Below are 141,875 nucleotides of genomic sequence, written 5' to 3'. Positions count from 1 at the left end.
TCTCACACTTGTATTTTCCATGTATTTTTATAGGGGCCGAGTCCTTCTCAATTTATAGGCCTCCGAATTTTCTCTTCTCGGCACAACAGTCGGTTGAGAGAATATCGGGATGTCGAGGTTTTGATAAAGATAAGCTTTGTGCATTTTGAAAAACGATTGTGTGTTTTCAAAAGGCCGACTTTTGCTTATCCACAAGCAGACCTTCTTATGGATAAGCATGAACGTTGAAGGCTCATGGCAACACGTACCAACATCAACCACTTGGACATGAGACTGCTCAGTTTGCTCCCACTGGTATGGGCTTCCTCGAACTGATTACAGATTTTCCGTTAAGGATTTCCTTCGTAATCATACATATCTTAATCTCATACGGGCAACATGCTCAGTAAACAAGTCTTCTAAAACGCCCTTAGTTAAGGGATCAACTACCATATTCAATGTAGAAAGGTAGTCTATAAATATTTTATTATTTTCAATCATATCATATATGTAGTGGTATTTCACTATTATATGCTTGCTCTTGGAGCTATCAACTTCACTTTTCATCAGAGCAATAGCAGCTTGATTATCACAGTATATTTGTATAGGTTCAAATAATAGATCTATCTTCAAGTCTTTAATGAACCTGTTGATCAATACTGCAAATGTCGCAGTTGCATTACACGCGATATACTCAGCCTCTTGAGTATGTTGAGCCATACAACCCTGTTTCTTACAGGACCAAACAACAACTCCTTAAAAGAGGAAGATGTAGCCAGAAGTAGATTTGTTGTCATCTTTGCATCCTGCAAAGTCAGCATCAGAGTATCCAATCAAATCAAGGTTGTCAACTTGAAAACTCAGTTGTAAGCCTTTAAAACCTTTAAGGTATCGAAATATGCTTTTAACAGCTTGGTAGTGAGGCCATTCTGGATTACTTTGATATCTGCTAACAAGACCTACAACGAAGCTTATGTCAGGTATTGTACATAGCATCACATACATTAGGCTTCCAACAACCTGAGCATAAGGTATTTCAAGACTTTGTTGGCCCTCACCAGAGCAATCACTCTTACTTAAGTTTACTCCTTTAGCAACGGGAGTTCCAATGGGTTTGGAGTCATGCATTCTATATCTTTTCAGAATATAGTCAATATATCTTTCTTGACTTAGACAAAGAATCCTTGAATCTTTCTTTCGGGTGATTTTAATTCCTAAGATATAAGAGACTTCACCCATATCTTTCATTTCAAAGTTGGTGTATAATCATTTCTTTGTATTGACTATCATTTTATTATCATTACCAGTCAACATGATATCACCAATATATAATGATAGGATACATAATAGACTCCCATTTTTTATACATATACACAATGGTCTAACTATTTTGGTTCGTATTCAATCTTTGTTACGACTTTGTGAAAAGCCAAATACCACTGTCTTGGTGATTGTTTTAACCCGTACAAAGATTTTTTCAACTTGCACACTTTATCATTATTTGTCACATAACCTTCTGGATGAGTCATATAAATAATTTCTTTTAAGTCACCATTAAGAAAAATAGTCTTTACATCCATTTGCCATATGTCTAAATCATAATGAGCAACTATAGATAAAATTATCCTGATGGACATAAATTTAGCAACTGGTGAATAGGTTTTCGTATAATCAATCCCTTCCTTTTGCAACCAGTCTCGCTTTAAACTTATCTATAGACCCATCAACTTTGTACTTTTTCTTAAGAACCCATTTACAACCAACCGGTTTTCTTCCTTCAGGAAGATCAGTTAAATCCCAGACTTTTTTTTTTATGGATTCAATTTCTTCTTCCATAGCTCTTTTTCATTCTGATGCCTCTTTTGAATTAATTGCATCAACATATGAGAGATTATTGATCATTTCATCAAGGTCTACAGAGTAGCAACGTTTTTCACTCAAATACACATAATAATCATCTAAATAGGATAGAGTAGCTCTAGACCTTTTATGATCACTTAGTTCTTGAGAAGTAGAGGGTTCAGAATCAGTTGGTTCATTTCCTAATTTTTCCATAGTCGGTTTGTTACATAACTGTTTATCCTGATCATCAGGATCATCCAATAAATCAACTGGATCCTCAATTGGATCAATGAATTCATTGTTGAGATTTTCTAGAAACTCAACATCTCTACCCTCAATCAGTCTCAGTCTTTGGTGATACAACTTGTAGCCTCTTGATTCTTTTGGATAATCAATACAGATACATCTTGTTGATCTATTATCCAACTTATCAATAGTTGGATTTGTGATTTTTACATGAGTTACAGATCTCCATCTCCTAAGATGATTTAGATCTGGTTTCATACCAGTCCATCTTTCATATGGAGTTGTTGGGACAGCCTTGCAGAGCACTCTATTTAAAGTATACATAGTTGTATTTACAGCTTCACCACAAAAACTTTGGGTAGTTGTGTACCTGCCAACATGGATCTAACCATGTTCAAGAGGGTTCTGTTACACTTCTGAGCATTACCATTTTTTTGTGGTGTTCTTGGCACGGTTCTTTACCTATTAATGCCATGATCTTTGCAATAATTACAAAATTCATTTGAGGCGTATTCATCACCTCTATCAGATCTTATAATTTTAATATATCTTTTAAGTTGTCTTTCAACTTCATTCTTGTATTCTTAAAATTTTTCAAGTGGTTTTAATGAGATACAAATATCCATATCTTAAGAAATCATCAATAAATGTTATAAAATATAACATGCCACTATGTGTTTGGACCCTAAAAGATTCACAGATATTTGTATGAATGATTTCTAACAATTCAGTGGCTCGTATAACATTAGGTGGAAAGAGTTTTCTTGCCATCTTTCCAAAAACAAAAGATTCAAACTTTTCAAAGTGAGATTCATTAAAGGTAGGAATTATTCCTTGTTGTGCCAGTTTTTTTATTTTTTTTACGCTTATATGCCCAAGTCTTTTATGCCATGCATTCACATCAATAATTAAGGCACAATCAATATATGAGGAAAAGTTTTCTTTATTATCAGATAACTTGAACATACCATGTTCCTTGACAAACTTTCCTTCAAACAAGATTCTACCATGTTACTCCATTGTGACCTTCCCAGGAATAAAATGGACATCAAAACCTTTTTCAGTCAAAGCTGGTACAATCATAATGTTCATTCTCATTGAAGGGACATAAAAAACATCTTTAAGTAAGACACTTGTCCCTCCCACATTGAGTTTGTAAGACCCAACTCCCAAAACATCACTGTAGGAGTTATTGTCCATGTAGACCTTGTGCTCTCATGATCCCAACTCTTTGAGATCCATAACTCCATCAGTAGACTTGGCTATGTGGCGTGTAGCTTCAGAGTCCACCCACCATTCAGAGAGTTCTTCATTTGCAAAGTGGCATTCGGATGCAACACAAACAACTTCCTTTCCATCATTCTTCTTGTTTGATTTGTTGTATCTTCCACTGTTCCAATTGTTTTTATTGTTGGAAAACTTTGTCTTGCAATTCTTCTGTATGTGTCCCATTTTGCCACACTTGAAACACTTGACTTGCGAGTCATTGTTGCCTTGAGGTTTGAAACCTACATTTTGTCCTTTATGGAACTTGCCATTACCCTTCTTCTTAAAGTTATTATGTTTAAAGGGTACTCGGCTATAAGATGGTGTGTCTTGAGCCACCATCAACTCAGTCATCTTTTCTTTAGCCATATGTTCTTACTCTATGGCTAACTATAAGAGCAACTCAGTCAGGTTTAAATTCTTTTTCAACCTCGGTGCAGTTGTCACCATTTTCCACGAATGTGGGAGACTATTTAGTATGGTGAACACTTGCATTCTGTCTGGAATGACATTTCCAGCAATGGCTAGGTCTTTGTCCATGACCAATATCCTATTTAGATGGTTTACTACACTGTCATTTTCTTTCATTCTATACGAATTATATTGTTCGAGTAGTAACTAGATATGGACTTCGGATGTGGTATCGTATTTCATGGCTATTACCTCCATCATTTCCTTGACGGTCTCATAGTCTTCAAAGACTCTAATTAGATCATTGTCCATATAGGTGAGCATGATTGTTCTCGCCATTAGGTCATCTTTCTGAATTTTTTTGAACTTATTGATATCATCTTGGGTTGCTTCGTCATTTGGTTTGTCCATAGATATACTCAGGACATATTGCAGACCTTCAAGGGTTAAGGCCAAGGGGATCCATCTTTTCCAGATAGGAAAGTTAGTCTCATTCAGCTTATCGGTTTTAGCTAGCTCAGAGGCACAGACTCGGCTTGCCATTTTATACTAAGGTATATTTATTTATTTTATTTTATTATTATGGCAAGTCAGCATAACGAGACAAAGAATAAAAAAAATTTATGTCAGGCTAAACTGAGAACAGACTTTAAAACATGTCTTTGTTAGCAAATAGAACTATTTTGAGTCTTGAAAGGAATTTAAGAGAAGCTAAGTGCTAAACTAAAAAAATTGTTATGTAAAATTAAAAGTATTTTAGGTACTAAAAGGGAAATACACCTATTTCTAAAAAAATTTCAGAAATTTCAACAGTCGCAAACCTGTTTTTGCAATTTTAGAAAAGAAAAGTATGCGAGTTAAAAAATAAAAGATTTTAACCCTATTTTTGAAAATCACAAGAATTTCAAGGGTAACATGGTCTTTTTACCCCTCGAGCTATATAGGCCCCAAACCTTTTCAAAAAGGTTATTTCTTTCGAGCTTTTCTCTCTCCTCTTCAATGGAGCTCCAGAGCGGTCAGAGTGTTTTCTAGCCGTTCTCCAGCGACGATAGCCCAACTTTTTAGTTGGGTTTTCTCCTCTCGATGCAGCTTTCCTCTGCGCGCAAACCCAAGACCTTTTCTCCGACGGAGCTTCCAGAAATGACCAAAAAATATTTTTTCGGTTGTTCGTCGACGATGATTGCCCAAATCAGTGTTTGGGTTTGATACTCTCGACTCAGGCTTCCTTTGCGCACAGACCCGAGGCCAAACGGTGTCCTGAAACCGATTTTTCTGGTAACTTTAGGGTTTGTTCTTTATGTATTTCTATTTTATGATTTTGTGTTTTGGTTGATGAGGGTTTTTTCGCCGACAGAAAGAAATAAAAATATGCCGGAGGGCTTTTGTCCTGATTCACTCGGTGCTGCTGAAAAAAATGGTAGTTGATCGACCTTTATTCGGTGACAGAACAGAAAAAGGGAACAATCCCTTTTGATTTTTTTTATATGTCCTTATGTTTTTCCTTTTCTTAGGTTTTCAAAGACAGGTAAATTTGCGAAGGGATAGTTCCTTCGATCAAGAGGCAGGCCTTTGGTTAACCCTTGGGGTTTTTAGGAGACCCACACATTAGATAAGTACATATATATATATATTGTATGCTAAACAAATGTCAAATATGCTTAGATGTATAGATTGGATTCAACCTCAATATGTTGAGGCCTCTGCTCAAGATAAAAAAAAAAGTTTAGAGAAGATTTGTAAGTGTGTGTTTACACTCTTGATAGATCACGAGCTTTTTCACAAAGTAAAAAAAGAAAGGACTCACAGTTATACATTTTCCTTTTGTAGATTGTGACAGAGAGCCTGGAGATCCATCCTCTAAACCTAGCTTTGATACCACTGTTGGAGCAAGCAAAGCAGAACTCCTTGAAAGGCAGTCGGTTGATGAAACTTCTTGCTTAAGAGAGAAGATGGAAGAAAGAAGGACAAAAATATGGGGGTTGCTTGAAGTCTGCTTCGAAGGCCTTTTCTTTTCACACTTGTGTTTTTTGAGTATTTTCATAATAGCTGAGTCTCTCTCAATTTATAGGCCTCCGAATTTTTTCTTCTCGACTCAACAGTCAGTTGAGAGAATATCGGGGTGTCGAGGTTTTGATAAAGATAAGCTTTATGCATTTTGAAAAACGATTGTGTGTTTTCAAAAGGTCGACTCTTGCTTATCCATGAACATGCCTTCTCATAGATAAGCATGAACATGCCTTCTCCGACGATGATGGCCCAAATCAGTGTTTGGGTTTGATACTCTCGACTCAGGCTTCCTTTGCGCACAGACCCGAGACCAAACGGTGTCCTGAAACCGATTTTTCTGGTAACTTTAGGGTTTGTTCTTTATGTCTTTCTATTTTATGATTTTGTGTTTTGGTTGATGAGGGTTTTTTCGCCGACAAAAAGAAATAAAAATATGCCAGAGGGCTTTTGTCCTGATTCACTCGGTGCTGCTGAAAAAATGGTAGTTGATCGACCTTTATTCGGTGACAGAACAGAAAAAGGGAACAATCCCTTTTGATTTTTTTTATATGTCCTTATGTTTTTCCTTTTCTTAGGTTTTCAAAGACAGGTAAATTTGCGAAGGGATAGTTCCTTCGATCAAGAGGCAGGCCTTTGGTTAACCCTTGGGGTTTTTAGGAGACCCACACATTAGATAAGTACATATATATATATATATATATATTGTATGCTAAACAAATGTCAAATATGCTTAGATGTATAGATTAGATTCAACCTCAATATGTTGAGGCCTCTGCTCAAGATAAAAAAAAAAGCTTAGAGAAGATTTGTAAGTGTGTGTTTACACTCTTGACAGATCACGAGCTTTTTCACAAAGTAAAAAAAGAAAGGACTCACAGTTATACATTTTCCTTTTGTAGATTGTGACAGAGAGCGTGGAGATCCATCCTCTAAACCTAGCTCTGATACCACTGTTGGAGCAAGCAAAGCAGAACTCCTTGAAAGACAGTCGATTGATGAAACTTCTTGCTTAAGAGAGAAGATGGAAGAAAGAAGGACAAAAATATAGGGGTTGCTTGAAGTCTGCTTCGAAGGCCTTTTCTTTTCACACTTGTGTTTTTTGAGTATTTTCATAAGGGCTGAGTCTCTCTCAATTTATAGGCCTTCGAATTTTTTCTTCTCGACTCAACAGTCAGTTGAGAGAATATCGGGGTGTCGAGGTTTTGATAAAGATAAGCTTTATGCATTTTGAAAAACGATTGTGTGTTTTCAAAAGGTCGACTCTTGCTTATCCATGAACATGCCTTCTCATAGATAAGCATGAACGTGAGGGCTCATGGCCACACTTACCAACAACTTTACAGAGTGGTGGGACTATTAATTGACTCAGATCTCGGCAAGGTTTTGTTGGGGGAGTTTCACCGCCGGTCCGGAGTCGCCGGCGCCTCAGCCACCAGCCGGTCGGATCCCCTGCAAAATCAAACACACACAGAATTCATACCTGAGGCGGCCATTGCCGGTGGACGGAGGATGTTGCCGGAGAGGGGTTTCCTTCAACTCAGCCGGTCCGCAGTCACCATAAGCGCAGGCTTCCGAATGCCACCGGTGAGTCGACCCTTTTCCCTCTTGATGGAAATCGACCTTATGGAGAGGAACAAATCTAAAACCCTCTCTCACGATTTTCTATTTTTGTATCACCCTTATGGGGGTTGCTCATGAAACCCCCTTTTATAATCACCGAATAAGAACAGTTAAGCAACAATTCCCCTTTTATTCGGTGATGTGTTTAACGGAAGGAGCATCTTTATGGGGAGCATTACTCACATCGTGGGTAACCACCACCAACATGGTGGTTTATCCCAACATTCTCTCACTTGTTCCGACGATAAACCCTTTAACCAGAACACCTTATGGGAATAACTTGATGAATAGAATGACCTTTTTATTCTATTCTATAGGTCCTTAGTTGAATCTCTAATCCTTATGAGATTAACAACAACCACGATGAGAATAAAAAACTGAAAGTGATCACTTTATTTATGTGCATATGTCAAAAAGAGTTTAACAATCCCATCCTCATTACATGTTCAAAATATAATCCTGGTGCTAGTCCTTTAGTAAGAGGATCAGTGATCATCTCTTTGTTACCAATATTGACAATATGCACTAAATGATTCTCCGTCCTTTCTTTAACAACAAAATACTTCAATTTCATATGCTTACATAACGTAGTACTTTTGTTGTTGTTTGAAAAAGACATCGCAGCTTCATTATCACAGTAGTCCTTCAGTGGCTTCTCAATGGAATCGACCACCTTTAACTGTGATATGAAGTTCTTTAACCATATAGCCTGCGAAATAGTCTCGTTCAATGCTATGAATTCTGCCTCCATGGTGTGGGCAGTAGTAGTCGTATGCTTTCCACTCCTTCAAGAGATCGCGCCCCCAGCAAGTAAGAAGACGTACCGAGTAGTAGACTTTCTACTTTCAAGGCATCCTCCTAAATCCGCATCTAAGTAGCCAATGACCTCGAGGTGATCAAGTTTATGATACGTCAACATATAGTCTTTTGTCCCTTGCAAGTACCGCAAGACTTTTTTTGCAGCCTTCCAATGGGGTAAACTTGGGTTAGATTGAAATCTGCCAAGCATCCCTACTGCAAAAGAAATATCTAGTCGAGAACATGTCTGCGCGTACTGCAAGCTGCCAACAACTGATGCATGTGGATAAACACTCATTTGTGCTTTGTCAATGTCGTTCTGTGGACAATTCTTTAGGCTTTGCTTGTGACCCTTTGATATGGGTGTAGAACTAGGAGAACAATTCTCCATCCCATATCGCTTTAACACCTTATCTATATAGAATCTCTGGGAGAGGCCTAGAAAACCTTTTGCTCTGTCTCGACGGATCTCAATGCCAAGAACATAAGCAGCCTCACCTATATCTTTCATATCAAAATGTGATGCGATAAACTTTTTGTCTCTGAAAGCAACTTTATATCGTTGGTTGCAAGTAAAATGTCATCCACATATAACATCAATATAATGAACATACTCTCACTTTCCTTAAGGTATATACATTGATCAATAATATTTTCTGTAAACCCGAAAGTCACAATGACTTGGAAAAATTTAATATACCACTGTCGAGAGGCCTGTTTAAGTCCATATATTAATTTGTTAAGCTTACAAACCAAACGATCATCTTCAGAGAAACCAAGAGGTTGTTCCATGTATACCTCTTCATTCAGATCTTCGTTGGGAAACATTGTTTTCACATCCATCTGATGTAGCTCTAAGTCATAACGAGCTACGAGGGCCAAAATTATCCTCATTGACTCTTTAGTTGAGACAAGAAAATATCTCATTATAGTCAATGCCCTCATCTGGGTGAATTCTTTAGCAACCAATCTTGCTTTATGTCTCTTTATGTTACCTTTGGAGTCTTTCTTGGTCTTAAAGACTCATTTACACCCTACGGACTTTACTTCTTTAGGTAACGTAACAAGATCTCACACTTGATTTTTAGCCATAGAGTCTAATTCTTCTTTCATGGCTTCTTTCCAGTGCCAAGATTGTTTTCTTTGAACAACTTCCATAAAAGTAAACGAGCCATCATCCATATCTATGAAATCACCAGGCTCCTGAAGGTACACCACATAATCAGGATGTATGGCAGATCTCCTAATCCTTGTGGATCTACAAACTGGTCGTTCTTCAGGCTCAGATTGAACCTGATCATCCTGTTCGTGCTCTTACACATTATCCATAATAGGTTCACTTTGGATTTGTGCATTAACAATCAATGATCAACCACACCATCATTAGGAATAACAATGTGGTATCTTTCGATGTTTTCCTTAACATGTGACGAAAGTGGATCCTGTGCTTCCTCAAAACCAAGGCTTTGAAGTGCACTTAATCCTACCGAACCATCTTCTAGGAATCTTGTCTTATCCGTTTCAACAATCTGTGGTGAGTGAGATGGGCAATAAAACCTGTACCTTTTTTATCTTTCTGGATAACCAATGAAATATCCACTGGTTGTTCTTGGATCAAAGGCTTTAATGTGGGGGTTATACAATTTAGCCTCTGCAGGACATCCCCATATGTGCATATAAGACTGTGATGGTTTCCTACCTGTCCACAACTTATAAGGAGTTTTAGGCACATATTTCGTAGGAACCTTATTCAAAATATGCACAACAGTTCTTAAGGCTTCACCCCACAACTTTATGGGAAGCGTTGAATAATTCAACATAGCTCTGACCATTTCCTTAAGCGTACGATTTCTCCTTTCAGCTACATCATTCTGATGGGCACCACCAGACATGGTATATTGAGGCACAATGCTTTCTTCTTTGAGAAATTATGCTAATGGTCTTTCCCTTTGCCCCATCTCAGTAAATCTATCATAATATTCGCCACCTCTATTAGACCTGACTATCTTAATAACCTTATTGGTTTATTTCTTTACTTCTTTATTAAATTTCTTAAACATCTGAAAAACATCAGATTTTTCAAAGATCAAGTAGAGATACATATATCGAGAATAGTCATCAATAAAGGTGGCAAAATATTTTTTGCCTGTGTAACAGGGGGAAAACGGTCCACATACATCATTATGGACTATCTTCAATATCTCACTGCTGCGTTTGACACCCTCTTTATATACGTCTGTATGTTTAGCCTTTATGCAATCAACACATGGGTTGTTGTCGGTAAAATCTAGAGATTTTAAGATCCCTTCATTTATGAGTCTCTTTATTATCTTTTCAGAGACATGACCCAACTTTCGATGCCAAAGCATGTAAGATTTATCATTTGTCAATCTACGTTTATTTCCAACCAATGTGTATTCAGAAGTCAGAGACTCCTCAGTTTGGATCTTCACATTCAATCTATATAAACCATCATAAACTGATGCAGAACCAATTTCAATTGAATTTCTGAAATTTTCAAACTTAAAACAATATCCAAATTTATCCAACTTTGAAATTGAAATTAAGTTTCTACTATATGATAGAATATAAAAGACATCATGAAGATCTAAAACTACGCCTGAATCTAGAGTAATCCTGCAGGTTCCAACACCCTTCACATGTGAACGCATATTGTTTCTCGAATAGATGTTCTTCTCATGCATTGTTGGTTCCCTTCTGCTCAGAAACAATTATAGACAATTGGAAATATGAACAGTAGCACCAGAATCAATCCACCAGCTATTTTCAGGAATTTGTAATAAATTACACTCATGAGAAAATAATGACAAATTACATATCTTTTCCAACCACTTCTTGTGCTTTATGGAATCTGCTTTCCTTTGTCCCTTCTTCTTGCAAAAGAAACACTTTATGGGAGTAAAGTCAGATTGCTTGTCTTGGGATAACTTATCCCCGATTGGCTTCTTCCTAGCATTTCTCTTAAATGCATTCTTCTTTGGTCCTACCTTGGATGTATGAGAAGCCATATGTGCACTCTGCACCTTCTCCCCTTTCAACCTCTCTTATTCTTCAACACACTTGGACATAAGTTCATTGAATGTCCATTCATCATTATGTGTGTTGTAAGAGATTTTGAATGGTCCATATTCCAAAGTTAAGGACGTTAGAACTAAATGCACTAGGAAAGAATCAGAGATGGTGAACTTCATGTCATTCAGCTGAGACACTATGTTTCTCATCTCCAAAATGTGCTGGCGAATATTTCTCCCTCCAGTATATTTCATAGATATGAGTTTTGACATCAGGGTACTGACTATGGCTTTGTTTGAACTCACAAATTGTACCTCAATGGCATTCAAAAATTCCCTCACTGTTCTGCATTGTGGGATAGCACTATGAATATTCTTAGCTACTTTAGATTACAAAAGCAATAAGCTAAGTCTATTCGAGCGCTCCCACTTCTCAAAAGCAATCTTTTGATTAGCGGTGCTCTGATCAGTGAGGGCAGCAGGTTCATCTATCCTTAGGGTTAGATCTAAATCCATATACCTTAATGTAAAACAAACAGTTTCTTTCCAATCACTAAAATTAGATACATCAAGAAAATGTATAGAGCTTGAGTCATCTAAAAACACAGAACTAGAAACTGCATGACAAAAGATACGTATCAAGAAGCATTTGTACGAGACTAAACTTAAATAGAAAAAGCAAAAAAATAAAGGACCTTGATATGCTTATTTCCAGGCGAGTGAAGGGGGTCATCGGAGTCCTACTTTGGTAAGAGCTCCGACACGCGAAACCACTTCACCTACCGACCATATTCGGTAAAACTAAGGTTCTTGTGAAGTTAGACCATCAACATAAGGTACCTTTGGATACTCATGTGTGATGTATCTCAATACATTTACCTTATTTTACCCTACTTAAATTCCAAACACGATAAAACTACCTTTGAGTCGTTTATCGTTTCATGAATCTAAGTACAATGTGGATATCAGCTTAAACTGTATGATAGTATAAAATTCTTTGATGAAAAAGTGACTGAAAACATTATGCCATCTAACTATCCTTAATGCCAATATGAAAAAACAATTTCTTAAAATGGTCCATAAACCGAATGGACCAGTCATATGACCTTCGAAATGGTTAAAAAACTGAATGAACCAGTCATATGTATCACGAACCAGTCTTAAAGCACTCTGAACCGATTTGAAACAACCCCGAACCGATCATCCAAGGGTCCGAACCGGTTCTGAATCTTATGAATCAGGTCAAGTATGAACAAAAGTTCATAAAAACCCTATAACCACATCCCAAAATCCCTGTATTTTCTTATATGTAAGAAAACAAGGTCTTAGCATCTCGAAACCGGTGAGAAACCAGTCAAAAACGGCTCCAGACCGGTCCCGAAAGGAGGCTGAATCAATCCCTGATCCGGTTCAGGCCAAATAGTGCCTAAACCCTACTGGATCCGGGTCGGACCCGATTGTAACCGGATCCGGGTCAGACCCGGTATAGACTGGATCCGGGTTGGATCTGACTTGGACTGGATTTGGGTCGAACCCGGTAAGAACCGGATCCAGGTCAGACCCGGTTGGAACTGAATCTGGGTCGGACCCGGTATTAACTGGATCCGGGTTGGACTTGGTTTGATCTGGATCTGGGCCAGACCCGTTAATAACCGGATCCGAGTCAGGCCCGGTAATAATTGGATTCGGGTCTTCCTGGGGTTTACTGGATCCGGGCTAGACCCGGTAATAACCGGATCCGGGCTAGACCCGGTAATAACCGGATCCGGGTCAAACCCGGTTAGACTTGATCCAGTCAGACTCGATATTAAAAAGATCCGGGTCCGAACCGAATATCGGACCCGATCCGGTTCCATCCGTTAAAAAACTGAAAAGGGGCAGAAAACCCCAATTTGTTTTTTTCAAAAGAGGGGTTTTCCCCATCTTGCAGGCGGCGACCAATGTCGCCCGCCGGCGACCCACGCCGCCTGACGGTGACTCACGCAGTTGCCCTGACGGAGACGTACACCGGAGCCCTGTCGGCGACGCACCACCAGCAAAAACTTGTCGCCCGACACAACTTGCTGCCTGAAATAGGACGCCAGAGTGTCCCAGATGTTGCACGTCACTGGATGGTTTTTGACGCCGGCGAATTGTCGGTCGAAGACTCTAGTTTCCCGGCGAAACAACAACCTAATGGCTTCAGGTAAAAGAAAAACCTTAAAACCCCTTTTTTTTTTGCTGTCTATCGCCCAACGTCGACAGTCGCCGATTGGCTGTAGAATCGCCCCACGACGATCTGCCATGCCAGACGGCCAGAGCACACCCCACAGCGGATGCGGGGTATGGGCCCATAACCCAATGTCGGGGGAGTTTCATCGCTGGTCCAGATTCGCCGACCCTCAGCCACCAGCTGGTCGGATCCCCTGCAAAATCAAACACACACAGAATGCATACCTGAGGCGGCCATTGCCGGTGGACGGAGAATGTTGCCGGAGAGGGGTTTCCTTCAACTCAGCAGGTCCGCAGTCACCACAAGCGCAGACTTCCGAATGACACCGGTGAGTCGACCCTTTTCCCTCTTGATGGAAATCGACCTTATGGAGAGGAAAAAATCTAAAACCCTCTCTCACGATTTTCTATTTTTGTATCACCCTTATGGGGGTTGCTCATGAAACCCCCTTTTATAATCACTGAATGAGAACAGTTAAGCAACCGTTCCCCTTTTATTCGGTGATGGGTTTAACGGAAGGAGCATATCCCAACAGGGTTTTCCTCTATCATTAAAAAAATAGAGGTGTAAATGGGTTCAAGTTCCGACCTGGGTCTGAACGAGATCCAATACAGATTATTAGATCTGGATAGTATACATCCTACTATTGTTCAGGCCTGGAACGGTATAGTTAAGTGTATTCAAGTTTAGGTGGGAACCGGGTTGGTAAATATAATCATGTCTAAGTCAAAATTGAGTCCAATCTTACCTGTTTTTTATTTTTTTTATTCACTTGAAAATCAACAGATTTAACCATTTTCAGTGAATCAAGTGCCACAGAAGTTCACATCTCAATCGGGTCTCAAATTTTATTGTAAGTTTTAATTGTGTCTAGATCTGAATCCAAATCTACTTTCCGAAAAACAAATCCACTGTGCAGGTGTGCCCGTGCCTTTCACTGGTGGGCTTCATAAGGGCTTGGGTGTCGGTGACCTCACCAGAACATTATCCGCTCAGGGCGGCCTCCGGCCAGAAACTTTCTTATTAAAAAAAAAAAAAAAAATCCAGTGTTGGGTAATAACCAAACCGTTTAAAACATACTGCAGTCAGTGCAGTACAGGTCACCTTGTGAAAATCTCAAGTGATATTCGAAATTTGATATTTAAATAAGTCAAAGTAAGAAATTGATATGCCCATAGGGTTGTGATGGAAGGTATATGCCACAAATAATATTCAAAATTTGAAAGCAGAAGCCACCAATAATCGTACAAATAAAGAATGGCCACTACGTCCCCATTGTCAATTCGGATCTTGGATATCAAATAGCATTAGATTCCCCAACTCATAAAACTAGACATGTCTTTGGGTGGCAGCTTGCTTTCAATATTCTTGATCCGGTCAAGGATTGTTGGACCCACCAGGTGGTTGTCTGCATGGCCTTGGACTTGTGAACAGGGATACTTTTCCCTTACCTCAAGTTCGAATCCCAATTATGTGGCACCCTCTTCTTCCGTGAGGCGAAGCAGGAGAGGCTACCTTGAGGGTCGAGGGAGTCCCTACGGAGCAGTTGAGATGGCGAGGTATCGCGCTAAAAATCCGCAGCCGACAACGTGCAATTCCCTTTTTTTTTTTTGTGAAAGGCAAAATTCTCATTTCATGAAGGATGAGATTGTCTTGATTCACACCATTCAAATTTTTGTGTTTGAATCGTGCTACGAGGTCAGCCCTACCCAAACCCGGTACCATTTTCGAGCTAGGATTAACCAAGTTACAATGTGCAATTCTTTCTCGAGTTATAAATCGATTTTTTTTTTTTTAAAGATCCAAAAGCCGGTTCCCATTATTTTAAATATGTTGAATCCGTCCATGAGATCGGATTGGATTACAACAATTTGCACATGAAGATCCAGATGGGTTTGTATGTAATGGTACCATTTTCAAATGTGCCCCCCCCTCCACCCTGCGCGTCTACAGGGACATATTTGATCAAAATTAATTACTGTTTATTTTTAAACTTATTGGATTTGATATCATCTCCTGTTTTTTTTTTTTTAAGTAAACCAGTTTTTTATTAGACCTGAAGAAATAGATTAAGCTAAGGAAGATTAGGTATCGACCCTCAAAGGTGGGGATATAATGCTGAACAGAATATGATATAATATCCAATAACTTTTTAGCAAATGAACTATTTTGACGGTTGATGATTAAGGTCTTTGAAGACAAAAGTTGAGATAATGATATCTATTGGGCACCATGCGTGAGGCTGTCGCACAACCAAGATGACGTTCAAAAATACATGGATAAATAGCGTAAAAATGAGTTATAAAAAACTGATAAATAAAACATATTTACAAGCTTAATTTAGCTTTAATTAGTTTTATATAAAATTGAGGCACAAAATAAATATATTTCTTTCAAAGAAAATAGGTGAAAATGGGCATGTATGCAAGATATGTTTTATTGAAATCAAGTTAAGACTGATGTGATCCAAATACAAGATCCGATAAATTCGAATCCATATCTGAGTTTTTTTAAAAAGTATTTTAAGCATATTTTCAGGTTCTAAACATTTCTATTAAAAGAGCAAGTTTTTTTTTTCCGCATATTAAATAAAAATAAAATTGCTGTTTCTATGACTTTCTTTTTAGTAATTTCAAGAGTTTTTTTTCCGTGGTTAGGCGGAGAGAGACACTCTCCCTTTCCCCCCCTTTTTTTTGGGATAATCTAAGAGGAACCCCCCCCCCCCCCCTTCTTTTTTTTTTGGGATAATTTTGGCAACACATTGAAACCCTGTTTTCATCCCATTTCAAGTCTCCCAAACATAGCTTTAGTGACGTTCATGAGTCACTCCTACTACATAGGGTGTCAACGGGTCAGGTTTGGTTCGAATCCAGGTGAAATCAGACTTGACCCTGATTTTCGAGCATGGTATCGGGTCCTGACCCGAGTTTAATCAGATCAACCATAAAAGAAACCATACCCAGACTCGATAAGAACTACATGATTCAGACTCGGGCCAAACTCCGTAAAAACATTTGTTTTGTTATTTTTACATTGAAAAAATGTGGGTCTTAATCGAAACTTGGGTCAGGCCCAAGTTGGGTATAAAATTTCACAAACTATACCCGGTTTCATGTATTAATCGGACATTCGAGTCCGGACCCGGGTCTTCTTATTTATCACCATACCTTGACCCTATAGGGTTTGGTTCTGGTTATTCCCAGTAAACCCAACCCGTTGACACCCCTACTCCAACCATATGTGTGGAGCTCTCATGAGAGTTTGCTTTTAAAGTTTTATTAAAAAGGTTTTGTTTTAAATGAGTTTTGCCAACTATAAGTGGTGATAAGGGCTGTAAATAAAAAAAAATATTGTATATATTTCTTTCGAAGAACATAAGTTGATGTCACGATGAGTCAGAATAAAGTTGGCAGGTATTGACATTTGATTCCCTAAAAAAGTGATATTCGATTCCCTCTACGTGCACTCTCTCTCTCTCTCTTTCTCTCTCTAGAGATGTACACGTGTCAGTGGATTAGGTTCAAGTCCATTTTGGAGGAATATTCGCCTATACCAAATGGGATCCCGTTAGAATAAGATATCCAAACCGGAACATAAATGAAAGATTCGATCATCATAGAACCTATCAGGTTCATGTTTAGCCAATCATTATCACAAATATCAGCATTACTTTGAAAATATCCTGATTATATCGCTATATATGTAGAAAACTACAAAAAAAGAATATATAAAGTGTGATATTTTCAATGATATTACATATCATAATTTTGACCTTTTTTGTGTTTTATACAAGTTTATCACCTTTCGTTGAGGTGATAAGTGTTGTAGATTTGAACTTGAGACCCCTGGGTTACGATAGTGTTACTAAATCATCCAGCTATCTCATTTGGAAAAGTTGCCCACAAATTTTTTTTTTGTGAAGAACTTTAACTGAAAACCAGACCACTTAGGATTTGTTTGATGGATTGTCCAGGATTGGATGAAATGAACAAAATAATAGAACGAACAACTCGTTCTATTCTTTTTATAACACTTGTAGTCCAACGTTTGCAAGAAGTTGTGATACTTGTGTCCAAAGTTTGTTTTATACTGTGTGCAGAAAACATGAACACACGATAATGGGCCGGATAACTTTGTTTTGGATCATACGACTCGATCTGTCTAGCTATACGAGTGTCTTGACATTTTTATTATGGATATGGATCTTAGATTAGATCTAAAAACTAAAAAATATTTATAATATCAGTTATTTGAGAAAAATAAGAAATAATATTTTTTGTATATAAATGATTTAATTAATATCATATCACATAAACATATAAAAGTTTATCATAAAAATATCAAACCCTAAAAGCAAATTAACTATAAAAAAATAAATTATCAAATCCTAATAAATCATAAATGCTTAAAATACAATAATCTAACTCATGAATAAAGCAAAAAACCCTAAACTATAAGAAAAACCAATAAAATAAAAAAAACCCTAATTCAAACTCTAACCAAAGAAAATAAAAAAGCCCTAATCAAATTAACTAATCTTAAAATATAATAAAATAAATCATAAATATATAAAAATACCCTAAACTATAAGAAAAAAACATTAAATTAAATAAAAAAAACCTAATTCAAACCCTAACCAAAGAAAATAAAGTAAATTATAAATAAACAAAAACCCCAAAACTATAATAAACAAACCATAAAATTAATAAAAAACCCTTAATTCAAACCCTAACCAAAGAAAAAAAAAATCCTTAATCTAATACAATAAAATTCCTAATCAAATTAACTATAAAAAGCTTTAAAACAATTGATTCAAAGCCCTAATCATAAAAAACCAAAGAAAACCTAATCAAATCAAAGAAAACCTAATCAAATTAACTATAAAAACCCTAATTTAAAAATTTTATTCAAAAAAACTAATCAGTGAAAAGAAACCTAAATAATAGAAATCAATATCAAGAAGAAGAAGATAAATGAAGAAGATGAAAGAAGAAGAGAGAGAGACACAGGAGAATGAGTTGGGGTCGGGGGTACACTCCTGTCCTGTGTTTTTTTTTTTCAAAACCGCTCCCTGCGTTAGTGTTCTCACTGTAACACAGGGAGGGCGGAGAAAAAATTACACTGAAATTAGGATGTGGCGGACACGGACCAGATGCCCAACCAGGCAAACCACCAGGTAGGGCCCACGACCACCCTGCCTTACGCGGGTTACCAGCAAAGCTATGGTGTACTTTTTCCAAAGATTGTCTCGATTGTTCTCTGTTTAATCAAACAAGGCTGAACCACGTCGTTTTGCATTGATCCCACACGTTTCACATTGTTGCTCTTGTGGTCATAGTGATAAAAATTAAAACCCGCAAAATATCGGGAGCCAAAAACTCACGATAAATTGATTTGTTTTTTTTTTTAAATCTTCATGTCTTTTAGCAAAATCTCAACAATAAAAAAGTTATAATATTAAAAATTAATTTTATAATAAAATATAAATAAAAAGGTTTTTTTTGAAAGGCAAGCTGGGATTTGGCAGACCCCGTAGCATTTATTCAATATACCACTGGATTTTGAACCTGCAACGTCCCACCACAATAAGAAGTGCACTGACTGCTCCTACCAACCACACAGAGCCCCTGTTGGTATAATTAAAAAGTAATTAAATAAAACCACACGGTTTTTACATGATACATATCCGACAAAAACATAAATATTGCATAAATATCACATTTAAAATGCAATATTTATGTTTTTGACAAAAAAACTCGTGAGAAATTGAAAATATCGCAAGAAATTACCGTTTTTAAGGTTCGGGTAATTCTCTGGATGTTGTTTGCATATATATGAAAAAAAGCCTTCCCCGCTCTTTGCATATCATCAAAGGAGTGAATGGTTTCACCTCCATCGTCCAATGAATGGACAGTGTTTTGGATCCTTCTTTCCTTGACTGATGAGTGAAAAATAGGCTGTGTTGGCATCGCCCTGCTTGAGTCATGAGATCAGAGCCTTCTGCTTCAGTAACTCACAATTCTTTTAGAGCAATGGTCAGTTCAAGACGCAACGGCTGTTCTCTGTCAAAGGTATTAGTATCAATACGTTCCTTTTGTTGGTTGCAACCTTCTTTTCTACATCTTTATTAAAACTGACGATTTCATATATGCGGAGTTGAATATCATAAACCTTGCGAAGTACACACTCAATCCAATGCTGATTAATGAAACCTCAATCCAACTTACACAAAATTTGGTCTAGGCCTTTTCTATGATTTGACCAAGTAAATCGGTTCTGTTGATCTACAACTTCTGTTAAAACACCACATGAAATGAAAATCATTAAACTGAGAGCCAGAGCCAAAGTAAATCGGTTCATATTCCCCCGGTTTTGTGCAATGTACTGTGGTGGACATGGAGTTGGATAAAGTAATTGAATTTAGATTCAAGAATGACCTGTATGTTGCAGGGGTTCCATAACCAGCATATACGAACCTCTCACTTCTTATCTTCGTCATTGAAGCTGAATGAGAAATTATGATAATTAACGACACATTATGTTGTTTAACCAGCCAGCTGAAAGTTGGGGATCCAGAATAATGGCTGTCTAGGTTAAAATACTGGAGCTGGTACTGCAAGTCCCTCTGCGATGCCTTACTCGCCAAGCTCAGTATGTTCCATGAAAAGACTTTCATTGGTAACTATGGTGGTCTGAATCCTCCTCCCCCCTTCTCCGTTGGACTTGAGAGGCCATACTTGCTGCTGCAAGATTGTCATTCTCAAGAAGATTTCCAGCAATAGAAGCTATCATCTTTGCGGTTCGTTTGGGTTTTCGGAGAGGAATCGTCAGGTCACTCGAAAAGTTGGAGATATCCTCAAATGCTTGATGTTTTCCACCCTTGAGTTGCCTATCGTCACCACTATGATGGAGAAAAGGTGATGTGGGGGTGGTGCTTTTACCATTTTTAACCAATTTGGTTGGGTGTCTGGGTTTAGTGGAGCTAGGTCCAAAGGCTTGGAAAACAAATGGGTCAGGGTCTGGTTGATAAGGGCGTTGCCAGAGGAGAGATTGGGAAAGACGTGTACGGGGAACCTATCTTGGTGTCAAAAGTGGGGGGTGGGTTTTGGTTAGTTACCAAAAAATTGGAAGGTAGGACAGGTGGCACAAGTAACGGGCTTCTCACCTGAATGGAAATGATTTCTGCCGGATTCCGGTAACTTGTTCTGGGAGGATTTGTTCATGGACTGCACTGTTATCATCACATGGTCAGCATTGCTTGTTGAAGTCTTTTCTTGAGTGGGTTGACATTCAAACCCTGGTGGCCTCTCAGCAGTCAATGGGTAGGGGACTAGGGGTGGTGTTCTTGGGAGTCTTTTCTTATTTTTGTAAGAAAGTTCACCACCAAAGGCGAACGGGGAACGGGGGCACCGCTTGTCTAATAGGAGCAGCTAGTGCACGTCACCTTATGCTGGGAAGTTGCAGGTTCAATGATATAGTTGTATTCTTGAATAGTCTCATATTCAAGAATCTCAAAAAGGTTATGGGGTTTATAACCTACATGAAGATTCAATCATTTATTTCAAAGAACAAGGGGATGAGATGACTACCACATACACGCGCCCGCCCATCGTGTCGGGTTCGAGTTCGGGTAATTGGCCCTTTAGGGCCATATACATTATCAAAGTCCAATATTTTTTTTGTCCCGTATTTATTATTTTTATTTGGATTAAATAAAAGGAAAAAGAGAAAATGATTAACGGATCATTTCGTTGATGTGTCGCATTACTTCATAAATGGTAACGAGCCTCTTCCACGTTTTAGTACCCGTTCAGGGGTTATAAAACGTGGTTAGAGGGCTGCGGTTACATACATACATACAACGAGGGTTGTTTCCCGAAAATGAGAATTCTGCATCAGTCGTTCATAGAGGTTATCTTCGAAGGGTGATCTACCATCAAAGTGCACTGATTTAGATCGCCGAGGCTATTGTATCCTGAAGGAAGGACGCCGAACCTTTTTTGCACCGTATGTGTGGGCAAATCTTCTCTAAGGGGAGTATTTTTATACGCCTTAGCCTGTTACAGAATATTAACATGATTTTGTTATTGTTCTTATTCTGTTTTGTGCATGTGTTTGATTTATTGCCTTTGTCTGGATTTTGGTTTAAAATTGTACATTACATGCTTGAACTCGGTTACGATTTAAATCAAATGTTTTACATGCATATCATGTTGTATTGTAATGTGATTTGCACTGTGATACTGTTTTTTATTCTAACAGACTTAGAGAAGATTCTAAGCATGTCGATTTCATCCGATTTTATACCGAAAGTAGACATGTTCAGTATGCTTAAAAAATTTGTCGGTCAGAATTTCAAGCATTGACAACAATGCATGAAAATCTGGTTCACGACTATAGGCTTATTATCTGCTTTAGAGTTTGAATGCCCTTCGGTTTCTGAGACTGATCCTGCCACTGTTACTGCGGCTATAGAGTGAAAAGAGAAGGATGACATATGTCGTGGTTGCATTCTGTTGGCTCTATCTAACACGTTGTTCGACGTATACAGTTTCTCATCTACCACTGCTCAAGCCTTATGGGATCAACTTGATAAAAAATACAATATCAAAGACCAAGGTCTTGAGAAGTACTCAGTTGCCAAGTTTCTGAAATACCAGATGGTTGAGGGCAAGTCGATCACTAAACAAGTACATGAGTTTATGTTATTGCCTCATAGTTTGGTTGTGGCTGATATGAAACTTTCTGAAAAGTTTTAAGTTATTACCATAGTAGAAAAATTTTCTAAGTCTTGGATAGACTTTGGCATGTCTCTCAAGCACCGTAGAGGAAAGATCTCCCTAAATGATCTTATGGTAGCTATAACCATTGAGGAAGAGCATATGAGTTAGGAATAAGTTGTGATGCCAACTGAACAGCCTAAAGTGAATATGATGACTCAATCTTTTAAAGGAAAGGGACAAAAAGCTAAAAATTAATTCAAAGCTAAGGCCAAAATCCAAGAAAAAGACAAAGAACAAACCTTGCTGGAACTGTGGATAGGTTGGCCACTGAGCCAAGGAATGATCTTTAAAAAAGGCCAAGGCTCATGGGACCACAGATGGTACGCCTCAAGTCAATATGGTGACTGAGGTCGTTGGGACCAGTGCTGGGTATGTTTCTGTTAACACTCAAATCTATCATGTTTATGAGCCAACTGAGTGGTTGATTGACATTGGGGCTAATGTGCACGTTTATGCTGATAAGTCTGTCTTTGTCTCTTACCGGGCCGCTATAGGCAGATCCGTGACTATGAAAAATTCCACGACTGCAAAGGTGTTGGGGATTGGACGTATGGACATGAAGTTCCCTTAAGGATAAGTTTTATCTCTACCCAGAGTGCACTATGTGTGTGTAGTTAGAAGGAATATTTTGCGTGGTTCATGTCTAGTTAGCGAGGGTTATGAGTTTAACTTTAAATATAATAAAGTTGTTATTTTGCATTTTAGGACATTTATTGGTAAGTGGTATTTAGATGATGGTTTGTTTAAACTTCAAGTTGAACATGTTTGCAATAATAAATTAGATTATGATATTCCATTTGATTCATTGTCTAATGTTGCTTACAATATAAAATCATTTGATTTGTGGCATAATAGATTGGGTCATGTAAATTTTTATTCTGTAAAATGCATGATGAACTTGAAGATGATTCCTGAACATTTCATAGATAAAACTAAAAAATATGAAATTTGTGTGCAAGCAAAACAATGTAGGAAACCATTTCATACGATTGTTAGATATTCTGAAATATTGGATTTGGTGCACACAAATATCTGTGAGTTTACTGAAGTGTTAACTAGAAATCATAAAAAGTACGTTATTACTTTTATAGATGATTGCATTAAATATTGTTATGTGTATCTGTTAAAATCAAAAGATAAAGCTTTTGATAAGTTTTTTGTTTTTTAAAATGAAGCAGAAACACAAATTGGTAGAAAACTTAAAAGATTGAGGTCTGATAGAGAAGGGGAATATACGTCTAACAAACTTGATGAATGTCATCAATCCGTTGACATAGTTCATGAGTTTATCGCTCCATGTTCTCCTCAATCTAATGAGATTGTAGAAAGAAAGAATAGAACCCTAGCTGGCATGATAAATGCTCTACTTGAGAGTTCTAAATTACTTATCTATATGTGGGGAAATGCTTTGAATACGGCTTGCCATATTCTTAATAGAGTTTTCTAAAAGCATAATGATAGTAGCCCATTTGAACTCTAGAAAAATAAAAAATCTAGCTTAAAATACCTCAAAGTGTGGAGGTGCCTTATAAAGGTACTTATCCTAGAGTACAAAAAAAAAACTGGGTCCTAAAACTGTAGATGTCTTTTTGGGTTATGTAGAGAGCAACTATGCCTATAAGTTCTTAGTAATTAAGTCTGAGATATCTGATATAGATATAAACTTTATTGTTGAGCTTCGAGAAGCTACATTCTTTGAGGATGTATTTTCCATAAAAGTTGGTGTACCTCAGAATCTTTCTTCTTTAGATGTACCTTCAACTTTTGGTTTCATTCCTGAATATGTAAAAAGGATGACAAATGTGGGGGTTGATCTATCTTGTACCCACTTTAGACCATATGAGTCCGAGAAAGTGGTTGAACCAAGAAGAAGCAAGAGACCACAGATTACCAAGGATTTGGGAAATGATTATACCACTTACCTTATCAAGGATGATCCTCCCACTTTCCGAGATGCAATGGTTTCACCTAAAGCAAGACATTGGAAAGATGCCATTAAGAGTGAAATGGACTCCATTGTCTCCAATGACACTTATGAACTGGTTGACCTCCCTTATGGTAGCTCAACTATTGGGTGCAAATGGATCTTTAAGAAGAAGTTAAAACCAGATGAATCCATTGATAAGTACAAGGCTAGACTGGTTGCCAAAGGGTTCAAACAAAATGAATGGATAGATTATTTTGACATATATTCTTCGGTTACTCGGATGACCATAATTAGGGTGCTTATTGCACTGACCTTTATTTATGATCTCTCGTTCCATCAAATGGATGTGAAAACTGTCTTTTTGCATGACGATCTTGAAGAAGAGATCTATATGGGTCAACCTGAGGGTTTTGTAGCTCCTGGTAATGAAAATAAAGTTTGTAGATTTGTTAAGTCATTATATGAACTAAAACAAGGCCCTAAACAATGGCTTGAAAAATTTGATAAAGTTATTTTATCATTTAGCTTTGTTGTCAATGAATCTGATAAATGTATTTATTGCAAAGTTAAAAGTGATGCATGTATCATTTTATGCCTATATATGAATGATATTATATTGTTTGGTTCCAATATTGGAATTGTGAATAAGACGAAGTCGTTTCTTAGTAGTTAATTTGATATGAAGGATATGGGTATTACAAATGTGATATTAGGCTTAAAGTTGACTCGTTCAGCTGATGGAACAACTATTTCTCAATCTCACTATGTTGAGAAAGTACTTGAAAATTTTGGCTATGACAAAGAAAGATCTGTAGGAATTCCACATGACCCTTCTACTCTTTATAAGAATACGACTGGTGTTTCTGTGTCTCAATTAATGTATTATCAGATTATTGGAAGTTTGATGTATCTTGCAAATTGCACGAGACCGAATATTTCATTATCTGTGACAAAATTAAGTAAATACATAAGTTGTTCAAATCTCACTCATTAGAAGGCATTGGACAAGGTACTTAGGTACCTGAAAGGAACTATTTCCTTGAGTTTGCATTACAAAAGATTCCTTATCGTTCTTGAGGGATGTAGTGATGTGAGCTGGATAGCCATGAACTCTGAGAGTTATGGCATAACAAGGTATGCATTTACCTTGGGTGGCGGCGCAGTCACTTGAAGAGCAGTAAAGCAGACCATCTTATCACGGTCTACTTTTAAGACTGAGCTATGTGCTTTAGATATCATAGGAATGAAAGCTGAATGGTTAAAAGGACTTCTGGAGTAACTTTCTTTAATGAGCAAACCAATTCCTGCGATATCTGTACATTGTGATAATATGGTCACATTTACAAAGATTAAAAGCATAAAACATAATAAAAAATAGAGAAAACACATCCAAGTCAGAATAAAATCTGTAATTGAACTGGTGTTTCAATTAGTGGTTGTTGTAGACTATGTTGGATCCAAAGAGAATACAACTGATCCATTAACGAAAGGACTAGATAAGTCATTAGTCTTGAAATCTAGAGAGGGGATGTGACTGAAACCCATCAGTAGTTCATCTACAGTGGCAACCCAACCTATCTGAGTGAAGATCCCACAAAGTAGGTTCAATGTGGTAATAACAAGTTGTAGGGTGAACTGGATAACACCTTTTTAATATGATACTATGTATCTGTGTCTTTTTCCCTAACTACTCTAGAAAGGTGTTGTAGTTGCAAGTAAAGGAAAAGTGAAAACTCTGAATGGGTTCAAAGCCTTTTAGGCGAGATGTTAGCAGTACATCTCTAAATAAGCCCACCTATGTAAGTGCGACTGTGTGGCCGCAATTTAAGAAATTGGGTTATTCCTGAAGTTACTCATGAAATAGGATTTGGGCGCATGACCATTAACGCGCCGCCCTTAAAGATTACAACCCGAACCTTTATCATGTTGTTGTTAATGGATACTCCTACACCAAAGGTTCAAGTTCAAGACTTTAGTTTACTTCGTTCTTGTGGGGGTAAAGTTAATCAACTAAGGTAGTGGTTCAAACCGGAAGGTACCATTACTGAAAGTATGATATATCCTGCTACAGATTACTCTATCTTGCATATTTGTTTGCTCCTGTTTTCATTCTTTGAATTTATACGAGAATGTTGGATGTAAGAAGAGATGAAGAGTTAATTCAAAAGAGAAAATAATTTGGGGACCACTTCTTTATGGAGTACTTTTGGAATTTTGATGATGTGAAATAGTCTCATAATGAAGAATCTCAAAAAGGTTGTGGGGTTTATAACCTACATGGAGATTCAATCACTTGTTCCAAAGAACAAGGGGATGAGATGGCTACCTCATACGCATGCGTGCGCGTCCGCCCACCGCACCTTGCTGAGCCGGGCTGGGTCTGAGTTTGGGTAATTGGCCCTTTAGGGCCATATCCATTATCAAAGTTCAATGTTTTTTTTGTCTCGCATTTATTGTTTTAATTTGGATTAAATAAAAGAGAAAAGAGATAATGATTAATGAATCGTTCTGTTGATGGGTCACATTACTTCGTAAATGATAATGGGTCTCTTCCACATTTTAGTACCCGTTCAGAGGTTATAAAATGTAGTTAGAAGGCTATGGTTATATACATACAGACGCAAGTGACTCTCGATTTTAGTATTCTCTCTCTCTCTGCTCTCTTTTGCTTCCCTGAGGGTGTTTCCCGGAAAGGGGAGTTCTGCAACAATCATTCACAAAGGTTGTTTTTGAAGGGTGATCTACCATCGGATTGCACCGATTCAGATCGCCGAGGCTATTGTATCCTGGAGGATGGACACTGGACCCTTTTTGCACTGCATGTAGGGGCAAATCTTCTCTAAGGAGAGTATTTTTATACGTCTTAGCCTGTTACATAATATTAACATGATTTTGTTATTGTTCTTCATCTGTTCTGTGTATGTGTTTGATTTGTTGCATTCGTCTGGATTTTGGTTTAAAACTGTACATTACATGCTTGAACCCTATTACGATTTGAATCAAATATTTTACATGCATATCATGTTGTATTGTAATGTGATTTGCATTGTGATACTGTATTTTATTCTAACAGTATAGTTGGTAGGTGTCTTATTAACCCAAATTGCCTTTAAAAAAAAAAGTTCACCACCAAAGCAGAAGATCTCCGGGTGGGTCACGAATACCAAGCCTTTACAAAACCCACTCCTGATGAAGTTGGTATCTGGATACAACTTCACATTCTCAGCTGTTATAGGTCCATGTCAGATGGTTTCTTTATATTTATGAAAGCAAGGTCTCAACATCCCAGAACCGGTGAAAAACTGGAAAGAACCGGTCAAAATGACTCCGAACCGGTTCCGGAAGGGGTCGGATCAGGTTCCTGATCCGATTCAGTCTCAATAGTGTTTGGATTCTGTTTTTATGGATCTAATTTGGTTTAAATGGGATCCGGGTCTGACCCGACCCATACTTAATACAGGTCGGACCCGGACTGAACCATACCCGGGTCAGACCCGGTCCATAATAGACCCGTGTCGGACCCGGTCCATAACAGAACCGGGTTAGACCCGGCCTTAAATGGACCCGGGTTCCACCCGGTCCAAACCGGATCCCGGGTATGACCCGGTCCTAACCGGATATCGGGTTCGACCCGGTCCAAACCGGACCCGGGTACGAACCGGTCCATGATAGACTCGGGTTCGACCTGGTCCGAAACGGACCCCGGGTACGACCCGGTCCTTTATGGACCCCGGGTATGACCCGGCTCTTAATGGGTCCAGATCGGACCGATCCAAAATCAGACCGGGTTAGACCCGGTCCTAAATGGACCCGGGTCAAACCCGATCCGAGAGAAAGACCCGATCCTTTCCGGATCAGACCCAGACCCGGTACCTTTATGGGTCCGGGTTAGATCCAAAAGGTGAAACAACAGACTTGATCCACCCATAAGGGTTTGGATCGGGTCTGTCATCGGGTCTCCTCGCCGGACCCGATTCGGTCCACTTTTAAAACCTCAACAGAAACCCGATGGTTTCTGTTTCAGTTTTAGGGAAACCGAAAAGGGGGTTTTCGGTTTCCGCCCTTTTCGGTTCCACAACGACCCACGTTGCCGTCACGGCGACCGGTGCCGGTTGTCGGTGACCTGCGTCACCCCACGGTGACGCCGGTCCGGCGACAGCCCCCCGTCAGACGACGTCGCCCCACGGCGACGATGGAGGTTGGGTCGTCCGATGGCTGAAGGGCACGACCGGAACTGCAGTGCCGGCTAGATCGCCTGCGAACGATGGATGATTCAGTCGGCATATCGCCCCACGACGATGGTCTAATCCGGCGACAGCCCTGGCGAAAACCCACCCCCTCCCCGGCGACAGGTAAGGGTTTAAATATTTTTTTTATTGTCATCGTCGGTTTTGCAGGTTCCTCCGGCGATGGTGTGGGTGATCCGTGGCACCGGCAAGACCGCCGCTGTCACCTGCAGCTTTCCGGCAAAAGGCCCAGACGCCGGCCATCCTCGTCAACACCTCCGGCATATGTCGTCCACCCTGCAACCCGACGGTGCAGAGGATTACAGGTGACGGCTCCGGCGATGATCCCGACGATGGCAAAAACAGCCACAGGTATAAAAACGTACATTTTTTTATGAGTTTTGCCTGAAACCGTGAAACCAGGAATGTAATGTCGCCCTTTTCGGTGACATTTGCCGGTGAAGACAGACTGTCGTCCCACGGCGACAGTCTGCAGCTAATCGGTGGTTGTCGCCCCACAGCGACTCCACCGACGCCAAAACGCCGAAATTGCCTACACAGCCACACGCAGCAGAAGCGTGGTGGGCCCATAACCCAATGTTGGGGCGATACTCTGTGAAAACAACATGACAGGGAGCATACCTGGATTCGCCATTGTCCGTGTAGGTAGTTCGGCGTTCTCCTCAGCCGGTCGACGCCCACAATGAGCCCAGGCCTAATGTCGACGGTGAGCAGGACCCGTTTCGCTGCGCCTGAATGCAGAACAATATTTTGGCAGAGAAATGTTATGAAATCTCATCATTTTCGTAACCCCAAACCTCTTTATATAATGGAGGAATTGGACAGTTACGTGAATGTGGTCTCTCCACATTCACGTAACTCCCACTCACTATCTCCATTAATCAGCCACTTACCTGACCCACTAAGAGGGTGTCAAACCGGGTCAGACTATGGGTTGGACCCGTAACCCAAAATGTCCAACATTATGATCTATCTTATTCATCGTGATGAAAAGTCTGTTTACCAAAGCATTTGCTAACACCAGTTACTTTATCAATAAAGACTTTAGCACTTAAAACTTTACCACATGGCTGGAAAGCATTTGCAAGCTCTGGATCACCAAATTCTTGAGGAATGTGATAAATAAAAATTAAGATTCGCTCGAGGGGGACCTGTTTCATGAAAAGATGCTTATATTAGATTCATTTAGTAGTTAGTACTGAAATAATTATCAAAGACACCTTAAACAGAGATGGAGATAATACCCTTGTGAAGCCTCTTCCACTAACCTTCAACCTGTACAGAAGAGCTTGTAGTGATATTCACAGGGGAAGAATTAGTTTTAACTAGTCCAGGTTGTACCGAACCATGTTGACCATGGTAACACTATGTTCATGTTTACAAACATGCTTGATTTATTTATAAAGTTTTATCCATCGTCACAGATATAGGTGATGTTTTGAATTGTGCAAATGGGTGTTGGTTATTAAGACTATTGTAAGCGATGGAGCGCATCAAAATGTGCATGAATGGTTAGGGATGTCAATGGGTCGGGTGTAATTAATCTAATATCTGACGGGAATCCGAATATGTTTAGTTGGATGATCGGTAGACAAAGTTGGATCCAATTAATAATTGGGTTTGGATTCAGTATTGAGTTTTGTATCTGAGTTCAAGTCTAAGTCCAACTAAGATCCGGGTGTGACCAAAATCTGGAACCGAATATGTGTAAATATCCACTCCAGATATAGTTTTGTTTGATCCATCCAGCTCTGAGTCCAAATCTGATTATGTTGGATCCAATAATTGCTTAGATCCAACCCAAATTTTGGATTGCTCCAAGTCCTCCTCATTGGTTCTAGGCCAAGTTAACTGTGTGGGTCCGACATAGTCTTTGTCTCAGACACATGGTCAACGTAGTTTGAGCTAGATCCATATCCATCTCCATCAGATCCAGGCGGGTTCCTGGTTGTGCCTAGGTGATTAGGGTTGGTGAAGGAGATGTCATAATCTAGTGTTATGTGGTTGAGAGTTCAAGAACTAGAGCCTAATTATTATTGACTTCTTCTATAATCCAAGGAAAAAACCCTCATCATCGACGGCCAAATGGCTGACCTCCAGTTGGTAAAACTCTTGAGGTTCTCTTTGACCTTATGGCAAGAACCCCTATCCGTAGGTTTCGAACTTGTGACGTCCCATCAACTTGGTGATATTTACAAGTCGGCCATACCCAAGTTTGATTTGAAGTGCTCCAGCTAAGCCCAAGGTGGGTTTGTGACAAGCCTGGCTGGTTAGCCAGGTGGTCCCTAGGCTCGTCCAAGCTGGGACCGTGTCAAATTAATTTAGACCCAACCAGAGCTAACTGGTAGGAGGGTAGGACAGCCTCACCAAAAATAAGTTGATGCACTAAAAAACCTGCCCTACCTAAATAGTAGATTCGACCCAATTTAATCCCTTATTATATTTGAGCAACAACTTTTTTAAGAGATGGGTGGTTTCTCTTGGCAGAGGCGGGATGTTGAAGAAACGTGGGTGGGTTGAAGAAACGTGGGTAGTGGCCTCGTGGGTATATATATATATATATATATATATATATATATATATATATATATATATATATATATAGAGAGAGAGAGAGAGAGAGAGAGCCGAACTATAACCATCAACATTACGAAACGAAAACAGGTTCAACCAACATTGAACCTACCGAGAAACCAAACACGGGCCCAAGACATGCCAAGGAGCCCCAAAAAAGGAAAAAAAGAAAAGGAGAGATGCAAGTAGAGAATGAAGAAAAAACAAGAAGCAAATACAGTTAGGCGACGAGCATCACCCAGGATCATGAATGGTCCCTGGAGGCAGATGGTGTTGCAGATCAGGGATGTTGATGCGGAGAATGGCGTATACGTCCGCCAAAAGAAGGTTCACCATGTTGTTGAACACTGCCGGAATATGCCGAAAAATAGCGTTGTTGCGAGTCATCCATACGACCCACCATGACGAGAGAAGCCAAGTTCGCCAAATAATACGCCATTTGTTGCAATGACGAACTGGTTGAGGACCCCACAACAAATCATTGGCGAACGATTCCTGACGCACGCTGACCCCTGGCTTATTCCAAGTCACCTTAAAGATGTTTTGAAAAACAGAGCACTCCCAAAAAAGGTGAAAGTCAGATTCTTCAGCCGCCTCACACAACACACATTTACTCGGCAGATGAAATCCGATGGATTTGAGGAAGTTGTCAGTCTGCACCCGATTGTGTAAGATTAGCCAAGCCAGGAAACATGATCTCGGAGTGGGACCCTTGCCCCAGATCAGGTTCGTCGGAAACCGGTCCACCCCCGACGGAAGGAGAGCGAGGTAGCCTTCTTTAGAACGAAAAAATCCGTTCGGAGCAAGGTTACGACCAAAGAACGGAGACTGCGATTCAACATTGCCATTATGAGACAGAACTGCAGACCATGCTTGGATCCATGATCGCCGAAGCTTTGACATAGATCGCTGACGCATGCTTGTGACCCCCACCAATGATTCCACACCACCGTATTTAGCTAGAAGCACGCTTGCACACGGAGACCCAGGTTGGTGTGCAAACCAACTCTGCTTCACGACAAGAATCATACTCCTCAGTCGGGGGTCCTTGATTCTCAAACCCCCCCTATTTTGGGGTAGTCGAAGAGTGTCCCACCCTATTAGGTGGCGCTTGTTTTTTGGACCACGCCCAGACCACAGGAAGTGCGTCACTACCTGAGTTATCTTCTTACTAACCCCCATGGGCATCAGGAACATAGACATAAAATATTCTGGCATAGTAGAAAGAACGTGCTTAAAGAGAGTTAGTCTACCTGCGATAGAAAGGTAGGACGCTTGCCAGCCCAAAATTTTTTCCTGAACCCTTTGGATAGTGGTGCTCCAGGCTGCCGTTGATACACGACTGATTTGAAGCGGCAGGCCCAGATAAGAGAAAGAGTTATTCGAAACCGAGCATCCGAATATCCGCTGGCCCAAGTCCAACATTGAAGCAGGGGCGTTGACCATGGAAAGACAACACTTCTCGTAGTTCAAGGATAGACCTGACATCGATTGGAAAAAAAGAAGGACAAGCTTGAATCTTAACATTTGTTGGATGGAGGCCCTTCCGAAGATAATTATGTCATCAGCGTATGTCAGGATCTGACTACGACACTCTTGAATACCGAGAGATTCAATTAGATCACCCTCCACTGCCCTCTTAACCAAGACCACCAGGCCTTCAGAGACAACGTTAAAGAGTAACGGAGACAGAGGACATCCTTGCCGAAGACCACGACCAAGTTTGAACTGTTTTCCCTTGACCCCATTGATCTGAAACTGTGATTGAGCATTGGTTACCAGCTCATGCACCCAGCTAGAGAAACGCCTACCGAAGCCCAAGTTTGCCAACATGTTGAAGAGGAACGGCCAATGAACCGAGTCGTAGGCTTTATGAAAGTCAAGCTTCAGAGTGAAAAAGGCCCCCCCGCTGATCTTGAGAGAGTGCAACACTTCTGTGGCCAAAATGAAGGAATATTGAAGTCTTCTGTTAGGAATGAAGGCGAACTGAGCCTCTGAGAAAATCCTAGGGGCAATTGACCGCATCCTGTTAGCTAAGACCTTGGCGATAATGCGATATAAACTCCCTAACACTGATATAGGTCTAAACCGCGAGATATCCGATGCGGCTTCCTCCTTAGGAATAAGCGACACAATTGCTAGGTGAGAATGAACCGGCAATCGGCCATTTCGATGAAACTCGGCGAAGACACTAAGAATGTCACTCTTAACGCATTGCCAGAATATGCGAAAGAAATCCACAGGATACCCATCAAATCCCGAAGCTTTCCACCCAGACGACTCCCGCACCGCCGAGACGATTTCTTCTTCGGAGAACAACCCCTGAATCGAGTTGGCTAGCGCTCGATCCATGGACAAGAATAAAGTTGAACCCATATTGCCACCTACAGCTTGGTTGCAGGAATACAAGTTAGAAAAATAGTTGGAGACAGCATTGAGCACCTGATCGCCCGAAAAGGAGACACCATTGATATTCAGAGTGTGAATCGCATGTCTTCGATGCCTGTGAGATGCTAAAGAATGAAAGAACCTTGTATTTCCGTCACCCGCTTTAAGCCAATTTACCCTTGACCGCTGCTTCCAACGAATTTCATCCTTTAGACGCCACGATTGCACTAGAAGAGTCAGCTCGGCCGATCTAGCATTGAGACATTCAATATCTGATGCATTCATATATGACGTATCCAAGAGAGACTGATTGATAGATGCCAGCTCTCGCTCCCAATCCCCCAGATTTTAGAATTTACTTATTCTATTGGAGATGAGCCAAGATTTGATATCGCGGGATAGACGAAAAAGCTTAACCATGCATCTTGTAGCTGCCCGGACTGCAAAGCAAGGTCTACTCCAAGATTGATGGACTAACGACTCGAAGCCCGCCTCCTTAAGCCACCATTGCTCAAATCTAAAGGATCTAACGCCGGTGAAGCCTTGACCCCATCGGATAACCATTTGACTATGGTCTGAGACAGAGAGAGAGAGAGAGAGAGAGAGAGAGAGAGAGAGAGAGAGAGAGAGAGACGATTAACATTACTTAAAAGTGAAACTTAACAAAAACGTTGAGTCCCACGAACGCAAACACAACAACAAAACATGAAAACACCATTTACACAAAAACACAAAAACCCGAACACAAAATAGAAAACTCATCGAGGACCAGTGGCGTAGCTAGGATTCACGGGAGAGGGGGGGGGGGGGGGGGGCAAACATGGGTGTAGTAAAAAAAAAAATGGTGTGGTAGTCGGGGGTTCGGGGGCAGCCCCCTCGATTTTTTTTTAGATAAAATAAAAAATAGCTGCAATTATTAATAAAAATCTATTTCATATGGATAAATCAAACTATTTGCTGCAGTCAGGGCTGGGCCTAGGACTGGGCTACAAAAAAGGAAAAAAATCTATTTCATATGGAATCAGGGCTGGGCTAGGACTGGGCTTTAAAAAAAAAAATTTAACTGTTTTCGGAGGTCCTGCTCCCGCTACGCCTCTGTCAAGGACCACAAACATCTAGATGAAGATCGATTGGAGGCAGAGGCAGGTCTTTGAGATATATGCTTAAGCCAAGACCTTATGAGAGAGAGAGATTATGGGTCATCATCTTGCCCGTTTGATTCTAATGGATGAACGGTCCAAATGATGGTGTAGATTGTTGGACATTCCTACTGCTGGACGTTCCTCTTTTTTTATGAAAGGCAAGTTGGGGTTAGGCTTGCGTCCTACGATTTCAAAGATTCTCATTTGCTGTCCTTTGCTGTGTACAACCAGTGTAGGTATATTTGTATTGAAGGGGCTTGTGATGCAATCTACTCTGAATTGCAACAAGGTTCTGCCGTGCTCTAACAATCATCGCTGGTGCAAAAATGATTAAAGCTGGTCTGGAAGGTCGTAGACGAGATTCGCGGAAATATGCTTTAAATTTTTAATGTGCATAGTATTATGCATCGGGCCTCTCTTTTGGCCATGGGTTTTATTCTTCTTTTTTGAGATCATGTGATGCTTTGTAGGGGTGGCAATAGGGTCGGGTTGGCAGATTGGTGTGTCAGCATACCTCAACCCGAACCCAATCCGTTTATTAAATGGGTAACCCGACATGACCCGCCAACCCGTTTAATAAATGGGTTGGGTCGGAAAAATGGGTTGGTGGGTCGGGTTGGTGAGTCGGGTTAGCGGGTTGACCCACCCGCCTAACCCGTTTATTAAACGGGTCAGCCGGGTTGGCGGGTTGGCATACCCCAACCCAAACCCGACCCCTTTAATAAACGGGTTAGGATGGTCGATAAACGGGTTAGGATGGTCGACCCGTTTATTAAACGGGTTGGCTTAAGCCCAACCCGAACTCGCCTAAGAGGCGGGTTGGCGGGTCGTGTCAGGTTTTGCCACCCCTAATGCTTTGTACTGGAAGGATAAGCCATCGCATTGACTACTCTCGATTAGGTGATCGGTGTATTTAATTATTTATCTTAATAAAAATTCAGGGCTTCCCCGGTGTACCTTTTAATAAAAAAAAAACTGTTATTCATTGAGGTTTCGAACGTGCAACATCCCACTACAAGAAGATGACTACTGGACGTTCCTCTTTCCCTAGAAAGAGAGAGACGTTTACAAGGTTTTGGTATGCCCTTATTTTGCACCCATTTTGTGCATGCTGATTGGATACCAATAGGGGATCCGCATGGTTGGTAGGAGCTGTCAGTGCACGTCTCCTTGTCGTGGGACTTTACAGGTTCAAATCCCCAGTGGTACCATGAATATCACTGGTGGGATCTGTCTAACTTCAGCTTGCCTTTAAAAAAAAAAAATTCAAACCATTGGATGACCTCAAAAGAACCCAATAGATATCACCAATATGGTTTGGTAAAAAGTAAATTTCAGATTATGTGATTATACATTAAAAAGGTGTTTTTTAAGAGCTACAAGCCTATAACAATCAAGTTATGATTTTACTTGAAATAAACACAATTTAATGTCGAATCTCTTATAAACAAAACATATTGGACACATCTACAAGTGGGAAAAAGGTTGTTGACCTGAGCCCACAATCAGTTTTCACCTACCAATTGTTTTCTCTTTCTCCCTCTCTCTTTATTATATATATATATATATATATATATATATATATATATATATATATATATATATATATATATATATAGAGAGAGAGAGAGAGAGAGAGAGAGAGAGAGAGAGTATTTCTTGATCTCAACTTGTATATATTGAACTAGATTGGATCCTTGGTTTGGTAATAAAGAAGAAAGTAAGATAGAAAATTGGGGTTAGACTCACAAAGTCCAATTAGTATATGGAGATGAGTATGATTTATAAATTTTCATAACACTGTGTCAAAATCAAGCTTTGATTAAAATTCAAAACTTAAAAAAAATGAATAAAAAGAGTCTTATGCAAGTCAAAAGCACAAATATCTCTACACAAGAGGATTAAGAAGTGAAGCCCCCAAAATGAGGGGCAAACCAACTCAACCAAATAGATAAGAACCTTATTCAAGATCCGACCCAATAATAGTCATCGCAATACCACGGTGGAAAACAAAATGTAGAGAGTCATCATGAGCTGCAACCTCATCTTAATAGAAGGCCAAGGATAAAAATTTTATATGGGCCAAAAAACTAGGATTACATGTGCATGAAAAGATTATAATATAACTAATTTAGAGTAGGTCATATAAAGGTCACCACATGTATTTTTAAAAGTTTGAAGTCAATAAATAAACTCACCACCACCTTTGACTAAAACTAAAGGTATATATACCATAGGCAATGGATCTTGTTTAACCAGATCTCAACCCCTATCGGATCCTATAGGGGTAAGGTTTGGTTACAAATAAGGGGGTCTGATTAATTATCCGAGTTGGACCCATGAAATCCTATTATTGAATGGGTGGGGTATGGTTTATCAAATTTCATACCAAACTCGGGTTCAACCTGAGTTCTGGTTAATATCTGCACTTTTCAATGTAAAAAATTTACAAAATATTATTTTATTGGGTATCATCCGGGTCTGGTTTATGTAATTCTTATCAGATCCAGGTATGGTTTTTTCTTATGAAAATTTTGACCGGGCTTGAATTCAAATTCAATACCTGCATTATTAGTCAGATCTGGGTTTGGATCTACTCATTTTAGCGAGAGTCCAACCTGTTGACACCCCTAGGTATAACTGAAAAAAGTAGATGTGAACCTAACATATTATAAGATCCAACTTAACCCAGTTTTACCAGACCCATGTGTCTAGTTGAGTTCAAAACTCATACATTTTATAAACATGGTTTGTTTTTTGTTATAAAAAATTAAGACCATAACTTGTTTATACGTACTGTTTTGATGCATGATTATGCAGCTGCGTTTACATTGCAAGGCAAACACCTGTGGCGTTTGTTCTGGACTTGTATCATGTATGCATGCTTTATAAAGCATTGTCCAGGATGCCATCAGCAGACCGTATCAAACACAAGACAATGCCCAGGCAGAGAATGGTCATTTTATACCGTGAGACATGAGCTGACCGAAACCCAAACTCAGTTTGCACCCAAACTTATTTTATGCTTGAACCAACTTAAACCCGTACCCGTAACAACCAGAACCAAAAGTGACCCGTACTAATTTATACTAAATGGATAAAAAGCATTAATAAGTTGGTACCCAAACTGATTTAGTCTCACATAAATATATATTCCAAATCAAATGAAGTTATTTATATGAAATTTGTTCAAATTTTTTATTGAGTATGCATGCACTTAATTCTGTTCAGTCAATTTTAACTTTATTAACCTAATATGAACTGATGTTAAAATCTATTTATTTATTTTTAAAGTCCCATATTGAATTGGATCATTTTTTAATGGGGCATTTCAAAGACTTTTTTAATATTTAATTTTTAAGCACTTTTTATGTTACACATGTAAATGAATGAATTCAAGATAGAATCAACCTGATTCGAGTGGATTCTATGGATTCAACCAAAAAATCAGTCCATTTTCTATAATAACCAAATTGGCCAATGTATCATTTTGTTAAATTGGATTTGAATTGAACTATTCATGCCAATCAATTCACATCAATTTTCATAACATTGGTTTGAACAACTTAGATTGTCAATGTATTCAAACCCAAACAGGTCTTTACTTTTAGAACGAAGAGCATGCTTGCAATGCCTTTGTTTTTGTAATTTTTACAGGTTTCTTGTGATTTTGAATCACATTTTAGAAGTTTTACAGGAGCATTGCAAACATGTCAAAATGCAACCCATGAATGTGATTCCATCTATGAATGTTGAAGCCTCAAAACTTGTGAAAGTTTTATACAAGTCTAACCTTGTCAATAACTTTCACAAGGATCTAAAGCTTAGTTGTGAATGTGATACACATTCTCACATGATATATTTTTACACAAGTTAAATTAACAACCTAAAAGCAAACATGAAAAAATTTATGAAAATGTGAATCACATAAATCACTTAGGGACAAAACTTTGAAAGCTAAATAACCTGTGATCAAAACAAACATGCTTCAAATTTCAAACCAGTTTTATTCAAAGTTCAAAACTTTATAAATCAATCACTTACTCAAATCCAATAAGAACAGGATACAATCCATATTTACTTGAACTCAATGACCCATTTAGGACTAAAGTAGATAATGCATAAACCAAACCTAATTCCAAATGTTTGGGTTTGGATTTTGACTAGTAATGAAACCCTGTACCCAGTTACATGATCTAGAGCTCCTACCAATCACAATTCAAATTGAGTATGCAGCAGTCATTATGGTTGAAATGCACGAGAAGCGTAAAAGATGTGCTCAAAGAGCCAAATTCACATATTGACTCGAGTCGCATGTGAGGTCGTATATGTATCCTTGTGCCATAGTCTAAAAAGAGAAAAAATATGCTAAAATTCTTCAGGGTTTGATTACAATGATATGGGGTCCAATTAACTATCCAGGTTAGACCCACGAGATCGATTATTAAATGGGTCGGTATATTTAAGATTCACATTTTTTCAATGTAAAAAAAATATATTATTTTATCGAATATCAAACCGGTATGGTTTATGTAATTCTTATCGGATCTGGGTATAGTTTGCCTTATAAAACATCTGATCAGTCTCTATCTAGATCTAATACCAGCATTACTTAGTTGGATCCAAGTTTAGACCTACTCATTTTAGCAAGAATCCAACCCGTTGAGACACCTAGCTGTAATTGAAAAGGTAGATGCAAACCTAACAAATTATACCCGACTTGACCCATTTTTACTAGACCCTTGAGTCTAATTAAATTCAAAACTTAGACATTAAAAAAAAAAGGTTAGTTTTTTGTAATAAAAAATTAAGACTCAAACTTGTTTATACCTGAACTGTTTTGATGCATGTCTCATTGACTATATGGCTGCATTTGCATCATAGGGCAGCACTTATGGCATTTGTCCTCGACTTTCCGTCACACCCCTAGGGGTGCAACAAAGCATTGCACAGGACGTCATGTGTCGACCATATCAAACATAAGACAATGCTTGGGCAGGGAATGGTCATTTTATACCGTGAGACATGAGCTGACTTAAGCCCCAAGCTCAGTTTGCACCCAAACTTATTTGATACCTGAACCAACTTAAACCCGTACTCGTAACAATCAGAATTTAAAATGACCCAGATTGATTTACACCAAATGAATAAAAAAATGATAAAGTTTGTACTCAAACTGATTTAGTCTCAAATATATATATATATATATATATATATATATATATATATATATATATATATATATATATATATATATATATATTCTAAATCCAATGAAGTTATTTATATAAAAATTTGTTCAAAAGTTTTATTTAGCAATATATAAACTTAACTCCGTTAAGTTTACAGACAATTTTAATTGTACCCAAACCGATTTAGTCTCAAATAAATATATGTATTCTAAATCCAAGGAACTTATTTATATAAAATTTGTTTAAAAATTTTATTGAGTAATATGTAAACTTTTATTATGTTAAGTTTTGTAACTTTCTTAACCTAGTTTGAACCGATGTTAAAATCAGTTCACCAAATGAATCTTTTTTTCAAAGAAAAAAATCCATATTGAATTTGATCATTTTTAAATGGGGCATTTCAAAGTTTTTTTTTTTAAATAAAATTTTAAGTACAATTTTGTTAAACATGTAAATGAATGGATTCAAGATCAGGCAGATTCTACTGATTCGATAAAAAATCAGCTGATTTCTATAATATCCAAATTGGTCAGTGTTTAGTTTTGTTAAATTGGATCTGAATTGGTCAATTGGGACAACCAATTCACATGAATTTTGACCAATGGGAGCTCCCCTTGTTTGGTAGGAGCAGCTAGTGCACGTCACCTTGTGATGATATAATTATATAAATGGTAGGGATCTGCCTAACCCAGCATGCATTTCAAAAAGAAATTCACATCAATTTTGATGACATTGGTTTAAACCCAGTTAGACTATCAATCTATCCAAACCCAAACTGGTTTTTACTTTTAGAACCAAGGGCATCTTTGTAATGCATGTGATTTTGTTACTTTTACAAGTTTCTTGTGATTTTGAATCACAATTTAAAAGTTTTAAATGAGCATTGCAAACCTGTAAAAATGCAACCATGAAAATGTTGAAGCCTCAAAACCTGTGAAAGTTTTTTACAAATCTAACCTTGAATGTAATAAAACAATGACATGACACATTCTCACATGACAGATTTTTACACTAATCAAATTCACAAGCAAACATGAGAAAGTTACATAAATAATTTTTTTTAAGGACAAAACTTTAACAGCTAAATAACTTGTGCATGCTCCAAACATTTTTATTCAAAGTTCAAACCTTTATGAACCAATGACTCATTCAAATTCAGTACTAACTAGACATGACCCATATTTGCTTGAACTCAATAACTCATCTGGAACTAAAGAAAATAAAAGAAAACTGAACTAATAAAAAAAAATTTGATTTTAGATTTGGACCCGTTATCCAACTCGATAAGTCCCAATTACACATTGCTTAGGACTTTACCCATCACCATTCAAATTGAGGACTAATAAGTTATTCTGTTAAAAGAAGCAAGTCATTATGGTCAAAACTCACAAGAAGAGTGAAAGATGTGATTGAAAGACCGCCTTTGTAAAGAAAAAGACACGCTATCCCGTTTTCGTTTTTTGACCGTATGCCTTGACGGCAAATCTTCCATCCAAGCCGTGGAAATGAGAAAGATGAACGGCAAAGAGGGAGCGACGGGGCAGTATATAAGAGGACCCGCAAGCCTCTCTCCCCCGTCTGGACAAAACTGGAAGGCTGTGCGGTCGAGATTTCTTCCCCCACCGGAACTTAGCACTCCTATAAGAAAAAACGGTCTCTGTTTCGCCGAAAAGTGATCGCCGACCACCTCCTTCGTCGATTTCCGGCTCTCAGAGGGAGGAATTACTGTCAGAGTGAGGGTTTCTTCTTCTTCTTCTTCTTCCTAGTCGTTGTCGTCGTTTTTCGTTCTTCTGGTTGGAATGGTCCGTGATCGGGCACTTGGATGGTTACCGATTTAGGGTCTGGAGGAGGATTTGAGTTTCTGAGCGATTTAGGGTTAGGGTTGTGCTTGGATCATGGGAATCGGAGAGGTGGAGCAGCAGCAGGAGGGGATGTCATTCGTGGGCGGGACGGCGGTGCCCTGCTCGATTTGCTTGGAGGCGGTGGTGGATTGCGGGGATCGGTCCACGGCGAGGCTGCAGTGCGGACACCAGTTCCATCTCGGTAATTAAATATGGTTTTTTTCTTTTTGACCTTGGCGGTTTTTTAGTTTTTTAGGAGGATTTTTTGTTGCTTGTCGTTTTGGTTGTGATTTTTGATGATTTGGCGTGGGAAATTTAGTTTACGGGCCGGAATTCCATCGCGGGATGGTGTGCTTGTTTGATTAGTTTTGAAGTTTCGCCGCTGATTGGTTTCGTGGAGGGAATCTATTTTGTTTGCTTGTTCACGGGGCATTCTTTGATCTCTATTGTCAACTAATCAAACTCAGGATTGTCCATCATGCATGGTTGCGATGTTGTTTTCTCTATCTGTAATCGCTGGCAAATTGTTATAATTGGATTTAAAATTTTCAAATTTCATTCTGTTAAGGTCTTGTACATAGAGATACATGTCCTGCCTATGTTGCTTCTTTGAGATGGTGGTTTTTTTTAGTACGGTTGAATTTGGCAAGTAGTAAGTACTTGCAGAAATATATTCGGGGATACACATTTGTTTGTGATGTTCGTTTATTTGGTTGTGGTTATGGATTATGATATACAGATACTTGCATTCCAGAAGATTTGATCTTTAGTGATGCTCATAATTGCATTTGTGGAATAGATGGGAAAACTAAGACAAAACATTTGGGGTTTGTAGTCTTGATACAATTTTCAATCTGGTTGTCTCATCTTCAAATCATATATTGTTGAGATCTATTCTTGCACGGAAACTCATTTTTTACAAGTTTAATTTAGAAGAATATTAATTTTAAACAGTATGCTAGGTGGGTTTTGCTGATACTAGATCTGGGTGATCTACCATTCAATAGCTGGATTATTACTGGTTGCATATATATGTTACAAACTGGTTCCTGCTTTGGTACACGGAAAATGGAATGCCATATTATGACTCAGTATGGATATATTCTAGGTTCCCATTTCCTTCACGTTATTCTGGGTTTCTGATATGGTTTCATCTTTAATTTTGTCAAAAATGAATTGGCTATGTAAATAATTCAGTTATCTTCTAGAAATATAGTTCTACATTCTTGTGCCCAATCGAAGTTCGTGTTTGATGCAAATTATAAAGTTAATAATGCTTTGAAAATTCAAAAATTCAAAATGCTACATGTGAAGAAAAGTATTCAATCACATGTTGTTGTCGTTGAAGCAACTTATTGGTCTTGGTATATCTCCATATTATTGAATATAGTGGAGCTTCATTTAAAAAACCTGACAGAAAAGGTAAAATCCTTTCAAATTTGATGGCGTACCACTATGTGTATGTTTGCAAGAAAGTACTTGCCTACTTGGCTGATACTTAATGAATAGACCTGTCATTGTTGTTTGATTAAGGGATCTGTTGAAAGTTGATCTATCACCTATATTGGTGTTTCCCCAATTCTTGTATGGGAGGAATTAGATCATTGGAAGATCTGTGAACTAGGCATATGCCATGTTTGTATCCGATATGGCATTTAGCATTGTTTGGATATTTTATTTCACAATACCTTACCACAATATTGGCTTGTTTGTCTCACTCCATAGTTGTAAGGTGTTGCTATTAAACTGCCTTTGTGAAAATTTCCATTATTGGGTCCTGTAGGGTGGTCAACATATCGAAAGCATGTCCAAATCTATGGAAAGACTAAAAGGTTCCTTTATACATAATTTGCAACTATAAATGTGTTATTATAAATATGTTAGTAAAAATGTCAACATGTGGTAGGTGTAGATCATGATCATCTAAAAATGCACTGGGCCACTTTTTACTCAAGGCGAGAAATAACTTAGTTAAGAATAATTTAAGCTTGTATTTAAGCAGATAAGTATTTACCCATTAAGCTCTAAAAAATTGTTCTTTATTCTATTTTCACATAATTCCAGTTCATGCGATAAATATGTGATGGTCTGTGTACCTTTTATTTCTGTTGAAAAAGATGTTTGAAGGTTATTTTGTTTTATTTTCTTCTTTCCATGTAACATTTACATCACTTGAGAACCTAAATACTTCGATCAACATAGTTGGCACTTGGATTTTTTTTTGGATCTACACTCCTTGTTTGTTAATAGGCCATGTGTTGCAACCAACCAAGCAACTTGGCACATTGTTGGACAACTAGGGTGGCGTCAAATCATTTTGATGCAAAACAAATAATAAATAGTGTGTGCGCTTTGTGTGCTCTGGAGAAGCACAATGCAGTATATAAGCATCCTATGATTTCAGGGTTCAATTCCTCATTGAATTGTTATTTTATTCTGCATGAAGGCTACAGGAATAACTTTTTGTTTAAACTGACTATTGTTGATTTGTCATTTGTCAGCATTGACAAAGCCATATTGATGCTGTTTCTGATTTTAGAAGGCAATTATTGAATGTTTTTTTGCTTCAATGATTATTCTGACCTTGCACTATAAAGTTCTTCTGGATTTTAATCATTTTCCTTTTTTATCCAGTGTACATTCATTTCTTTGATGGGTTGAAATGTCTAGTAACTATATGTCTCGGTTCTTTAAAAATGTGTAGTTTTCTTCAAATGCTGTGAGGTCATGGAGTCTAGAAGCATGCATAGTTGACTGTCTTCACTGTATCTAATTGGCAATAAGAAAGAAGTTTTTCCTTTCTCATTGTTATGGATTTGCTTCTGTTTTCAACTCTCATGCACTTGCAATCACTTCCTAGACTACTTGTCTCATCCCGACTTGACAGTTATTATCGGAGATGTTGGATGATATCTTCATGGTTTTGGCTTTGGATTTTTTGTCTTACATCCCTCAAAATCATTGAATGTTCAGGGCATTGTGAACATTTGACCTTGAACTGCTGATTGGGCATATGGGCCATATCTTTGTTTCTCCTCTCTTCCTAATATACTGTTTCATTGTTCTGCAGATTGCATTGGTTCAGCATTCAATGCAAAAGGAGCAATGCAGTGCCCAAATTGTCGAAAAGTTGAGAAGGGTCAGTGGCTTTTCGCAAATGGATATCGTGCGTTTGCAGATTTTGGTGTGGATGAATGGGCACACGATGAGGATCTCTATGAACTTAGTTATGCAGAAATTGTAAGTTTAGTTTAACTGAATCAGTCTATTGATCTTTAAATTCTTTATTCATTTCATGCCTGCTGGCAAAAGGATAATTTACTATATTTGGTCCCTGTCTAATTAAATGTGCCTGTATATAAATGCATAAGGGTAAATCTGTGGTACGCAATCCCACAAGATTATTTCCCTAGGGCATGTTTGCAACGCCCTGTGATTCTTGGATTTTCTCAAGATCCTGCGATTGTAAATCACAAGCGCAACACTTTCTCAATGTTAGTGAAACATGAGAAAAGTATAAGTTGTGATTGTGATTGCCAGCTGTGATTGTTCCTGCCTTGAATCTTGTGATTGCCATCTTCTACTTTCTTAGCTGGCTGTGATTGTTCATCCCCACCTGTGACCAAAGCGAACATGGTTTTAGTCTTCAGTGTTCTACCCATGTGAAGACAAAGAAAAACTATAATCAGTTTATTGGTTGTCCTGGTTATATGACTTATTTGTACCTTGTCACGCTTAAGTGTGATGTCAGTAAGCACATGATCGTCTGAGATTGTGCTTCCATAAGTAGCCGATTGCCTTGTTGGCACATGTAGAGCGAACAGTAATGAAATGGATGTTTATTGAGATTTTGGTCCTGACTATGGCTTAAAGTAGAGAATTTCTATATGATTACTTGTAGTAATAGGAGTTTTTCAATGCAAGTTGCATTGTGCAAAATATTGGTGTATGAAAAGGAGAATCTCAGGGAAGATGATCTGGGGAAATTTTAGGTAGTATGAAGAAAATGAGGAAGGAGTATGTTAGCTTTGTAAAATAAGCAAATCATATTAATCATCTTATGTTATATAGCTGGAATTTGAAGTAAAAATGGCCTTCTTTCCATAGGCATTCCAATGGGAATTGTGAAAATCATATCAGATCATATCATATGTTTGTCTTTATTAGTATCATGAGGTGTTACTGCAAAATGCACTACTATTTTGAAAATTGTGTATGTCGCTTATCTACCAGTTGTTTTTTCTTGGTCATTATGAATAACCTTTCTTTTGCAAATCTTCAGTAATAATTTTATCAGGACATTTTGTCTGGTCTTTTCACTTAAATAAGGTTGTCCTTATTTTATCACCCCAACATGAAAAACTGATACCATTTTGATATTAATAAAATTGATTTGATGTAAGGGAGGCTTTTTCTTGAATGCTCATGCCTGAGAAGGTAGATTTATGAGTTTGAGGAAAAAAGAGCACGCGGCAAGTGGGTTTTCCGAAGTTTTTGTAAGTGACCTTTTAATAGCTAGAGGGAAGGAGACTAGGGATGGCAGTGGGGCGGGGCGGGGGACAAGGTCTCCACCCCCGCCCCGCCTCAAGATTTTATCCTCCACCCCCGCCCCGCCTCCCTGGCGGGGATGGATTTTATCCTCCACCCCCGCCTTCATCCCCGTTTCATGTCCTCCATCCCCGGTTCAAATGGGGATGAGGCGGGGCGGGGATATTGTGGGGAAAAGTGGTCGGGGTGGGGTTGGGGCGGGGATGAGGCGGGGATCGTGGCAGGGACGGGGCGGGGCAGGGAAAAGTGCGCGTCCATCCCCGCCTCCACCCCCGGACGGGGATGGATTTTATCCTTCGTCCCCGCCTCCATCCCCGTTTCATACCCTTCATCCCCGGTCCAAACGGGGCGAGGCGGGGCCCCGCTTTCCCCCGGTCCACTGCCATCCCTAAAGGAGACCCAGTTTGATAATTTGGTTTGCGTGGATTGTGTCAATCCATATTACTTGTGTGATTCAGTTCAGCAGATCTAGAAGCTGCTGAACTTTTTACAGAAATGTGTGTGCGTGTGTTTAGGGAGGAGTAGATGTTCACAGCCATATTTGGACATTGACAATGTTCACCACAAATTTATGCCCTTATGCACCATATAAATTCAAGTTTGAGATTGTGATTTTGATACATTAACTATTACCACCGAAATGCCTTTGATTTTTAACAATTAATTCATCAAATCACCATGTCAATTTTGAACCAGAGAGGGCTTAAGTGTATAAAGTTTTTGTGAAAATTGTTATCGTTAGTAGCTCCATAACAGATTTTGGGCATGGTGATGCTAGAAACTGGCAGTTTTGACACTATCTTGAAGGGAGTCACTCACTTTGCGAATATCTGGCTTGTGATGGCCATAAACTGGCTAGAACACTTTTTTTGCAGGGATGCCCTTGGTATCGATTGTTGGGCCTATCATAGACTCTGTTTGACAAACAAAACGCTGCCTTTTGGCTTGCACTGTCCTGGATTTGGAAACTGGTGGGTGGACTGTCCATGTTGGTTGGTCTGAACCTATTGTTTTCTGAAGTCTGAACACAGTAAAGAATGGTGATAGAGAACTGTGTATATGCATGAGACAGACTTATTAAATTAAGAGTGAAGTTAAGAAAGAAGGCAGAAGAGAAGAAGAAAAACGATGGCAGTATTTTGATGACAATAAGTAGAATGGCAGGATTCACTAGGTTACACGGTTGGACCAAGACGGCTGAAATAGCTCAATCAGAGCTTTGAATGAAGAATGGGAGTTTATTTTCAGAAAGACAGAAACCTTCTTCTTGTGGAAGAAAAATGTGGATCTTTCCTTTTGATAGATCTTTACATTGTTTGCATGTCTGCTTGCTTGTGTATTAGTTTTACAAATAAAATATAGGCAGTAATGGACCTGTTTGAATTCGATTTCTTAAATGTCAATAGATGAAGCATCATTTAGTTGTAAGATAAATGCTAACAGATTGGGTTGTTTTTTTTTTACTTGATTGTGTGACTCAATTATTTGTTTTACTAGACTTTTTTATGATGCTTTTCTAATTTTTTGGATGTCATTCTCCTTTTTCATTTGATTATGTTTTTAAGAGAAGTGTGTTAGTGTATCGTGTGGTTCTTAAGATAGGGTTTGCTGGTACTGAGATTAACTGGTTGGGGACTATCATGTCACTATTTGTCCATCTTTCCTGTCACCCTTCTATTTTCAGTTGCTTTGTATTCCACCTTTATCTTTGTGGAAACTATTTCATTTTTTCACTTTTCTTTTGATGTAGTTCTTTTTGTGTTTTTTTTGTTTTAAACATCAGATGTAAGCATGGCAAGTGGATAACTGTATTTACTTCATATGATGACAGAAATAAACTAAAGAATTGGAAGCTGAGCTCTGAAATCTTAACCTTTTGCATGCTGTGTTCCTTTTTTTTTTTGGTTGGATCACTTGATCTGGTGTGATCCACTGTTAAGTAAAACGACATGCTCACAAAGGTTGATTATATGTGATTTTTGTGTTATAACCAAAATTTAAAACTTTTTTTCTATCTGAAATAAGCACATTTATATTGTATTCTTGATGGTACCTGACATGATTTTCTTTGTTATTATTGTAGCCGTTTGGTGTCCATTGGTGTCCATTTCGTGGATTTACTCAAGTGTCATCATCTTTTGAGTAAGCTGATTACCAGTTTATGGAGCTTGCTTTGTTTCTTGAGATATTGACTTTCATTAACTGCAATATGTGGGACAGAACTATGAACTTGTCAAATTAGTATGGTACATGGAATGCAGATAGTGACAACAATCTCATCAGGCATCTGCATTTTTTTCTATTGCAGTGTATTTTTTATCCATTAATTAAAATTGTTTGATGTAATATATATATATATATTTGGAATTTAAGAATTATATAGATGTTCTTAATTAAATTTGAACTACGTGTACAATGCTTGCTGTGGAAATAAAAGTGTTGACAATAACTTCAATTTCATATCTAACTATGAATTGCTCCAAAAGTCTTGGGATTTGTTTCTACAATCCCCACTTCTGCATGCTGGTCCACCTTGCTATTGATTCTAGTTATTTGCAGAACTTCAAGTGTTTCTGGTTCTTTATTTTCTCCTTGGTTGGGTAACATGGACAAATTTACTTCTTTGTCCAGGAAGTTAGTGGTTTTGATCTTTGAAGTGATTAGTCAGTTTTCTCTTCTTTTCCTACAAAAATGAACAAGGGATGGGAAGCTTCTGCTCAACCAATTCAGAAATTAAAACATGAACTCTGTTGCCATATCTAAAATCAGTCTCTGTTCACTATGTCAGATTGGTGGTCTGGGCGCAGATCAAATATATTTGATTGATTAGCTGGGTTGTTTTAGTTATTCATCCCTATCAAATAGTTGAGTGTCATTAATGAATGATGAGTACAATCTTCATTCAAAATGATTATCTATATTTTTTGTTTCTGTTGAGACTAAGATGTTTTTAGTAAATAAGTTTTTCTAAACTAGAGGTTATTTGAATCTTATTCTTTAATGAGGGACCTGGGTGTAATTTTGTTCCTTGGACTATCTCTATTTAATATAGAGATTAGCCCTAATTGAAAAAAAAAAGTTCGATTATTCTCCAACCGTCTCTCTCTCTCTCTCTACCTCGGTTTGCTGCGCATCTCACCTTACCTTCAACATGGTATCAGAGCCACGTACGGGCTTGGGTGCCTGAGTTTGTGTGCCGCGGCTGAAATAGCGTGAAGGACATCAGATCTGCAGTTCGTCTGAAGGTTTTTTTTTGGAACAACGTGGGACAGATCTGATAACAGATCTGCAGTCTGACCTCGGTCATGATTCAAATCTGAAATCAGATCTACACGTCGTAATGAAGATCTGCAGTGGTCGTAGACCAGATCTGATGGTTATAGGTCTGGATGTTGTGATGAGGTATGAAGTGGGCGTCGACCAGATCTAAGAGTCGCTGATCTGCATATCGTGGTGAAGACCTAATAAGGGAATCATATCTGATCGTATTCAGCTTGGAGTACCAAAGTCGTTGTGGTTGCTGAGATCTGGGTGTCGTTTGTGGTTGCTGAGATCTGATCAAGAAAGAGAAACAGATCTATACCTTGGATGAGTTCAGATCTGATTATTTTGTGGAACGTCGGAGAAGATCTGAATTTGCAGTTGCTAGCAGTTGACCAGATTTGCAAACAGTAGACTGTGTGTGGGTTTGTATCGCTTCTAGACTGAAATATTTTTTTTTTGCTCATATTATCGCTGGTTGTGCTCAGATTCTATTTAGCAAGCAGCTGGGTGCTGTGTAATGATCTTTTTGAAAGCAGTCTCTGCGTGCTCATAGTATTGTTGGTCGTGCATCTTGTAGCTGTGTCGTGATCCTTTTGACTCAGCAAGAAGATGGGTGCTGTGTCGTGATCCTTTTCACTCAGCTGACTTTTGAAAACTGCATGTTAATAAATTTTTTTTGGAATCAGCAGGCGTGATTCCCTGCTGTGTTGAAAAAAAAATATTCTGTTTGTGGAACCGTGTCTTTTGAAGTGGATTCTGTGTTGGGTGTTGCTACTGGTTGTCATAGTGGCGGATGTGTGATGGTAACACACTCTAAGTCGTGTTGGATGTGTGATCTTGATTTACAGCTTATAGTCTTCCTTGGTTGAGGTGAAAGGTTTTGGTCAAGTTTCTTTAAAATTATATTTGAAGTTTGGATCTGAATAGTCGAAGGTCGTGTTTCTCAGATTTCATTGGTGAAGTCAAAACTTGATATAGTCGGGCTTGTTGTTGATTGTGGGTATGCGCGTGTGGTTGCTCCTGCATTTTGTGAATCAAGCCCATTAGTTTATATTATGGCTCAAGTGGTTAAATCAGATGCAGATTCCTCTAATGATTGTGTAACTCTTAGCAGGGCTGAATATGACGAGCTCCTTGCTTTACGATCATCCAATTCGAAGTCTTCTGTTGTGGAGGTTGTGTGCTCGGCAGGCGATGACCTATTTGCTCAAGGTGGTAGGTGAGTCATTGATTCTGGAGCCTCTGGTCACTTGTGCGGAAACTCGAGCAACTTTTTGAGTTTAAAACTTGTGACAGGTCAAAAAAGGGTACGTCTTGCTGATGGTAGCTCTTCCCCAATTGTAGGGAAGGGAAACATGTCTATTACCCCTACTCTTCAATTGTCGCATGTTCTTCATGCTCCTTCGTTTCCACAGAATTTATTATCCGTCAGTCGAATGACAAAAGAGTTGAATTGTAGAGTGATTTTTGAGCGTATGGGATGCACCTTTCAGGACTTGCTGACGGGGAGAAGGATTGGTGGTGGCTATGAGGAAGGTGGTCTGTATTACCTTCACCAACCAGAGGTTTCGGCCCACTCTGCTGTTACATCATCCTCAAGTCCTCTATTGTGGCATCATCGTTTGGGTCACCTTCCAGTGACAAAACTTCGTCGTGTCATTCCTCATATACCTCCTTCAGTTTCTTGTCAGTGTGAAACATGTCAATTGGGAAAACATTGTCGAAGTTCTTTTCCCTCCAGTCAGAGTCCATCAAGTCAAGGATTGTTTGATCTTCTTCATGTAGATGTGTGGGGTCCGAGTAGGATTCCGAATAGGTCTCAATGTCGTTATTATCTAGTTATTGTTGATGACTTCTCGAGACTATCGTGGGTGTTCCTGTTAAAAGATCGGTCTCAAGGTCCTGTCATTCTAAAATCTTTAATTGCAGAGATAAAAACTCAATTTGACATATGTGTTAAAATTGTTCGCACTGGTAATGCTCTTGAGTTCAAATCCAAAGACTTACTTCAATTCTACTATGTTAATGGGATTCAACCTCAATTTACATGTCCCCATACCTCCCAACAAAATGGGGTGGCTGAGAGGAAACATAGACAAATCCTTAATGTTGCTCGGTGCCTTATGATTCAATCCAATATGCCTGCTACATACTGGGGCGATGCGGTTTTGACAGCCGGGTTTCTTATAAATCGCATGCCGTCAAGTTCTGTAGAAGACCAGATCCCAATTCAAATTCTCCATCCAGAGGCCCCCCTCTTTCCTATTCCCCCTAAAGTTTTTGGATGTGTGTGTTTTGTGCATAACCTGGGTCCTGATCGAGATAAACTTGTTGCGCAGTCTATTAAATGTGTTTTCCTTGGGTATCCTAAGAACCAAAAAGGATATCGTTGCTATGACCCTATATCTCATAAAGAGTATGTCAGTGCGGACGTTACCTTCTTTGAGTCTATTCCTTATTTTTCGAGTACTACTCCAAGGTTACAAGAGAGTCAGGGTGATGTTTTTCTTCTGCCAATTCCCCCTTTTTCTTTAGAGTCGTTCACTCCAAAGCCTGTGGCTCCATCCTCTGGGGAGTCTCGATACAGAAATCCTCCTATAGTGTATACTCACAGGTTACCTCCTACCTCCATGCCCCCATTATCTCCTTCTCCTGAGGCAAGTATCTCTGAGCATACTGAAGTTTCTGCTATTGATGAGGATCTTCCTATTGCTCTGCGAAAAGGGAAAAGACAGTGCACCCTTCATCCCATTTCTCAGTTTGTTTCTGAAGTTAATCTTGGGGCTTCTATGAAGAATTTTATCTCGGCTTTGTCTGCCTCCTCTGTTCCGCTTTATCACAGTCATGCTCTATTCGACCCCAAATGGATGCAGGCTATGAAGGATGAGATGGATGCCCTATGTTCTAGGGGCACTTGGGATTTGGTGGATCCTCCAACCGATGCAGATATTGTTGGCTGCAAGTGGGTATATACCATTAAATATAACTCGGATGGGTCAATTGAACGATACAAAGCCCGGTTGGTTGCAAAAGGGTATACTCAGACTTATGGTGTTGACTTTTTTGAAACTTTCTCCCCAGTTGCTCGTCTTGGCACTATTCGTCTTGTTCTTTCTGTTGCTGTGTACCATGGATGACCCTTGTTTCAGTTGGATGTCAAGAATGCCTTTTTGCATGGGGATTTGCATGAAACTGTCTACATGCAACAACCCCCAGGCTTCGAGGTTCAGGGGGAGTGTAAGAAGGTGTGCAAGTTGAAGAAGGCTATTTATGGCCTGAAGCAGAGTCCAAGGGCATGGTTTCACAAATTATTTGAGGTAATGTCGAGTTTTGGCTTTGTCAGGTCCGCTTCAGATCACTCCTTGTTCATCAAGAAAACCAGTGCTGGAATTGTTGTTATGGTGGTATATGTCGATGACATCATATTAACAGGGAGCAGTGCCCAAGATATTTCTGCCACAAAAGATCATATTCAGAAACACTTTGTTACTAAAGATCTTGGTCACCTACGATATTTTCTGGGTATCGAAGTTGCAAGAAACAAAGAGGGCTTAGTGTTGTCTCAAAGAAAGTATGTGTTGGACTTATTAAAAGAGACTGGAATGCTAGGAGCCAAGCCAGCTAATATTCCAATGGATCCCAAAACTCACATGTTCGATGAGAAGTCTGAGTATGTGGACAGTGTCAGTTTTAGATCCTTGGTGGGTAAGTTACTATATGTGACTGTTACTAGACTTGACATTTCATTAGCCGTGAGTAAAATCAGTCAGTTCATGGACAAACCTACAAAAGTTCACTGGGATGCAGCTATGATGGTTATTCGGTACTTAAAGGCATCTCCTGGTAAAGGTCTGTTGTTTAAACAAAATCTATCTTTGGACGTTGTTGCTTACACTGATGCGGATTATGCAGGATCTGTTGAAGATAGGAAGTCAACATCTAGATTTTGTGTGTTTGTGGGAGGAAATCTTGTTACCTGGAGGAGTAAGAAACAAACTGTTGTAGCCAGGTCGAGTGCTGAATCTGAATACCGAGCAATGGCCCAGACTGCAGTTGAGATTATGTGGGTAAAATCAATCTTGACCGAGCTTCAGGAGAAAGTATCCCTACCTATGTTGATGATGTGTGACAATAGGGCTGCTACATATATTGCCAACAATCCAGTATTTCATGAAAGGACTAAACATATTGAAGTTGACTGTCACTATGTTCGCGACTTGGTTCAGGCTGGGTATATCTGCACCGATCATGTATCTTCCGAAGATCAAGTAGCTGATGTTTTTACCAAAGCCCTGGCGAGACCAAATTTCTCAAAGTGTTGTGATAAGCTGAGCATGATTGATATCTATGCTCCAGCTTGAAGGGGAGTGTTGAGACTAAGATGTTTTTAGTAAATAAGTTTTTCTAAACTAGAGGTTATTTGAATCTTATTCTTTAATGAGGGCAACTCCGCCTGTGTAGTTATACACTGCCGGTCCCAAGCCCGGATAAAGGAGGAGGGTTGCGGTAGGCCTGTGACAGCCAGCATAAAAACTTTGTCATATCCTATGAAAATGAACCAATATGAGAATTTCGTTGGGGCGTTCCCTACTGAGCGACGCGCTGTACTCTCTAGGCTCGGAGACAGTGATAAATGTGCAAGGGTTGCTAGGTCGTCGCCTTCGTCGCCCAGAAGCGACGCGTCACACCGGCGCCCGGGTGTGGTGTCAAATAGGCAAGGGTTCCCTCACTTTGTTGGACGGGTGGGGGTAAAGAAGTTAGTCCAAGACCATAAAATTAGGTTAGCCACTTGGAACATAGGGTCTTTAACTGGTAAGTTGGTAGAGTTAGTAGATGTTATGTGTAGGAGAAAGATTGATATTTTATGTCTTCAAGAGACCAAATGGGTAGGTGAGAAAGCTAAAGTGATAGAACCTTGGGGATATAAGATTTGGTATACAGGAATAAATAGGAATAGGAATGGAGTAGGGATTGTTATGAGTCGTCAGTTTATAGATAATGTAGTTGAGGTCCGTAGGAAGGGTGATAGAATTTTACTTATTAAATTAATATTAGGTACGGATATTATTAATATTATTAGTGTTTATGCACCTCAAGTAGGTTTAGATGATTCAATTAAGCATCAATTTTGGGAAGATTTAGATGGAGTAGTACAAGAGACATCTTATGGAGAAAAGCTTTTCATCGGCGGTGACCTTAATGGACATGTAGGCATTAGTAGGGATGGATTTGAGAATATCCATGGAGGCTATGGTATAGGAGAAAGAAATGAAAGTGGAGAAAGGATTTTAGATTTTTGTTTGTCCTATGATATGATCTTAGCAAACACTTGGTTTAGGAAGAGGGAGTCTCACCTAGTAACATTTAAAAGTGGGGTTAATACGAGTCAGATAGATTTTTTCCTACTTAGAAAGAGAGATAGGGGTTGTTGCATCGATTGTAAGGTTATACCAGGAGAAAGTGTAGCTACACAACATAGAGTCTTAATTTTAGATCTTAGAATTAGACAATGCCGCAAAAGGGATAGACATAGGATAGATCCTAGAATTAAGTGGTGGGCACTGAAAGGAGCTAAACAAGGAATGTTTGTAGAGCAGGTAGTTAAGGAAGTTGATTGGTGTCTCGAGGAGGATTCAGAATCAATGTGGAATAAGATAGCGGGTGGTATGAAAAAAGTAGCTAAGGAGGTATTGGGTGAGTCTAAAGGCGGTGCACCACTAGGTAAGGATACATCGTGGTGGAACGAGGATGTCAAATTAGCTATTAAGGTTAAAAGAGAGTGTTATAGAAATCTAAGTAAGAGTCGTGATAATGAGAATTTGAAGAAGTATATGATAGCAAAGAAGGAAGCTAAAAAAGTTGTTCGAAACGCGAGGGCTAAGGTATATAAGGAGGTTTATGACAAGTTGGATACCAAAGAAGGCGAGAAGGATATTTATAGGCTTGCAAAGATGAGAGATAGGAAATCGAAGGATTTGGGTATGGTTAGATGTATCAAAGATGAAACGCAAAGGGTTTTAGTCAAAGATGAGGAGATTAAGGAGAGATGGAAAGATTATTTTGATAAGCTATTTAATGATAGTCATGCTCAAGATCTTGGAGACTTCTCCATTCCTTTTCATGAGATAAATCGTGACTTCATGCGCAAGATTCAAAAGAAAGAAATTGCAGAGGCTTTGAAGAAAATGAAATCAAGAAGGGCAGTTGGCCCAGATGGTATACCTATCGAGGCTTGGAAATGCTTGGGAGAGAAAGGTTTAGAATGGTTGACAAATCTTTTTAACTTGATTTGGCGAACAAATAAGATGCCTAATGAGTGGAGGAAGAGTACTTTGGTGCCTTTATATAAGAATAAGGGTGATATACAAGATTGCACAAACTATCGTGGTATAAAACTCATGAGTCATACTATGAAACTTTGGGAGAGGGTGATTGAGTCTAGGTTGAGGAAGGTTGTCATGATATCGGAGAATCAATTTGGTTTTATGCCTGAAAGATCAACTATGGAAGCTATACATCTTCTTAGACAACTTATTGAAAGATATAGAGAGAGGAACAAAGATTTGCATATGGTTTTTATTGATTTAGAGAAGGCATACGATAGAGTACCTAGGGACGTTCTCTGGTGGACAATGATGAAGAAAGGTGTTTCTCTCAAGTACATTAGTATAATTAAAGATATGTATGAAGGAGTAGTAACCAATGTCCGCACTTGTGGAGGGGTGACAACCAATTTTCCGATAACGGTTGGGTTACATCAAGGATCTGCTTTAAGCCCTTTCCTATTTGCGATAGTGATGGATGAGCTTACGAGATCAATTCAAGAAAATGTACCGTGGTGTATGTTGTTTGCTGATGATATTGTTTTGATTGATGAGTCTAGAGCTGGGGTTAATGCTAAGTTAGAATTATGGAGACAGACATTGGAAGCTAGAGGTTTTAAGTTGAGTAAGAGTAAGACTGAATATATGGAATGTCGGTTTAGTAAGCAACGAAGTAGTGATGGGAGTGTAGTGAAGCTTGGTGAGCAAGATATACCGGTGAATGATTATTTCAAATATTTGGGATCCATCATTCAAAAGTATGGAGAAATTGATGGAGATGTAAATCATAGGATAAAGGTTGGGTGGATGAAATGGAAAAGTGCTACTGGAGTGCTGTGCGATCGTAGAATGCCATTGCAGTTGAAGGGAAAGTTTTATAGGACGACTATTAGACCCGCTTTACTATATGGTACGGAATGTTGGGCTGCCAAGCGACATCATATTCAAAAAATGAGTGTAGCTGAGATGCGGATGCTTAGATGGATGTGTGGAAATACAATAAAAGATAAGATTCGGAACGAAGAGATACGTAAGAAGGTAGGTGTTGCACCCATTGAAAATAAGATGCGAGAGAATCGTTTACGGTGGTTTGGACATATTCGGCGAAGGCCTAATGATGCTCCAGTTAGAAGGTTGGAGAAATGGGAAAATATATTAGTTAAAAGAGGTCGGGGTAGGCCTAGGAAGACTTGGATGGAGATGATAGGAAAGGATATGAATGCTTTGAACCTCACCGAGGACATGGCGTTGGATAGAAATGATTGGAGGAAAAGGATTCATGTGGAAGACCCAAAATGAATTTCTTTTTTGGTTCATATCGCTGACCCCAATTGTTTTGGGATGAAGGCGTAGTTGTTGTTGTTGTTGTTGTATTCTTTAATGAGGGACCTGGGTGTAATTTTGTTCCTTGGACTATCTCTATTTAATATAGAGATTAGCCCTAATTGAAAAAAAAAAGTTCGATTATTGTCCAGCCGTCTCTCTCTCTCTCTCTCTACCTCGGTTTGCTGCGCATCTCACCTTACCTTCAACAGTTTCTTCAGCTAAGATTGTGAATACTCTGGCTTTTCAGTGGAATGATAAACTCCTCTTCATATTTTTATGGGTGATGTTTCATGTTTGTAAAGTTAGATCTTTTATATCTGTTTTGTTTTATTTATGGTAAAGATTATATTAACATAAGTTACATAACTGTATTATCTAGTGAGAATATTTTATTTAGTTAGGTCCAGCAAAAAGTAGCGTCAAGGCCCTGTGCTGGATTTTGTAGTTTCATGCTGGGTTTTCTGCTTTAGGCAGCAGATTGTGAGCAATGATGTAGTACTTTGAGTTTTTAGGAATCCTTTTTAGTCAAAATGAAACTACCCCAGAATACCGGGGTCTTTGAGCCCTTTATGTCACACGGATGCATTAAAAAGTCTGCCGCACTCGCGTTGACGCAACGCGACATGGGTGCGGGTGCAGTCAACCTGCACCTAGGGTTATATTTGTCCAAAATGGACCAGGACAACTTTGAGGAGTCCATTTTGGTCCAATTAAAAACAAATAAAATTAGGGGTGGGGTGTTAGGGCATGATCGCGCCACCCTCCCCGACTCCTCTTCCGACGGTGGCGACGACGAGGTGAAATAGGTACGTTTCTCTCCGTTCTTCCTCCGCCTCCGCTTCCTCTTTCTTCTTCTTCTTCCTTCTCTCTTTCTTCTTCTTCCCTTTCCTCCTTTATTTCTTCTTTTTATTCCTTCTCCTCCTCCTCTCTGTCTTCTTTTTATTCCTTCTCCTTTCTTTCCTCTTTTTATTCCTTCTGCTCCTCCTCCTTACTCCTCCACCTTGTAGATTGTTAATTTGATTTATTGCATGAATTTATCCATGATGAATTAATGATATGATAATTGTTTTTATTTCATTAGTGTTAACTTAAAACTGTTAAAAATTATATATATATATATATATATATATATATATATATATATATATATATATATATATATATATATATATATATATATATATATAAAGTGCTGCATCGTTGCATCCGCACCCTTATCCACACCCACATTTATGTGACATAGGTGGCCCTTAACCAGCAAAGCTGGTGACTACTTTGGCGAAGTGGCTTTATATAATCCGACTATAAAATTCGCTAGTACCTGGATCATGACCCGCCTGGCAGAGAAGCCCATGAATGTGTGCATGCATGAAATAGAAGGACCACTCTTTTTTAGGTGTTTAGCTGGTAGTGTTTCACTGATTTTATAATCTATCCCTGGAGGATGAACTGGCCTGAAAATTTCGTAACACTCATTGGAAACGGACTCTGAGATGGATTTTGCAGTTTTCTTAACATAATCTACTTTGTGTAGATTTTGAAAAGGGGTTGCAAAGTTTCACCTTTATATGAAATTTATAAATTCTTAATGAATTAAATGGAATGCAATTTCTCACCTTTATACAAGTTCCATAAATTCTTGAGGAATCAAATCAAATGCAATGGAAGATATATATTTCCAGTGGTTTCTTAGAAAGGGCATCTGGTGATATCCATACTTCATATGTTTTTGTGATTGATTTATCAGTGACAACTATAACGAAGTCTTTTGCTGTTAATAGCTTTTAGTCTTTTTTTTGTTCATGCAACTTCATGCAGTATGTGCACGTTGTCAAAACTTACCTCTAGCGTTAAATTCTTGAGGTTATGTAATTGTAGGACTCCAAAATCAGGATCAAATTTTATTTGTGTCTTCACCATTGTTTGTGTTTCATGATGATATTTGTTGATTGTAGGAAATTTATACGAATATACTGTATTACTGGGCAGATTTTTCCTGGATACTTACTGGAAGCTTAGGCTGTGTTTGGAGACTTCATGTATGATTTCTCAGTAAAGAAAATTCTCTTGGGGCCAATGTATCCCTTGTTTGCATGAATAATCTAAAGGAACAGGTGAGATTTCCTTTAATTTTATCAAAAGCTGGACAGTCTGAGCTTTTCGGCAGTGTCTAGATTTACCACTTATATAGGTTGTAAACTGATCTCTTGGAAACACAATACCTTACAATATTATGTTCCCATACGGTCTCCAGATTTACCATTATATATGTTCTAATAAACTGTTCTCTTTGAAACACAATACCTTACAAGTTACAATTCTCATTTTCCTGAATTTCTAGAAGCCCTCATTAATGAGGACCACCAATTAAAGGCATGTTCATTGCATGAAAACCTCTGCTATTTTGTGAACGCCTGCTTGTGCTTCTAATAGGACATAAATGAAGCTCTTACAGATTGGGGTCAGCTTCAAGCAACTATGATCAGGATGGTGTGATAGAAGCTTCCTTACTATATTGAAGGATACTCGGAAACCTTAGTGTCCGCTCAGCAAGAAGGCAGCCATAAGTTAACTGTACTATTCATTCACCAGGCTTACCTTTGTCCATTGTTTTGCCGCTCTCACTTGTCATAGCCATGTTTTTTATTCTCATAGTGGCTTTTCAAAAGCTCCTAATAGAAGTACTTACACTGGCCCCATGTTTGAATTGACTTGGGTCCAGCCCTGAGGCTGTCACATAGATGCTGCCTATTCCTTGGCCGAGCATGTGACTTTGGTTGATTCTTTTTCTCATCTTCCCATTTAATATCACCAACAGCGTTATTGTTATACCATTTCTTGTATGCCAATAGTATGATGCATTTTTTACACCCTCAGTTGGTTTTTTATTCAATCTCATACCAAAATTAGTTTTTCACAGTAATAGATATGTTTTTTTGTGGAAATTTTTATTGCTGAATGTTCTTCCCATGAACATATCAACTTGCCCTTCCTTTTCAAAAACCTTTTTCCTTTAAAGGTGGAAATTGCTATCGTGTATGGAATGGTGACCATGAAAATTATAAAGATGTTTTTTTTTTCAAAAGTTTGGGTTCCCACTTGATCCAACACGAGGGAGGACATTATCAATCCAAAGAATGTCTTGTTCTAAGACTCCTTGACAAAACTTGATAGCATGGTAGGCTTATAATAGAAATAAACATTTTCTCATATCAGCAGGCTTGGACTAAACGGTGATCAGTGACCATTGCCTGGCTTAATCCTCATCCTCAGTGCTGTTTTGGCTTCCATTAAAAATAAGTTCTGTTTTGGGAAAGGAAAAAAATACTGGTCCGTTAAAGTCTCATCGGAATGGGAAATGAGTTATTGTATGTTTGCACTTTTGCATCTTACATGCGTGGTGCTATTCAGTGTGTCTTGTCTTGGGCAGTGCGACAGATTCTAATCCTAATATAGTCTGCAGGTGGCTGAAGATCTGTTGCTTGCTATTAAATCTGGCCATATCAACTGCTCTTATCCAAGTTTTTAAGGCAGTTCAGGCAGACACTCTCTTTCTTTTTTTGTTATTTTTCTTCATTGATTATGCCTGAACATTATCACAATCTTGTGGTATGACTGCTAATAAGGACATTATATGATAGCATATTGTCTAACAGTCCGTGGACCGTGGTTTTAGTGTATGTTGTAACCATGGGCTAGAATCACAAGATAAGAGCATCCTCAATCCCTCCTATCAATGAGCATGAGCGAAGCTCCCTCCTTGGTGATCCAAACTGTGGGGTTGCAGCGTGTAGCTTCAAGAGTAAGATTAACAAAAGGACTTTGGCATTACTGAATTTAATTTCACTTGTACAGTGAACAAACCATCTACAACTAACTTGGTAAAACCACTGCAATGGCTGGTTTTTTGAGTTGGCCTTGTTGGAGTAACCCATGCTTTACATCTAAAGCAGTTTTTGTAGGAGGATCTTTGTACACTTAGGTGCTCTGATAATAGTGATGCTCCTGAAGGTGCAAGCAGATGCTTCCGGCTGCTACATGGAAGAAGGTGCACATGTGCGAATATCAACATGGAGCACCAAGGGCCAAAGTATCATATACTAATATTGTTCTGTCTCAGTAACAACCACGAGCATGTAGACCTGCATGGTGCTATAGTTGCTTGCACGTGCAGATAATCACGACATGCTTGTCTTCAACGTAGCCCAAATCATGAGTTATTTGGTGATAGCTTTAATAGGATGTCATTTAGATTTTGTGAACCCTCTCAAATCTGCTATTAGTTCAACATCTGTTGCTCCGAAAGCATGTGCATTTATGTGTTAATTTTTTGTGATATTGCAGGGATATCGATTCTTCTTCAAATGCATGTAAGTTTCTAAGTATTTCATTCCTGTTTTAGGTCAGGCCCATCAGCCAAACTAAAAATTTTCTCATGCAGATCAAGATCTGTTTGGTAATCGTACCATCTTTGCTGATCATGCAAGTACTTTGTCAACTGCCCATGCATGCCCATATTTAGCTCTGCATGTTCATGTTCAGCCCATCCATCCACCTTCCTCCTCCAATAACTCCAACAATGTAACTGACGCCTCTGCTTTACATCATCACTGGGCTGGTCTTTCTGGGCCTGTTGATATGTCCACCCACGGTTTTCCTGGTACAGAGCTCCACCATCATAATTGGGAGCCACATTCTTCTCCATTCTCTCCACCAACTGGTCCAATGCAGGGCACTGATCAGGCTTCTGCACCTACTGCAACACCAGGGTCTTCCAGAACTACTTTCAATTCAGATGGGATGTCTAGGATTGGAGCTTTTGTTTCTCCTTTTGTTTTTGGTCACGGGTAAGTTGCAAGTTTATTTACTGAAAAACTGTGATAATTAATGTTGTGTATTTAATTTTAGTCCTGGGGCACTCGAGTTTTTCTCCACTTAGGTTCATTACTTGACTGGAGATTAATTGGTAGGCAAGGGCTTCCTTGGCACGAGTTCAAATGGGTTTGAACCTGTCACACGGACTCTTCTAACAGGGCACTGCACCCGCACCCAGGCAGGTGCGACACTTGGACACAGCTTCCTTTGTGTTAGGTGAAGTCCACCACACTGAGGTCCATTTATATCAAAAAGTAGATTCAGTTAACCCTAATCAAGTCCATTTTTATCTATATTATTATATATAAATACATAAATGCACACACATACACGTAGTGTTAACATAAAACTGTTAAAAATTATATATATATACTCTCCCTGCACCCAAGTTTTTTTAAAGTACCGCATCCGCATCCGCATCCGCATCCGCATCCGCATCCGCATCCGCATCCGCATCCGCATCCGCACCCGCACCCGCATCCGCATCCGCATCCGCATCCGCACCCGCACCCGCACCCGCACCCGCACCTATGTGACATAGGTTTGAGCCATTGATTCAGCACTTGCATTGATACATTTTCCAACACAAGTTTGCTTTTCTTAATATACTGAAGGCCCAAAGCAAATGCAACTGTCCTGCTGGGCCTATGACCCTCACTGTCTTTGTATATACTACTTAAAGAACTTGGGTGAGATATGTTGGGGTTTGTTGTTGGCTTTCATCAGTGCACCTTTAAGATTGTCAAGGCTGAGATGGTTGCCTGGTGTTGTAGATGTCTACTATTTGTAACGAATTCTCATTTCACTGTGCAGCAGAAACACAAATGCCAAGTGAAAATTGATGCCATCACCCAGTTGCCATTTTGGAAACTTTAGTGATCAGCTATCTTCTGCACCTGTAAAGTTATCAATTTTTTATCTCCAAAATCTCCTTCACCTTTTCCTTTCAGCTCTAAGTATACCACTGATTGTGTACAGCTGATGGTATGAAATGATGGAATCTTGGTTTTATTCTAGGTCATTCTGTCTGTGCTTATTGCCCATTTAAGTACTATTACCCAGCTATGAATAAAAATCAAGCGACTGTCCGTGCATGTTTTATGTTTAGTTCTTACTGAATTATGACATTCCTCTTTGACTGTGATGAATAAATAAACATTATTGAAATCAGAAAAACTATCTAAGGTGCTTATGATGACAGGATACATCCCCTTGAGTAGTTTCTTCATGCTTAAGGATTTGACAAGTTCAGTTTGTTGCTTTTCAGTCTTCTTTCCTAGGTCTTTCTTGTGCATGTTTGTGCATGTTGAGTTTTTTGATAGAAGCGAATTTCTCTTTAACTTTGATGCCTCTCCTGTTTTACAGATCGAGAGCTGGCAACTCTGTCATTTCTCAAGGGATGCCACCCTACATTGTTAATTCTCGAGGTCATGCTCGTGTTCATGCATACCAACAACAAACACCTTCTCCAGCTATGCGCGGTGCTTTTTCAATGCAAACCCGAAGATCTGCTCCTCGCTCATTAGCCCCCATACCCACCTCCCATCTAGGGGCAGCCACTACTGCTGCACCGCTTGACCATGGTGGCTTCTTTTCCACTGCATCAGCCTCCAGTCGTAACCTCCAAGATGCTGAGAGTTCTGGCAGCCGACAAAATCATGCTCATGGATGGGAAAGAGAGCGTTTTGCTCCATTTCCTTGGGTCCCGGTTGATGGAGAATCAAACTGGTGGGGGCCATTTCATCAGGGGCAAACTCCTGGTAGTGGTGCTGGTTGGTCTGATTCTGTCCACAGAAGCGTTCAGTGGCTTTATGCTGGTATGGACAGAACAGGACAGGGGCAAACTCCTGCTGGTGGTGCTGGTGGCTCAGATTCTGTTAGCAGAAGCAGTTGGTGGCCGTCCCATTCTGGTACGGACCGAGCTGCCCGGGGGCAACCTTCTGCAAATGGTTCAGGTGGGTCCGATTCTGCCAACAGAAGCAGTTTGTGGCAGTTACATGTTGATAGAGCTGGACAGGGGCGATCAGAAGGTCCATACCAGCACCATGTCCCTCTTTCTCGAATGCCTCCATTCACATGAGGCGTTCATTATAAATTTAGAAAAAATGAATGAAAAAACAAAAAAAAAACAATCTGTAAATTCCAGCATCACTATGCGATCCAATGGCCGAAACTGCAAACAATATTTTTTGTTGGCCTTCTCTGAATTTTTGTGCTTTCCTTGGAATGACGGAAACATCTGCAAAGGTGGTCGGCGCAGTCTTCCCCATTCTTTATTTGTCCTTTTTTTTGCTCTGTTCTTTCTGGAAATGTTCACGACTGAATGTGTTTTATGTTGCTCGGTAAGAGCCACTGAACTGTCCTGTTCTGGCTAGAAAGATATCCTAACATGGGGTTTTAATTTTATCTGCTTCCACCATGAACATTTCTTCCCCGAGGCTCTGCTGTTAAGTTGTTGACATCCTATCAGGTAGGATTTATAAAGGAAAACTTTTGGTTTTAATGTTGATGTTGCAATTAGTGGTCTTAGTGTTTAATGTTCGGCTGATTCATTAACAGAAAAATCACATTTTTAACCTCATAAAAGCCATGTCACAGGGATACTCAACTCGGTTCCGTGTCGTATCCTCTTACATACTGTTAACTAAAACTTTCACCGAAATGGTGTCCCCGTGTCCTTTTCCCTGTCTTTGTGACATGTCATTAAAGTTGGGACTACGGTTTGCTAGAGGGATGGTCTGACTAGGATCGTGATGAGGTGGCCTGGGCGTCTGGAACAGGTTTGTGCAGGTGGGTCACCACACTGGACTCTAACCAGGTTGGTTCGGTCTCATGCAATTGTACAGGAATTGCTATACCGACGACAAATTCCATCTGGTTCGGTTTGGACGGGCCTGAAATTGCGTGATCCTATTGAAGGTGGGCTAGGTCAGGCTGAAATGTGGTAGTTGAGCCGAGACATGATGTATAATGCCCTTGATGAGCTGAGAGAAACAGATTCAGAGGGGACAAGTACAGACTTTACTATCTTTGCAAGTTTTAAGGCTTTACTGAGATGCCATGCAGGCACTCAGGGAAGGGTATGAAAGGGTGTTTGATTCAAATAAAGAAGTGGTTTTAAGTAATAATCTAAATATCGGGTGTCTTTTGTTAAATAAATAAGATGGGTGACTTTTGGCAAATTACTATCAATTTATATATGTAAACAAAAAAAGAAGGTATTTGCAGAAAAACCACAATTTTTTTGAGTTTCGGTTCATAGGTTTGTCTGGTTCCGATCATAGTGACAAAAGTTAACGATGGCAAATTTTTTTTAGCATTTTTAGAAAATACTTTTAAAATTTTCAAACTTTGAACTTTAAGAGATGTACCATCGACGATGAGGTACATGAGTCATTTGAATTGAATTAACATTTAGATAGAATAAATGCATTTGGAGTTATATGAAATGGAGTTCTAAAATCAATAATCTAAGAAGACTTACCGAGATTGAAATGAGTGAATACCGCGACACCCGAGAGTGAAGAAGCTTGACTTTTGAAAAGCGGTTGCAGGACTTTGATCCAATGCATTTTGAGCTTTCATCATCACCCTTTTTTCTTCTCATCTCTCATTCTCTTTTGGCAAAATGACTCTATGTATCTTGGTTCATTACTAAAGTGATAAATTATTTTCTTTTTGTTCTCATGTTCATTGAAAGTTTTTTTCAAAATGTGGTGTTTTGTAAGGACGAGTGTTGGATTCCAACTTAGGCATCGCCAAAACAATGTCCTCATTCTTGGAGGCATTCTTCGTAAGTTAACTCTTTTAATGTTTCAACAATAGTAGAGACATTTCGATGAAGATCAGATTTTGTGGTTTCAAACTCAAGTCTAAGTTCATTAATAAATTGATACAAGTGCTCCTCTTGGATTAGCTTTCCACTAACTTCAATGTCTAAAGAACAATGTCATTTAAGCTTAAGAAAGATCAAATTCACCCCCAAAGAATGGACATAGCTTTGTGATATTCATGAATGTTTATATCCTCTAGTCGTCTTCACTCTATTTTGGAGATTGCATATATGTGCAATATCCTTGGTAAAATACATATCACTAAGGTATTTTCATACTTCATGACATAGTCAAACTTAGCCAAACTCTAGCACTTGTTGATGTCCATACTATTTATGAGCCATAACATAATTTAATTTTGTAGTGACCCATCTATCATTATTTTTACTTCTTTTCATAATCAGCTACAACTTATTCATTTCTTCACCTTGAAAAGTCACTTCCTTCCTATTCTGAACTAATTTAGGTTCCTTCTCGGTACCGTCCACTAGTATTACTTTACGTGCGATTTTCCATGCCCTATGGCACTTCCGATAATGCTGGTTCAATTCACCTGTCATTCTTATGCTTGCCTCCAAATTTCCTTGTAACTGGAACTTTGGCTGCAACTTATGTATTTTTGCTTCAGCAAGACTGTAATGAAGTTGTGGATTACAAGCCAATGCTTCGTTGATGTAGCTATTGGAACTTTTAAATTGCACGCTTGAAATGGCCCACTAACATGAAATTCCATGTTATTAACTTTTCAAACAAAAATGTCACTACAAGAAAATTGGGTCTTAGACTCATAGTTGCGCTCTATTATCTTGTAGATATCAAGCCAAGAGTTTGGACACTCGATTAACATGAAGACTTGACTTCCATTTGGTGTAAATTATAGAACTTAGAATCATGCAAGCATTAACATTTTTTCATTCAATGTAATTGTTAATTTTTTTTCATTTACTGAATTGTTAAGGGATATTTGTGACAAATATAAGCTGAAAAAAACTGTTTCACTAATGCAAATTTGCGTCACTACAACCAGTTTTACTGCTGCAAATACGTGCCAATGGAAATTTTGTCACTGATGCAAAAACTGTGCCAGTCAAAACATTATCACTGTCGCCACAAATGTTTGACAGTAAAAATAGTCACTCGCACAAATTTATGCCAGTGAAAATCGTTTCACTATCGAATGTTAATTTCGCTAGCGAAAGCTTTACCGGCTGTAGTGTGTCCCACCTTGGTTTAACTTCCGTAATCTTTTCCAAATTCTTATGTTACACTCACTAGAAAAAAATTTGATTGCACTTTTTCACAACAACAACAAACAACAACAACTACGCCTTCATCCCAAAACAATTGGGGTTGGCGATATGAACCAAAAAAGAAAATCATTCTGGGTCTTCCACATGAATCCTTTTCCTCCAATCATTTCTATCCAATGCCATGTCCTTGGTGAGGTTCAAAGCATTCATATCCTTTCCTATCATCTCCATCCAAGTCTTCTCAGGCCTACCCCGACCTCTTTTAACTAATATATTTTCCCATTTCTCCATCCTTCTAACTGAAGAATCATTAGGCCTTCGCCAAATATGTCCAAACCACCATAAACGATTTTCTCTCATCTTATTTTCAATGGATGCAACGCCTACCTTCTTACGTATCTCTTTGTTTCGAATCTTATCTTTTATTGTATTTCCACACATCCATCTAAGCATACACATCTCAGCTACACTCATTTTTTGAATATGATGTCTCTTGACACCCCAACATTCCATACCATATAGTAAAGCGGGCCTAATTGTCGTCCTATAAAACTTTTCCTTCAACTGCAATGGCATTCTACGATTGCACAACACTCCAGTTGCACTTTTCCATTTCATCCACCCAACCTTTATCGTATGATTTACATCTCCATCAATTTCTTCATACTTTTGAATGATAGATCCCAAATATTTGAAACAGTCATCCACCGGTATTTCTTGCTTACCAAGCTTCACTACACTCCCATCATTACTTCGTTGCTTACTAAACCAACATTCCATATATTCTGTCTTACTCTTACTCAAGTTAAGACCTCTTGCTTTCAATGTCTGTCTCCATAATTCTAACTTGGCATTAACCCCAACTATAGACTCATCAATCAAAACAATATCATCAGCAAACAACATACACCATGACACATTTTCTTGAATTGATCTCGTAAGCTCATCCATCACTATAGCAAATAAGAGAAGGCTTAATGCAGATCCTTGATGTAACCCAACCGTTATAGAAAAATTGGTTGTCACCCCTTCACAAGTGCGGACATTGGTTACTACTCTTTCGCACATATCTTTAATTATATTAATGTACTTGAGAGAAATACCTTTCTTCATCATTGTCCACCAGCGAACATCTCTAGGTACTCTATCATATGCCTTCTCCAAATCAATAAAAACCATATGCAAATCTTTGTTCCTTTCTCTATATCTCTCAATAAGTTGTCTAAGAAGATGTATAGCTTTCATAGTTGATCTTCCAGGAATAAAACCAAATTGATTCTCCGATATCATGACAACCTTCCTCAACCTATACTTAATCACCATCTCCCAAAGTTTCATAGTATGACTCATGAGTTTTATACCACGATAGTTTGTGCAATCTTGTATATCACCCTTATTCTTATATAGAGGCACCAAAGTACTCTTCCTCCACTCATTAGGCATCTTATTTGTCCTCCAAATCTTGTTAAAAAGATTTATCAACCATTCTAAACCTTTTTCACTCAAGCATTTCTAAGCCTTGATAGGTATACCATCTGAGTCAACTGCCCTTCTTGATTTCATTTTCTTCAAAGCCTCTCTAATTTCTTTTTTTTGAATCTTGCGCATGAAGTCATGATTCATTTCATGAAAAGGAATTTAGAAGTCTTCAAAATCCTGAGCATGACTTTAATCAAATAGCTTATCAAAATAATCTTTCCAACTCTCCTTAATCTTCTCATCTTTAACTAAAACCCTTTGCGTTTCATCTTTGATACATCGGACCATACCCAGATCCCTCGATTTTCTATCTCTCATCTTTGCAAGCCTATAAATATCCTTCTCACCCTCTTTGGTATCCAACTTATCATAAACCTCCTTATATACCTTATCCCTCACGTTTCGAACTACTTTTTTAGCTTCCTTCTTTGCTATCATATACTTCTCCAAATTCTCATTATCACGACTCTTAGATTTCTATAACACTCTCTTTTAACCTTAATAGCCAATTTTAGCACTGGTCCTTCTAAAATCCAATTTAACACTAGTCCTTTAAAATCCAGCTTTCAAGTTGGTTCTTCCATCAGATCCAACTTTGTGTTGGTCCTTTTACAAAATCCAGCTTCGTGTTGGTTCTTTTACCAAATCCAGTATTCGTACTGGTCGCTCTTTCAAATTTAATCCTCATACTGGTCTCGCATTCGGATTCAGGCTCAATGCCAATTTTTTAACCTACGAGTCAAGCAATTTTATCTTTCGGACCTCCGGCTCATCTATTTTATCGGTCAGACCTCTGGTCACTAGTTTTATCAAGCAAGTTTTCGGGTTACAAATATTATCAATATCAAAATCAATTATTTTCTGACCCATGGGTCACATTTGCTAATCATGGCCGTCCAAGATTCGACCCTTGTGTCAGGCTTGTTCCCAGTTGGCCCAATATCAATCATCAATCATCTTTCTTGCAAAGGACTCTGTTTCCAGAGAGAGTTCGAGGGATCTCGCTCCTTTCGCATGTCGTTATTGTTTGTTCGTTGAACCCCTATTTCAGAGAGAGTTTGAAGAGACTCGTGTCTTCGCGAACAGTTTGCAAAACAATCTTTATTTTTATATAAGGACTCCTTTTGTCATGGAGAGTTTCGATGAAAGCTTGTTCTCCTTGTGCCCCCCTAATGTCTTTTGTTAGGCCATCCCGTCATTAAGGACCCTTTTTCAAGGAGAGTGTGATGAATTCACTCCTCTATAACAATTCATCGACCATACCCAATTGGCCACCTTTCCATAAGAGAAGCATAAAGTTAGAGAGTTTTGACGAAAACTTAAATTCTCTTTGAAAGTCTCATTTTGCAAACACCTCCTCTTCAGGGAAGAGAGGAGTATTTTTTTATTACCCATTTAGGTAAGGGTCAAGCCTGAGTCTCTCCTTTGGGGAAAGAAGAGGAGAATCCAGTCACGGATATATCGATCGAACGTCAAACAATTTCTTTCACCAAGGATTTCAAGAACATTTTGCCAATTTGTCATAAAAAATAAAAAAAACTGGAAAATTTGAGTCAGAACTCAATTCTTTGAAGAAAAACTATACCAATTGAAGGAAAGAAAATTCAAGTCGGAGCTTGAATCCCAAAGGCAACTGAAAAATTTGAGTCGGAACTCAAATCTTTGCAGGAAAACCAGACCAGTGTGGACTGGGTTTGGAAACATTGACTAGTAAAAACCAGATTTAGAGAGTTCGACCATTAAGAACTGGATTTAGAGAGTCCGACCAGTAAAAACTGGATTTAGGAAAAGGCTGGTGAAAACTAGATTTAGGTGGTTCGACCAGTGTAAAACTGGATTTAGATGGTTCGACCAGTGTAAAACTGGATTTGAGAATAGGCTTAACCCGAAGGTTAATTTTGACATGACTGGAGAAAATGGTTTTGATAAAAGACTTGACTCGAAGGTCAAATTTGGAAAAGGCTGGTATTTTGCAAGCGCTTGATGATTATGATGGGAGATTTTCAATCTTCACCCTCATGATGACTTAGACAACTGCCGGGGTCTCAGGATTATCCCTTATCCTGAATTGGTAGATTGAATTTGATGCAAATTAATGCAAGTAGATATAAATGAATGATGAAAGATTTTGTTTGATCCTGCCTGCATACAGGACATTTGAAGAATAAAGACAAGTTTTCATAATAAAAGATGCCTCAGTATAATTAGGGGGTAAGACATTGAACAAAAGGATAAATAATTGACATTTAAAGAATGCTCTCTAAAGATAACAAGACAAATGACTTTTTGATCGATTTGAGAGGCACTCCAAAAGAGGTTATTCCTCATAAAAAGACATATTGCAAAGAAGGAGAAAGAGCAACAATATATGAAGAAGATGATGCCAACTATAAGAAAAGTTGATGTCTTATTGATGCATTGGAGAAGCGGAATAACAAATTGATAAAAATTGGGACTACATCGTCCCTTTAAAACAATAGAAGCAAAATGAAAGAGATGAGGAAACATTGGCGTCATTGTTCTTCTTCACATCCGGGGACAGTGTCAGCGAGATAGCTGGCTGGTCTTTCTCCTTGTCTCCTACAAGAAGTCCTTTATCGATGCAATCCTGCATAATGTTCTTGAAGATAAAACAATGTTCTAAATCATGCCTCATTGCTCGGTAGAACTTGCAGCAGCGATCTTTCCATTTGCCTTTGGCGACAGGAGGATCAACAATTTTTGGGAGTTTAACCATTCCCTTGACCAACATATATTCAAGGATCTTTTTGAGGGGCTGATCTAGATGAGTAAAATCGTGATCGTAACCCCAACCGTTGCGCTTTATCTTTTGTTGGGTGCTTGCTTTCTGCTGAGGCTTGGTCAAGACGGATGACTGATCTTCTTCTTCATCTTCGACAAAGAGATCATTGTCAATGCAGTCTTGAACGATATTTTTGAAGACAAAGTAGTGGTCGGTGTTATGCCCTACTGTCTGATGGAATTTGTAGAACTGATTCAAGAATCCTTCCATGATTGTGGGAGGGTCCGTAGCTCTTAGAAGCTTTACTAATCCCTTGGTCAGCATGCATTTAAGGACTTCTTCGAGCGGCTGATCTGGAGGAGTAAACTGGCAGTTGTTATCTCAACCATCACATTTTATCTTTTATTTCTGCAGGGATTTTTGGTGAGAGCTCGACTAGAATGACTTCCAATTCTGCTTGAAAGTATCTCCCTTTTGCCTCTATTGTTGCTTCTGTTGGGCTTAGAACCTCCCATGTTGTTGTTAGTGATGTTCTTGGAGAAGGTGACAGATGCCTTCTTCTCACAAGAAACCTTTCTAGAACTGACTTCAGCTTGCTCAAACATCATTTTAATCCTCATTTTCTTAAACAACTGATATACAATGGGATCAATGTTATCCTTGTCTGTCTGGCCCTGTCCTCTGACAGATCTTAGAGAATCCATCTCTTACTTGCTATTGTTGCCCTAACTGAGACGCTGAGATGATACAGTCTTCTAACCGGATCTTATTCGAACCACTCAGAAATGATTTCATTGATAATAAACTTGACAAAGAGGGGGTGAACAAATAATCTGCTACCACTCAAGATAATGAGAGGACACTCGAGGACTGAGAAAACAGTGAGGACAACAAAAGAATCCCAGCTATATTTAGCAGGATGGTATGTTCCAGACCACGAAGCAGATTGTAGATCGAATTCTGGCATAATGCCTAATAATAATTGAGCATCAATACACTTCTGCCTTAGCGAGAACTGCCTGACACATCGCTCTGGCTGGTAATACATGGAGAAAAACTTGAGCCACTTTATATGCACATAAGTGTATCGAGGGGGTGACTCTAGACGGTCAAAGTAGTCCCACACGATTTCTTCTTCATGGAGGTTTCTTGATCAAGAATCTATATCGAGGAGTGGGTAGTGGCTCATTGCCATTATATCTGAATGAACTTGCTCGAGTTAACACGTGCCGGAAGAACCCAGACTGCAATATGTAGATGCACTATTCTATTAAGATCGAATCTTTAAGCGTGAAACAAGTCAATCCACGGTATAAAAAGACAAGTGCGACCATGGCGATCGAGAGACAGTTGATCTGCCGACTTCCCCATCTTTGCAAAAGCTGCACTATTCTGATGTCAACATAGTTTTGTCCATCCTAGAAGAAGACTAGTCCTACTGTGCACAAGACCATTACATGCTAAATCCTTTTTTTACTGCTCGAGATAAGGAGTCAACTTCTTCAAATGATCTATATTGTCGGTATAGCTCAAACAAGTTGACACACTGACTCTCATATACTTCTATCAGTGACCAGGATTTGCGTCCAGTCATTCAGGCTAAAGCGTCTCAGAGGTTGAGTCCCTTAACATTGATCAAAAACTTCTGCTTTAATGGATCTTCGGGATGACCGACTGGCTCAGGTAGACCCATAATCTCTGAAAATTCGTCCAATAGTAGAGTCATCTCTCTCCACGGGAACCAAAAGGTACATGTGCACATATTTTATCGCTTTGTCAGTGCTTGAATCAAATTGCCATTGACGATTTGCTTTCCTACTATCGCTGCCAACTCTAATACGCAGTCGCTCAGATGGTCCGAGAATATACAAGAGTTGTTTTTTGGCCAAGAATAGTACCACTACGGAAAGAAAGGTCTGGTGTTCAGTGAGACCTTGTCGTACCTTGTAAGAGATATGACCATCAGGAAAGACGAAATCAAGTTGACAGGATGCCATCAGGATAGACTGAGAAATATTGAGAAAATCAGAACAAGACTTGAGGAATATACATAAATTTTTGAAGAAAAAAAATGTAGGCAGGATCAAAATAAGGCTGAAATTTGAGATCCAGAGAAACAGAATAATGGAAATCGCCTGCAGGTTTGAGGGAAAACAAATGATTTTTCTAAAAAAATAGTCTAGGGTTTGAGAAAATACATGAAAATAAATAGAAAAATAAGAGATTTTCAAAAATTGTCCAGGATTTTCAAAACAAATTATGATAAATATAAGAAAATAAAGGGAATAAACTAAGATATGTTCAACCGTATCCTGCACAATCAAGTATGCGCATACAACATTCCCTAAAAGGCTGACTCTACATGCACAGAGTTTTGAAATAGTTGTAGGACCCAAACCCTAATTCTGTGGCTCAGATCATCTGTGTCCAATCATGCTATGCCGATATACTCGAACCAAGGCTCGAAGTACGTGGCATAAAAAATATTTTCTCTGGTTCTAGGCTTATGTTTTCTAACATCCTTGAGCGCCTGTCAATATACTTTGGACTATGGCTCTCGATACGTGGCAAGAGAGGATCAACCCAAATAGGTGGTCCAGTTGTGAGGCTTTGTCCTGAACTATGGTTCTGTAAAAAAGCCCAACAATGCGGTGGCCAGGTAAAAATAGGTGGGTTTATTTTTTTGAAATATGATCAAAATGCAAGAAAACAGAAGGCTCTAATGACCTAAAGAAGTAGAATTTTGAAAAATTATAAGAAGCAAACATTGTTTTCAATCAAATCCTAGATTGAGGAGGATTTGATTAGTAGATCATAGATGATTAGTAGATCATCATCTTGAATCATTTTTAGGGTTCCTTGAACAAAAATAGAAGAAAAAGCTTCAACAAAGAGGGCGACAATGGGCTTTTAATAAAAAAATAAATAAAAATTAAAAATAAATAACAAAAAAGGAGAAGAAAACCTTACCTTAGGGCTTCAATAGAGGAAAGGGCTGCTGGAGGAGCTTGAGGGAGAGAGAGAGAGGAGAGGAGAAATCATAGGCTGGTCGAAATCCCCATGGTGGGTATTTATAGTTTTTCAAAAAACCTAATTAAGAGAGTTGGGTTTGTTTTAAAGAATTTCAAAAAAATCCAAAACTAAAGGGGCAATTTTTTCTTGGAATTCTAACCTAAACAAAACTCTAACTAATTAATCCTAATTGAATCCTAATTAACCTCTTTATAGAGCCCTCACGGTGGCACGACGAGAATAAGCAGAAGGCGTAATTGGGGGAACCATCTTCTCTTGTTCTCATTTTCTTTTTACCTTTTCTTTCCCACCCAATGAATCCAACCTGTGTATAGGTTTTTTTGGTGATTCAAAAATCAATGGCTATGAATACATCTACTTCTTCTGACTCAAAAAATATTTTTTTCTTTTGTTAAAAGAACACAATCCAAGGGTTGATCCCTACTAAATTGAGCATGCTGAACACATTTGAGGCTAGATTGAGACGAAACAACTTGCATCGTGAGATCCTAACTTGATTATAGGTACAATCTATTGTTGCAAGACTATATATATACCCTTTCAAAAGACTTTGATTGATTAAAACTATTTCATGAAATCATCTCGATTTGAGTTGATGGTTTTCCTTGTGATATAATTTGAGTAGTTCATAGATTGTAGTTTTTTGGTCTTATTAGCATGATGGTTGTGACAGTGTGTACCTCAGGTCCTTTCCCTTTGTTTATCTTTTAGGCTCTATTTGTGAGGAGATGGTATCTAATGAGGATTTAATAAATACCACCTAGCCCCACAGGTGCTTGGGAGCTCCGTTTTGGGTGAAGAGACTGGTGTTTGGAGTAGTGATGGGCCATATTCAACTACATTGTGAATTTCCAACTGATAACAACTCAATGCAATCTCCTGAATTCATGTGTCCATCTATGATATTGTTCCTTGTCTATATGCAACCACTTTTGGAAGATTGTTTAGTTTTTATGTTTAATGTAACATTCTAATTCTATCAATTACTTTAAAAGTTATTTTACTTTTGATTTAAGTAAATCCCATATAATTTGCTAGTATATCCTAAATAATGATCAATATTTGTTATATTTCCTGGTTTGTGGCCTATTGGCCTCCATATCTAGGTTAACTTGGACCAACCTTTGTCTCTTTCCTTGTTGTTTCCCTGTGATTCTCCTAGTTTGCTGAAAACAGTATATCCTTAATATCCTAGTGTGACTGATAAGTCTGATAGCAAAGTTTAATATTCCACATTTCACAAATTTTTATTGGTAAGTGTTGTTTTTAATGGCAAGAATTGATACTTTACCCTTTGGCATTATTGGATCATTTTCATTCAATGACAAAATGGTGAAGATTTGTGCAAGGGTGTATACTTTGTTAGCCATTTCAATTTCTCAGGCTTTCATCATGTTTTGGGTTTTTCCATTACCAAAATGTGCTTAATGCATGCAAATAATTTTGGTATTTTGATGTTGTTAGGGTTATTGTACCCAAGGTTACACAACTTTTGATTAGTCAATTGGTTGTCTATTGCACAACATTTGTGAGCTCTCTGAAGAGATGCACTATATTTAGTCAATATTTATTCACTAACACCTTTATCTTTTGATATGCATCTGGGTTATCCACATCTGTTGGTTGGCATGATTGAACTAATGCTTTGTTCTTTGCAATTTATGTGAGAGTTTATAAAAACACGTAAATGGAAAAAATTTCTCTGTTCTTCATTATTCAATATTACATTGTACATATAGACAGCAGAAGCTAAGGAGATGATGATAAACAGTTAAAGGAGAGATAATGATAAACGGTTGCAACAAAATCTCAATACTTGACAATCCCAATTTTGTTAAGTTAAAGAGACTTGATCAGATAAGGTTAGGTATAGATTTAGATCGATAAGATCTAAACCTTAATCTAATCTCAACACTCTCTCTCAAACTAGAGAGTGAATATTCAAAACTCCCAGTTTGTTTGTAAGATACAAGAATTGTTCATTTCCCATCTTTTGACTGCATATATCTTGTTTGGATGACACTTTGAAGAGTTTTTCTCAAATTAGATAACAGTCAATATCTATGCGCTTAGTCCTCTCATGAAAAATAGGGTTGGCAACAATGTGGATAGTTGCCTGATTATCACATATCAGATGAGCAGGCCACGCCTGCTTCACTTGAAGGTATTTAAATAGAAATGTCAGCCATGTTATTTCACAAGTTGCAATACTCAGCTTCTCCATATGATCAACTGTGCTTTGCTTCTTGGTTTTCCACGAAATTAGGCTCCCCCCCCAAAAAAAATATAGTACTTAGTTACTAATTTTCTGGACTCTGGACATCTAGCCCAATTAGAGTGATATGAAGATCAGACATGACAAATAGCAAAATTCTTTGGCCTGGACCCTTTTTTAAATAATGTATCACACAAAGTGCAGCCTCCAGATGAGGTTTTCGTGGCACCTGCATAAACCTGCTCAGAATGTGAACTGCATACATGATATCGAGACATGTAATGGTCAAATATAATAAACAACCGACCAATCTTCTATATATAGAAGGATCTTTCAACTCTTCACCATCAAAGGATGTTAGAGATAACTTTTGACCGATTGAAAAATCAACTGGCTTGGCTCTCAGCATACCTACTTCATCTAAGATATCCAAGGCATATTTTCTTTGAGTCAAATATATTTCAGACTTGGATTTGGATACTTCTATTCCCAAAAAATATTTTAACAAACCTAAATCCTTCATACGAAAGTTATGATTTTGATATTGTTTTAGCTCAGTGATAGTTGCATCATCATTTCCTGCTATTACCAGATTATCCACATAAACCAAAAGAGCCATAAACATATTGTCCTTGCAAAATGTGAATAAGGAGTAGTCAACTTTAGATTGAGAAAAACCATATTGAGTCAAGGTGGTGGAATGCTTTGAAAAACAATTTCTAGGTGCTTGTTTGAGGTCGTATAATGATTCATTGAGTTTGCATACCAAATGTTTGCCAATCTCTAGAGGCAATTCCATGTAAACAACTTCATCAAGATCCCCATGTAAGAAGGTATTGTGAACGCCCATTTGATGAAGGGACTGATTTTTTATGGTTGCGATAGCAAGGAGATAGTGAACTGATACTAATTTTGCCACTAGAGCAAATGTCTCATGGTAATCTAGCCCTTCTTGTTGAAGATTCTCGAGTCATGATTCTATCATGCTACAGTGTGGACCGACATCACTAGTCTATCTAGTGAATTCGCTTTAAAGTGCAAAAGTACCGCTTGAACCAACTCCAACCATGCCTAAGCTAAGACAATGTGGCGATCAACGAGCCTATTTGAGGTCGTTTACATAAAAAAAGAAACACAGTTCTTAGAAACTGGTTATGTTTGAAGTTGACAGACTCATATGTATGGTTTCTTGCCGCCAATGTCCGCCGTTGTAGCTTGATGCTTGTATCAAATGATGATATATGCTTGTTATGATGGAATGCATATAAGTAAATAAAATTTTATTTACCTATATACATCGAGAAACTGAACCACATTGCTTGTGTGTGAATAGATAAATGACTCATACAACGAGGAGAACTATGCCGAGCAAGGAGTCCTATACAAAGAGATTCCTGCTAGAGACCCTCAACAAACTTGTGACCGCCATTCATGAAATGAGGAAAGAACTGGCCCTGCCTCGCAATGAGAGTTTAGGAAGAATAACTTATAAAAAGTTTCTCAAACTTGACCCATCAATCTTCGTCGGTAGAGTCAATGTTGAACTTGCAGAAAGCTGGATCAAAGAAATGAAGCGTGTATTCCTAGTACTGGAAGTACTAGAAGACAAAAAAACTAACTTTGACATGTATAGGTTGAAGGTCAACGCACAAAAGTGGTGGGATACCACTAAGATTATCTAGTTCTCACATCACAAAGTCATCCCTTGGGATGAATTTCGAAGAACATTTTTTGATAATTACTTCCTGATACACTCTCAGAATAAAAAAAAGATAGAGTTTGTAGAACTAGAGCAGGGTGGTATGAGTCTCATCGACTATACTACAAAGGTTTAGAACTTTGACCGATACTACTTCAGGTTATTCAACACTGACCATAAGAGGGTCGATAAATACATAAATGGATTCTGAGAAGGGCTACGGTCTCGTGTTATCACTAGTATGCCCCAGACTTTTTAAGCCATCATAGCGGCAACTTCAAAAATTAATGTGGACTGAGAGTGATCCAAAGGGGTCATAGGAAAAATGCCTACAGCGCGCAATGAGAATAACAAAAAAATATTCTCAGGTGGGCAGGAATCACGATCACCTTTTCATAAGAGGAATTTTTAAGTAAAGAATTTCACTCTGCTAGCCAAATGACCACCGCAAATGGAAGAAGCCATCCAGCCCTACCAACAACCCAATTTTGTTGCCCGAGGTGTAGCTCAGATCATCCTAGAAGGGCTTATCTCCACAATACAGGGGTTGCCTATATTGCAGCAAACCAAGCCATCATATAAGATAATGTCACAAAAAGGCCTTAGATCTTCAATGAAGGAATATGGGATCTGGATAACTCTCTCAATAAACACAACAACGTCTCCCATTACAATGGCTGCCACTATCTATGGCAGAGCAGAAACCCGTGGCGGGTCATATCTATACGGTGTCAACTGAATAACTCACGGATAATGATCGTATCGAGGAATCTGAATACCCTTGATAGGTAGAGTTGTGTTGGGTAAAAAGGCAATTACAAGATAGACCAAATGGATGCTCGAGCCTAGACAAGTGGCTCATGACTTTGTGTATGGTCATCTGAATCGATATGTATTTTATTTTCTAAAGTAATGATAAAAAATCTTGGATTTGTCAAATCAAATTTATAAGTATTTGTGCCCTAATTGATGGTTATCAACCCTATGAGTGGATAATTAAGTTTGCGTAATTAAAACACCAAAAGTCACTTAATAAAAATCATTAAAAAATTGTGTCCCAAGAAGAGAACCCTATGAGGTTTTACATATTCAAGATCAGATAGTTTAACCAAGGTGAGCATGTGAGGATGTACAGCTATACATAAGTGTACATGTTTCAAAACTAGTAGTTTGGCTAGTATGATTTTGTGAGGGTGTACTGACCCAATATCAGGTGAGTCTGACGAAGACAAACCTGTGAGGAAGTACATTTTCAAGATCGGGTAATCTGACATGGGAATTATTCTAATATGATTAATCATAGTGAGAATGATCAAAGTGTATAAAATAGTTACACATAATGACTATGATTGATAGCCAGTTGGAAGAACATAAATTTAACAAAGTTGCTATTGTTGTAGCATAATTTGAACTCAGATATGAGAAGCATACCCTCATGGATCATGGATCGTGATATGAGATTATGATTGTAATAAAAGCGATGTCAAACTAGAAGAATGACATACTAGTAAGAGAAACATCACACCTACTTAGTTTTTCTTTTGATAACATTATGAATCCAATATACGAGAGAAGTACCTCGAGTTATTCTTGTAGTACTCTTAACAGAATTTTGGGGCCAAAATTCTTTTAAGGGGGTAATGATGTAAGGCCCGCAAATTTTCATCAAAATTTCTTAATAAATTCATGAAGCATTTTCATGTGAAAATAGCATATGAACTCAAAATGTAAATCAAATAGATTTTAATGAACCAGTTATACTTAAGATGTATGTATCATCGCAAATATATACTCAAACAGTCAGGGAGTCATAAATTCCTCTTTGAGTAAAATTAAGAGATTTGTACAAGCCAACTTTCTTAGTTTTGTCGATATGAAAAGGAATGACGTACTCAAAAATAAAAAAAAACATTAAAAATCCTAAATTTTTGTGGGACCCACAAAATTGTTGGTGGGACCCATAAAAATATTTCTCAAAAAATATCTTGTGAGACCTACAAAATATTCCATATGAGCCCACACCAAAGGAATCCCTTGAAATTCTTTTAAAAGCCAAAAAAGGAAAAGACCCTTCTAAAAATTTCTAGAAAAGGGGTTGCCTTGAGATATAAATGGCCCCCTCCCTCTCTCTTTTCATAAAATTGCCCCCCCTCCTCTCTCTCTCTCTCTTTTCATAAAATCACCCCCCCCCCTCTCTACTCTTCTTCTTCTCTCATTAAAACCTCTCCTTCCTAGCCCACTTGGTTTGAGCCTGTCTTACCTGGTTTGAACCTACCTGACCTGGTCCAAACCCACTTGACTTGGCTTGAGCCCAACTGAGTATAGTCAAAGTCAAAGTCCCTTTTGGTTCTACACCCATATTTGATTCACTTGATCTAGACCTAGCCTACTTGGGCTAAGTCTTAACCTACCTGACCCAGTTGACTTAGACCAAACTCGGTTTGATTCAAATCACTTGAGTTTACCAACTTGATCTGCTCTTTCTTTTTCTCAATTAGGTCAAACTCATTTGACCTAGTTTGGCTTCTCAAAGAAAGGTTTGAACTCAGTTCGAAGCAAACAGAGCATACCAGAACCATTCTTCATCCATCAGAGGGTAAGTTTGATTCGTCGATCACTCTCTCTCAAGTATTTACTTATTTGTGTTATGATATATATCATATATGTTTTGAAGTAGTATTTGACCCTAGTTTTTAGTTTACACTCTCTAGAACACTTTGGTGTTTACGCTCGTCTCCTTGCGACTATCGTTGGATATTTTACAATAAAAGCTTCTGCTTAAGCCAATATATATGTATTTAAGATTATTGTCACATTGAATGATGCCAAGGCTCCTGCTTTTTGCAATTTATATTATGCTTTTAAGATTATCGTTGCATCGAACGATGCTAAGGCACCTGCTTTCTGCAATTTACTTTATGCATTTATGATTATCATCGCGTCGAACAATGCCAATGATCCTACTTTCTGCAAATATATATGTATTTGCTTTCTACAAGTTATTTAGTTCATTTTTTTCTGGCAAACATTAAATATGTCTTTATTTACGCCACCGCACTATAAAGCACAAGCTCATGCTTATATTACATATAGTTGCACAAAACTGCTTTTCGTAAAAACCTAAGTCACTTACGCATGGCCTGGCTAAGGCCCAAGGTTCCAGCGAACCTCGATGTATGCAAAGTATGCACAATGGTGCATATCCATCCTCGAGTTAAGCGTAGCGTTCCTCCGTTAAAGAAAGAAAATGCTGCCGAAATTTCAAAAAAGATGCTTAGTGAGCTTAAAAGAAACACATATTTTCTCTGTTAAACAACGAAAGTGCTGCCAAAATTTTTTATGAAGCTCAACAAAGCTCAGAAAGAATGTAGCATGTTACTCTGTCATACGAAGAAAGTGCTACCAAAATTCTGTCAAGTACTTTCTACAAAGTAGAAAAGGTCATCAAAGCAGAAAAAGTATTGTCGAAATGGTTGGCAAAAGAATTGCCTGAACCAGTTAAATAACATGAGGATGCTCTGTTGTCAGAACACTGTCAGAATGACTTGTTCTTATGTTTGCCTGTAAGAGCACTTTACTCGTAAGGGCCGAAGAGTCAGAGTAGTTGTTGTACCTTGACTAGGCCAATTGTTCATTAGGGTGATTTACACCGAGTAGTCAATTTATTGAGATCATGTCATATGTATGCTTATGAAAAATATTGTTGCACAACTAGACTCGTAAGGGACAGAGTTATATGTCCACCCGAAAGAGATGAGGTACTCATGATGGATATAGATGCTGAGAGTAGAGTCAAACATGCATATGAATAAAGCTTAATATCTCAGAAACCCCATGGTTGAACCATGCTTAGGAATATTAAATAGGGTCGGGTACATATTTCCTCAGTGTGGGATACACTGACTTGCCCGAACGACATTCGAATATCCGACAAGTAATGGTTAGACTGTCGGACCTCTTTAGGACTATTGATCATCGTGGAAGACAGTGATGGTACAGCCGTGAGTGACACATATTTATCATGAACCAAAGAGTTCAAGGGGCCTCCAGTCACTCAGGATGTCGTGGTTATCCTTAAATATCTAAGGATTGAACCCAACTACTGCAGTAGAGAATGCATCCAAACCGGCCTGGTAGGGTTATCCTAGTATGAGTTCTACCGCCCTACCATGTACAGGGTCAACAAGCCTCTAGGGTATCTAAAATACATAAAATAATAAACTCTCAGAACGTCGTGTTGATGTCAAAATTCAAGCTTCTCTCATGTACCAAAGGGTGAACAGTTAATATCAAAAAATGTATTAGTTATAGGTTCAACGATGTATGAATGTATGAGTGAGTGAACGTTGTTCTATCAAGTCCTACATAACCTTGACAAATATGTCATGATCGGTATACTACTAGATCGATAGGGCAAAGACCCATGTTGTATCTGCACGACTAAGCTAAGCTTGAAGAGCTCACGCTTGGATATGTGAGATACAGATATACCATGTCTTGGAGACTTGAGTTTGACATCCCAAATGAGTCTGAGAAGAGGTCTATGTTAAGTCTTGGAGACTTGAGCGAGATGCTCAATCATAGCCCTGATGAGTCTTTCACGATATATGCTAAGTCGTAGAAACTTGAGCATCGTTGTTGTGAACTGTGACCCTGAGTGGTCTTTGCATTTCTATGAGTTGATACTTTATTAAATGCATGAATGAATGTTTTTTTACCAGACCAACAATGGTTTTAACCCCGTTTAATGAAGATTACAGGTATTGAACCTGCGATGCGATATGCAGAGTAAAGCGACATCTAGTTTTAGGGTTTCTCTAGACAGTTTTGTACTGCTTTCTTTATAAAACTAAATACTACTTTTTCAGGCAGTGATGTTTGTAATAAATAAGTTATTTTGATAAATAGAACACCTTGGTGGTAAATGAGTGCTTGGCCACATACCTGTGACTTGCCCAGAGTTTTTTAAAATTGATGACTCATTATTGTCCATTTCCACAACTAAAACATTTTCTAAGTTCTGCTGTAAAGAAAGAAAAAAAACTTCATGACACTTTTAACTTGGTATTGTTTTGAAAATTCGGGGCATTACAGTTATCATAAAAATAATCTATTTCTAATATGTGTGACATATCACAACTAATGTGTACATATAATTATCTTATTTCAATAATCTCATGCATGATCATTTTATGCATATCATGTTCACACTCAAGAGCTACATTTCTAAACATGCTAATATACAACATCAATAATAACATAACATAATATGGTTTGTTCACAACTAAGATTACTTATAATAACCCTTACCTCAAATACAAATATTGTACTTTGATTATAATTGAGTCTCAAGTGAATTTAACAATAAGATTTGATCATCACACAAGTATGTTCATATTAATTCATATATCTTCTTTATATTTTATCAAAATTACCAAAATACATTTCTCGAGTTTACTCATAAGACCTTAATTTTTGTGCTCCTGATTTGATCTGAACCATATGACAAAAATATTTTTCTTTACGATACGAGTTCAACGCATCAAACCTCACTCAATTCTAAGTTTGAAGTGCAAAGTTATGTCCATTTTACTTAATTGAATATTGGGTACACATAATGATAATTTGGTTATTTCAACTCTTATGATTTGACCTGATTTATCCTATGTAAAAATAGGTTTGGTCTGAGTTTAGAGTAGTAGGTTTACTGAACCTAGTCTCGACCCAACTGAGTTTGGTTTAAAAAGTCAATTGGATTCTCAAAATTCATAACTAAACACTAACTAGATCCAGTTTTGGTTTGGATCCAAAACTATCAAACTAAATCCAAACCCAATTCTAATCTGGATCCAGAACTAATCTATCTAGTTATAAGTTAGATCCAGATCCAACTCTAATCTAGATCCAAAATTGTCAGACTAGATCTAGACCCAGTTTTTATCTGGATTCAAAACTAATTTGTTCAGTTGGATCCAAATCCCGATTTGATCTAGAACCATTATTGATCCAAACCAGATCTAGTTCTGATATAATCCAGATTTGTTAGATAAGATCTAAACCTAATTTTTGTCTAGATCGATTAGTTCATATTTGATTGGTCTAAACCGACTAGATCGAATAGGATCGAGATTCGGTCTGGTCCCGATCAGACCAGATCTAAGTAAGGAACTGAGACCTTGTCAAACCTGACTCAATCTGATTCGGTCAGAACCAATTTGATCAACTGACTCGAGTCTAAAATAGTTGATCAGACTCGGTCTAGACTAAATCGAACCAAGTTAATCTTGGTCAAACTTGACCCGGTCTGGTTCATACCCAAATCGGTTTGGTCCGACTCAGTCGGTCTGATTTGGTAGGATTGAGTCTGACCGATTCGTCTGGACTGGTATGGACATTTTTTTTACTTGGTTTGATTCGGACTAGTACGACCATACCAGACCAACCCAAGTTGGTAATCAGGTATAAGGCAGAAGGGGCACAACCACTTCTGACCCTTCTTTTCTGTAACCAGAGTTGCCCTCTCTTTCTCTCGGCAACAAGGCCGGCAGCTGATTTTATTGTCTGAGTTTTTTTTTTCCTGCAACTTGTCGACAGTTTGAACGAACGGAAAAAAAGTAGGTAAGACAAACATACCTACAGTGTGTCTCTCCCCCTCTCTCTGCGACTCTCTTTCTCGTTTTTTCTTTCTTTCTCCTCACACTCTCTTGCCCTCTGTATATCGAGGGGCAGGAAGGCTCACCATTATAGAGCCCTCAATTAAGAGTTCCATCAATTAAGCCCGTTGATCCTGGGTGCCAAACTCAAGAGCTCCATCAATTAAGAGTGTCAAAGGGTAGCTGGGATGAGCGTTTATTGAGTATATGCATTTGAAGAAGTGTCATCTGCCAAATTCATGATTTAGCCTAAATACAAAGGAGAAAGGCCTTTACTTCTCATCCCAAATGCATAAACGCCAATCCCAGCACCGAGATTCCAAACAGGCCTTAAATTCCATTGGTGGTGGCCACCAGGGTATATAACCATGGCATTTCTCATCATGAATTTATCCTTGAAATTGGAGTCTCTTGAAATAAAGAAACTAATGAAAATTAATGAGAACTGGTCTGTCCCTTAGAATGGTAAATCTTCACCCCTCGGCCGTTAAGTCTTTGATAGCATCTAAGAAGTAACTAAAAATCATGTAGAATTAATTTATCATATGCTTCTTTCATTTTCCAAGAAACCCGTTTAACTAAAGGCCTTTAGTGGTAACATTCTTATTTTTTTCATGATGACGGCTAGTATTTACCAACCAAGGACAAGTTACAAGAAGCAATCAAATACTCCATCAAGCCGCCGTTACTCGTAAATTCAATGTGAATGCACCCTCTCTCTCATGCCTGGTTTTAAGGCACACAAATACTCCAACGAACCATGTCTAGTAGTACGCTCTACTTTCTTGTCTTTCCCCTCTATATAAACAATACCAAGTTACCAACTATTACAGAAGCTATAAAATCAGTGACCCTTCAATTTCTGATCGTGCTTGGAAAACTTTCTGCCTTTTAAACAACAGTCTCAAAAAGCCATGAAAATCGAAACTGATGCTCGTGATAGCAAGAAAGAAATGGCCGAGCAAGTGGGGCACCTAGCTTCGTCTTACGAGAAACGGATACGGCCACTCCTCGACGCCGTCGACTGTCTCCGGCGACTCAACGTGATGAAGGAAGGAATCCAACTCCCCGCCATCGTCGTCGTCGGGGACCAATCGAGCGGCAAATCGAGCGTGCTCGAGTCGTTGGTTGGGATAAGCCTACCCCGGGGACAGGGCATCTGCACCAGGGTTCCTCTGATCTTGAGGTTGCAGAATCACCACCAAGATGAGCCCCAACTGGTCCTCGAGTACCAAGGAAAATCTGTTGCTTCATCAGAGAAAGGGATAGCCGATGCCATCGTTAGTGCTACCAAGGAGGTAGCAGGGAACGAGAAGAACATCTCCAACACACCCCTGACTCTGGTGGTGAGGAAGAGAGGCATGCCGGACCTCACCATGGTCGACCTTCCCGGCATCACCAGGGTGCCGGTGCACGGCCAACCCGAAGACATCTACGAGCAGATCGCGAGCCTGATCATGGAGTACATCAGCCCCAAAGAAAGCATAATTCTCAACGTTTTATCAGCTACCGTCGACTTCCCGACGTGCGAGTCGATTCGGATGTCACAGCGCGTTGACAAAACAGGCGAGAGGACTCTCGCCGTCGTCACCAAGGTCGACAAGGCTCCCGAAGGTCTGCTGGAGAAGGTAACAGCAGATGACGTAAACATCGGACTCGGTTACGTTTGTGTTAGAAACCGAGTCGGAAATGATGAGTCGTACTCAGACGCCAGGTGCAAAGAAGCCGAACTGTTTAAGTGCCATCCCCTGCTGTCGAAGATCGATAAATCGATCGTCGGTGTTCCCGTTTTAGCTCAAAAGCTGACGCAGATTCAAGCTTCCATACTCGCAAAATGCTTGCCGGACATTGTCACGAAGGTGAACGAAAAACTCAACCTCCACATGGCGGAGATAAGCGAGCTCCCCAAGTGCCTGACGACCGTCTCCGAGGCAATGACAGCATTCATGAGGATTGTTGGTGCCTCAAAGGAGTCACTGAGGAAGATACTCTTGAGAGGAGAGTATGAAGAGTTCCCGGACGATGAGTCCATGCACTGCACCGGCCGGTTGGCCGACATGCTCGATTGCTACGCGAATGAGCTGCGGACAAAGTACCCCGACCAGGGTCTGCTGCCATCAAAGTTCCTGGTGGAAGAGATGCGTGTCTTAGAGTCGCACGGAATTTTGCTCCCAAATTTCCAGCCTCGAGTGGCTTTCTTAACCTTGTTGCATGAGAAACTTAGGCGTGTTTCCCATTTGTCCGTGGAGTTGATCAACAAGGTGTGGAGCTATCTAAAGGAAGTGGTTCTGCGTGTGTTCGTGATGCACTCCAAATCTTACCCTCAGCTTCAGCTCTCTGTGAAAAGGGCAGCTCAAAACGTCATTACCAAGATGAGGGCTCCGTCGCTGGTCAGAGTAAAGGAGATTGTTGACACAGAGAAGATCCCCGACATATTCGATTACTACGCGAATGAGCTGCGGACAAAGTACCCAGACCAGGGTCTGCTGCCATCAAAGTTCCTGGTGGAAGAGATGCGTGTCTTAGAGGAGTCACAAGGAATTTTGCTCCCCAATTTCCTTCCTAGAGTGGCTTTCTTAACCTTGTTGCATGAGAAAGTTAGGCGTGTTTCCCATTTGCCCTTGGAATTGATAAACAAGGTGTGGAGCTATCTAGAGGAAGTGGTTCTGCGTGTGTTCGTGATGCACTCCAAATCTTACCCTCAGCTTCAGCTCTCTGTGAAAAGGGCAGCTCAAAACGTCGTTACCAAGATGAGGGCTCTGTCGCTGGAGAGAGTAAAGGAGATTGTTGACACAGAGAAGATCACGGATTATACTTGCAATCCCGAGTACAGGAGTACATGGTCGAGCTTGATTGGCCACCAAAATCAGTTCGTGGAAGTGTTGAATGATATTCGTAAAGGGGAGAAGGTGAAGATCGAGGGATATGGCGAGGTTGATGTGGGACACCTGAGGAAACACCCTTCTCTGATTGTAGAGCAGGCGTTTGATATGAAGATGAGGGTGGTGGCCTATTGGAAGGTTGTTGTGATGAGGTTGGTGGATAATGTGGCGCTGCACCTCATATTTGCGCTGCAGAAACTTGTGAACGAGGAGCTTGGTGCTGGGATTATCGATGACTTGGTTGGGTCTCATTTGGGAGGGATCGAGAGGATGCTGGAGGAGTCGCCGTTGACCGTGAACAAGCGGAAGCAGCTCAACAACCGCATTCAGTTGCTGCGGGAGGCTAAGGATGCACTGTCATCCATAATGGATCAGATTGCCCACACCAAGTTGGAGGATTTAGAGTAACTTGTGTGGTTGCTTGGTTTCCCATCGTGTGTGGGCAATATATTGCAGCCCATATGGCTTAGGCTGTCATATAGATATATTTATATTCTGATTGTGTTTTTTTCATTAGCAACTAAATTTCCTTAGTCATGATATTTATCCAATAGCATCAATGCCATTGAGTAATTCCTCACTAATGGAATTAAACACCATCAAGCAAGCTGATGGAGAATGAATCTACCCTGTTTTGATTCCAATATATCCCCCATATCTTTTAAATAGCATCATTTTGGATCTTAATATAAGGGCTGCTTGAGGGTTGCACACAAAGTCTAGGACAGCTTTGTAACGTGTCATTATTATGGGACTTGGTGTGGTGCCTTGTGCGAAAGAGGTGTGCGCATGCTACGGAGTGTGTCATGTGCCTGGGTTCGACACGTGCCTGGGTTCGACACTGGTCTGTGCAAGAGGCGTGGCACGTGCATGTGTGTGGAGCAGCACAGGTACGACAATGGATGCATGGATGTGTGTGAAATGCGGTGGAATTGCCCTTACTGGGATGAGAAGGCACCCCAACCATGAGTATAAAGACGACAAGTTTGTCGTGCGAGTGAGAATGACCTGCTTGTGTATGGTACTGCACTGGAGTATCATGAGCAAAGAATGCTCGATATTGATAAAGTAGAAGATCGGTGTCTAAGTGATCGGAGGCACGTTAAGGAATGAGACTTAGTGTGTTAAAGGTTGCGGTGATGGATAAAAATCAAAACAAGTTGAGTAGGGTGAAGAAAAAGAGTAAATCAAAGATAAGTACAAAGAGAAACTTGCATATCAGTGAAGATTGTATTCTTACATTCATCGGTATTGTCGAGGATGACAATGATTTGGGCGGGAGAGAAGGTCTTGGGCCGATCCTTCAGAATGGAGCATGCACAGTGCAGAGTTCTATTGAGTGAAAAATGCATCGAGTGTATGAACACGTGGTATGCATTGGCTTGATCGGTGACGTGCGATGGTAGCATGACATGCGATAAGCAACTGTATCGTTGTTAATGCATCATTGTATGATAGCACAGACGTGGAGCATTGTTTGGTTAAGCAGTGCCAACAAATCAAATGATGTTGCCTTTGGAGATTTGGTTAAGGACCTCTCAGCTTGCAACATTCTCACGTGTAGTGGTTGGATGCATGGGGGTGCATGTGGGTTTGGGCTAATTCTCTCAAGGATCACATTAAGTGATTTCAATCGAGTATAGTGACTCAGGGTCAGGCAAGTGACTTAGGCGACGGCGAATGAGTTTGGGGGGTGCTCTACGCTATGGTGTTCAATCATCAACTGATCTTCGGATTGAGGGTCAAAAGAACTTATCCCTTTAGTGGTGAGGTTCTGCTGGAGTGTGCTCATGGGGTCACTATCCTCTCCATGGTACTCGAGACTAAGACATTTGTGCATTGTTGGCTTGGGTGACTGAAATTAAGGAAAGGTGGATCACAATGATACTTGAGGACTTGGCAGGCATTAGTAAAGGCTTTGGGGATGCACCATGCTCCTTATGACCCACGTTGGATGTTGGTTCAGTCGGTAGTGTCGTATAGGTATGTTTTGGCCTATGACAACTTACACTTGCCTGTGTTAGCGACAAGATATGTTTGACAATTTGGTTGGAGGTGTTAATTGGTATGGAATGGTTATGCACATAAGTGGCTATCAGATGCGCGACAACCATGTTAAAAGGTTTTCTTAAAAGAAAGAAAAAATCGTTAAGTTGATGTTCCATTGTGTAAGAAGATTACGTATGGAAAACACGTGTTGTGAGGCTGACTAGGCCGCGAGGCCTAGTGCCGCACGGGCGTTCCTTAGCTTGAAAGGCGAGAAATTTGGCTGCCGACTTTGTTGTCTGAGTTTTTTTTTCCTGCAACTTGCTGGCAGCCTTGGCTATTGGCTTCTGAATGAACGGAAAAAAGAAGTAGATAAGACAAACATACCTAGGGTGGTCGTCGATGGTAGACTCCGGTAAGTCTCTCCCCCTCTCTTTGTGACTCTCTTTCTTATTTTTTTTCTTTCTCCTCACACTCTCTCCCTCTTTGTATATTGAGGGGCAAGAAGGTTCACCGTTATAGAGCCCTCACGGTGGGTGAGTTTAAACCTCACCCTACCCAACGATCATGGGGGGCGAGGTTTATTACCCCATGCAATGATAATGGGGGAAGGTCGTTCCGTAATTGGGGGAACCATCTTTCTCTATTTTTTTTGTTATCTTCTCGACCCCATGAACTCGTTGGGTGGTTTTACACAACTAACTATGTTTCATGCAGGTTCAACTGCATCCAAAGCATGCTGTGGGTAGGTAAGGTCAAGACCGTGATTTTGTGTTCTACCTTTGGACCACAACACTGGGTTTGCTTCCGTGAAATTTTTATTTGGGGAGTACTGATGAAGATATTACTCATGGTCCAACTCTACTTAAGCCAGCTGATCCTCGGTGCCAAACTCAAGAGTTCGGAGTGTCAAAGGGTCGGGTTTGACCTGGAGTGGACCCGTACTATACCCTATGGGGTCAGGGTTTGGTGATAAACAAGAAGATCTGATTAGAATCTGGGTCAGACCCTTCGGGTCTGATTAATATATGGAGCCAGGTATGGTTTGTAAAATTTCATACCAGTCTCAAGCCCAACCCGAGTTCTGACTAAGATCTGCAATTTTTTATTATAAAAAAATTAAAAAATATTATTTGACTAGGTATGGTTAGGATCTGGTTCATTGAACCCTTATCCGAACCATATCCGACTAACACCCTATCATCAATTGGAAAGCCCAACTTGTGAGTTGTGAAGCTTTGGAAGCCTCCACCAGCAGAACTGGTGGAAGGTGTTTTCCTCTCTCTCTCCATAAATAACCAATTTAATGGATAAAATGCTTTAGTAGGGTTGGTTCAGGATTCAGTCTGTTCGTCACATTCTAAGGGTGATAATTTGGGCCCAATGGGCCCATACCTGATCTGAATTGGACATAGGCCTAGCCAGACCTTGTCCAAATTGGTTAAAATGGCCCAATGGATCACTCTAATTGAGTTGTTGGACTGTTAAAGGGTTGGGTTTGTATTAGGTACCTGACACAACTTGAACCTAGATATCCAAGTATAGAAAAAAATGCCATTTGGGTCAACCTGAACACAGCCCGAGCAACATGTGGGTCAGGTTTGCACTGTAATTTTTATTGGGTATCTTATCTGACTTTAGCTGACTTGAGTTGGTTTGGGTGCACTGTGATGTGTCCTATAGCTGACCCATTCACAGCGCTGAATGTTCATCTTGAGCATAACTGAGTCGAGTTAGGTCAGGTCTACCCAACCTCACTAGGGATTGCAGTGATAATGGGGCCCCACCCCACCTCGCCCCGTTTGAACCGGGGATGAAGGGCATGAAATGGAGATGGAGTTGGGGATGAAGGTTAAAATCTATCCCCGTGCGAGAATGAAGGTGGGGATGGACTTACCTGTCCTGCCCCATCCCCGCCTTGCTCCCTGCCCCGCTGTGTCCCCAATCCTTCAAGGGGTGACTATAGACCAAGGGGAAATGGGGCCTCACCCCACTTCGCCCCCATTTGGACCGGGGATGGAGGACATGAAACGGAGATGGAGGCGGGAGTTTAGGTTAAAATTCATATCCCGGTGCAGGGATGGAGGTTTGGATTTTGAAATGGGGGTGGGGGTGGAGACCTTGTCCCTCGGCCCTGCCCCGGTCCGATCCACTGCCATCCCTAAACCCCACTTTCATCCCTACACTGCAGCGACTTAAAACATAAATGGACATGATTTATTACCTGTCAAAGCAATAAACTTTTTTCGTGCATTTATTGATTACTTAGAGAGAGAGAGAGAGCAAAGCAGGTTATATGTCCCCCCCCCCCCCATGATTCACTGAATCCTACGTCTGTGTTCGGGGCTTTGAATGAGCACCACGTATACAAGCACATGGGGCTGGTATTCCCGTGTATGTTGACATAACTTTGCATCGGACTCTGGTGTTGTTGCAAAGACTTAAGTACCCCTTATTGCTATTCTTCTCATAAAGTGATGGTTTGAGAAAATGACAAAAATGCCTTTCATTCAAAAAAGAAAAAACAAATAGTTCAAAAAAAGGACAAACATGTCCTCCATCCAGAAAGTCGAGGATGATGTTGACTCTTCAAAGTCTTCTTCTTTTTCTGTTCAAAAAAAGGACAAACATGTTTTCTTCTTCTTTCTCCGTAAAACACTGTAAAACCCTTTCTCTCTCTAGAGAAGAAATCAAGGGAAACAAAGAGTTCTTCCTGAAGAAGGCCATGAACATCAACCCTCTCACTCTCTCTCCCTTCTCTCTCTACTTCTGTGTACATCCAACAGAAGATCCTACATTGCTGCATCGTCATCTTCTTCTTCTTCCTTCTTCGTAAAACACTGTAAAACCCTCTCTCTCTGTAGAGAAGAAATCAAGAGAGGTAAAGGGTTCCTCCTGGAGAAGGCCATGAACACCAACCCTCTCACTCTCTCTCCCTTCTCTCTCTACTTGTGTGCCTGATTTAGAGTTTTTGCTCTTACAGGAGGGGGGTTCGGGGGCTCCCCCCCCCGGCGCGGATCCCGCTGCGCGGTCAGCGAGCGGGGGTCCAGGGGAGGTCGCCCCTGGCGGGGGGCAGCGCCCTCCGGACCAAAATTTTTTTGGGCCTTCCAACAATGATTTGTAGTATTATCGGGCTTTCCTACAGCATTTTGTAGCATTTATAGTGTCTTCCGTAAATCGCTATAGCGATTTGTAGTGTCTTCCGCAAATCGCTATAACGATTTGTAGTGTCTTCCGCAAATTAGGACCAACTTGTCAGAGTCATATCTCTCTAACCGGAGGTCATATTCCAAATCCGCGATTTGTAGTGTCTTCCGCAAATCGCTATAGCGATTTGTAGTATCTTGTAGTGTCTTCCGCAAATCGCTATAGCGATTCACAAATCGCTATAGCGATTTGTAGTGTCTTCCGCAAATCACTATAGCGATTCACAAATCGCTATAGCGATTTGTAGTGTCTTCCGCAAATTAGGACCAACTTGTCAGAGTCATATCTCCATAACCGGAGGTCATATTCTAAATCCGCGATTTATAGTGTCTTCCGCAAATCGCTATAGCGATTTGTAGTGTCTTCCGCAAATTAGGACCAACTTGTCAGAGTCATATCTCTCTAACCGGAGGTCATATTCCAAATCCGTAAAAAGTGGTGTCTTCGTTATTGAGTCTAGTTTATTTCTGTAAATTTTCAGCAATTTCTATTGTCATTTCATTCCCCATTTTAACTTCAACGATACATTATAACCACAATCATCAAAAGAAAGATTGCCCAAGCTAAGAGTCACCGTTCTCGCCCTCCTCCTCGACAACAACCCAGTCTGTGCAGTCGCGCTGAGGATGGCCAGCAGAATCTCCACCACGTCGTCTTTTTCTCCCTAGCGAGGAGGTCTCAGCGGAGCCGTCGTTCCGGTGACGGGTGTTCATCTCGTTCCCTGGAGTTGAAGAGTTGTGGAGTCTGATTTAGAGTTTTTACCCTTACAGAAAGGGGGGTCTGAGAGCTCCTCCGAGTGTGGGTAGCATCATTCAACTTGAAGAGTTATGGAGTCTGATTCAGAGCTTTTACCCTTACAGAAAGGGGGTCTAAGGGCTCCTCCCAACGTGTTCATGACCTTTTGTCCTTACAAAAGGGGGGATTTACATTTCGTAGAACACCCGTCACCGGAACGAGATGAACATGTTTCTTCTCTAGAGAGAGAAAGGGTTTTACAGTGTTTTACGGAGAAAGAAGAAGAAAACATGTTTGTCCTTTTTTTGAATAGAAAAAGAAGAAGACTTTGAAGAATCAACATCATCCTCGACTTTCTGGATGGAGGACATGTTTGTCCTTTTTTTGAACTATTTATTTTTTCTTTTTTGAATGAAAGGCATTTTTGTCATTTTCTCAAACCATCACTTTATGAGAAGAATAGCAATAAAGGGTACTTAAGTCTTTGCAACAACACCAGAGTCCGATGCAAAGTTATGTCAACATACACGGGAATACGAGCCCCATGTGCTTGTATACATGGTGCTCATTCAAAGCCCCAAACACAGACATGGGATTCAGTGAATCATCAGGGGCGAACATACACAACCCTCTCTCTCTCTCGAGAGAGAGAGTAATTAACCACCATGGAACTTTTTTTTTGTTAGACAGTACAAGCCCTCCTTTGAACTTTAAAGTGATTCTACCATAATAAGAACCTGTTTAAAATATATAGCTGGGATGGGCGTTTATGAAGTTTATGCATTTGAAGAAGCGGCAGCTGCTAAATTCATGATTTAGCCTAAATACAAATACAAAGGAGAAAGGGCTTCACTTGGCTTCACTTCCCATCCCAAATGCATAAACACCAATCCCAACACCGAGATTCCAAACAGGCCTTAAATTTCATTGGTGGTGACCACCTCCAGGGTATATAGACAGCATTTCTCATCATTAATTTATCCTTGAAATTGGAGTCCCGTGGAATAAAAAAATTAATGGGAACTGAGTCGGTTTCTTTTGGTAAATCTCCACATCTCAGCCATTACGTCTTTGCTAGCCTCTAAGAAGTTTCTTTCCAAGATAAAAGTAACTAAAAATCATATAGAATTAATTCTTCTTTCATTTTCTATGAAACCCATTTAAGTAACCATTAGTGATAACGTTTCTTTATTTTTTTTCATGATAACTAAGAACATATAACGGCTAGTATTTACCAACAAAGCACAAGTTACAAGAAGCAAACAAATACTCCATCAAGCCGCCGTTACTCGTAAATTCAATGTGAATGCACCCTCTCTCTCATGCCTAGTTTAAAGGCACACAAATACTCCAACGAACCATGTCTAGTAGTAAATGTAGATGCGACGCTCTACTTTCTTGTCTTTCCCCTCTATATAAACAATACCAAGTTACCAACTATTACAGAAGCTATAAATTCAGTGATCCTTCAATTTTCTGATCGTGCTTGGAAAACTTTCTGCCTTTTAAACAACAGTCTCAAAAGGCCATGAAGATCGAAACTGATGCTCGTGATAGCAAGAAAGAAATGGCCGAGCAAGTGGGGCACCTAGCTTCGTCTTACGAGAAACGGATACGGCCACTCCTCAACGCCGTCGACCGTCTCCGGCGACTCAACGTGATGAAAGAAGGGATCCAACTCCCCACCATCGTCGTCGTCGGCGACCAATCGAGCGGCAAATCGAGCGTGCTCGAGTCGTTGGCCGGGATAAGCCTCCCCCGGGGACAGGGCATATGCACCAGGGTTCCTCTGATCATGAGGTTGCAGAATCACCACCAAGATGAGCCCCAACTGGTCCTAGAGTACCAAGGAAAGTCTGTTGCTTCATCAGAGAAAGAGATAGCCGATGCCATCAATAGTGCCACCGAGGAGGTAGCAGGGAACGAGAAGAACATCTCCAACACACCCCTGACTCTGGTGGTGAGGAAGAGAGGCATGCCGGACCTCACCATGGTCGACCTTCCCGGCATCACCAGGGTGCCGGTGCACGGCCAACCCGAAGACATCTACGAGCAGATCGCGAGCCTGATCATGGAGTACATCAGCCCCAAAGAAAGCATAATTCTCAACGTTTTATCAGCTACCGTCGACTTCCCGACGTGCGAGTCGATTCGGATGTCCCAGCGCGTTGACAAAACAGGCGAGAGGACTCTCGCCGTCGTCACCAAGGTCGACAAGGCTCCCGAAGGTCTGCTGGAGAAGGTAACAGCAGATGACGTAAACATCGGACTCGGTTACGTTTGTGTTAGAAACCGAGTCGGAAATGACGAGTCGTACTCAGACGCCAGGTGCAAAGAAGCCGAACTGTTTAAGTGCCATCCCCTGCTGTCGAAGATCGATAAATCGATCGTCGGTGTTCCCGTTTTAGCTCAAAAGCTGACGCAGATTCAAGCTTCCATACTCGCTAAATGCTTGCCGGACATTGTCACGAAGGTGAACGAAAAACTCAACCTCCACATGGCGGAGATAAGCGAGCTCCCCAAGTGCCTGACGACCGTCTCCGAGGCAATGACAGCATTCATGAGGATTGTGGGTGCCTCAAAGGAGTCACTGAGGAAGATACTCTTGAGAGGAGAGTATGAAGAGTTCCCGGACGATGAGTCCATGCACTGCACCGGCCGGTTGGCCGACATGCTCGATTGCTACGCGAATGAACTGCGGACAAAGTACCCCGACCAGGGTCTGCTGCCATCAAAGTTCCTGGTGGAAGAGATGCGTGTCTTAGAGGAGTCGCAAGGAATTTGGCTCCCCAATTTCCTGCCTCGAGTGGCTTTCTTAACCTTGTTGCATGAGAAAGTGAGGCGTCTTTCTGTTTTTCCCGTGGAATTCATCAACAAGGTGTGGAGCTATCTAGAGGAAGTGGTTCTGCGTGTGTTCGTGATGCACTCCAAATCTTACCCTCAGCTTCAGCTCTCTGTGAAAAGGGCAGCTCAAAACGTCGTTACCAAGATGAGGGCTCTGTCGCTGGAGAGAGTAAAGGAGATTGTTGACACAGAGAAGATCACGGATTATACTTGCAATCCCGAGTACAGGAGTACATGGTCGAGCTTGATTGGCCACCAAAATCAGTTCGTGGAAGTGTTGAATGATATTCGTAAAGGGGGGAAGGTGATGCTCGAGGGATATGGCGAGGTTGATGTGGGACACCTGAGGAAACACCCTTCTCTGATTGTAGAGCAGGCGTTTGATATGAAGATGAGGGTGGTGGCCTATTGGAAGGTTGTTGTGATGAGGTTGGTGGATAATGTGGCGCTGCACCTCATATTTGCGCTGCAGAAACTTGTGAACGAGGAGCTTGGTGCTGGGATTATCGATGACCGTGAACAAGCGGAAGCAGCTCAACAACAGCATTCAGTTGCTGCGGGAGGCTAAGGATGCACTGTCATCCATAATGGATCAGATTGCTGCCCACACCAAGTTGGAGGATTTAGAGTAACTTGTGGTTGTTTCTAGTTGGTTTCCCATCGTGTGTGCCCTGTGTCAGTCTCTGTTTGGTCAATCATATGGCTTAGGCTATGTCATATCGATATATTTATATTCTGATTGTGTTTTTTTCATTACTAACTAAATTTCCTTCGTCATGATATTTATCCATTAGCATCAATGCCATTGTTTAATTTCTCATTAATGGAATTAAACAGTGTCAAGCAAGCTGATGGAGAATGAATCTACCATGCTTTGAATCCCATATATCCCCCACATCTTTTAATTGGCATCGGTTTGGATCCTGATTAATAAGGTCTAATTGAGGACCCTAATATCACCCAAAATCACTAGGCTGCTATCATTACAATTCGACATACACAAATCCAGCCACGAATGATTACTTGGTTAAACAAGTGCTCGGGATTCCCTCAAACCTTTGGCCATCATTCAAACATTGGCTCAACCAGCCGTCCAAGGAAAGGTGGTGTAGTAAATCTTCATACCAACAAATTTGCTACAGCACACTGATTTACATCAATTTGCTGATCCCTCGCAGTTACGAGCACAAGGAAGACAGTTTGATTTGCTACACTGCACATTAGGGAAAAAAAGAAAAACGTTCTTTTTTCATTCATTCATATACCATAATACCGGGATGATGATACATAAGCTCAGCTAGATGTGATTTTTTTCCTTGATGACAAAAATCAAGCAAAGGTACAAAAAATCGCTGGCCAAAGTACCTCTAAATCTAACTGCTCGAGCTTAATTCTACAAAGCTCACTGCGACTGACCAATTATACTTCGACCCTTGAATTTGAGTGATTTTGGGCAAAGAAGAACCACTTCCTTCAGAACCCTCGACTTTGGCTTCACCACAGTTTACCAGTTTCTGTTCAACTGCAGGATTCACGTTTTGCAGTTCTGCATATGAAGCAAAAGCAGATGAAACATCTGTCCCAACATTAGCCTCTTTGCTAGCCAACTTCGCCTTCTCTTTCTTGCTTCTTTTTTTCTCCTTTTTCAAACGTTTCCGCTCCAAATACACTGCATATGCAGGCAGAATAAAATGTTAAGATTCATACTGGGAAGATGCGTTCAAAGATCATATTCATATCTCACAATTATTTATTTTTTATTTTTATAACCCGGATATAGATTTTCCTTTACACAACAACTGCATATTACCCATTATGCATTTTAGTGTGGTTCGATTACACCCAATATGTCATCGGTCTCACTGATGCAGGTACGTCGATACTCTAATTTTGTACAGTTCAAAGCAAGGATTCACTAGATCTATTTTCAAAAATTATGTTATGGCAGAATATATGTATTTTCATACATATTCTGATGGCAGCATACGAGTACACTATGGCACCATGCACATGTATAAGAATCTAATACCCCTTACCTCTTCCAAGAAAAAACTCCGGACATGGCCTGGATATGATGGTGGTCGTCCTTCCTCCTAGTTGTACGTGGCACAACACCTCTAACATGTGGAGATGGAGATGGAAAGAAGGAGATGAGATGAGAGAGAGAGAGCAAATCGTGAATCACGATTTTTGGCCTCTATCTCTCCTTTCTTTATTCTCCTTTGGTTAGGCATTTTCAAAAAAAAATTCTAAACCCAGAAACCGCCCATTCTAATTCACGGTTTTCTCTTCTTGATAAGATCTAACCCAAAGTACCAATTTTCCCTTTCTCCTTCACACACATTTGTTTTCCCCCAGCTACTTCTTTTCTTTTTTATTTTTGCCCTCCACACTTATGTGCACAACCTTCAAGTAAAATCATGGAAAAGGAGAGATATTTTAGCTAACTCATTTACTTTTTTATTCTCTCCAGCCCTTTACGTGATCATCCCTCAATTCATAGAAAATGGCATAAAAATTTTAGCTATTTTAAATTCTTAGAAAAAAATATGTGATAACTTCTCGTGTTACCGTTTGTTTCTGGAGTAGATAAAATGTATGGTTTGGGTTTTAATGTTTTTTTTTTTGTAAAAAGATATCATAATACCAAGATATAAAAACCCAACATGCAATGGGGGGTTTTGAACCAAGGTCTGTCCCTAAATAGGCAATGAACCTTTCCACTACATTACATTCTTTGTCATTGCAAATAATGTCTTTTTTAAATCATTTGTGCGTGTGTAAGCTTCAAGGCATTTTTGTCCAAAAAGCAAAACAGATTTTTTCTCAAAAACGTGCACGTGAGCCTGGTAGGATTTGAACCTGCGTCAAACCCCTAAGAGGTAACGAGTTTCTTGTAAACACCTCAAAATTTTTAAGTCCATTTTGGACATCCTCTTTCACAGATGCCCACCTCCTGCAAGGCAATGTAGAGTCTCGCCCCTAGGTTTATCCCAGTCTAGAGGTTAGTGTATCCTCATTTTATCAATAAAATTATCATTTTACCCCTAAATCACCCTTAGTCCTTCGTCAGTCAGACTTAGCCAAGCTCATTCTAAGTTCAGAAGAGTTAGAATGTCAATCATTCCTAGCTCCCTCGAGCTCACGATGAACAATGTCAGTTTATTTCAACTAAATTTAGTTAATTTTTTTAGCTCGAATTTTAGCCAAATCATTCACAAGTCAGTCAAATCCATTATATCTTATCCCATTGAGTCTAATTTGAGTTCATTAGGAGTTTGAATGGTCTGATTCTAGTTCAAAACTACTTTTCACATTCGTGGACAACTCAATTCAGCCAAAAATGAGCTAACCCCAGTCGGTTGAGCTAGTGTTTTAGCTCCATATTTAATTCACCTTAGTATAAATAACTTTTAATTCAGTCTATTTCAATTCTATCTAGTTCAAATTAGTTAAGACTAGTTCATACCGTGTTTTCTACCCCTGCAGGGCAAAAACAAAAAAATAATAATTTCTTCAGAACATCGTTTCTATCAATTTTCAAACTGGGACAAGTCCCAATTCAGAGTTGGATCAATTTCTTTATCTGATATTTTATCAATATTCGAGATCCAATCCATATTTCAATTCGAATATTGGATCTGATATCCATTTTTCATCCCGAACTCAGATTTTTCATCTAATTCATTCTATAATCCATATCCAGAGTCCAATTTATTCTATGAACCTGGAATCTCATTAGATATCAATTATCTAATTAATCATTCCAGATCCATTTTCATCTGGATCCACCTTCTAATCCATTCAGAAGGATAAAATGGATCAGTTTCTGAACTCGTACTCAAATTCATCTCCTTATCTGATATCTAAGAAATAATTTCATCTCTTGTGGTTGTACTTTTTGCAATGGTATTTTTAAAACATATTTTTTAATAAAAGCTTGGGAAAATCTACAACCAAATAAATAAAAACCGACTTTCCACTTTTGTGGCGAGTACGGGTCGAATTCATAGGGAACGGGATAATATTCGTATATCTATAAAAAAATTTAAATTTATTAATATCACAAATGTTTACAATGAAATCAAACACTACAACTAAGTTACACACTAAAAAAAATAAGAATTAACTAAAGCAAATCCTAAATTAAGTTGATCAAGCCTTCTCTAGATCACAGGGGTATCTTTGTCATTTCACCAAGTATAACTTTCTCGTGCTTGACGTAATTAACCTTTAACCTGTAGGAGATTTATCAACCTAAACCAAATAAAATCAAAAGTTGGTAATGAAATAACTATAATTAATTCTAAATTCCAACTAATTTTACTTCTAAAAATAACTACGAAAAACTAAATTGTAAGTAAAATAAAATAAGCTAAATTATAAATGCTAATTAAATTAACTAATTTATATTAAAGCTAACTACTGTAATTACACAAACTATTATGCAGAAAAATATAAAAATTTACAGAAAACTAATAAACCAGTGAAATATCTGTTTTTCCCTCAATATAGTGCACAAATCATTTCTGACAAGTTTTTGAAAATAGACAGTTTGAAGATTCAAAACAGATCAAAAAATTCTAAAATTTATTTTGTTCTATTTCTGACACATGCATAAATCTGACCCTTTTTACAGAATCTAAAAATTCATCCGAGAACTTCGGATATAAGTGTTTCAAAATCAAGAAAATCCTGGAACTTGCCTGTCCTGAAATTCGAAATCCCGAAAAAACAATTTTTGCAAAATGTTTTAAAACCTGACCAAATCAACTTTGATTGAGTTGATTTTTGGTTTGTAGACAGTCAACGTATGGATGAAGAGAATAGAAGTGATTTTTTAGAAAAATCTTGAAAAAATGCACATGAAATGACGTGTGCAAATGATTGCAATTTTCAATTTTAAAATTCAATTCCACAATAAAAAGCAAATCAAAGCAAGCACTCGAGGCACTAAGATGATTTTAGAATTAAGCATAACAGACCTAATCGGACCTAAGTACTGCTAAAGACAGTAGATAAAACTTAATTATACTAAAAAAAATAAATCACAACAATAACCTAAATTGTCTAAAACAAAATAAATTAGTTCTAATGCAATGAATAACCTTCAAGCATGAATACCCAATGTAAAATAAACTAAGGTAAATGCATCTACAAGTAAAACTAATTTAAACTGTACTTAAATTCACTAGGTTAGTACTAATGTATTAAAGAAAATAAAAATATTTTGATAAAATTTGCCCAAATGGGTTTTAAAAAAATATGGAACTCTCAATAGCTATGGACCATGGATTCCCATTCACCGGGTCAACGATCCAACTAGGGTTCACACCTAAACTAACCTTGTTGTTTCACTTAAATAATAATATAATATTATTTAACACATAAATATTATTAATTGAAAATTTTAAAACCTAAAAATTTTATAAGGTCTTACATCCCTACCCCCTTCAAAGAATTTCGTCTACAAAATTAAAACATACTGAATAAATATGGATAATTCTCGCACATATTGCTCTCAGTCTCCCAGGTGCATTCATTCAATCTGTGATGTTGCCACCACACTTTCACCAATGGAATCGTCCTACTTTAAAACACCTTCTCCTGATGATCCACAATCTCCATAGGTCTCTCTTTTATCATCAAGTCCGGTTTCACTTTGATTACCTCATACTGAATAATAATATGTGAAGGGTCTGATATGCATTTTCTCAACATCGAGACATGAAAGACGTTGTGGATCTGAAAAAACTGAAAAAAAAGTGTTACTCGATATGTCGACTCACCAATCTGTTCAAGGATCTCAAAAGGTCCCACGTACTGAGGACTAAGCTTCCCCTTCTTCCTGAACCTAAAAACATTGTTCATCGGCGATATCTGCACAAAAACATGCTCTTCCACAGTGAAATTGAGCTATTTGCACCTCTGATCGACATAATTTTTTTGTCGGCCCTATGCTACAACCAATCGTTGGCGAATCAATCACACCTGATTGAAAGAGTGTTGGATCACCTCTGGTGACTCAACTGCTCTAACTCCGACCTCATCCCAACATACTGGGGATCTGCAAGGCCTAGCATACAAGGCTTCATATGGGGCCATACCAAAACTAGTAGGATAACTATTATTGTATGAAAAATCTACAAGTTTCATATGCTTATCCCAATCTCCTACTCAATCAAATGCACATGCTCTCAGTATGTCCTGAAGAGTTTGAATTGTCATCTCGAACTGTCCATCAGTCTGCAAATGAATAGTTGTGTTAAACTTCAATCTGGTGCCTAAAGTCTTCTGCAACTATCGCCAGAATCATGACGCGAAGTGAGGATCTTGATCTGATACAATTGAAAGTGGTACTCTCTGATCATACATAATTTATGCATTGTAGATTCACGTTTTTATGCATGATCTGTCGTAAAATGGATTAAAAAACCCATTCTTATCAACATTTTTTTAGGATGTTTTAATTTTAAAAAGAAGGAAAATTGCACAAATTGGAGTCTACCTGCTTGTTTTGAAGTATTTTAATTCTTTTAAAAGATTTCACTTTTTGAAAACATGTTTTTGGAAGAGTAGATTTTAGAATTTTGAAAAATTAAAAGGAGTTTTCAGAAAGAACATGTTTTGACCTAGGTTTAGATTATAAATAATATTTTTTAGAGAGAGGTCGATGTCCTTCCATTAAGAAAAATGGCAGCCACTTTCCTCCCACTCCCCTTCATTTCTTCCCTCTTCGTTCTCATTTGATCACTGATTCTTCCCTGATTCTTCTCTCCTTTGATCTTTATTTCATCGTAGCTCTGATCTTTGCTTTTGTTGATGCTTCTTACCCTATCGTTGGAGTGTGCATTCAACTACAGGAGCGACCACTTCTTCTTCTCAACCCCTCCATCGGAAGTGACCACAAGGTACATTTCTTCTCCCCCATCTCGTTATCTAGGTAGATTTATTTATAGATTCTTTTAATACATAATATAGTTTCTATTTTTTTTTTGCATAAATCAATTCTTTCTTGATTGTTTTATTTAGCATAGATTAAAAATTCAAGTTTTTGCAATAGTTAGTTCATAGATCATCATTGTCGCTTGTTTCATGTCATATACAATTTTTGTTTTGATTGGATCATGCACAGTGTGAAAACAACAATACCAATAAACGATCTGCATGACTTTCTAATAACGCAGATCTGTATAGACGAAGATCTGTGCAATCCTATGCATTCATACAATTCAGATTGAAACTGCAGCAGGGAAACACGATGTGTGGTGTTTAATCATGCAGACCATGCGTGAGTGCAGACAAAATGCAGAATTGCGTTTTCTTCTAAGTCGGCATTTTTTTTTCTTTCGATCTGCAGTTTGTTTTCTTCGCTGACCAGTCCATCAATCTGCAGCTTGCTGGAACCTGCATATTTTTGCTGCAAAATAAATTTCTTTCAAAGTCCAACAGATCGCAGACACCCGCATATCAGGCACGGACTGGTACAACGTTTCACGTTGTATCATTTTTTTTGGACATTAACGTCAATCACGGTCCAACGTGAATGACGCTAATATCGGTTCTTGCTCAGCACACATAATCCAATCCCATCTAATCTCATTAGTTTCTTTTTATGTTATTTATTAGTATAGGCTGTTTGATTCAACACTTTTCATTTAATTAGTTGTTTTAGATTTTAATGTTAGGCTCAGTTACTTTATAGTTTAGTTTAAGTTTTCTTTTGTTTTATTCATTACTTGGTTAACGTAGCAATTCAGCATTAGTTTATTAGCCTTGTTTAAACTAGTTTCAGTTTAACTAGTTAGATTACATTTACTTGTTTCATAGTTTAAACTAGTTACTTTTTTATTCAACATTTTTCTTGAATTCAAGTAGGTAGTGTGTTTCAAGTTTGTTTTAAAGTTAGTTAGAATATTAGTTTGTTACATTAGTTTGTTACTAGTTAGATTGTTACATTCAGTTAATTTTAATTTTTTATTCTTGTTTCTACATAACTAATATTTGTGTTTAGAAATAGTTTCATGTTTTTGTTTTGTGTTTTATTTTTGTGTTTTTGTATTTTTCAGGGAAGGCTTTCTTGTGCGAAGAGCCCCTCAGGGACGTGCCCCTCAGGGATGTGCCCCTCGAGAAAGGGACCCTTAAGCCTGAAGATTCAACTGTAGCATCCAAGCGAACAAGGCTAGACCACAGAGAAAAAGACCCTACAGATTTTTAGTTTTTTAGGGTCATAGGGTCATTTACTTTACGTTGGGTTGTAATAAGGCCTTTTTATTTTTTTTAGCCCTCCACATAGGATAGCACTTTTTATATTTTACTTTTTATTCAAGGCAATAAAGATAGTTCTTGTGTGGGGTACAAAAGTTTTTAAACATGTTTCATGTGTTTGACCCGGACTTCACCACTAGTGTGAACCAAAATTTAAAATTTGATACATGATTTATATAAGTGATTTTATTGAAAAACATTATTTAAAATACTTTTACAAAAAGTTGCATCACTCTCTGTAACCTGACTATCTTATCGATATACAATTCTGCCAAACTCTCCAAGGTTTGACTCACCTTGATTGGCAGAAAGTGTGGGATCTTCGTCAGTCAGTCCACTACTACCTAGATGGCATCATGCTAACGACTAGTCTTCGATAGTCCCACAATAAAGTATATTAAGATGTCATTTGACTTTCACGTCTGGGATGTCCAAAGGTTGTAAAAGCCCACTAGGCCTCTGGTGTTCAATCTTAACTTGCTGGCAAGTAAGACATTAGGGCACATATTCTGACACATCTTGTTTCATCCCATTCCACCAAAAAGTTTTATGTAAGTCCTTGAACATCTTGGTGCTACCTAGATGAATATAATATTTCGATATGTCTGTTTCACTCATCAACATTTCTCTGAGAGCCTTCGAAACCCATCAACTTTTCCCAAACATGATGGTCCCATCTTCCTCACAGTGGAACTGCGCATTCGGGTTTTGAGTGCTTTGAACATCTTGAAGTCTGGATCATCCAACTGTAATGCCTTAATACGATCTATGATCTTGGGTCACACTCTCATCCCTGCAGAATATATACACCCGTTTTCATTTGCAAACGGCTACCACTTAACAAATTCTTCAAGTAAATCCAAACCTTTTCCAATCAGGCTGGCGGCTGAGACTGAAGTCTTCCTACTAAGTGCATATGCCACGACATTCACTTTACCCAGATGGTAAGCGATGGAGAACTCTTAATCTTTGTGGAGTTTTGGCCACCTACGCTGCCTCAAGTTCAGATCCTTCTGCGTAAATATATATTTGAGGCTCTAGTGATAAGAGAGAATCTCAAATTGTTCTCTATAAAAATAGTGGTGTCAAATCTTCAGTGCAAAAACAATAACTACCAACTCCAAGTTGTGCGTTAAGTAATTCTTCTTGTACACTTTCAATTGCCTAAAATCATAAACAATCATCTTTTTGTATTGCATCAAGACACAACCCTGTGTAGTTCCCGTGGCATCGCTATACATCACAAAACCTCCTGATCCTGATGGCAAAGTTAGCACTGGAGACGAAGTCAACCTCTTCTTCAGCTTCTGGAAGCTCTCCTCACAATGAGCCATCCATACAAACTTTACTCTTTTTTTCAACAACTTCATAAATGGGGTAGCTATTCGAGAAAAATCCTTGATAAAGCTACGATAGTATCTAGCCAATCTCAAGAAACTCCTAATCTTCATGACAGTCTTTGACTGCTCCCAAGACAACACTGGTTTCACCTTCATCGGATCTACCATGACACCATTTCTCAAGATGACATGGACAAGGAACATAATATCTAGCCATAATTCACGCTTTAAGAACTTAGCATAAAGCTTGTGCTCTCTCAATGTTTCCAGCACTAACCCCAAATGCTCTTTATGATCCTCCTCACTTTTTTAGTATATCAGGATATCATCAATGAAAACTATCACAAACTAGTCCAACCATAACTGAAAGACTTGATTCATCAAGTCTATAAAAGTTGTTGGGGCATTTGAGTCCCAAAGACATCACAAAAAACTCATAATGCCCGTATCTGGACTGAAAAATAGTCTTCACAATGTTCTCTACCTTGATCTGCAATTGGTGATATCTCGATTGAAAGCCAATCTTCGAGAACACTTTCGTTGTGCACAACTGATCGAACATGTCATCTATCATGAGCAAACAATATTTATTTTTCATCGTTACCTAATTCAGCATTCAGTAGTTGATACATAGCCTCATTGAGTCATCCTTCTTCTTGACGAACAAAATTGGTGTACCTCAAGGTGACACTCAATCTGATAAACCTTTTGTCAAGAAGCTCCAGCAACTACTTCTTTAGCTCCACAAGCTCAACAGGTGTCATACAATACAACGCTCTTGACACCGGTGCCATTCTAGGCATCAAATCGATCGAAAACTAGATCTCATGATGAGGTGATAATCCTGATAAATCCTTTGAAAATACATTGAGAAACTCTTGGACTACATCCAACTGCTCCAATGACAACTTCTGGCTATCGATTGTTGTCACACTAGCAAAGAACATAGTACATCCCTGCTTGCAGTACTTCAAAATCTTCAATATTGATACGATCTTCACCTCGCCAGTGGGCCTTATCGCCTAAAATACCAACGCTTATAGGTCGATTCACTCTATGCTCACCTTCTTACCCCGACACTAAAGAGTCATGTTATGTTAAGATAGTCAATCCACACCTAAAATGTGATCATAAAACATCATCTCGAGTAAAATTAGATCGACAAACAATTTATGTTCATCAATAACCAATTTAACCACGGGAAGATAGCACAATGTGTCGATACCCCCAAAGGAGATATAACTTCCAACATTGTCTCTAAGCTAGACGGTGAAATATCAAGCAATCCAGCAAAAGAAGAAGAAATAAAAGAATGGGTGGCACCCAAATCGAATATAACATCTGCAAGATGATCGACAACAATTATAATACATTCGATCAGATCGCTCTGATCATTTCGCTCTGTTGTTGTAGCGCCATACACGCTCCCATTGGTCTTCCATTGTGCCTACTATTGTGGAGGCCTCTGCTGTTGTTGGTTGCCCTGAGCTCCCAGCTTGTTTGGATAATACTGCGTAATATGCCTTGGTTGTTTGCACTGATAGCAGATGCCAGTAAAAAGTGGGCATGCACCGAAGGGATGATTCTTGTTGCATCGTCGACACATCTGTTGAGTCTTCGCCTGCAGTGGTTGCTGATGCTGATAACAGTTTTGGTGGTTCCCTTATTGAGTCTTCTGCTTCTTGGACTGCGCTCCATGTGCCTTACCACTAGTAGATGGATGCTTTCGAGCTTTACCATTATCGCTGCCACTGCTACTGCCGCCTAGCTTCTTGGACTGACCACCCTTGAACTGCTATCATTCTTTATTCAGGACTAAAGTTGACTCAATCACATCGCCAAAAGTAGTAGGATGGCTAGTCATCACACAAAACCGCAACCCGTTCTTGAGTCCTCGCACATACTTCGATGTCATCACCTTGTCATCAACAAATAGGTTGGGGCAGTAACACAAGAAACTCTGTAACTTGGTGGTGTAGTCCATCAAACTCATATTTTCTGAGTCAACTCAAGGAACTCATGTTGCATCCTCTCCCTAGCGAACGAGAGAAAATAAGCCTCCAAGAATGCTTCTCGAAAAGTTTTTCAATATATGGAATCCACCCCGGCGAGCTTAACTTTATGAAGCATGTCCCACCACTTCTTAGCATCACCCTTCAGACGGTACGTGCCAAAGTCAGTCAGTCTTTCTTTTGGCATAGGCAGGATGCAAATGACACTCTCTATTTCTTTAACCCAACATTCAATGGCTTCAGGGTCAGCTTTCCCATAAAAAGTCGACATATCCAACTTCAGAACCTTCTTATATGTCACCACACCAGGATTAGGGTTCGTGACTTGTGCGGGCATACCAGTCTGGGCTAGAATGTGGGTAGTGACCATCTCGGTCAGGTTGTTGAGGGCATTTGTCAGGAAGTTCTGATGTTCCTGCCAATTCTCTGGAGTGTTTGCTCGGTTATGAGTATACTATCTATAAATTAACCCAAACCAAAAATTTTGTTATTAGACTATGCCCATAGATCAAACCTACCCCCCTAGGCTTGATCATCGTTATCGAAAAATAATTACATCAACCACACAACTTAATCATCATAAATGGATTAATTTTAGCAGTCCATATTACATCTAGCATAACAATTTTCATAATTGCAGGACAAATAAAATAATTAAAATTCATGAAATACTTCTAAACATTGATGCGAAAACTGCTTCTGAAGTGCGAGTTTATGATTTATGATATTGATTCTAACCTGCTCTAATATAAACTCTGTAATGACCCCAAACTGACCTTCACAAAAATGAGAAAATTTTTGATATGCGAAACTCAGCAAAAATTGAGTTACAGGAAAGCTAGAAACGCAAGTGTAACGCCCGCAAACTAATGCTAAAAAAAATACATGATTTTTTTAAACGAATACATGTTTTTAAAATTATTGTTGAAAGACAACCCATGAATCTGAGGCACATTACAGATTTAATATTCACCAAACCAACATTCATTCCAAAACATAAATTCATTAAATCCATAAATTTAAATTGAATGTAATTAACTTAATAAACCAAATTTCTAAGTTCAATAAGTTCCCAAAACACTCTAACTCTTATAGCAGCTAGAATCATAAACTAAATGTAATCATAAATTATCGCTTCATCCAGCAAACCGGTCCCATCATCACTTTGCTCAGCTAAGACTGAGCCTCAATACATGAAAAAGGTTTTTAAAAGCAGGGTAAGAACCGAAGTTCTTGTACAAGATCCTCTCAAAATCCAAAAGTAAGAAAAGAAGCATTCATCAAATCAAACATAAGTTTAAGAAGGCCTTAAAGCACTACTTATACCTAAAACAGACTTGCAATATAAACCAAAGTAATTCAAGCAGTCAAAATCATATACTACACAACTCATTATGGATGCATGAACCAATGCAACTTTTATGAATGGCTTTTTAAGTTAATTATCAAGCATTGCTTTTAAATCCATGTCCTCACTTAATACAACACATTTAAGTTTCATCTTGCATAAAATTGGCGGATACTAAAAATAGGTCAAATCCTGAAGTCCAACTACTATATATCTAGTGTAAGTTTTGGAAAACTCTTTTTAAAATAATATTTTTAATCAAAATCAAGTGAAATTCAGACACCAAAAATATAAAAACCGGCTCGCATGAGTGGTGGCGTCCGGGTCAAACTCAGAGAATGGGTAATAGTTTGTATTCAATACAATCTAAACTACTCTTTATTGTAAAAAAAAAAATCAATTAATTGAGTAAATAAAGAATAGAGTGCAACCCTCTACAAAAAATTTAAACAATAATTAATGGCCTTATTACAAACTCAAATAATTGAAATAAAAATAAAAACCTAATTCTAAAAGAAAGAGAAAATGTCTTCAGTGTTTGAGTCTTCTTGTCCCCTTTGTGTTCCCTTTAATGGAACATGTAATGCATGTTGTCTTTTGCCCTCTGAGAGCTCCCTGAGGGCACTTCTGAGTGCTTGAACAGACCTTAGAGAGTACTTCAAGGGCACGAAAAGGGTTCTACCGCATGTTCCAACGCTTCCTTGGAAAATACAAAAACAATAAACAAAGCGGTACAACAAAAAATAATCAAAAATTTACTAGTTAATGACTAAAAAAAATCAGCAGAAACAAAATTTGAATTAACTAAACTAAACTATGAACTAAACTATGAACTAACTAATAACCTAACACTAAAAGACAAAATAACAAAACAACCTGACTAACTAATCAATCAAGAAGCTAATGTAACAAACTAAGCTTAACTAATTCAAGAAATCAAGAAACTAACTATAGAATTAAACTAAATGAACAAGAATACAATCAGCTGAACATGACAACTACTTAATTAATTTAATCTAATATCACACGTTAATAACAATTAACAAGAACTAAGCATAAAAAAATGGCTAACCCAAATCAAATAAAACTAGTATTAAACTATATACAAGATAAAAAAATTAACTAACTAAATTAAACCAACAGTTAACACGTGAATCAATTAGCAACTAAAGAACTCAAATAAACGAACTAACGCTGAACTATAGAACTACAGCTAATCTAAAAGAATTAAAAACAATTTAGCTATTCACGACTAAGGAAATCACGTCTAATGAAAACCACTATGCATGATCTAATGAAATACATAGCTACAAAAATCACACTAACAAAATATTAGACATCTAATAGATAAAGCAATACAACTAGCGTCTTAGGCAAGACAGATTATAATAAATGCAGCACGCTAACCTATATATTATAAACCAAGTTTTAACACAGCCATATCAACATAAAAACAAAGAAAAGCAGCCCAATCAATGCTGGCAGTCAACACACTCAACGTTGGATATCAAATAGAGTTAGAGTTGCTATAAAAAAAATACTTGGCAGAAAACTACATTATACGGCTACCGATTTTTTTTTCTTTTCTTTTCTAATAAAAAGTCTAACTAACCAAAAAGAAAATCTTCAATAAAACGTAATGGCAGGCATTGATCAACTAACTCAGCCTTAACTTAATTGCAGAAGTTGTGCTCTACTTGACGTCAAACACGATTTTAGAAAAACACTAAAAAAAAACTAATCGGCTAAGAAAACAAAGTTCTATTTATTTGATCTAAAACAATGGTGAGTAAAAAAAACTTGTTGCAGACTTTCCTAAATTAAATCGAATCCTAAACTAATCTAGATTCAAGGAGACAAAAATATAAAAACTTAAACTAACACTAGCGATCTACTTAAATCAAGATGTTTTCATGCTTGAATCAAGAAAACGATTAACTATCAAAACGAAATCTGTATTTTTTTCTTTCTTTTTATTTTTTTAGATACAGGATATGAACTAACATAATCTAAATATGCATATGATGCGATGTTATGATTTATGCAATGTGAAACAAAACTATGACGAAAAAGAGGGAGAAGAAACGGCCTGTCGTGGATCGCCTCCGATAGATGGGTTGAGAAGATGGTTGATCCCAGTTGTACACATGCCTCTCCGACGAAGAAGAAGAAGTTGTCGACGGTGAAAGGGGTTCGAAGCAAGAAGAAGAAGAAAGAGGAGAAGAGGTAGTAGAGAAAGAAATGGCAAAAAGGAAAGAGAGAGAGCAAGGGAGAGAGAGAAGAGAGAGGAGGAAAGGGGGGCTTGTTTTCCAATGCTGAAAAAAAACGTCCCTTGCTTCTTAACATATACTATTTATGATAAAATATTAGGATAAAACAAGTTTTTTAAAACAAGTCCAAATAATTTTCAATAATTTCCAAAAAGAGGTATTTTAAAAAACATGTTTCATAAAATAAAACTTCCTAAACCAATGAAAACTTCTCCTTAAACTCTTCTAAACTAATTAAAACTCTAATTAAAAAATTTTAAACTAAATAAAACGCTGAAAAATGCAGGACAAACTTTGAAATACGCGATTTTCTAATAATTAATATTTCAATGCGGTTTCTAAAAAAATAACGATAAAAATGAGTTTTTAAAGCGATTTTATCATGTATTATGCATAAAATAAGATGAATAAAGTACAAATATTATGCATGATCAGTATTTTAATCACACAATTATATTTTATTAACTATGTCTCACACCTGTCCCTCGACCGACGTGAGAAATCATTACCCTAAATCAGAACATTAAGAATCATCACCTAATATCGGAATGATAAGGACATCATCACCCTTCGATGTCACTTTCTTGGTATACCAATAATTGCAACCGAGTCAAACAACACCACCTCCCGGCAAAGTGGTAGAAGTTTCCTACAACTGTGGCTGAGAACATGAACCACTTATCGAATTCTTGGGGTAAACAATGCACACGGTATTCTGTATCCTCACGGTTTCCCATGACCGCCAATCAAGGATGTTGTCCACACAAGAACAACATGAAAATCAACATGCATTATCTGATATCATCATATCAACGCATTTCAAAATCAACTAATTAACAAAACATAAACATACAACCTTAAAAGACCCTCAATTGGCTCAATCATAACCATTACAAAAATCTGAGTCCCTTACATAGATAGAGTTGACATTAAACATCTTGCTCACATGAGACAAGGCACAAGATCATATTCCAGGCTAATCCCAATCTCAGATTCAAAGTATATAAATTGAAAAAATTTCAGATTTAAAGTATATTTAAACAAAACTCAAGTTCATTTACTTGAATCTCGAATTAGATCACAATTAAATAAAACTTAGGTTTATTTAATTAAATTCAGATTTAAAACTCGGTTGTCAAAACTCAGGTTTAAATAATTAGGTCCAGATTTAAGCTCTCCTTTAAATTAAGCTTAAACTCACCTAATTCAAGTCAGATTTAGACCTTAATATACATTACCGATTTTTAAAGCTTGTTCATTCTAATTCTAAAGAAATCGGAAATCCAGTTTTAAGGCCAATTCAAAATCAAATTTGACCACTAGAAACTCGGATTTTCATTTGAACTAAAAACTCAGATTTAAAATAGTTAACAAAAAATCCAGGTTCTAATGATAAAATTCCGTATTAAAATCTCTACTTAAACTAGACTTGAACTTAATTACATCCAAATATATCTGATTAAAACAAAACTCAGATTTTTACTTGATTTAAAAATCCCAAATTTACATGTTCAATAAAAGCTCAGATTTGTTTTAATTAAATTTAGATTTAAATCATGTTTAACAATAGTTCAGATTTAGTTAGTTAAATCTAGATTTGACCTGTATTTAAACTCCCTGTTTAAATCAATTCATTCATGTATTAAAAATACCAGTTTAGATAAATAGAATTTCAGGTTTATTGTGTACTAAAACCATAGACTTAATATGTATCCAGAAAATCAAAATATGCCATTGATTCGAACATATGCTGAATAACATCAACATTTAAGAAACCCAAAACACAAGGTTTGATCATGAGCATTGAAATAAACTGATTCCTGCAAAAGTTTGAAATTTGAACATGCACAGTCAAATACCTGATTCTTATTCAACAACAACAATATGAACTATTCATGCTAAAGAAACACAACCACGTAACTTCAGTGATTAAAAGACCCACACACATAGTCGGGCCAGGCTTTCTCAAAATCCAATACCGATTAAGGGTTAAGATATAAAAACTTAATTGACCAACTATGCATCAAAATCTGTACAAGAAACATGGACTAAATGAATTAATGCATGGAAAAATAATCAAGTGTGCATAAATCTGAGCATTCGAAGAAAAAATCAAAATATGCATAATCTAAGCATGGGAAAGAAATCTGCTCATGTTCTAAACAATGTGAGAACTTATTCACTTAAACCAAACTGGTTTAGGCTAATAAAATCCAAAAAAAAAGTGTAGATTATTAACTAGACTTTATATTAACCAAGGCTATGCAAGACGATAATCTGACCGTGCTTAATAAAATCTGTAAAGCCTGATAACAGAATCTGCACAGGTTGTACGCTGCTTCTAATAACAGTCAATATGAGCAAATAAGAAAATAAATCATCTGCGCGTGCATCAAAAAAAGGTATCGATATATGATAACTCAAATCTACATTGAAAATTTTCTTTTATAACTGACTAAACGTGAATAATTAAGAGTCTGCGCACGTTCTATCCAACCAAAACATAGCCAACAAAAGAAACCTGTGCATGCGTCTCAGAAGGGAAATGACGAAGAAAGAAATGATGCTTCTTTGTTTACGATCTGTACCAACCATGACTAATCAACGATTGGTACCAGATACATATGGGTAATCACCTAATCTAACAAAAATTAACCCAACGAACATGAAAAAAAAATTATGTTTTTAAGACAAAACCCCCTGTTTGTTTTGATCTATGCTAATCCCCTTGTCTATCGAATCGTGAGAGGAACTCGTACCTCATTTTGATTTTGATTGAAGGAGGGTACGCTGCCCAAATTTGATGGTCATCGATTCCTCCTCCTCCTCCTCCTCCTCCTCCTTTCTGCAACACCTTCCCTCTCTCTCTCGTTACCCCTCTCTTTTTCTCTCTCGTTACCCTCGCTCTCAAAACAAAACAAAACACGATGTTGTGTTTTGAGAGAGAGGTTCATGGCTTATATTAAAAAATGAGGGGAGTCCACCTAGGTCGAGCTCCCCTTGGTGACGTCCTCCTTTTAAAAAAAATATGAAAAATATCTTTCCTAAATACAAGTTTTCTTTATAAAAATACTTTGTTAAAATTTGCCCAAATGGGTTTTAAAAAAATATGGAACTCTCAACAACTATGGACCATGGATTTTCAATCACTTGGTCAACGATTCAACTAGGGTCCGTACCTAAACTAACCTTGTTGTTTCACTTAAATAATAATATAATATTATTTAACACATAAAATATTATTAATATAAAATTTTAAAACCTAAAAATTTTACAAGGTCTTACAGCAAGAGTCGACTGTCTATGTTAGCATAGTCGATCCTTATTGCTTTCCACTAAGGTTGTGAAGGCCAGAAGTGTCAACCCTCTGTTTTTAGAGAGTTAACACTCATGATGGCTTGGGTACAAGCCCCTAGCAACAGAAGAGTCGACCCTTGTTGTGCCAGAAGGCAGAACCCTCAGTTATTCAGCAGAGTCGACTTTTATAGAATAAGAGTCGACAATTTGAGGTTTTGAATCGATCCCAAAACTATTTTGGTTGGTTTTAAAACTCCAGAATGTTGTGAGTCGACCCTCCTAGTCAGAGAGTCGACCCTTGCTATGAAAATCAACCTATTTATATGGTTTGGATTACAGACTCTGATGAGTCAACCCGTCAGATGTTCTGTTCGGTTCTAACTCAAAAGAGTCGACCATTGTTAAAAGAGACTAGACTCCTAGGCACCTATGTTAGGATTTTTTATTTTCTAAACTCGGCTAAGGCTGTCAAGCTAGAGATTCAGATGAATCACCCCAGAAACAAGCCGTGAGACCTGTTTTTGCTACAACCTTGCATGGAATGCATAGGTAAGTGTCTATTGGTCCAATGAGAAACTTTTTTTACGTTAAGATGAATGTGATAATACTATATATGTTAGTATAACTGAAAGTGTAATGTTTTACTACACAATATTGATATATGCAATGCATGAGACTGGTTATATGCTTCGATTTATAGTATGCAAATGCATCATGTGAAGTATGCTTAAGAATATTGTTACTTATGTTTAAGCCTGATAATATGGCATGTGTGTCATGCACATAGGCTTTGCATCGAAAGGAGGCATGGTTCGAGCCCAGATAGGTGCGCTTGACCTTATGTATGGTCAATCGGACTAAGACTGTGTTAGTGCCCCAAAGTGGTGGTCGATAATTTTATAACAGGTTGAAATCGTACGTGCTTAATCTTGGCAGAGGCTATTTCATTTGTATAAGATCAATTATTATTTAAAGCATATATGTCAAAAGAGTTAGCTAAAGAATATGAATAATTAATTCTCTTGTAGCTTACAATGATAGAGTAAGCTAGTACACTAGGTTTTATGAGATTTTTAAGCACGTAAGGTTGTTTTCTCAATCACGGAGATAGGAGATAACTACCACTTGTGTCGCAGGGTGGTAGTGAGAAGATTATATCTGGTTACAAGTGTTAGAGTTCTCTCTCTCCTTAAAGCACCCCTCATCCGAGAAAGGAAAGGATATGCAAGGCCGGGGTAATAAGATACACAGTGACTGAATATACTACCATGGGTCGAGCCTCCAATCTAATCTGCATTATACCTACAACGTATAAAAAAAGAGAAACAAATGTATGTTGAGCATGTAAGAAATCCTGACATGCATCATCTAAAAAAAGAAATATAAATTAAAGAATTATAAGCTACCCAAGTCATGATAGATGCTTCAGTTACTATGATAAGGCATTCATATATTGTAGAATTGGGTACAATTATCTGGTGATATGTTATGCACTCTTGATGAAATATTTTATGTATGCCTCGGTTATGCACGCATGTTTTGCCATTGTATTCCTAGGGGGGGCGTTATTATTGACTCCCTACCAACTATAGAAATTGAATAAAAGGTCAGAGCGGTTGCGGCATGCTGGGGTGGCGTCAAAGAGCCAATCATTTTTTTCATCTTGGGCATTGGATTTTGTAGTCATCAATTTAAGAATAATTGTGTTGTAATACTTATGGATTTGTAGCATCCAGTTTGGGTCTGCAACATTTTGAATAAAATTATTTTTATTGCTACATTCAGTATAATATATATTTTTTGAGTGGAATGTAACCCACCCAAGGTTTCAAACCCAAGTCAAAAAGGTTTCCGCTAATTATTCTTAGAAGTAAAAAGAAAAGTTTTGAAATTTCACATATTTTTCTAAGGGTTGGGTATCTCGAGGCGTTACACAAAGACTCTTTCCTAGGTGAGGTTTCTAATTTGTGTTGATTGAGTCCAGGTACATTTGTAGGCACATATAAAATCATGCATCTAACCATGAAGTCTCAAATAAATGTTTATGTGGCTACTCCATCTAATCTCCCCTTCCAGTGGAAACTACATCAAGAGCGCTTAGAGATGGAAAACAATAATTCAAATAATATCACTTATATGATTTCACTTAGCACATAATCCAGAAACTTTATCATACACGCTTTTATCCAAGGTAAACAAAAGTGGACTTCTTTGCCAAACGCTGAGACACCTTAGGAAGCATGAATTCTAGTATCTAAGAAAAACAATACAAAGTAATACTGCTCAAAATGTCCCAGTTCATCACAGGCCAAAAGACACAAATTAATGACTTGTTTTGCTGATGAACTAAGGTGCAGATTTCTTCAACCGTTCTAAGAAAAACAGCACTTCCTCTAAAGCATTGTTTGAATCTGCCCGCTCATCCACAAAAATTGGATGAACTGATCCTACAGGGGATATTGTGGCTAAGTGAGTGCATTCAAACATCTCATTAACGTGTATTAATATTTTAAGAGTTCAAAAGCAAATGTATCTCACGTCACAACTTGGCTTCGTTTTATCAAAGTAGAACACAACTCCATACAAGCACAGTTCTGAAGCAAACAAAACAAAAGCATTAAAAAATACAGATTGTTCACAGAAGAAAAACATGATTTGTCACGAACCTGATTTGTAGCAGCAATATAGATCTTCTCTTCAAACCTCACAGCAATTTTGTTAAGTTCAGAAACTCCCTCAGGACCAGAGATTGGCAAGTGTTTCTTGAGAGTCTCCAATCTACACAAAGCAAACACATGACATTTGTTTGATTTATCACAAGAGGAAAAGAAAATACGATTTTTGACTCTTTTTAAGCCTCACTCGATATAAAACATGATAAATTGAACCAAAGATGCACCCTAATTTCATTACTAATTTGCAGAATTCCAAGTCACCAAAGCTGAATAAACCAACAATCTAAAGTTGAGTAAATCAACAAACGGTGCAAATATATAATGCCCCAGATTTTCAAAAAAAAACTTTGTCTAAATTTCATAAAATAATTTTTTTTCTTTACAGCGAAATTTAAAAAAGATTTTAGCAGCGAAAAATAGATGATAGTTAGTTGTCAATTTTAGATGATGTCGGGCAAGTCACAAGTATATGATCAATCACTCATTGTCCATCAAAATATTTTATTTAAGCAAAGCAAAATAAGTTATTTATTACAAACAGTACTACTTGGTAAAGCAATACTAGATAAAACTGAGTTTGTAAACGAAATGTCCAACACAGTCTGAAAAAACCTTGGATCTTGATGTCGCCATACTTTGCATATCACACAGTAGGTCCAGTACATGTATCTCCCATAAAACAGGGTCAGAACCATTCTTGGTTTGGTAGAAAAGCATTTCAATTCTAACAAGTATAATACTTTGAAGACATAAAAAGTCACTTCAAGGCCATAGTTGAAAACATCGTAGCTCAAGTCTCCACGACTTAGCATATCCCATGAATCGAAGCAGGAGCTCCTCAAGCTTAGCGTAGCCACGTAAAAAAAATGTTTGGTCCATTGTCCGATCAGTTCAACAGTGTACCAAGATCAATACCTTACTTAAGGCGATGCATGAGTAACACTAGTACGCATTCATTCATTCATTTATCATTATACCTATAGCTTTGTTCACCTCTTGGTACACGGGAAAATCTTGACAAAGATTTTTTTTACTATAACCCATTTTTTTGGGTGAAAAAATGCTGAAAATGCATTTTTTTTAACCTTAACCCACTTCTTTGGGTGAAAAAATAGTAAAATGCACTTCTACTGGCACCTAAACAAATGAAAAAGTCGACCCTCAAAAGATATAATGAAAAAAGTAGCTTTTAGCCTTTTTAAAGTGTGTCGAAGGTGTATCATACGATACACCCTATATCGTATGATACGAAGAGTGTATCGTATCACAAAACTCAAAAATAATGATATGTATCGTACCATACAATATGAACTGCTACCAATCACTTTTGGTGCCGAACATACCATATATGTATTGTTTCATGTAAAATCTTTTATGTACAACTTTAGGTTTGAATGTTATGTTCACCATGGGATAGCAATTTTATTAATAAGTCTTGCCATAGAAGCTATTCGTGGCCATCCCTTGGATTTGGTAAATAACTCTTAATTTAGAGAAGGTACGTAGCCAATTCTTTTATGCGGTGTACTCATCAGTTATCGTTGAATTATGAGTTTGTAATCAATCCAGTAGATCTTGGTTGACTGAGGCATTCATTTAATGATTTCCTGCGCTATTTCTTCTTCATCTATTTTTCTCTCTTTTCTTTTTCCTCTGTTTCTCTTTTTGCTTATTATTATCCAAGCTTTGGTGGGGTTATAAGATCTTGAGGACTGAGATGGGGGGAAGGGTGAAACCTCTGCTGCTCAAATGTCACAATCACAAGACCGCCACACTAAAGAAGAGGAGAAAAGGAATAGGATTAATTAGCCATTGGGAGGTTGCTTGTCACCGAAAGTGTTGAAATCTCTACTAGTCAATCGCCATAACAACAAAATTCTTGATGTCAAAACTAACATATCATAAATTCCAGCCCAATGCCCTTTTAATAAGTTGCTTTGCTATAATTAAGACCACGTAGGAGAAGCCATTGAAATATGCATCATTGGTACACTGGAGGTTACTGCAATTGGAACCACATTTCTTTATTAGATTAACATGTTCTTTTTTTAAACAATAGCATGAAAGCTGGTATGCTCATTAGATAGTATCCTACGAGGTTTGAGTGGTAATAATCGTATTTTCCTTTTATACCAGATCCAGGTCCAGGTCCGAACTCAGTTTCAACTAGATCTGCACATTTGCAATATAAAAAAAAACTAATATTTTACCAGGTCTGAAATATGACACACATATCCAAACCTGATTTTGGTTCTGTTCATGTCAGGCCCAGCTGGATGTAGACCCAGCCCCTGTGCTAGTATACTAGTAATGTGCTCGTGCAATGCACGAAAAGAGAGAGAGAGAGAGAGAGAGAGAGAGAGAGAGAGAGAGAAATGGGCCGATCAATGTATGCTTTAAATTAGAATTGGGGATACAAATTGGTTGGTTACATTTAATCAGATCCAATATAGTTGAAACTGGGTACATTCAATATAGTTGAAACGGAAATTTCTCGCGAGATTTTCAAAATATCGGGAGATTTATGAAAAAAACATAAATACCGTGATTTAAACACAATATTTATGTTTTAAACGGCTATTTATCGCAAAAAAAATCATGCATTTTTATTTTTAAATAATTTTTATTAATATTTTCTTATAAAAATAATTTTTATATTTTTTACTTTATTTTTTTATTGCCGGGATTTTGTCAAAAAAAACATGAGATTTATGGAATTTTTTCAATTTCTCACGAGTTTTTGAAAAACGAGAAATTGTTGATATAAAACGTGTCACCATGCTTAATGGAAGCACTTCTTCTGTACCATAGGTGTGTGGATGCTTTTGGAATTTCAATACAGTCTGAATGGAAATTAGGAGTACAAGGTCCATGTTTATGCATATTCATGTAGTGTATTGGAAAACAAAGAGGATGTCAGTACAACTGATATAGATTCTATGCCATCAAAATATTTTTCCCATTTGTAGTCCTTTGTTAATCTCATATCAAGAGAATATGCCTCTTCTGTATTTTGGTATATTTTTAGTTTGCAATTACAGCCAATTCAATATAAGATCTCTTTCTATGTAGGATTAGTAATTCTAAACCATTATTTTTGTGATGCACACAGGTGAACACGTTTCATCTGAAAACTAGCACATTTCTAGAATCTATGCTTATGAAAGTTTTTTGCTTCAGGTATCATCTGTCATCTAAAGCATTCTCATTATCTATCAGTGGTATAAGTTCTGTTGTGAATTTGATTGATCGGATGAACGGCTCGGCACCTGGGAATGGATCTAGAACAGCTGTTGGAGAGGATTTAGGGGCTACAACCAGGTGCCGCTTGCAAGCAAGAAATTTAATCTCACAAGACGGAAATGCTGCAACAAAGAAGATCAAACGAAACACAAGTGCAATGTCATTGAACACCATGTCGTCAGCTGGAAGTGTGAACAACAGTGTTCATCAGCCTACTAGCGTGGAGTCAACTGCAACCTCTAGAATAAAGAGGCCGAGAATTGACAAAGCAGGTTATATGTCCCCCCCCCCCCCCCCCCCCCGCCGAACAGGGCAGTTAGCTACATCTCATGATCGGGGGTCCCAAAGATCACCACGTATGTAAGCATGTGCGTCTCGTATCCCCATGTTTGTCAGCATTAATTAGCGTTGGAGTTTGATGCGATTGCAAAGACTTAAGTACCCTCTCCTCCATTGGTGCAAAAAAAAATGACGGCTCTTGAAAATGAGTTGTTGTAAAGACTTAAGTGCCCCGAAGATGATTATTTAAGACTCAGTCTCTGCACTGCAGGATTATCCGAGAAAGAAATCTCCCCTGGAGGAGGCCATGAACATCAACCCTCTTACTCTCTCTCTCTCCCTTCTATTTCTGCTTCTGTGCACATCTATTAGAAGATCATACATTGCTCCATCAAGCACCGACTGGCCTGCACATTGACTGTTGTGGAGCCTAATTCAAAGTTTTTACCCTTACAGGAGGAGGGTTTGGGGGCTCATCCCAGCGTGGGTAGCATCATTCAACTCTCATTCTCTCTCCCTTCTATTTCTGCTTCTGTGCACATCCATTAGAAGATCATACATTGCTCCATCAAGCACAGACTGACCTGCACATTTACTGTTGTGGAGCCTGATTCAAAGTTTTTACCCTTACAGGAGGAGGGTCTGGGGGCTCCTCCCAGCGTGGGTAGCATTATTCAACTTGAAGAGTTGTGGAGTCTGATTTAGAGTTTTTACCCTTACAAAAAGGGGGGTCTAAGAGCTCCTCCCAGTGTGGGTAGCATCATTCAACTTGAAGAGTTATGGAGTCTGATTCAGAGCTTTTACCCTTACAGAAGGGGGGTCTGAGGGCTCCTCCCAGCGTGTTCATGGCCTTTTGCCCTTACAGAAGAAGGGATTTACATTTCGTAGAACACCCATCACCGGAACGAGATGAACATCCATCACCGGAACGACGGCTCCGCTGAGACCTCTTAGCTTGGACAATCTTTCTTTTGATGATTGTGGTTGTAATGTATCATTGAAGTTAAAATGGGGAATGAAATGACAATAGAAATTGCTGAAAATTTACAAAAATAAACTAGACTCAATAACGAAGACACCACTTTTTACGGATTTGGAATATGACCTCCGGTTAGGGAGATATGGCTCTGACAAGTTGGTCCTAATTTGTGGAAAACACTACAAATCGCTATAGCGATTTGCAGAAGACACTACAAATAGCTATAGCGATTTGTGAATCGCTATAGCGATTTGTGAATCGCTATAGCGATTTGCGGAAGACACTACAAATCGCTATAGCGATTTGCGAATCGCTATAGCGGTTTGCGGAAGACACTACAAATCGCTATAGCGTTTTGCGATTTATGGAAGACACTACAAATACTACAAATTATTGTAGGAAAGCGCGATAATACTATAAATCATTGTTGGAAGGCCCAAAAAAAATTTGGTCCGGAGGGCGCTGCCCCCCGAGCCCCCCGCCAGGGGCGGCCCCCGCCCGCTGACCGCGCAGCGGGATCCGCGCCGGGGGGGAGCCCCCGGACCCCCCTCCTGTAAGGGCAAAAACTCTAAATCAGGCACATAAGTAGAGAGAGAAGGGAGAGAGAGTGAGAGGGTTGGTGTTCATGGCCTTCTCCAGGAGGAACCCTTTACCTCCCTTGATTTCTTCTCTACAGAGAGAGAGGGTTTTACAGTGTTTTACAAAGAAGGAAGAAGAAGAAGATGACGATGGAGCAATGTAGGATCGTCTGTTGGATGTGCACAGAAGTAGAGAGAGAAGGGAGAGAGAGTGAGAGGGTTGATGTTCATGGCCTTCTCCAGGAAGAACTCTTTGTTTCCCTTGATTTCTTCTCTAGAGAGATAAAGGGTTTTACAGTGTTTTACGGAGAAAGAAGAAGAAGACATGTTTATCCTTTTTTTGAACAGAAAAAGAAGAAGACTTTGAAGAGTCAACATCATCCTCGACTTTCTGGATGGAGGACATGTTTGTCCTTTTTTTGAACTATTTGTTTTTTCTTTTTTAAATGAAGGGCATTTTTGTCATTTTCTCAAACCATCACTTTATGAGAAGAATAGCAATAAAGGGTACTTAAGTCTTTGCAACAACACCAGAGTCCGATGCAAAGTTATGTCAACATACACAGGAATACGAGCCCCATGTGCTTGTATACGTGGTGCTCATTCAAAGCCCCGAACACAGGCGTGGGATTCAGTGAATCATCGGGGGCGAACATACACAACCCTCCCGAGAATTGATGTATGTTTTAGTTAAATTCTATGTTAGCCCTATTCTATATGCTGAACCAAAAAAAGTCCCTGGTTCTCTCCAAAAGCATCCGTATGTTTTAGCTAATGCTGGATCTGTCCCTGGAATCGCTGGATCTATTCCTGCTCTACGAACCAATGGAAATTGTTAATCTATGATAATTCATCATTGTACCTCTACAAGTATGATCTGAAAGAGAGATGGGAGGAGGGCAATGTTGTAGTTTTCAGGAGTGTGCCCAAGATCATACTAGGTCGGATCCAATATCGATGCGATTAGGGAATTCACACAAACACAAAAAAAAAACCATGCACAAGAACACAAAGATGTACATGATTTGGCAATTTGCGCGAGAGTACTGATATGAAATCAATCACCAAACAACAGGAAATATGTGACCAAAATATCAAACGGGAACAACCACACCTATCCTTTGTCAACCACTTTTCTCCACTACAAGAGAGACAAAATACTCTCTCTATTGTCAACACTCAAAAAAGACCAAGAAGAAACCCCAAGAGCGCAACCCACTCTCTCTTTTCTATCACCAAAGCCAAGATCCAATAAAAAACCCCAAGATGAATAAATGTTTCAAGAGCCACTCTCCTTTTTTTTTCTTTTTCTCTTTTAAGCTTTAACACCCAAGGAACCTCATACAGCCTCTTGTTTCCATATCCCCATTCACAATGGGTTTTGCAAATCAGGTCCCAAAAGGACTCATACATGGGGCATGTGGATCCCAAGGAAACCCGTGTTCAAGCCACACACAACAGGCAAGGGGGTCGGCTGTATTCTTCCAAAACATGGTTTCACTGAAGAAAGCAACAGGACAGACGGGCTGATGACTAAACATGACAATGATGGATAGCCAGCAAGTACATGACAAGCAAAGCACAATTGGTAGAGTTTCACTGGGTAAAGGTGAAACTAAATAATAGCATTTGGTAGTAATCACATTGAAAGAGTATTTTATTTAATTAAAGAAAAATTTACAAATGTTCGTTTATCTGAAATGCTTAAATTCCTGTGCTAAGAAAATGTCCTTAACCTCTCACAAGTTTTGATATCAAGTCAACAAATATTTTGCATTATCATTTACAGTTTTGTCTTTATAAAATTTATCAAAATACCCATGTACTTTAATGCCAAACTCCGACTTCATTCTTTCAAAGTTTGTCATCACATTTTGTGCTAATGGATCCCACTTGAAGAGAAGAATCCAAAAATCACTTTAATCTGATTTCGGGGTACCAAATTATATCATGTTTACTAATAAGGCATATTGAGGGCAAAATGATCTTTTTACTTTTTGACCACCCCCGATTTCATGTAATATTATAGTCTTTACACTATGTCTACTTCATATTAAATTTTGAATTTAGATCCACTCTAATTTCAAAATAGATCACTTAGGTTTTTCAACTGCAATTCTGACTGGATCTTGGATCTGATGCGCTCAATACAAACCTTTTCGTGATGGTTTGGCACATGTATGGCATCTATTCTGGAAAGTCTTGGATTTTGACTAAACTTCACTAAATTCACTTAGTTTTGGATCCACTTTGGGTGTCCTCTATCCAATTTGAGTTTTGGGTTCAATTTAAATCCAAACTTGGATACGATTTATATTGAAAAATCAAGAACTTTGCTATCTCAATTTTTCACTATACCCATCCGATTTCACTTACGAGCGCGCACACACACACACACACACAAAATATATATATATATATATATATATATATATATATATATATATATATATATATATATATATATATATATATATATATATATATCAAAGTCCAATTGTCTCAATCTAGACCGAGTCAGTCTGACCTAAATCGGGCCCGACTCGGTCTAGACCGAGTTGGTTCGCAGAAATATACTCAACTTGGTCTGCTCAGACAGAGTCGGTTTGCCCTGAACATAATCGGGCTCGATCTTTCCAGATCGAGTCAGTCTGCTAAAGCTAATTGGACCTAACTTGGTTCGAACTGACCAAGACGAACTGCCAAATATTAGATCAGACCGAGGCAGATCTATTGCTAATACGCAGACCCGACTCGGTCTGTTGAACTGTTATTTTCTTTTTTTTCCTATTTCGATTAGTACCTGCAGACGGTGATACAGCAGTGTGCCCTCCCCCCGCCCCCCCCCCCCCCCCCCTCCTGTCACCTCTTCTGTGTGGTTGTTTTGTCAACCTTACTCTTGTTGAACTGTTGCATCTCATGTAAATGGGGCAGCACTGTTGGCGATCGCCGATCATCGGTGAATGCTTGTCCCATGTCACCGTCCAAGGGTATTAGCAAAGGAAAACCCTTCTATTACTTCCCTTTCATGAGATGCAAGGACAGGGTTCTCCCTGCTCCTATACCTCTTCAACTCGCCAGCGACCTCATAGTTGTTGGTGACCTCTGCATAAAAAAAATGAGAGGGAGAGAGCGACTTACCTGTCGGCCAACGGGTTTGAGCATCCTCCTCTTCTTCCTTTCTAGTTGTGTTATGAATCAAGTGGAAAGAGAAGGGAGCACCCATGGCTTTTATAGCCATGGGTGAGGGGTCCATTACCCCCTTCACCCGCCTCCTTCTGTAAAGGAGGGGGAAAATGTTTCCCCCTTCCTTCTCCCACTTTCCATTTTGTGGGAAAGGGAGAGGGGTAATGTTTTCTTCTCTTCTCGTAATCGTCCCAGGTTGACTGTGTAACCCACCTGGGCGATGTTACATTTGAATGCAACAACAAGATAACCACTTTGCAGGGAATAACCCAAAGGGTTTTAACACAGTGGAGGGGGCCTTGGCCACTGAGCTACTTGGGAGAAAGTAGCCAGCATGTGGAAGTACCATCAACTTGTGAAGGATCAACTTGTGAAGGAGTATCACTTATGCTTGTCGCCGAAAATGGTGCCAACTTAAGTGGAGGAACGTGTTCCGGACTGTCAAGTTTTTCACCTTGATGTAAATATTTCTTTTGTTTTCTTTAAGTGCTTGTAAGAGTTTTTGGCATAAGAGCCCCCGGGTACAAGGTGAATTCGAAGGTCCCTCTGTACTCATTAACTTTGCTAATAGAAGTTTCAGTATTCTTGCTTTCTCATATTCTCTTACCTCACTCTCTATTGTGTGTGCGCATACCTGTGCAACTGTGCCTGTACGCTTGACGAGCTATTCTTAACTCAATTTTTTTTTATGCGCTTGAAAGACCATTTTGATGTTGTGGTGCACCAGGGCATATCACGGGGGCCTTCAATTTTAGCCTGTGACAATGATAGTCCATGTGAATATTGAATCAATGTAACTTGCTGCCAAACAATGACCCTTTACAATATATTGATTGATAGTCAAGTGCATGCTCATTTGATAAATCAATCCATGCCGTAGCTGCAACTATAGGCATCAATATCCCAGCCTACTGAATAGATTGAGATGCTGCAGATGCAATGATCTCTTCTATGTTCAAGCTGTTCTTGAGGAAATTAGTGTACCAGTGTGCTGAGTATTTGGGATATCGAGGGAGCCCTTTGTTCTCAAAGTCCACTCCAATGAGGCCATACTTCCTCTGGTAACCAAACAGCAATTCGAAACCATCGAGGAACGACCAGACAAAGTAACCTTTGGTGTTTGATCCGTTCCTGAACAATGCACGAATTTGTATTAAAAAGAAGACCCATCAATACATAAACACTACTTGACCATGAAGTTGGTATGGATGAATCTTTAGTACCTCACAGCTTTGAGCAAAAATTCAAGATAGCTATTCAAGTAATCTACGCGGGCAGTGTCATTCAGTGTCACATTCAGTCCAGTTCCGTAGCCTGTCAGAACATACAAAAGTCAAGAATGACAATATATCTGCACTTTTAAGTGTTCTGTGCCACATAGGTACAGGTGTGGGTACTCGTACATTCGGTACAACACCCCCAATTTCTGAAGGGTTGGGTAGAGAGGTACACCTACACATGCATGCTGAACATATCAGGCTCACTTTTCTCATTCTGCCCCCATTAAGCCCCATAGTTTGAAGTGTTTTATGATAATCTGAACCGTTAGATGTGTTTAGCATGCTCGAATCAGTAGGAATCAACTTTTGGATCATGTATTAAAAAAAACACATTTTTATGAGCCAAAAAATGATATCTTCATAGCCATTGATTTTGGATCACTGAAAAGGCCTGTGTATAGGTCAGATTCCGGTGATCCAAAAGCCGGTTCCCAGTAAAAAAAAAACATGTATCACATATAAGGTGTTAGATGTGAGAAAAAAACACTAAAAACTAATATTTTTGAATGGGGGCATGACCAGCACATTACTCATTTTTAAATAAAGCATGCACCATATATATATATATATATAGAGAGAGAGAGAGAGAGAGAGAACTAATGTGAACCGTGATTTTCAAGATATTTTTTATTTTTTCTCTCAAATCTGACCGTAACGATGTGATATGATAAAACACATTTTTTCTTGATAAAACACATGGACAGAAAGGTGATTTGACAAAACTCTTCGACAAATTTTCTTATACAACGTCCATACAACAAAGATGAGGTGATTTGACAAAAACACAAATTTTTGTTTTGTATTTTTAAATCACCGATGTCCATCACTTCAATCACCACCATTCATTGCCCAAGAAGTGAGCCCACCAAACAGGGCTGGTAAAGCAACTCGAGACTCCGCTCGGTAGAACTCATATATATATATATATATATATATATATATCCATGATTTTCATAATTTTTTGTCCTTTTCTTTTAAATGTAACTGTAAGGGTGTAATCTACGTGGTTTTATTAAAAACCTATTCTTGAATCATCAGATTTTGATGCATAAACGATATTTTTATAAGATTTTAAAATCAACGGCTCATAATCTTCATAAATATTCAAACATTTAAAAATCACATTTTTCATAAAAAATACATGATCCAAGAGTTGATTCCTAGCAAATTCACTGTGCCAAGTACATTCACATAGTTGGATTTAATTTGCAAAATAAAAACATTGAAAATACTCATATTTTTAGTTCTCATATTTGAGTTTTCATATTCTAGTCTCTCTCTCTCTCTATATATATGTAGCAGTACTATCGCAAATCGACATGAATCAGCCAATTTGTATTGTTGGCCAGAAATCGGCATGTTACATGGATGATTTAGCTTATTTTTTAAAATATTTTATAACGTGTCATTTTCTTGTTAAAAGTTGGCCGATTCAGCTCCAAATCAGAATCGACTGATTCACCTGAATCATTTTCAAAACAAATTTAGTCCCATAAGATATTGACAACATTGATTTGTAGAATGGATGAAAACAACCTTTGATGCATCTTAAAAACGGAATAAATTGATCTCATATACCAGGAAACAGGTCTGATATCTAGATTTGAACAGTTCTGAAAGTGATCTTTGTAACCCCATAAAGTATCAGTACCAGTACCAGTACCAGTACCAGTACCAGTACCAGTACCAATACCAATGACAACACAAGTACAACCACCCTTTTGGATGTAACCCATGTTCTATTTTGGAACAGAAGAGTTAAATGAATAGATTTCATCGGGTTATAAATTCAAAAAAAAAAAAAAGAATAGATATCATCATGCCAGGTGCGGTTTCTTTTGACATGTGTGCAGGAATTACCATTTTCATGAACATAGATTGGAGGGTTCCCATAAGTTCTCTGGATGTATTCCAACAGTCCTTCGAATCCCCATGGAATGACTGGAATGATAAATGGTGAGATCTGTACCAAAAATTATCAGTTGGTCCATGTCTAGATCATTCCCTAATGAAAAGTACAACATGGAGACCATCTCTTTGAACTTACCCCTGAAGATGAACTATTGCTCTGCACTGCACCACAATGACAACAACATATTCAGAGTTTATGACTGTCGTTTTAACACAAATTTTATGAAGTTCTTCAAGTTAGATGCATACCGAAAATGGCATTCATGTCGCCGGTAAAGTCCCGCGCATGATTATGATCTGGACTTTGAGGTTTGTCTGCAACTGAAATTGTGGTATAATGGTTTATTCCGATGAAGTCGAAGGAGCCCTTAACTAATTCAGACTGGGTTTTGGTGATAGACGGCAGCCTTGAGCCTACATTCTTCTTCATGACCTCTGGGTAGTCTCCAAACACCAGAGGGTTGAAAAACCTGTTGCCAATAACTAGATGAATTCTCTGAAGTGATCTTTCACAATAGACATAGTTGAGTTGCCTCGCATCCACACCTAACCCAGTCAAGGAATCATCTCGACTCGGTTAGAGACTAAACTTGGCCGTCTTAACATTGACTCAGCTGAGTTTTGTCATTGACTCCATTGAGTCAGCTGAATTTTATTGCACTCAGCTGAGCCTTACTTTCTCTTAACGCAAGGGTTGTGTGTGTTTGTGTAAGGATGGACATAGAGCCAGCCTGACAGGCCCGACCCATATTCTGGCCGAAGTCTGGCCCAACACAGTTATAATCGAGCTTGGGCTGGGCCCTTTAGTCCCAACCCAGTTAAATGGGACAGAATTAGCCAGGCCGATTATGTCATCGAGCCGAGTCTTGCCCAAGTTTATTCAGACCCATACTGTAAAATGCAGCTTGAGTCCAACTCATAAAGGGCCAGGTAAGTAGGCATCTAAATGGTTCGAAGGATGTGGCTAATACCAAGTCCGACTAATTGGATGTTGCATAAATGGATTCAGATTCCAATGGTGAAAAGCTCATACCAAGTCCGCTTTTTTACATGTAACCGGATTCAGATATCCATCAAATCTGGATATCTACTGGATTCGATAACAAAAATCAAAACCATATCTGCTTTCAATTATAACCAGTTATGGTTTCAGTTTACCAAATTTGACTAAACCATACTTTTTTTTTATAATGAGGAACTGATGTAAACACGGAGGGCTCGATTTATGGTAAATTCTAACCACTATGATTATATCTAAAAAAAGCTGAAAATATGATAAATCACTAGAAAATACAGGAAATTAATGCAAAAAACAGAAAATAAAACAAGTAACTGAAAATACTAAAATCAATCAATTTTAAATTCTGAAGTTTTTTTTACCAACTCTAATCTTAGATCTTCCCTATATTTATAGGGTTAGACTTCTAATCCTATTAGACTCCCTAAACTAACCCACAAAACTTATCATAATCTAATAAAACCTAGATCTTAGGTCCAAGATCCATTACAATGATTCAAATATTAAAATATCCACACTAAATAATATGAATCTCAAATGATCCAATTAATGAGAGATGTAGGCCCGGATATATATATCGCTTCGCTCCTGCATTATTCTCCCCATGTTGGAGAAAGACTTACCCTCAAGTCTTCATCCCACTTACACTTCTTACAGTTGCGCTCTAGCTGTAAGAATTAACGATCCATTGAAACAGGCACAGATCCGCTAGTATTGGTGTGATTCAATTCGAAGAGTGCTCACACAAATGCAGAGTGAAGAACCGATCACCCAATGACTAGTTTAGCATGTAATCAAATGGGTCTTCATGTATAACATCACTTAAAACAAAAAAAAAATCCATCTTAAGATGCACTTGGATCCGAATATGATTAACCAGATCCATGTTAATCTTAATAGGATTCAAATAGGTTAGGGTAGGTACAAGGTCAAACAGATAGGTTAGGTCAAGTCAAACTAGTTCTGATATATAGAATTTGGTATGGGTAAGAGTTAAAAAGAGGGTTCAAGGACTCATATGGGGAAGATAACTGGATTTGAGTAAGATATTTCGAAGCAAGACTCAAAACATGAATTTGAAACTGAATCAAAAGAGATTTTAAGCCAAAAATCATGGGATTGGTCACAATATGGATGAAGGACCCCCGGGACCGGACCCAGAATCGGTGTGATGTGGGCTGGAACTGATGGAAACCGGCCTGAAACCACAAGGGCCACAACACCCATATCCGAGTTGTTAACGTGGGAGCCAGGTCGAAACCCAGCCCCTGTCTTGAACCGGTTCGGTTTCCTGGTTCACGAGTTATCCATCCCATAGAAGGAAACCCTATCGAAGTTTCCTGGTGCGGGATGGAGGGACGATAGACGATGTCCACCACCGTCGACCCTACTGGTGCCCTGACCAGGGATGGGTCCCATCGGCCCACCCCGTCCGGCGGAAACCCGCTGGACGGTGGCTGGCAATCGGCAGGAGCCTCTTCGGTATCCACACATCGGTTGATGTCCAGTGGTGGCTGGTTGGGACGACGAGCACCACTGACCGACATCGACAGTTTCCACCAGTTAAAGGCTCCCCAGGCCCGCTGCCACACATGCGACCCGGGCTGATGTTTTATGTGTCATACTTAACAAAGCCAAGTATCTAAAATCTTCATATTTATGCTCTCTCCTATTTCACTTCAAGGGAGGCTTGGTGTAGTGGGTGGGGCCTTGGCTGCTAGACAGGCAGTCAAGGTTTGATTTTCATGGGCATCCCCCCTCTGTACAAGCCAATGCATAGCATAGGCCCTGGGGGCAGAGATCCTAGCCTCTGAGTTCTATGCTGCTAGCACAACGACCGTAGGTATGGCAGGCTGAGCCAGTGCGACCAGGTCTTCTTGCTGGGTGCGTCAGGTTATAAAATCAAAAAAGTGCTCTCTTATTTCAGTATCACTCACCATCCAATCATGAAATCACGAGCTCTTTGGGTTGCAGTAACATCCTCTGACTTGTTTGTTTGAGGAGTCATCCAGAATGCATAGATTGAGATTCCTATCCAACCATTTTGTTTGGCCTGCAAGTAAACTAATCTTAGTCTGTGTTTTCCTTCTGCCTGCTCTCAAAAAGAACTGCTCTTCTTCATTCCCAATCTATGTCTAACGAGTTGCTGATGATGGTAGTGTATAGAACTTGCCTGATATTTTTCCTTGTACAGTCTAGCTACCTCTGCATGTGCTAGCAACTGATTGTGAGTAACAATGTATGGCTCTATTGACGAATTTCCAGCAGTGCAATTTTGGAATCCATATGGAAATGAGCAGCGGTTAGGTGGCATAAGCCCTTGGTCATAAGCTCCCAAAGAGAATATATTGGGCTCATTCAAAGTGCTCCAATATTTCACTCTGTCGCCGAATTCTCTGAAACAAGCATCTGCATATGCTGTGAAATCTTTCCTGAAACACCACAAGAACCAAAATTGTGAAACTTCAAGGCTGGTAGTCTTTTCCCATATAAAAGTTTTGTTAGATACTGATGCCAGAGAAATAGATAGTGGATCAGTAAGTTTAAGTTGAAGATGGTGTTGAAAATTACACAATTTTAGGGCTCAACCATCCTTCATATTCAACTTCAAGGACCTGGGGAAGATCCAGATGGTGGAGGGTAACATGAGGTTCAATTCCTGTATTTTGATTTCCAATGGAAAAGGACAATTTAGATAAAAGAAGAAAATCATAAAATGATGCCTACATTAATAATTCATTAGAACCCATTCATCTCAGGGGCAACTTGTGAATGGCAGCAAGTTGACATCTGCAGTTGGTGACAGGATTTTTAATTTAAAAAATAAAAATCCGCCTCAGGCATGTCTTTGAAGGTGTGTTTGATGCCGGGTAAAAAATATCCAATGGAGATAAAAAAAAAAACCACCATTTTTGGCTGAGTTTTTCTCCTTGCTTTTGAGTTGCTGGGGTACCCAGCGACCTTTTCTCCATGATAAAATTTACTCCAGTTGATTTTTATTGAGCATAAAACACACCACATATATATGTATAGAGAGAGAGAGTACATAATGTCACCATTCATCATCATTTCTCAACGTTGACACTATTTCAACCATGAAAATTGAGGGTCAAATCAAGTATACATTTTCTACATTCACCAAATCGAGGAGCAGGTGCACCATTTCAATATAAATACTTTTTTTTTGCTTAAGAGAATAAACAAACCGTACCATAGGCAATGAGTTCATTGATAAGGTTATCGTAGTACTGTAGTCCCATTGGATTGACAGCTCCTCTTCCTTCTGCAATTGAAGAATAAAGAAACACCATGTTAAATTTCTATAATTTTAAGCAACCTGTGACACTTTCCATCTGTAAGAAACAGAGGACCAGAAATCTTTACCTGGAATCAGCCTCGACCATGAGAAAGAGAATCTGTACGCATCTAATCCCATATCAGACATGAGTTTCACATCCTCCTGCAACGTTACTTTTCAGTATTAAATCCATAAGTGAAATAAGGTTGTCCCAGTAAATAAGTGGAATTAGTAAAGTTAGTACTAATTTAACCTCAAGAGGTTAAATTTGGCAATTAAGAAAAACGTAAGATGGTCATGATTATATGTTTGGATTTGGTCGGCAACAGAAAAATTATAGGCACGGGTTGATTCAGGTGGATCTAAGAGTAATCCCAATCAATCAGACCAACATTTGGGTCCATAAAAAGAGCAAACCGACACATTCTACTTCAAAAAGGCATAACTTTGTCATCCGATATCAGAATTCCACGATTCTTGAACTGTTGGGAAGCTTATTTCTTGAGCTGTGGATATCAAACTCATCTCTCTCTCTCTCTCTCTCTCTCTCTCTCTCTCTCTCTCTCTCTCTCTCTCTCTCACACACACACACACACACACACACACACGCATATGTTTGTGTGTGCACTTTTGCGTTTGCAGCTGTGTAAGTCAATCAATTAGCATTATTTTCACTCGTTTACATACCTTGTACCTGTGATATTGATCAGCAGCAGTATCAAAGTTGCTCTTGTCCGGCATTTTTCCTGACACACACCACTCTCTTTTACTATTACAGTATACATATTAAATACTGCCCTTTAATCTAATCTCTAGAAGCTATTTAGAGATAGAAAACATGTAAACAGCTTAATCTGATACATCAAAGAAGCAAGCATACACGCCTTAATTCCAAAAAAAGCAGTAAGCTTCAAATTAAGTAGAAGGCAAGTCTCACCAGAATGAGCAAAAGTGTCCCAAATGCTAGGACTCCTCCCATCCTCTGCTGCTGCTCCTTCAACCTAAATTTGTCACCCACAATTCCACTTCCTTTACTTGTCCATCCCCATATAACACAGCTAAACACAAACAGTTTTAAGGGACAAAAAAGACGAGAAAAAAGAAGAATGGCACCAACACCCACTTGAAAGGAAGCCGTCCCTGCTCCAAAAACAAAGCCTGGTGGGAAGTCATCCCTGCTGATCTGATGGGTCTCTTGGAATAGCACCCCAACAACCAAGAGTGAGAGAAAAAGCAAACAAGAGATGTACCCCATCTCCTCACCTTGTCTCAAAATGCCTATCAGTATTCATGTATGTATAAAAGACATATCCCCCATGGCCCACAACCAACTACATTTTCCACTATTGGATCCAATAAAAATTATTGTTTTTTAATATTTCAAAGATGCTACACTACGGACATCAAGGGTTTTACCAACCGGAGGCCAGTCATTTAAGGAGGAGAGGGATCTTTCTGTTGCATTATTAAAAAAAAATTGCTTCCTAGATCCTGATTAATGTGATTTGTCTTTTTGTTTTTTTATTTGAGACGAGCTTCTTGGTATCAGGGTGACACCTGGTGAAACCCAATCCTCAAGTCTCAGGAGTATTTTGCAGCCAAATGTATAATTCTTTTGAAATGAAAAATACTTAATAAAATGGTGATATTTGGTAAGGGTGTCAATGGGTCGGGTTTACCTGGACTCGACGGAACCAAACTCTATAGGGTCCGACTATGGTGACAAATAAGAAGACTCAGGTTTAGACCCAAAAGTCCGATTAATTAATACATGGACCTGAATATAGTTTATAAAATTTTATACGAGACCCGGACCCGACCTGGATTCCGATTAAGACATGCAATTTTTCAATGTAAAAATGATAAAAATATTATTTTATCATGTATGGTCCAGGTTTGGTTCATGTAGTTTTTGTCGGGTCCGGGTATAGTTTCTCTTATAGTAGACTCGATTAGTCTCATGGATACCATACTCAAAAATCTGGTCCAAGTTTGGTTTCACTGGGTCTGAATCAAACCCGAACAGTTGACACCCATAATCTTTGATGGGCAAAAACCTATGTAAACGTGGCAGCAGTGTGCACTCACAACTTATTTTCAAAACCTGCAACTAGGTCAAAAAAAAATCATCACTCTACGTGGCGTTACAATTGCATGAGAAAAGATAAGGAAAGAAAACGAGTGGCTCTGGTTGGTAGGAGGTGCAATAGCGTGTATACGAGTGACTTAGAGTCGATGGCAACCTTTGATAGCACTTGGTCCCCAACTTTCACTTTTGAGTATTCTGTATTTCGTTGTTTTTTTATTGCAAGTCAATTTTCACCTAGCTAACCACATTATATCAGTAGTGACGCAGCTTCTCGTGTTCTTAAGACAGATCAGGTGATTTGACAAAGCACAATTTTTTGTGTTTTGAAATCACCACCGTTCATCACTTCAGTCGACACCATCTGTTGTGAAATGAAGACGTCAGCACTTTTGGTGGTAAGGCTAGCAAACCAGCTGAACAAACCGAACGGGGGATGTTCGGTCTCGGCTCGTTTACAAGTTGATTGAGCTCGTGTTCATGTTTAATCGAGCTGAGTTAGAGCTCGAGCTTGACTCATCCCTGAATGGGACAAGCCGAACACACACGGTCTGGCTCGTGTTAAAATATTTCATGTTATTTATATATTGAATATATATTTTTATACATTACATTTAAAATATATTTATTTTGATGTATCACATTCATATATATATATATATATATATATATATATATATATATATATATATATATATTATTCATCCTTCTCTTTGAATATAATGTGTGTGTATGTGTTTTTTTTTTTTTTTTGGGGGGGGGGGGGGGGGGGGTTGAGAAGAGAGGGTGGTGTATGTTCCCCCCCCCCCCCGATGATTCACTGAATCCCACGTCTGTGTCCGGGGCTTTGAATGAGAACCACGTATACAAGCACATGGGGCTCGTATTCCCATGTATGTTGACATAACTTTACATCAGACTCTGGTGTTGTTGCAAAGACTTAAGTACCCTTTCTTGCTATTTTTCTCATAAAGTGATGGTTTGAGAAAATGACAAAAATGCCCTTTATTCAAAAAAGAAAAAACAAACAGTTCAAAAAAAGGACAAACATGTCCTCCATCCAGAAAGTCGAGGATGATATTGACTCTTCAAAGTCTTCTTCTTCTTTCTTCGTTCAAAAAAAGGACAAACATGTCCTTCATCCAGAAAATCGAGGATGATGTTGACTCTTCAAAGTCTTCTTCTTTCTCCGTAAAACATTGTAAAACCCTCTCTCTCTCTCTAGAGAAGAAATCAAGGGAGGCAAAGAGTTCTCCCGGGAGAAAGCCATGAACATCAACCCTCTCACTCTCTCTCCCTTATCTCTCTACTTTTGTGCACATCCAACAGACGATCCTACATTGCTCCATCAAACACTGACTGACCTGCACACTGACTGTAGCATCGTTCAACTTGAAGAGTTGTGGAGTCTGATTCAGAGTTTTTACCCTTACAGAAAGGGGGTCTGAGGGCTCCTCCCAGCGTCGATAGCATCATTCAACTTGATTCGTTGTGGAGTCTGATTTAGAGTTTTTGCCCTTACAGAAGGGGGTTCGGGGGCTCTCCCCCGGCGCGGGGGTCAAGGGGGGCGCCTCTGGCGGGGGGGCTCGGGGGGCAGCGCCCTCCGGACCAAATTTTTTTGGGGCCTTCCAACAGCAATTTGTAGTGTTATCGGGCTTTTTTACAGCGATTTGTAGTATTTTCGGGTCTCTAACGAGCCCCACAACGATTTATAGTGTTATCCGGCTTTTCAACAGCGAATTGTAGTGTCTTCCACAAATCGCTATAGCGATTTATAGTGTTTTTGGATCTCACTATAGTGATTTGTAGTGTCTTCCGCAAATCGCTATAGCGATTTATAGTGTTTTTGGATATCACTATAGTGATTTGTAGTGTCTTCCACAAATCGCTATAGCGATTTATAGTATTATTTAGTAAGCAAAACATTGTAAATCGCTACCCGAATTAGGACCAACTTGTCAGGGTCATATCTTCCTAACCGGAGGTCATATTCCAAATTCGTAAAAAGTGGTATCTTCGTTATTGAGTCTAGTTTATTTCTGTAAATTTTAAGCAATTTATATTATCATTTCATTCTTTATTTTAACTAAAAACCAGACTCTTATTATTTTATGTTATTTGAGTTGCACAACACCATTCTCGCTTGACATCCACATCTTGATTTTGGCATGCTCCCTGTTGGATTTTCCATTGATTTCTTTCAACCTTGCTTGGAACAAACATATGTCTTTCTCACCACGACACCCTCTGCATTTTTTTACCACGACACCCGGGACCCGTGCCGGGGGGGAGCCCTCAGACCCCCCTCCTGTAAGGGCAAAAACTCTAAATCAGGCTCCACAACGAATCAAGTTGAACGATGCTACCGACACTAGGAGGAGCCCCCAAACCCTTCTTCTGTAAGGGCAAAAACTCTGAATCAGGCTCCACAACAAATCAAGTTGAACGATGTTATGCACGTTGTGAGGAGTCCCCAAACCCTCCTCCTATAAGGGCAAAAACTCTAAATCAAGCTCCACAACTCATCAAGTTGAATGATGCTACCCACGCTGGGAGGAGCCCTCAGACCCCCCTTCTGTAAGGGTAAAAACTCTGAATCAGACTCCATAACTCTTCAAGTTGAATGATGCTACCCACGTTGGGAGGAGCCCTCAGACCCCCCTTTCTGTAAGGATAAAAACTCTAAATCAGACTCCACAACTCTTCAAGTTGAATGATGCTACCCACGCTGGGAGGAGCCCCCATACCCCTCTCCTGTAAGGGTAAAAACTCTGAATCAGGATTTACAACTCATTTAGTTGAATGATGTTACCCACGTTGGGATGAGCCCTCAAACCCTCCTCCTGTAAGGGTAAAAACTCTGAATCAGGTTCCACAATAGTCAATGTGCAGGTCAGTCGGTGCTTGATGGAGCAATGTAGGATCTTCTGCTGGATGTGCACAGAAGCAGAAATAGAAGGGAGAGAGAGTGAGAGGGTTGATGTTCATGGCCTCCTCCAGGGGAGATTTCTTTCTCGGATAATCCTGCAGTGCAGAGACTGAGTCTTAAATAATCATCTTCGAGGCACTTAAGTCTTTACAACCACTCATTTTCAAGAATCTTTATTTTTTTTTTCACCAATAGAGGAGAGGGTACTTAAGTCTTTGCAATCGCATCAAACTCCAACGCTAATTAATGCTGACAAACATGGGGATACGAGACGCACATGCTTACATACGTGGTGCTCTTTGGGACCCCCGAACATGAGATGTAGCTAACTGCCATGTTCGGGGGGGAACATATAACCTGCTTCGGGTTGAGAAGGTGGTAGCTGCTAAGCATGTATGGTTTTATAAGGTTTAAAAACAATTGATGGTATAATATTTTTTTAATATTTAAGGTTGAAAAAATTGTGTTTTCATAAAAAACATGATTCAAGTATCATTTTCTAATAAATCGATGGTGTTGAATACATCTGCGTTAACAGATTTAAGTAATACATGAAAAAAAAAACCTTCAAAAGCCCCGTTAACATGGTGGTTAGCAGCTACTCTCTCTCTCTCTCTCTCTCTCTCTCTCTCTCTCTATATATATATATATATATATATATATATATATATATATATACATATATATATATATATATATATATATATATATATATATATATATATATATATATATATATGCGCTCTCTCTAGCTGAGCCAAACACCTTATTTTCATGCTCAACTATTTAAGCTAAATGAGCTACTCATGGCTCAGACCACCAGTTATAGAACGAGTTTGTGATGAGTTGAACCGAGCCAAGTGATGAGTTTCTCGGTTCGATTACCAGCCCTGTTTGGTGGGCCCACTGCATGCACAAGGAATGGTGATGATTGAAGTGATGGAAGTATAAAATGTATTTTGTCAAATCACATATATGTGCTCTTGTATGGACGCTGCAGAAGAAATCTCCAAAAATTTCTGTTAATTTTGCTTGGCAGTGCATACATTATGAGTTGTTGTGTATGCATTGTACTTGGTATTGTGATGTATGATTCTCCATGGTTTTCAAACAAGTGGGAATGTGCCGTATTCTCAAAAGAGATCTCCATGTTCATGAATGAGACAGTAGGCTTCTTTCGAGTTTTTTGTTAAAAACATAAAAAATGTGTTTTAAACACGATATATTTTTGTTTTTATCGGCTATTTATCATAAAAAAACTTGTGGCTTTTATTTTTAAATATTTTTTTTTTGTATTCTCTTATAAAAAATAAATTTTAATATTTTTTTTGTCAAGTTTTTGAAAAAAAAACATGAGATTTTAAAAATAAATAAATAAATTTCTCTCAAGTTTTTAGCTGTCGATATTTTGCCATTTTTAACTTTTGTCATTATGTTTTCAACTAGGGGTTCGACCTGCTTTGAGTTGAAGATGCCATGGGCTTTGACTGGACAAGGCATAATTTTTTTTTTTTTGGAGCATATTGAAATTTATAAGTAGGGTGATGAGAAATCATGATTGGATTCCACTCATATCTTATGTCATCCTTATTGTCATACCCCACCTTGGGATCTCATTGATGCAAAGTTATTTTGATCAAATCTAATCTGGTGGACAAGATCTACCGAGTTCATGCAGCGTGTATAATATTTTCTAAAGATCCAAAATTCAACTGCTGTAAAAAATGTCAAAATTTGTTGATTTAAATATGGCTTTTTTTTTAAAAATGCCATCCAAGGGATGAATCCCAACAAACTGACCGTGCACAATCCCCCTAGGGAAGGAAGAAGGCTGAGTTGTGACAATAGCAGTTTTGATACTTCTCCGATGGAAAGTTTTTTAGGGAGAGCAGATATGGTGCTCGGCCGAATACTTTTTAATATACTCGGCCCAATGAACAGATGCCACGCATCCATTCATGGGACTCATCTCCCTGATTAATGGATGTTTTGCGTCCGGTGATTAGAGTGAATACCTTACAATGTACTCGGTCCGATCACTGGATTAATTTCCTCTCCATAGCCTACAAAGGAACAAGGTGTGATGAGTGTGTTTTGCAAGTTGATACAAACCCCAAACTCCAACTCCATACCGGTAGGCCGAGTTTTGGGCCCAAGCCTAGTTGGTTCGAGCCTAGTTTGACCATAAGGAAATTGATTGCATGAGGATGAGGTCAGTTTGAAAAAAAATCAATAAATATCATATTGCCACATTTTTTTTATATAATCCAAGGGAAAAAACCCTATATATCATTGACGGCACATTGGCTGACCTCCGGTCGGTAAAACCCTTGAGGTCTCTTCTGCTCACCGAGGAGTACACCTAGCTTTGAGCCATCCTTAGGTTTGGAACTTGCGACATCCCATCAACTTGGTGACATTCACAAGTCACTCCTACCAAATGAGCAGAAGTTAGGGTTGGTAAACGAGCTGAACGGACAAAACAGGCCATGTTCAGGCTCGGCAAAATGGATCCAGTTGGGACAGAGCCCAATCCAGATCCAAGTGTATTTGTTTTCCCGATCCTTGGAGACCTGATTGAATGTGTTCTAAATCCAATTGGATACGTATGGCAAAAACCCAGAAAATTACGGATTTCCATGTTTTTAATTAAGGATCTCATATCTGAGAATCCGAAACCCTGCATTTGAGTGCAGCTCAAATCTGGCGTAATCAGCATGCCCACGGATCTCTTGGTGGCAGTCAAATGCATCCTTATGGGTGTAGAAGGATCGGATATAACCAAATATCCAATTGGAACCTGACATGTTGTCTATGGATCCAAATCTTTAAAGTAAGATCCAAATATCCTTTTAGATTGTATTGGATCTGTTTACTAAAATTATTTTCGGATTCAAATTGGTATTTTAGGTTAGATCTAGTTCGAATTTGAATCAAATCCAATCTGATGCAGATAAAAATTAAACATATATCTGGCTTTTGTGGTATTGAACAACAGTTGTGTCAGCTGTGCTCTTGGTCACTTTTTTTCTCCCAACTCGGTCGTGTATACCCAATCCGACCCGACAATATTCCGAACCGATTAATATCCAACCTGATTTTAGTAGACTCATAGGTTCGTGTCGGGTCTAAAATTTAAACTTATAACAATAAACGGGTCAGATCTTGAGTATTGTAAATGAAGACTCAAACCTGTTTGGACCTGATCTATGTCTTATAACTAGGGGTGTCAAGTACGGGTCGGGTTTGGTTCGGTTCAGACCCAGGTGGAACCAGACTTGGCCCAGAATTTGGGTACGGTATTGGGTACGAATCCAGGTCTAATCGGGTCTACTATAAGAGAAACCATACCCGGACCCAATAAGAACTACAAGAACATACTCAGACCATACTGGGTAAAATAATATTTTTTAATTATTTTTACATTAAAAATTGCAGGTCTTAATCGGAACTCAGGTCATGCCCGGGTCTGGTAT

At 38.8% G+C, this 141,875-nt stretch overlaps 2 protein-coding genes and 2 pseudogenes across 3 annotated transcripts; 3 read left to right on the top strand and 1 right to left on the bottom strand.

The window, feature by feature from the left end:
• Nucleotides 1–41,248: 41,248 nt before the first annotated feature.
• On the top strand, nt 41,249–64,026 carry LOC149846211 (E3 ubiquitin-protein ligase IPI1-like). Of its 2 annotated transcripts, XM_089996241.1 has the most exons (7): nt 41,249–41,399; nt 41,505–41,709; nt 44,578–44,747; nt 48,139–48,197; nt 61,313–61,338; nt 61,410–61,815; nt 63,209–64,026. In XM_089996241.1, exons 2-7 carry the CDS (start codon nt 41,562–41,564, stop codon nt 63,921–63,923), a joined length of 1,524 nt encoding a protein of 507 aa, XP_089852367.1. In that variant the 5' UTR covers nt 41,249–41,399; nt 41,505–41,561; the 3' UTR covers nt 63,924–64,026. The 2 variants fall into 2 exon arrangements, with proteins under 2 accessions (XP_089852367.1, XP_089852366.1); XM_089996240.1 differs by having other exon boundaries at nt 41,249–41,709.
• Nucleotides 64,027–85,378: 21,352 nt separating this feature from the next.
• LOC149846210 (dynamin-related protein 4C pseudogene) lies at nt 85,379–88,038 on the top strand (annotated as a pseudogene).
• A 7,048-nt stretch (nt 88,039–95,086) lies between these two features.
• On the top strand, nt 95,087–97,034 carry LOC149846209 (dynamin-related protein 4C pseudogene; annotated as a pseudogene).
• Nucleotides 97,035–126,679: 29,645 nt separating this feature from the next.
• On the bottom strand, nt 126,680–134,663 carry LOC149846208 (beta-glucosidase 22-like). The gene is made up of 13 exons (XM_089996252.1): nt 134,508–134,663; nt 134,322–134,385; nt 134,072–134,130; nt 133,471–133,546; nt 133,298–133,369; nt 132,658–132,745; nt 132,260–132,518; nt 132,024–132,139; nt 129,318–129,538; nt 129,205–129,230; nt 129,018–129,120; nt 127,101–127,191; nt 126,680–127,008 (listed from the first exon to the last, which is right to left on the bottom strand). The coding sequence occupies exons 1-13, from the start codon at nt 134,637–134,639 to the stop codon at nt 126,786–126,788; spliced, it is 1,530 nt and encodes a 509-aa protein (XP_089852378.1). The 5' UTR covers nt 134,640–134,663; the 3' UTR covers nt 126,680–126,785.
• Between the last annotated feature and the right edge of the window lie 7,212 nt (nt 134,664–141,875).

This window comes from Nuphar pumila, chromosome 2 (genome assembly GCF_984573655.1).
Source record: "Nuphar pumila chromosome 2, dmNupPumi1.hap1.1, whole genome shotgun sequence".
In the NCBI taxonomy this organism is placed as follows: Eukaryota; Viridiplantae; Streptophyta; class Magnoliopsida; order Nymphaeales; family Nymphaeaceae; genus Nuphar; species Nuphar pumila.
This window is presented reverse-complemented; position numbering and strand designations above follow the sequence as displayed.

Coding starts and splice junctions, on each gene's coding strand:
- LOC149846208 (XM_089996252.1), bottom strand. CDS start 134,639: ATGGGGTACATCTCTTGTTTGCTTTTTCTCTCACTCTTGGTTGTTGGG. Junction 132,746..133,297: donor CAATGAACTCATTGCCTATG/GTACGGTTTGTT, acceptor ATCAAAATACAG/GAATTGAACCTCATGTTACC. Junction 129,231..129,317: donor CGACATGAATGCCATTTTCG/GTATGCATCTAA, acceptor ATTGTGGTGCAG/TGCAGAGCAATAGTTCATCT.
- LOC149846211 (XM_089996241.1), top strand. CDS start 41,562: ATGGGAATCGGAGAGGTGGAGCAGCAGCAGGAGGGGATGTCATTCGTG. Junction 44,748..48,138: donor AACTTAGTTATGCAGAAATT/GTAAGTTTAGTT, acceptor TTATTATTGTAG/CCGTTTGGTGTCCATTGGTG. Junction 61,339..61,409: donor CGATTCTTCTTCAAATGCAT/GTAAGTTTCTAA, acceptor TTTCTCATGCAG/ATCAAGATCTGTTTGGTAAT.